At 36.1% G+C, this 144,179-nt stretch overlaps 11 protein-coding genes across 19 annotated transcripts; 7 read left to right on the forward strand and 4 right to left on the reverse strand.

Moving 5' to 3' along the window:
- Nucleotides 1-265: 265 nt before the first annotated feature.
- LOC128214880 (neurensin-1-like) lies at nucleotides 266-4,551 on the forward strand. The gene is made up of 2 exons (XM_052921584.1): nucleotides 266-409; nucleotides 3,646-4,551. Exon 2 carries the CDS (start codon nucleotides 3,687-3,689, stop codon nucleotides 4,404-4,406), a length of 720 nt encoding a protein of 239 aa, XP_052777544.1. The 5' UTR covers nucleotides 266-409; nucleotides 3,646-3,686; the 3' UTR covers nucleotides 4,407-4,551.
- Nucleotides 4,552-9,276: 4,725 nt separating this feature from the next.
- LOC128214348 (O(6)-methylguanine-induced apoptosis 2-like) lies at nucleotides 9,277-22,798 on the reverse strand. The gene is made up of 9 exons (XM_052920767.1): nucleotides 22,690-22,798; nucleotides 21,085-21,206; nucleotides 18,820-18,918; nucleotides 18,327-18,512; nucleotides 17,973-18,087; nucleotides 16,003-16,106; nucleotides 15,620-15,684; nucleotides 14,489-14,688; nucleotides 9,277-10,547 (listed from the first exon to the last, which is right to left on the reverse strand). Exons 1-9 carry the CDS (start codon nucleotides 22,775-22,777, stop codon nucleotides 10,480-10,482), a joined length of 1,047 nt encoding a protein of 348 aa, XP_052776727.1. The 5' UTR covers nucleotides 22,778-22,798; the 3' UTR covers nucleotides 9,277-10,479.
- A 520-nt stretch (nucleotides 22,799-23,318) lies between these two features.
- Nucleotides 23,319-27,771, forward strand: LOC128213046 (ribonucleoside-diphosphate reductase small chain-like). The gene is made up of 8 exons (XM_052918527.1): nucleotides 23,319-23,505; nucleotides 24,339-24,371; nucleotides 24,536-24,574; nucleotides 24,760-25,014; nucleotides 25,206-25,339; nucleotides 26,092-26,320; nucleotides 26,533-26,751; nucleotides 27,127-27,771. The coding sequence occupies exons 1-8, from the start codon at nucleotides 23,425-23,427 to the stop codon at nucleotides 27,292-27,294; spliced, it is 1,158 nt and encodes a 385-aa protein (XP_052774487.1). The 5' UTR covers nucleotides 23,319-23,424; the 3' UTR covers nucleotides 27,295-27,771.
- Nucleotides 27,772-30,042: 2,271 nt separating this feature from the next.
- On the forward strand, nucleotides 30,043-45,399 carry LOC128213256 (TLC domain-containing protein 4-B-like). Of its 2 annotated transcripts, none has more exons than XM_052918839.1 (7): nucleotides 30,043-30,101; nucleotides 32,697-32,935; nucleotides 33,435-33,524; nucleotides 37,473-37,531; nucleotides 39,466-39,560; nucleotides 39,896-39,969; nucleotides 42,333-45,399. In XM_052918839.1, the coding sequence occupies exons 2-7, from the start codon at nucleotides 32,754-32,756 to the stop codon at nucleotides 42,637-42,639; spliced, it is 807 nt and encodes a 268-aa protein (XP_052774799.1). In that variant the 5' UTR covers nucleotides 30,043-30,101; nucleotides 32,697-32,753; the 3' UTR covers nucleotides 42,640-45,399. The 2 variants fall into 2 exon arrangements, with proteins under 2 accessions (XP_052774799.1, XP_052774800.1); XM_052918840.1 differs by having other exon boundaries at nucleotides 30,085-30,162.
- Nucleotides 45,400-45,423: 24 nt separating this feature from the next.
- On the forward strand, nucleotides 45,424-48,798 carry LOC128213254 (TLC domain-containing protein 4-A-like). Its single transcript, XM_052918838.1, has 5 exons — nucleotides 45,424-45,916; nucleotides 46,208-46,383; nucleotides 46,582-46,831; nucleotides 47,896-47,969; nucleotides 48,134-48,798. The coding sequence occupies exons 1-5, from the start codon at nucleotides 45,914-45,916 to the stop codon at nucleotides 48,438-48,440; spliced, it is 810 nt and encodes a 269-aa protein (XP_052774798.1). The 5' UTR covers nucleotides 45,424-45,913; the 3' UTR covers nucleotides 48,441-48,798.
- Nucleotides 48,799-50,191: 1,393 nt separating this feature from the next.
- Nucleotides 50,192-51,588, reverse strand: LOC128213257 (rho-related GTP-binding protein RhoJ-like). Its single transcript, XM_052918841.1, has 2 exons — nucleotides 51,292-51,588; nucleotides 50,192-51,115 (listed from the first exon to the last, which is right to left on the reverse strand). Exons 1-2 carry the CDS (start codon nucleotides 51,431-51,433, stop codon nucleotides 50,682-50,684), a joined length of 576 nt encoding a protein of 191 aa, XP_052774801.1. The 5' UTR covers nucleotides 51,434-51,588; the 3' UTR covers nucleotides 50,192-50,681.
- A 1,752-nt stretch (nucleotides 51,589-53,340) lies between these two features.
- On the reverse strand, nucleotides 53,341-61,178 carry LOC128213253 (uncharacterized). 5 transcript variants are annotated; one of them, XM_052918836.1, is made up of 3 exons: nucleotides 59,281-59,421; nucleotides 54,714-56,036; nucleotides 53,341-54,032 (listed from the first exon to the last, which is right to left on the reverse strand). In XM_052918836.1, the coding sequence occupies exons 2-3, from the start codon at nucleotides 56,022-56,024 to the stop codon at nucleotides 54,012-54,014; spliced, it is 1,332 nt and encodes a 443-aa protein (XP_052774796.1). In that variant the 5' UTR covers nucleotides 56,025-56,036; nucleotides 59,281-59,421; the 3' UTR covers nucleotides 53,341-54,011. The 5 variants fall into 5 exon arrangements, with proteins under 5 accessions (XP_052774796.1, XP_052774794.1, XP_052774793.1 ...); XM_052918834.1 differs by lacking the exon at nucleotides 59,281-59,421 and adding an exon at nucleotides 59,911-61,178 and having other exon boundaries at nucleotides 53,341-56,036; XM_052918833.1 differs by lacking the exon at nucleotides 59,281-59,421 and adding an exon at nucleotides 59,548-59,711 and having other exon boundaries at nucleotides 53,341-56,036.
- On the forward strand, nucleotides 59,152-74,124 carry LOC128213252 (tRNA:m(4)X modification enzyme TRM13 homolog). Of its 4 annotated transcripts, none has more exons than XM_052918829.1 (13): nucleotides 59,152-59,224; nucleotides 65,400-65,546; nucleotides 66,101-66,147; nucleotides 66,446-66,512; nucleotides 66,720-66,782; nucleotides 67,015-67,084; nucleotides 68,144-68,250; nucleotides 68,464-68,542; nucleotides 68,908-68,996; nucleotides 69,288-69,357; nucleotides 69,885-70,050; nucleotides 70,365-70,919; nucleotides 73,666-74,124. In XM_052918829.1, exons 2-13 carry the CDS (start codon nucleotides 65,403-65,405, stop codon nucleotides 73,835-73,837), a joined length of 1,629 nt encoding a protein of 542 aa, XP_052774789.1. In that variant the 5' UTR covers nucleotides 59,152-59,224; nucleotides 65,400-65,402; the 3' UTR covers nucleotides 73,838-74,124. The 4 variants fall into 4 exon arrangements, with proteins under 4 accessions (XP_052774789.1, XP_052774790.1, XP_052774791.1 ...); XM_052918830.1 differs by having other exon boundaries at nucleotides 59,157-59,272; XM_052918831.1 differs by having other exon boundaries at nucleotides 59,160-59,228.
- Nucleotides 74,125-76,099: 1,975 nt separating this feature from the next.
- On the forward strand, nucleotides 76,100-84,226 carry LOC128212999 (uncharacterized). The gene is made up of 4 exons (XM_052918455.1): nucleotides 76,100-76,484; nucleotides 79,016-79,117; nucleotides 80,423-80,479; nucleotides 83,901-84,226. The coding sequence occupies exons 1-4, from the start codon at nucleotides 76,119-76,121 to the stop codon at nucleotides 83,979-83,981; spliced, it is 606 nt and encodes a 201-aa protein (XP_052774415.1). The 5' UTR covers nucleotides 76,100-76,118; the 3' UTR covers nucleotides 83,982-84,226.
- Nucleotides 84,227-100,898: 16,672 nt separating this feature from the next.
- Nucleotides 100,899-108,124, forward strand: LOC128214606 (40S ribosomal protein S12-like). The gene is made up of 6 exons (XM_052921168.1): nucleotides 100,899-100,984; nucleotides 101,102-101,144; nucleotides 101,338-101,463; nucleotides 101,728-101,830; nucleotides 105,715-105,816; nucleotides 108,017-108,124. Exons 2-6 carry the CDS (start codon nucleotides 101,122-101,124, stop codon nucleotides 108,077-108,079), a joined length of 417 nt encoding a protein of 138 aa, XP_052777128.1. The 5' UTR covers nucleotides 100,899-100,984; nucleotides 101,102-101,121; the 3' UTR covers nucleotides 108,080-108,124.
- Nucleotides 108,125-135,764: 27,640 nt separating this feature from the next.
- On the reverse strand, nucleotides 135,765-142,283 carry LOC128214251 (inactive pancreatic lipase-related protein 1-like). The gene is made up of 7 exons (XM_052920627.1): nucleotides 142,151-142,283; nucleotides 141,729-141,962; nucleotides 141,384-141,566; nucleotides 140,790-141,024; nucleotides 140,340-140,456; nucleotides 140,012-140,134; nucleotides 135,765-136,180 (listed from the first exon to the last, which is right to left on the reverse strand). The coding sequence occupies exons 2-7, from the start codon at nucleotides 141,885-141,887 to the stop codon at nucleotides 135,933-135,935; spliced, it is 1,065 nt and encodes a 354-aa protein (XP_052776587.1). The 5' UTR covers nucleotides 141,888-141,962; nucleotides 142,151-142,283; the 3' UTR covers nucleotides 135,765-135,932.
- Nucleotides 142,284-144,179: the final 1,896 nt, after the last annotated feature.

A 144,179-nucleotide genomic window follows, 5' to 3' on the forward strand; every position in this document is an offset into this window, starting at 1 on the left:
GTCTTTTCCTTGTACTTGACTGTCACCTATTGAACTTTTATCTGATGGAAGTGCTGTTAAGCATTATCCAAATACAGAAACAAAACAACATTAAAACGACATTTTCAAAGTGTTGTTTTGAGTCTATCAAACATATTTTGCTCTGTTTAATCACAAAATTACGGAGGGAAAGTGTTGACGCCGATCCTCATTTATTCCGACAGTCGATACAACAGACGCGTCACTGCCAATAACAGGAAGCGGTCTTATCGTGCACATGCGCGCTTCGAAGAATATTGATTTCCGCGGTTTCCAATATTCTCAGAACCATACGGTCAGGAAAGTAAACATTGTGATTGTAAATATAGAGTGAAAAATAATGTGTATTCAGTTTTGGAATTTTATTTACGAACTTTGAGAGACAATGCAGGTAATGCAACTCTAGTAGATGACATATTTTTAGATATATTGTTGTAGCCGTATCTGGTGCTGAGCAGTTGTGGGCGGTTGTGAATCTCCGTATTGACTTTAAGATAGAGCATTGGCATTCCCTCCGGAGTCCTAGTCAGTCGTATAAAGCCCTAGTTTGTCTTCTCGTCGATAAATTGTAATGGTCAGCGGTTTTAACAGAAATAAGCTATACACATCTAGCTCTTTGAAGGCGAAATTTACCTTCATGTAAAATGGTGATGCCTGAGAAACCCGTACATGTTTAGAATCATTTGAAACGTTTTTTTCTCATCATACATCAAGTTATACCAATTTGTATCCTTGCCTTACATCATACATAGAGTTATACGAGTTTGTTTATTTGCCTTACATTATTCATTAAGTTCTAACAGTTTGTATATTTGCCTTACACCTTACATTAAGTTATACCAGTTTGTATACTTGATACCAGTTTGTATACTTGCCTTACATCGTACATTAAGTTCTACCAGTTTGTATACTTGCCTTACATCTTACATTAAGTTCTACCAGTTTGTATACTTGCCTTACATCTAACATTAAGTTCTACCAGTTTGTATACTTGCTTTACATCTTACATTAAGTTCTACCAGTTTGTATACTTGATACCAGTTTGTATACTTGCCTTACATCGTACATTAAGTTCTACCAGTTTGTATACTTGCCTTACATCTTACATTAAGTTCTACCAGTTTGTATACTTGCCTTACATCTTACATTAAGTTCTACCAGTTTGTATACTTGCCTTACATCTTACATTAAGTTCTACCAGTTTGTATACTTGATACCAGTTTGTATACTTGCCTTAAATCGTACATTAAGTTTTACCAGTTTGTATACTTGCCTTACATCTTACATTAAGTTCTACCAGTTTGTATACTTGCCTTACATCTTACATTAAGTTCTACCAGTTTGTATACTTGCCTTACATCTTACATTAAGTTCTACCAGTTTGTATACTTGCCTTACATCTTACATTAAGTTCTACCAGTTTGTATACTTGCCTTACATCGTACATTAAGTTCTACCAGTTTGTTTACTTGCCTTACATCTTACATTAAGTTCTACCAGTTTGTATACTTGCCTTACATCTTACATTAAGTTCTACCAGTTTGTATACTTGCCTTACATCTTACATTAAGTTCTACCAGTTTGTATACTTGCCTTACATCTTACATTAAGTTCTACCAGTTTGTATACTTGCCTTACATCTTACATTAAGTTCTACCAGTTTGTATACTTGCCTTACAACTTACATTAAGTTATACCAGTTTGTATATTTGCCTTACATCTTACATTTAGTTATACCAGTTTGTATATTTGCCTTGAAATCATACATATATTTTCTTTCCTTCACTCAAAACCCACTCATATATCAAAATAATAATTATGGGGGTCCAGCAGGAAACGCCTTAAACTTGATTCCTCTTTGGTTTCGTCAAAGTTAGCCGAGATGTGTATTGATTGGTCAATGTTTATCTAAAAATTACTATCGACCAATGAAATAATTTAAAGCTGCACTCTCTGGAAACCAGTATATATACAACTGACAAAAAGATCAGATCAAATTTACCATATTTAAGTTCAATATTGGTGTTAAATGGCCAAAAGCGTTACTAAAGCGATACTATTTGGTATGAATAGGCCAATGGCCAGGTAGCGATGACCTGTAATCATACAGCGTTGATGGCATTTGACAGTCAGAATGCTAGACTTGGTATTAAGATGGGCCCCTTAGTTACACGTCGGCGAATCTTTGTATTGAACGCTCGTATATATATAAGAGGTTATGTCGACATGTAAAGAGTACTCGCTCATGTTTTGTTGAATAAAGTGTAGAAAATCATCATGAGTGTTAAAACAAAGATAGCAAAATTTGGGAACCCTTCAGCAAAGGTTGATACTTGCTCAAATATCGTTTTTGAAGGCCACAACTTATCATTAGCGTTAAAAATGCAAATGGTCATTTAATAACGGCTTTGTTGTTGCGTGATTGGTTGATTGACATGATCATGTAAATCAATGTATTGTTAAGAAAATCGAAATACCCACAACTTTTGTTTAAAGTCCTGGTCCTTGTGGTTAAGGCGTCGGTCGTGTAGTTTGTTCTTGGCTTTACCGGCGTTGGTTCGTACCCGACTTGAACAAAAATACTTTACTATAACTGTATTTTTTTGCAATTTCGATATCATGGAATAAACACAGGCGTCTGGCTCATGGTTTGTGTTTAAGATATTCATTTATATTCATTTATATTATTTTGGGTACATATGATGAGATAAAGAACACATACGAAGATATTAAATGCCGTTGATATACGTCGGTCCTGATTGATCTCATTGTCGGTATCACAATAATTTGTACTCATTTCGAGCTAAAATCCGCAAACTGTGTAAAAATATCGCATATGGTCGCTAAACGACATCAGACTTTGTAGGAATAGCGACTTTTGTCGCAAACGACATCAGATGTTGTAGAAATATCAGTAATTAAAAGTTATAAGCGCCTCAAATCGAAAACAAAACCGTCATCGTCACCATTACCATATTGTTAAAAAAAAACCTACACCAACGGTTTTATATACGATTTAAATCTTGTGACATGGGGGATATCATGATGTGACGTTTTTTCTGGTGACCTGTATCACGTCGCGTTCGGTGTGTAAACACGTATCCGTCGAGACCGCAGTAACAAAAAAAAAAACAATTATGAAGGCTATGTATAGCTTCGCTTGCTTGAACCTTCTTTGGTATACCCAGCATAACGAATTGATAAGTGGAACCTCAGGACTCGTCTTTGTTTCACTCACACTGCGTAGCCGATGTCTACAACATTTGACGCAAAACATAATCTATAGTGACTCTATTACTACATTAAAATACAGCACCATGTTCGTTATTTCAACCCTAATGTAATGAATATGATACTAATTAATGATCGCCTGGCCGCAGCAGCGTTCTTGCATGCAAATATGTTACTCTTTGATATTTACTAAATCCTAGGGCAATGTCTTGGAATATTGTGTAGATTGGCTACATACAAATCGGTGCACATCTATTGAGACTATAAAAAGGTCATATTCTCGATGTTTCGATTGAAAACACAGAGCTTTTCTTGGCAACGCAACTGTTCTTGTTTAATATTGTTTATTTAGACAAATGACCTTACAACTATCAACCTCAGGTCTCTTGTTTGCAGGCATGACGTGATGACACCGTAAACGTGAAAGCCATTTTACGATGGCAGCTAAAGAAGACAAACAGGGACTTCTTCGCGCGGAAGAAAGGGAGCCGTTGCCGGACATCGCGGAGGAAAACCATGACGCCGCATCGAAGCCCGCCAGTCGAAAGACTAGCCGGACATCAACCCCGAAAAAGAAGCACTGTCCAGACTACTTCGGAGTGAAGTCTTACCTACACGATTTTTACGAGGCGACCTACAAGGACCCGTCGATCTACGAGGACGAAGACGACTTCCGGTTCTTGCTTCACCCTAACCCGCGCCGGCGGAGATGCCCACAGATCTGGTGGAAGATATTTATGTGGCTGGGTGTGAACTTGCTAGTGTTTGGAATTATTGGTATTCTAGTCGGCTACCTTGTTCCGCAAAAATCCATATTCCTGAAGGTTGACGAGGAGCACAGCGAGGGTTACGTGGACCGGAGCGCCATGACGTTCAACACGACACTAGACGTGTGCAAGCTAATCGGCCTCATTCTGTTCTGCGTTGGCGGGATGACGCTCGCCATGGCGCTCCTCTTCCCCAGTTTTCTCACGTCATATTGTGACGAGGACCCAGGAGAGGACAACTTCAACGTGCGGGTGGAGGACGAGGAGGCACCGCTCAGCCCAGTTGACATGTCCATTCCCAAGTCATCAAAGGTTAAGAGCGTCCAGCCGCTACGCAGCGTCCCAGAGGCCGTGGTGACGAATGAGGGGGTCGTGGAATACCATGATTAGCAGTGTCAGGACTGAATAATTAAGGCTCTTTTCTAAAACAAATTACTAGTATATTTATTTTATGATGTTTACATTTGTTTAAAATGATATTTATTTTAATCTAAAATGATTGTTTTTGGTGCGTTCCAGATCGATTGATTTCAATGCCAAAATTTGTTCGAAAAGGTTGTTTTCTTAAATAAATATCATCTGGATAGTCTCTCTGGATTCCTAACTGCAATTATTTGTGTCTCACTTGCGGCAAGAAGCGCTCCAATGTAAAAACTATGCTCGAAACCGACACTTACCAGTTTAATGGTTCTAGTGAAAGAAGAGCAATATTGATAGTTATATGTACTGATATGACGCTTGACCTTCCGGTAGTATCACGATCATTGTTATATGTACACATACAACGCTTGATCTTCCGGTAGTATCACGATCATAGTTATATGTACACATACGGAGCTTGGCCTTCTGGTAGAACATGTATCAGGATCATAGTTATATGTACACATACGACGCTTGACCTTCCGGTAGTATCACGATCATAGTTATATGTACACATACGGCGCTTGGCCTTCTGGTAGTACATGTATCACGATCATAGTTATATGTACACATACGACACTTGACCTTCCGGTAGTATCACGATCATAGTGATATGTACACATACGACGCTTAGCCTTCTGGTAGTACATGTATCACGATCATAGTTATATGTACACATACGACACTTGACCTTCCGGTAGTATCACGATCATAGTTATATGTACACATACGACGCTTGACCTTCCGGTAGTATCACGATCATAGTTATATATACACATACGACGCTTGGCCTTCTGGTAGTACATGTATCACGATCATAGTTATATGTACACATACGACACTTGACCTTCCGGTAGTATCACGATCATAGTGATATGTACACATACGACGCTTAGCCTTCTGGTGGTACATGTATCACGATCATAGTTATATGTACACATACGACACTTGACCTTCCGGTAGTATCACGATCATAGTTATATGTACACATACGACGCTTGACCTTCCGGTAGTATCACGATCATAGTTATATATACACATACGGCGCTTGGCCTTCTGGTAGTACATGTATCACGATCATAGTTATATGTACACATACGACACTTAACCTTCTGGTAGTATCAAGATCATAGTTATATGTACACATACGGCGCTTGGCCTTCTGGTAGTACATGTATCACGATCATAGTTATATGTACACATACGACGCTTGACCTGGTAGTATCACGATCATAGTTATATGAACACATACGACGCTTGACCTTCTGGTAGAACATGTATCACGATCATAGTTAAATGTACACATACGACACTTAACCTTCCGGTAGTATCACGATCATAGTGATATGTACACATACGGCGCTTGGCCTTCTGGTAGAACATGTATCACGATCATAGTTAAATGTACACATACGACACTTGACCTTCCGGTAGTATCACAATCATAGTTATATGTACACATACGGCGCTTGGCCTTCTGGTAGTACATGTATCACGATCATAGTTATATGTACACATACGACACTTAACCTTCCGGTAGTATCACGATCATAGTTATATGTACACATACGGCGCTTGGCCTTGTGGTAGTACATGTATCACGATCATAGTTAAATGTACACAAACGGCGCTTGACCTTCTGGTAGTATCACGATCATAGTTATATGAACACATACGGCGCTTGACCTTCTGGTAGTATCACGATCATAGTTATATGTACTGATACGACGCTTGACCTTCTGGTAGTATCACGATCATAGTTTTATGTACATATACGACGCTTGACCTTCTGGTAGTATCACGATCATAGTTATATGAACACATACGACGGTTGACCTGGTAGTATCACGATCGTAGTTATATGCACACATACGACGGTTGACCTGGTAGTATCACGATCGTAGTTATATGCACACATACGACGGTTGACCTGGTAGTATCACGATCATAGTTATATGCACACATACGGAGGTTGACCTGGTTGTATCACGATCATAGTTATATGCACACATACGACGGTTGACCTGGTAGTATCACGATCGTAGTTATATGCACACATACGACGGTTGACCTGGTAGTATCACGATCGTAGTTATATGCACACATACGACGCTTGACCTGGTAGTATCACGATCGTGGTTATATGCACACATACGACGGTTGACCTGGTAATATCACGATATCATAGTTTTTATGAACACATACGACGGTTGACCTGGTAGTATCACGATCGTAGTTATATGCACACATACGACGGTTGACCTGGTAGTATCACGATCGTAGTTATATGCACACATACGACGGTTGACCTGGTAGTATCACGATCATAGTTATATGCACACATACGGAGGTTGACCTGGTTGTATCACGATCATAGTTATATGCACACATACGACGGTTGACCTGGTAGTATCACGATCGTAGTTATATGCACACACACGACGGTTGACCTGGTAGTATCACGATCGTAGTTATATGCACACATACGACGCTTGACCTGGTAGTATCACGATCGTGGTTATATGCACACATACGACGGTTGACCTGGTAATATCACGATATCATAGTTTTTATGAACACATACGACGCTTGACCTTCTGGAAGTATCACGATATCATAGTTTTATGTACACATGCGGCGCTTAACCTTCTGGTAGTATCAAGATCATAGTTATATGAACACATACGACGCTTAACCTTCTGGTAGTATCAAGATCATAGTTATATGAACACATACGGCGCTTAACCTTCTGGTAGTATCAAGATCATAGTTATATGAACACATACGGCGCTTAACCTTCTGGTAGTATCACGATCATAGTTATATGAACACATACGGCGCTTGACCTTCTGGTAGTATCACGACCATAGTTACATGTACACATAGAACGCTTGACCTTCTGGTGGTGTCACGATCACCAAGAAAGGGGTATCATTTGACGCCAACTGAGCAGCCGAGGACTAGATTTGTAGAATGGTTCATAGCCCTCTCATTCCTCAATCCCAACTACGCTCCGGAAGAAAGGTCAACAAGAGCGACAAATCTCTTTCTTCATCTAGATAACGACTTAGATCTCATGGTTACAGAATCTTGGGACCATTTTTGCAGTCATGTTTGAAACCTAATCAATGCCTTTCAATAGCTTGGCCTTTCTAAATGTCATGACAATGGGACGGTAGAAAGCAATCTCCACTTTACGTGTTGAAACTGAAAGGGCTTCAACCAACGAAGACCATTACTGTGTACAGCGTAATAAAAAGTACATCAATCTAATAACAAGATCATGCAGATAAGTCTCAATATGTCACACACATAGTCTCAGATAGCTTCTACATAATTGACCTTGTTTATTCCATAAAGTGAACATGATGCGAGACATGTATATATCATGACGTCAATGGCGTCTAACTGACATTTCTGCACTAACACTGAACTGCTTTGTCACCACCAGTTTGATCGATTATAGTTAGTGCCGTGGACACGATGTGGTCTTTAACAGTAAAACCCTCATTAATCAGTGTTGATACACGTTTTAAGTTTTAAGAGCACAAGTTGACCTATACATGTCGTCTATTTGTATTATGAAAGGGCCTTTAACAGTCTATAGTGACTTCAGGGTTACTAGAGTATAGTTAACAGACGGACGAATTTTGCTGCTAAGAATAATCCCAAAACAGGATTGCTTTCCTTTTTCTCAAATGAACGACAGCTGTCACAGTATGTGACGAATGCCCCCCGAATGTGACATTGACCTATGAACAAGGTCAGTAAATGAAAAGTTTATCTTGCCTTTAGGTGTCAAATACATATGGCAAGTTATTTTAAATTGCCTCTGAACATAAAAAATACCACCCATACTTGACAACTTACACTCTTATGTCCTTATATTCAGAATTCCATTGTGAATAAACACGAAGTGTATCTTTCACCTTAAATGTAATGGGTCTTGCACGTGACAAGTTGTCTTGTAATGTCAAACACAAGTGGCAAGTCATTTTAAAATCTGTCCATTCAAGAGAAAGTAACAACCCGGACATGAAAACCTATACTCAATGTCCTTATATATGCAGCATTCCATTGTGAACAAACACCTAAGTGTGACCTTGACCTTAGAGGTAGGGACACGGGTCTTGTATGCGACACGCCGTCTTGATATGTCAAACACATGTGGCAAGTTATTTAAAAAATATGTCTATACAGAAAAAGTTACAGCCCTGACACGACAACCTATACTCTATGTCCTTATATGCAGCCTTCCATTGTGAATAAACACCTAAGTGTGACCTTGACCTTAGAGGGTCTTGCACACGACAGGTTGTCTTGGTATGTCAAACACATGTGGCAAGTTATTTTAAAATCTGTCCATACAAGAGAAAGTTACAGCCTGGACACGACAATCTATACTCTATGTCCTTATATGCAGCCTTCCATTGTGAATAATCACCTAAGTGTGACCTTGACCTTAGAGGGTCTTGCACACGACAGGTTGTCTTGGTATGTCAAACGCATGTGGCAAGTTATTTTAAAATCTGTCCATACAAGAGAACGTTACAGCCTGGACACGACAACCTATACTCTATGTCCTTTTATGCAGACTTCCATTGGGAATAAACACCTAAGTGTGACCTTGACCTTAGAGGTAGGGAGGGGGTCTTTCACGGGACACGTTGTCGTGGTATGTTAAACACATGTGGCAAGTTATTTTAAGATCTGTCCATACCAGAGAAAGTTACAGCCCGGACACAAGTTAGTGAGCCGGACTCACGGACAGACGGACAGACGGTGAGATTTTAATATGCCCACCTTCGGGGCATAAAAATAACAAATCCATGTATACAAATTTACAAATTTATCATAAATGTAAGTGACAGCATTTTTTAAACATGATATTTGTCATGCAATCAAAAATAACAGTTAAAACATGAAATAGACATAAAAACTTTATCACAGACATGAACAGTAGTATTAAGAAGATAATAATAATTTTAATACACTTAATACTGGTATATACCATTGTAACGAAAGAAACATGATTGTATTCAACTTGACTTCAGAATGGCAACAATATGGATTGACATTTTAAGTGAATTCAACCAACTATTTAATCTGAAATCACAGAATATCATATTCCTGAAAAGGTAATCGTATATATTTCAGCAGGCTTATAAAAATAAGATAACTATACAAATGCATAGCAAAGAAAACCAGAGTACCCGGAGAACTTAATGACACAAACCAAACTTGCTGACAGCCATGCTAAATATCAAAACCCGAGAGGCTGAGACACATTGGTGCATCAGCAAAAGACGGCACACTCTTGTGCAAACATTGTGCCATCAAGAGTGACTTTACATAAAGTTAGTAATATAACTTACTTCACATTTGTTGAAAAATAAATAAAGTTTAAAACAAAGGTGAAGGTTTTCTTGTACATACAACAAGGACAAACATCCTTGAAATGGCGCACTTGACAATACCGCTTCGTCTGTGAGATATATAACTGAAAGGCAGGATTGGTTGAACAAATATTTGAATTCAAAATAAAAGGGGCTATTACTCATATTGAAGACATTGAAGAGGGAATTAACATTATACTAGCATAACTATGTTATGGCCTACAACACAAAGGTGTAGAACTGTCTCCATTGCATGAAAGATTTTTTGAGATGAGATTAAAAATCCAATGTCGAAAAACTTAATTCATATTTTCAATCGGAGGCCATACTGTGTATAAAGGATCATATAGGGAGGCCTTAAATATAATTGTCTCTGAACAACTTTGTGAATTAAATATAACAATTAATCAGATATGACTAAATATCCCTACGTGTTGAAAAACTAGAACAGGATGGTAACTCTGGGAGAGCAGAACAGCCCTCCTTATTCCAACAAAAATCTGACACAAGGAAGTCATTTCCAGAAGTTTAATGCTCCAAAAGGCAATGATGGGAGGGTTGTTTAATTGGTATGGAGCATAACATTTAATACTTGGTTCACAGTCAATTTCACATGACATTGTGATTGAATACATAGAAGGAGTAAGTCAGATCCACTTCCCAGCAGAGTTGTAGATGAAAGACTGCTTCCCCATGTTAACTGGCCGATAGTGGGCTGGAAATACATGCAATGTCAGTTAGGCAAATATGGTATACAGATTCAGTAATGTTTTTATTTAAAAACATGCAAAGCAAATAAAACATTGTTAAAATTGGATACCACTTCTTTTTTTCCTGACTTAACAATTTGGCTACTGAATGATGGCCAAGTAAAAAAAGCTGAATTATGGCTATTAATTGTATTGCTATTCAATTTGCCATATATAGCATCACCACCCATCAGAAAATTACCAATACCGGTATCTGTGAATGACGATAAGTGTACCATGAAAATATGGATATGAACAACTTGAAGCCACAGAATCAGGAACAACCTGCCAATTGCAGCCCATGCAAGGAAAGAATATTATCCACCTCTGTTGTTGTACTAGAGTGTGTTCACAGCTTTTTTCAATCAATAATTCCATGATAACATAATGCAGGACTTCCTCTCCCATAAACAGGTTAACACTTTATCTCGAGAAATCAATCCAAACCATTTGATGTAAACAACAGAATCATGTTAGTGGACTTTAAAAAGAAAAATTATCAACTGAACTAAGCAAATGGTTCAACATTTCAGAGATTTTTAATATACAATAAAGTACAAAAAGCCGTTGAATTCTGCAAATGCTTCAAGATCTAAAAACAGAATAAGAAAAACAATCATCAGATTTATTTGTTGGAAAATTGATTTCTTTTGGGTATATATCCAATGTTTGAATAACTTCTGAAATGGTATATAGGGAAATTGAATTAAAAAACTGAACACATATTTAACCAGCAGAATATTATAAGCAGCTTGATATTTGTTTTCGAAATGAAAAGGTATGTATTTCCTCATATCATCCCTGTTTACAGATCTATTGTTAAAACAGAATACATTGTGACACAAGATTTTGTGACAGATGGTTACTCTATAGGCTATTTTTTAACCAATTCAAGGGCCATAACTCTGCACCTTTTGGACGAAGCAACACACAAATCCCCTGGTGCACAACTTCGCATGCTGCTTAACATTCCTGTCAAGTTTTTTCACTCTGGCTAATATACTTTTGGTGAAACGTATGACAATAGTTTGTAAAGAACAGACAGACAAACAGACAGATAACAATGCCAATAACAATATGTCTCCTGTCAGCCGAAGGGGAGACAGAATGAACAGCCATTTGCCATTGCTGAATTTAAAGTACTAGGGTAAAAAAAAATTGTGCATGAAAGGAAACTTGTCTAAAAATTCTGAAGATATTAATACATGTTGTTCATTTCGATTATTAAACCAAACGCTACCCTGAAACTGATGAATACCTGCTATAGCATGTCACAATTTTCAGAATCAAATCATCTATAAATATTCCTGTTTTCTGAGATAATTATACAACTGGTATATTTTTGTTTGCTCAGATACTTTATTTTGCCAGTATATTTCAATGATTTTCTCCCACACTGGTCTCAGTGTATGAGTGGCGGAACCAGGCGTTGTTATATATGGAAATGTAAAGGCAACGTGGGAGTCTAATCAATTAGTGTGCCTCTGAAAGTAAGCAAGGGTTTGATAGGAAATGTACTGGTGACATGCTTAATAAATCAAATTAATGCTTTGCTTCAATTTGTATGTATATTATTATCTGATATTCCAAGATTATTTTGCCTGATCATGTTTGAGTGCATTACCATGTCTCTGATGAGCAGACAAAGAACTGTAGGACATATAAAGGATTCATTCATATACAGCATAAAATTAAACATTTATAAGATTGTCTTTGAAAGCCTGTATTAAAGTAAATAATTTACTGGAAATGCCAAACTGGTTATAAAATGACTGATACAGTGTAACCAAACCAGACATTTGAGGACTGGTATTTACTTGAGGACTGGTATTTAATTGAGGACTAGTATTTATTTGAGGACTGTTGTTTTTTTGCAGACTGGTATTTGAAATCCCCTTAGAGACTCTGGCAGAAAGCTATGAGCAGTTGTAATACAACAATCTAAAACACTTTACCATCAAGTTTAATTGCAAACAATTCACTGGAGAGCAATATGTTTAAATACAAGAGCACTCGCAGCAAGATTAAAACCCATGTCCACTTTCCAAATAATGTTTATAGTATGGCAAAGTTTTTAAGTTTTTGCACAATGACGCTGATGGTTACACTAAAATAATGGAAATGGTTAAATACCGATACTTTTTTCTTCAAAATCAAAGACAATCTAGCAAGTAAAGAATATCTCAATATGACTATGATATTTCAATTATGAGCCTAAGATGATATACAACAACTGCGTTTTTCCTTAACTTAAAATGAAATAGTTGAATCAATGCATTTGTTATCAGAAAGCCGTTTTCTGAACACATTGATTGCCAGGGGACCGCTATGGAACATTTCAAAGCTGAAAACTGGACTGAGGCAGAAGGTTCTTATCTTACATCTATCAAACACTAGACACTTGTCATGCAATGTAGTGTCCCTGGTTAATTGAAGCACTTAAAGAAACTTTCATCACTCATTCTGATTTAAAATTAAACAATAACGATCAGGAATAAGAGTCTGCCTGGGACAATTAGAAACACAAAGGGATGAATACCCAGCTATAATTTGAAACTTTAACAAAAGCTGTCACAGACACATTACACCAGAATTCAAAAGTTGAATAATAAAAAGTCATAATGAAAGATTATAAGTATCTTCCATGGCTGAGAGTGTAAGACAGGTTCATTCCGACCCGAGCGTAGGGTGTTTTGTGGAAATGAGGTTTACCGAGTGGTAGATGCTTTTTCTCCCACCTCAGCTAAACAAAATTAAGTAAAAATGTATTTTTTGCTGGAACTCTTTTAATAGTGCTTAGTGAAAATAATTGCGTGTGGATATGCGATATTCCGTGGTTGTCATGGATATGCGCGAAGTAATTCAGCTTATGTTAAAAGTCAAATCGGTCTTTAAATAGTTCTAAGGAGAGTGAAGCATTATTTCAAGAAAGGTGCATGAAAACTTGTTTTATGGTGACATTTGAAGCGAGAAATAATTAATTAGCATTCTAAATATTGCCACAAGACAAGGTGTCCATGATGCTACAGACGACAGTCTTCAACAAGGGAGGTAATTACAATGTGGTGACCAGTAAAAAGGAGTTCCATACAGGCATTTTATCTTCGCCCGTGGGCAAGATAAGAATTTCTAGCATGGTTAAATTATTGGATCTACTTATCTGAGGTGGGAGAAAAGAATTTCTGGCATGGTTAAATTATTGGATCTACTTATCTGAGGTGGGAGAAAATTATTTGACTGGATGTCAAATAAAAATAGCCATAATTTGTATTATATGCAAAATAGGGTTATCTCATTTGAATGATTAGGTAGGTTGAATAGTTGAAAACCCTTGTGCAAAGTTTCAATGCAATATGTGTAGAAGTTGCTGAGATATTGACTTTTGTGTGCTAACATGTAATCTTAACCAGATTTTTTAGTCAAATAATAAAGGTACATAATAAGGTCGTTGAGAACTCTTGTATGAAATCTCAATGCAAATACATCTTGTTACAAGTTGTAGTTCCTAGATATTAACTAATGTGTGCTAACATGCAAAACCTTAACCAGAATTTCTAAATCAAATAATAAAGGGCCATTTAATTGTCTTATATTAAAGATAGAGTTAACTTGATTTATAGTTGGTTGGATGGGAACATGTGTCCAAAATTTCACTGCAATAGATGATGTATTTGCTGTGATATTGACTTAAATATGCTTACATGCAAATCCTTCACAAAGGTGTGACACTGACACCCTGGGTGAGTAGTATGGCTTATATATACTTAAATAAGTGAGTACAAATTATTGACTTCACGGAATTCAGAAAAGTTTTGCATTACTACAAGGTGAAGCATGTATAGCACAAACATTGATTGCTGTATCTTCAGTGCAACATCTAACAAAACATTCCCCACCCACTACCCACCTGGTCCTGGGAGATCCTGTACGCGGATTTGGTTGCCATTTGACTGCCAGCGGCTGGTTGTGGAGACAAAGGCAGCCCCAGACATGTAGTGTCTGGGCGGTCCCTCATAATCCCGGAGCTCGTAGCTGCCTGGGCCAGGAGAGGGCGGGCTGTCGGGCAGGGGCATGGCCGGCGCGGATATACACAGGTAGTGCTTACGCCTGTAATGAACATATGTCTAAAAGTTAAAGTTGTTGCTTCAACTTCATAACAAAAATTCTGCCATGTCTAAACTGTGTTCTAAATGTAACCTTATATTGCATTGTTTCCAATATTTTGGCAATAGGTGAATATTGGCATTTAGTCTCTACTGTTTTTTTTATTCCTTTTTATTTTGACCTGAAGTCAGATAAACACAATATACCTTTAACTGTTTTAGTGCATAAAATCAATATTCCTAAAATGTATCATAATAATAGTATATAAATCGAGAAAGCGCTTATAATTGAGAGAAAATCATGCTATACTCTAGGATAATTTTTTTTTTACAAAGGTCTGATACGACTGTCACAGCTCACTCAGCATAGCATTGGTTTTCAGATAAGGATATTTCAATACAAGTATTACAGGCAACTTCCCCTAATGGTCACGTTTTTTAACAAAGCAAAACTATAACTTTGGCAATATATTTGTAAAAATATTTTAACTATAAGGTTAAAGGGAGAAATCCTTTATTGCCTGTAAGGTCTAAGGGCGATTCCCTTAATACACTAGTAGGTTTCAGGACGAAACCCTTTATTGACCATCAGATTTTAAGGGGAAATCCTTCGATGTATTTTTGGTTTTAATGGATAGGACCTTTATTGCCTAATAGGTTCAAGTGCAAAATCCTTCATTGCCGATATAAGGTTTTAGGGGAAAACCCCTTTTTGGCAAGAGAAAATTTTGTCAATGAACCGCAACAGCCTCAAGACAGTCACTGTGGCTCATAATAGCTCACCTTAGAACTTTGTGTTCGGTGATCTAAACTAACACCTTGTATGAGCTAAAATTGTATATTTGTTTTCTCCAAAGGTCAACAGTTAACTTGGGAAGAAATGCTGAGCAAGCCTGGCATTATACTAGAGAAGCAAAAGAAATACTAATGCTTACGGGAACAACTGTTTCTTGGCTGGGTCCACAGGTTCATTGGGTTTGTATGCCCCTGGGCCCGGAAACTGAAACAAACAATTTGCCAACATTGCAGAATATGTGCGTATCCATGAATAAAACTCTGTGCCATTAAATCATAGGAAAACGTACACTTTACTTCTTTATCAATCTCATATATACATTATGACTGAAGTGTCTTGACTTCACAATTAAAGCCAACTATACAATATAACAATATAAATCTGCCATGATCAACACGTCATCTGTCCTAAACTATGTATGGAGAGTTGGTTATTGAAATAAACAATATTGCAATGTTAAGAAAGCATAAACTAAAGAAAATCAAAATTAAAAACTCCTGAAAACAAGAGCTATGGACGTACATTTGGAGGCTCTGTGGCCATCTGTCGTTTACTGGTTGATTTGAAACATGAGAATGGTATCTTCACATTGTCATGCAGTAACATGTCGTTTACATTGTACTGACCTGAAATAGGAAAGAATAGTTATCAACAAAAGTGCATCATTTTATGCAATTAATAAATCATATGTTGATAAAAGCTTGTGCAATATAATATGAACATATTGGTGGAATACTTTTATAAACAATTAAATTGCTTTTTGGCACAATATGTATCATCAGCCAATCAATGAAATAAAATTGGCAAGGAATGAAATAACAAGAAACGCCGCAATGCGACGAAACCAGGTTTTTAATGATTGACAGAAGAACTTCAGCCTGTGTCTGTTTTTCTATTTTTAGTAACAGTGACATTGAACATAGGGACCCCAAATGCAATCCATTGAAAGGTATCCATAAACCCTTCCTTTATACCAAGTTGTGTCAGGATATGTCAACCCTAACTTAAGTTATACAGTTTCAACCATTTTCTATTTTTAGTAACAGTGACCTTGACCTTGACCCTAGGGACCCTAAACGCAATTCCATGAAAGGTCTCCATAAACTCTTCCTATTGACCAAGTTTAGTCAAGATATGTCATCCCTAACTAAAGTTATTCAGTTTCAATCGTTTTTCTATTTTAGTAACAGTGACCTTGACCATGACCCTAGGGACCCCAAACGTATTCCCATGAAAGGTCTTCATAACCTCTTTCTATAGGCCAAGTTTAGTCAAGATATGTCATCCCAAACTAAAGTTATTCAGTTTCAACCGTTTTTCTATTTTTAGTAACAGTGACCTTGGCCTTGATCCTAGGGACCCCAAACGCAATCCCATGAAAGGTACCCATAAACTCTTTCTATAGACCAAGTTTGGTCAAGATATGTCAACCCATACTAAAGTTATTAAGAGTCATAGGTGAGTTTGACGCCGCCCGGCCGCCCGCCCGTCCGAACAACGACGTTCGCCATTCTAATAACCAGGTTTCACTATGTGAAAACCTGGTTAATAAAGGTTAAAAGAAGAAAAAACCTCATAGAAGACACAGGCAGATAAGAGATGGCATAACTACCATATTGAACTAAATGTGGCATTGAGCAAAACCAGTTTTATACCACACATTTTAAACAAAGTGTGGCATTGAGCAAGCCATACATATTGAACAAAGTGTGGCATTGAGCAAGCCATACATATTGAACAAAGTGTGGCATTTAGCAAGCCATACATACTGAACAAAGTGTGGCATTGAGCAAGCCATACATACTGAACAAAGTGTGGCATTCAGCAAGCCATACATACTGAACAAAGTGTGGCATTGAGCAAGCCATACATGTTGAACAAAGTGTGGCATTGAGCAAGCCATACATACTGAACAAAGTGTGGCATTTAGCAAGCCATACATGTTGAACAAAGTGTGGCATTGAGCAAGCCATATATATATATATTGAACAAAGTGTGGTATTGAGCAAGCCATACATACTGAACAAAGTGTGGCATTGAGCAAGCCATACATGTTGAACAAGTGTGGCATTGAGCAAGCCATATAAATATATTGAACAAAGTGTGGCATTGAGCAAGCCATATATATATATTGAACAAAGTGTGGTATTGAGCAAGCCATACATATTGCACTAAGTTTTCACTGGTCAACATAGTGTCTTGTTGTACTATGGAAGGTTATTATCTTGTAGGTCATTCCCTGATTCAGCTATTCCCAGGGTATCTTTTTTTTAATTCAGACTTAAGAAGTGTCCCACTTTTCCGTCCAAAGCCGTTTTGGTTGTGTCACAAGAAGGCAGTGAGTCATTTTTGGCTACTCCCCAGGCAGTTGAGAAGCAGCTTTTTCTTCGAGGTGAGGTGGGAAATACCAGAAGGTATTTTAGAAATTTCAGCACAGCCATGCATATTGACCAGATTAGAATAAGAAATTATCTAATAAGTAAGGTACTTACCGGGTGCTGGGTTGTTGGTAGCCTCTTTTATATTGATGACTTCCCGTTTGGACTGAGATTTAAATGCAGCATCGGCTGATACATTGTTCACTTTACCATGTTTATTTTTCAAAACCTGGAATATAATTATATTACATACATTGCCTGTAGTAAGTAATCTAAATGACATTGTAGCAATGCCTGCTAACTTACATATTACTGTACAAAGTAATCGTTATTGGTCAACTAATGTTTCGATTTCCTACAATCTTCAAAATGAACAAATTCAAATGCATAATAAAAAGCAAATATTACCTTAATAAAAGTGTTCTTTTAAAATTATTTTGCAAGTATTATTTAGAATTCAAAGCTTACATCATAGGCATTTGGAGCAGGTCTGATCTGCCTAGGGTCATTGTCTAAGGGTACAGCTATTGGTCTGTGGAAATTACTAGTGGAGCCCGCCTTGTTGAAGTCTTTCTGTGTGGAGAGTAGGCTAGGTAGGGCATATATCCCAGGTCCTGGGGCATTAGACATCAAATATCGTGTCTGTCGCTTTGTCTGAAAATGAGAAAGCAGTTTTACAGCTTCAAGCAACAATATTCAAGCCAAGCAAGTGGAACTTTACCCTGCTGTAAACAATAAAATAGCCCCATTGTCCATTTTGACAAATGTGACATTGCAGGAGCATGTATGTTTATAGAGGAATATGTAACTGATAACAATTATAACAATTATTCTGACAAATTTATCAACACATTTTTTTTCTTCATTTCACCTAGTTTTATACTGGAGATGTCCCCTAGTCCTAAATACCAATGGTACAATGAAGATCAGTCGAATGCCAATATACACAAATTTCTGATACCTTTGAGGCAAATCCTCCTGATCCTTTCTTTGAAAATGAGACTGAAGTGTTGTCCACGGTGACGTGGCCCACGTAGTTGCCAGGACCAGGGGCATCAGTCTGAAACAATCATCCATATCAAACAATATCAACTTCTTATATCATTATAAGAAAAAAGGGTGTTCATGTCCTTTCAAATGTTAAGATTTTCCATACGCATGTGCAGTAAAAGAGGCTTATCAGTCAAAGCTATAAAGAGTGAATGTAAGACAAAACATCCCTCTGTCCACCATGTCAAAATATTCTGGGATTTTTTGTCCACCTTGTCAAAATTATGTGGGAGGTGTTGTTCACCTAGTCAAAAAATGACACGGGAGGTTTAGTCCTGCTCCCATTCACAGCTTGTGGCATGTTGGTGTGTGTTTTCTTAAATGTTTATGTTAATGCACAAACACTCATATCAGACCGTCAACCCTCGCAATTTGGTAATAACAATTCGGCGAGCATGCTATAGTTTTTACAGTTTTCATTAAGTCTACACAAGAATTTAAAAAAAATACATTATAGTATAAAAAAATTGCAACAGTAATTATAGCGTGGATGCTTTGGACTATAAAACATACCGAAGTCTACACAGTAAATAAAAATCTAAAGTTAAATAATCAGTATTTTTATATAAAAATATCATCTTACGATTATACCAATTACCGGTACATAATGGTAAAAGGAACAGCATAAATATATCAATAAAAACACCTATATTTAAAATAATTTTTTTGGCTCAGCCTATATGTATAACACATATTTCATGGCAGGATTATTCCTCAGTGGGTTTGCCTGTATTTATTTAATATAATTTTTAATATTTACGATATGGCACTTTCTCATTTTGTTGAAATACATTATCTAATTTTTTTTGACAGCGACAAATTACGACTGAAATGTAATGTATTATTTTTCCCCTCTTTTTTCTTCGGGGGGGGGGGGGGGGGGGGGGGGGACTTTAATTCTAACCTTGAGCTACCCATGCGGGTTGGCATTATGGGATTTTTGCTTTTAATTAATAAAGATGTGATATTGTGATAATGTCGAGATATAACCAAGCCATAGGGGCCACCCCTGGTTAGATTAGACATTACAAATAGAAAAAATAAATACAAATAAATTCTCAAGCTAACACCTTCCTTTACAATCAAATCAGTCATGCATGGAATAGTGTAACACCCAAAATTTGCACTTACATAACCTACACACTGGTTACATAAACACAACATATTTTGGTTACATAAGGCAAAATCTCTTTAATTTGGCTTTCTGGCTTACACCTCTAAGGTAGTTTCTGGCCTTTCAAGTAAATATATTTTATAATTATTTTTTTTAACTATCATTTTTTTTGGTGAAATAAAAAAGGCTGGTCAATAAAAACTAAATACAGCTTGTACGATATTTGAGTGTTTCCTTTGTTTTTGTTTAAGCAACTCATATCAGAACAGTAACCAGAAGGTGGAGCTAGATGACTTGCAATAAGTATTGTGCATGTAATTAACTATGGTATTATAATATATGCATGCTACCTGCTCTACTTAGATGGTACACAAAGTACCTTCATTCACCCTTGTGATTGAGGTGAATGTTGTGCTTAGAGCTAATTACGCAATACTTCAATAATTTGGGTTGTTTGTGTCAACCTATGTAATTATTTTGTTGGGTATCCGTTAAATAATGTATTAAGTTCCTGCAATAAAAAATGATAGAATTGAATTGCTCACAGATTTCAGTTAAACAGTTACCACATTTTCAAATTTAAAAAAAAACACATCACAAAGCTTCACAAATTGAAGGTGACAACTGATTTCATTATACTAAGTGTGATTTATTACTGTAACAATAAAATGCTGAAATGTCTTGATTAAGCCCTTGTATTCAACATGTTCAAGGGCCATATAACTCTTCACCATGCACTGCTAATCAGCTTTCAAAGGGGTGTTGTAACAACCTGACATTTCTATTGTGTACCTGACTAGCTACTGTTATTTGATTATTGAGAAGCTGATAACAGCTAGTGGTCCCTAAGGGCCATTCTCAAGATAACATGTTCCATTACTATCTAATCAACCATAATAAATAACCTTATGTAACAACCAAAATTTACACTTACATAACCTACACACTTTGGTTACCTAAACACGATACATTTTAGTAACATAAGGAAACCTCTCAGTTTATTCTACAAGCTTGCGTGCTTTGCATTTGCTAATAATCATGAATGGATGAAGAAACTCTTACAAAATGGCTTTCTGGCTGAAACCTCTTGGCTTGTTGGCCGAATCCTTTTCTATCAGCATTGTCTGTGACTATTGTCTGGTATCTGCTTGGAATTGATGATGTTGCTGCCACAATTCCATGGCCTGAAGTAACGAAATTCACTGTTATCAATCTCTTAGTCTTATAGATTGATACCAAAGAACATTGGGAATGAAATCAACATTAAAACTCGACCAGGGTCAAGATGATATTTTTTAGTTTACTTTCAACTTGGCAAAACAAACCACTAACAATATTCCATTAAACCTTTATCAGTCCTGATCAGGAAACCTGTTATAAATTCAAGACCACTTTCTAAATTGTTGCATGACATTATTATAGTCGATCTTAGTATTGTCAGTAGCACATGTACAAATTTTTCAGCCTTTTATTTGATCTCAATTACTTTTCCTTCAAAGCTAAATCTCTCATACTGCGAGGGCTAACACATTTGTATTTAGCTTCTGTGTTCAAAGTACCGGTAAGACTAATCAAGACTTTTACTGGATACATGCCAAAAAAAATTGATCAGGCAGAATACATAATGACAACACTGATTAAACCCATCATATGATGCTGTTGCTGTTAATAAATAATATAAGACATTCTTATTAATTATATTTGAATTGACTTTGCATTGAAGGCGTGAGTTTGAATTCCACCACTGCCATCATTGAAGCTAACCTAGGAGCAAAAAAGCGAACCACACGATCACTAGTTCAAACCAACCTCAGCTTACTCAGCAGCTGGTTCTTAACCACTAGGCCACGGAGACGGTGTATATATTGAACAATTTTGTCATTATTATTCAACATCGCTGCATACTATTACTATATATTCTATTGCCCGGTGTTAAATGGTAGAGAGTTGTAGCGTTACAGGCATACGAAAGAAATGTCAAAATAATGCGTTCATAGTCTCCACTTCTATGCACTTGCTAGAAAGCTCAGCTGTCCTGTGAGGCATAGTAAGTTGGAACTTCAACAATCTCTAAAGCTCTGCTTTCCTGATGGTTGAAGTGTAATGGTCCCCTGTAGCCGACAGAGGTCTACAGTGGCGGAGGTGCATTCATAATAATAATCCGTATAAAACGGAAGTACTTTCATACCGGATGTAAACTTGGTTGGTAATATGCAAATTAGCAAAGCCCGAGTTATGTGAGAATAGAGAAGTTAGTGTATATAAAGACCAGTGGACCGCTTCAGGGTCGAGCATGCTTTTCCCTGAAGGGATCTGTTGGTGTTTGTTTCATTACGCCAGAAAGCTCAGCTATCTGGTGTTTGTTTATTTGCCGTCACACGTTACGGTAGCTAGTCCAGCGAGCTGCTTGAACCAACTACTGCCAGCACGTTGCAGGGTGCTTGAACCAATTCAGCATACCGAGCAAATGGTTCTTACCCACACACACTATGAACATGCCAATATTTCAGATGTTGCTTTATCAAAGACAGGTGTAAAAGTATCGAGTCATATGTATTTATCTATCTTGTGCCTTTATCATGAGAAACCGTAATGGTTTAAATCGAATAAATTCTGTTATGTTCTGTTCATGACACTTCTTGTTAATAAACAAACAATGAAAAAGACCTTTGTGAAGATGGCCAGATGGGTTCCTACTATGAATCCTTTCGACATAATCTTCGTCCACCACTCTAATTGAGTCGGTGGCAGCCATTTGTAAACAACCTTATTACTGCACGAACGGAAAGTTATGATTAAGAAAATAGTGCCAAACTTAAATTAATTTTTATCACGCACTATAAAAATAATAATTATAATATTAGATAACATACATAATTGAATAATTATATTATAGAACCAGGGAGCTAACTACAAAATTAAAGAGAAATAGAAATTTAGATTATTGCACAAAAATAGTCCTGTTACCATGAGAAGAATTGTGGGATTCAGCCATTATATTGAAGGTTGAATCAATAAAACTAAAATACAAAATATGGTCTCAGGACTGCAATTTAAGACTTAGTTTACAATAAATACATTATTTCATCAATTTGATAGTCAAAATCTATATATTTGACACCAAAAGCATTAGGAAAAGCAATAAAAACATTAAAAATAATTTATATAACAATCCTAACAAGCCTACATTTTACAGTGGACTGAGCTAAATAATGATCCAATCAAAAGGTGTGTTTTCTTCATTGCTGTTGTTTGATTGGCTAAGTGAAAGGAGCGCGCGAGGATATGAATTAAGATTTTGGTGGGGTTTCAGTGCAGTGTTGACATCTGGAAGCGGCGCAGAATATTTTTGAAAAATAACATTTTGAAACTTGACAAAACTGTTCTAATCATTTAAACAAAATGTTGTCTACTTCAAGAATACAGAATGAAAATGAAATTGCTACAAGCATGAACAAACTGAAGGTTTCTCAGGAAAACAAGGTGAGTTTTTTTCCAACAAAATATGGCGGGAAGTGTTATTCTTTGTGTTGACTTTCTGAAGTAAAAGGAACTACACTGTAACAGCACTTGACTTGACAGCAATATAATGATAGCGTCTTTGCTATACGCGCGTTTGTCTATGTTCCTTCATTTTCAGTTTACATGTGATGAAAAAAGAAAGACTTAACTTGAATGCAAAATATCGAAATACATATTTTTTTGTGGCAGATAATGAAGAGCACGAATTTTTTTCAAGACAAAATATAAGTTGTAAAACCAGTATATCTGTGAGGGTCAGCTTTAAAGCCAGTTTAAAAGCTGCGCTCACATAAAGAACGTTTTGACTTTTTATTTTTTTGTCTTGGAACGAACATTTTTTGCGCAAATATCTAATAACCAGTGATAAAAGACTGATGACAAAAGATCCAGTCACATTTTTTCATATTTCCTCTCCAAAATCAATGTTTTATGCATTTTCTTCAACTGTTTAACGGTTTAAGCCATAAAACATTGGATTTTGAATGGAAATAGGAAAATCTTTGATCTGATCTTTTGTCAACAGTCTTTTATCACAAGTTTGATATTTACGCAAAAAATTGATAATTCCAAGACAAAATAAAAAAGTTGGAAAAACGGTTAATCTGTGAGTGCAGCTTTAAGAGACAAAACCAGGATATCTGACTGAAATTTGACAATATATTTATTTTGTTAACATTGGCACCAATACTTGGAATCAATGCCTTCTTTGCAGAAATATATATATATGAAGTATAGGGCATTTGATGTATAATAAATAAATACACATAGATAAATGTTATCCACTTTTGTTTCAGGCACCAAAGCAAAAAGTACTTGGAGAAATAACAGTAAGATTGAAATGTTCTAATTTAGTAAAGATGAAGTTTAAATGTCTTAGAAGAAATAAATAATAATAATAAGAAGAAATAAATCAACCAAGAACATGTCAAAGAATTTTAATAGTGGTACCTTTTACTATTTGAAATATAAATATGTACTCTAAATATTTCAGAACCTACAGAAAACAGTTACGCCAACAGCCAAATCAGAGGTATTTGTCACACCTTAGTATTAATGTTTTTACTGCAATGTCATAATATTAATATTCTTCATGGATTGATAGCTACCAATGTTTCTCCTTTTTTTGAGCCAGCAATTGTTGCCGATTATTTTCATTTTGTAATCTACAGTAAAAGCAACTGTTGTGTGCAAATTTCATTTGTATTTTTTTTTCAGATTAAATCCGTAAAAAAGGTCCAAGAAGAGCCACTATTGAAGGATAATCCCCGTCGATTTGTAGTTCTCCCAATCCAGTATCATGACATATGGCAGATGTACAAGAAAGCTGAGGCATCTTTCTGGACAGCGGAGGAGGTGGATCTCTCTAAGGATCAGGCGCATTGGGATGCCCTGAAGGATGATGAGAGGCACTTCATCTCGCACGTCCTCGCTTTCTTTGCTGCCAGTGATGGCATTGTCAATGAAAACCTGGTATGTTTGAAATATTCCTAACATCAAATGCCATTTTTTCCTCAGTTTGGTGATAAATATTTTACTGCGTTGAGTTCTAGATAGCCCGATTTTAATAAAGCAGATTTATTGTTAAGAAAATAGATGTGACTAGAGTTTCAAGGTAAGTTGATATTTGTTTAAACCAGAAATCATGGGAAACTTTATTACAGGTTGAGCGATTCAGTAAAGAGGTCCAGGTAACTGAAGCTCGGTGTTTCTACGGCTTTCAAATTGCCATGGAGAACATTCATTCAGAAATGTACAGTCTTCTCATTGACACATACATCAAAGACCACAAACAGAGGTATGCTTGGGTTGAAGCAATACTTACTGAGGCCTAAAAAGAATATGTCTGTTTTGGGTAACCCCACCCTACCTATATAAAAATGCGCAGACCCTAACTATTTTTTTCCGTTTCTGAGCAAAAAGTTAGCGAATAGAGAGTAAAGAAGGGTGGATAAATGCAGATTTTAATCAGAAATATTGTTTATATGATAAAACAAAGTCCGGCAATGACAGTAATCTGTCGTAAGCTAGAGTGTTTCCTTGCACATGGCAGTCTTTCCTACATTACTGTCATTGCCTGACATTGTTTTATCATATACACAATAATTCTGATTAAAATCTGCATTTATCCGCCCTTCGTAACTCTATTCGCTAACGAATATTTTTTTGCTCAGAAACGGAAAAAAAAAATAGTTAGGGTCAGCGCATTTTTATAGGTAGGGTCGGGTTACCCGAAACAGACATAATTTTTTTTTAGGCCCTATCCTTCATAGAAATCTGTGTTGATATTTAATTATCCTTTTCTGTAAATTTTAATGAAAACATTTGTACTATATCAGGCACTGCTTATTTGGGTGTGCTGTTGAAATAATTTGGGTCAAATTTTATGGTTTATTTTTGGCTGGATGAAATTTTAATCAGGGCTAATATGCCAGAATTCTAGCAATGAATAAATAAACAAGCCCTGTTTTATGAAAACATGGAGCAATCGGCAATGAATGATGCAATAGACTCAAACTAAATGCTCTTACACTGTCTGCCATTTTTCAGGGAATTCCTCTTCAATGCCATAGAGACAATGCCATGTGTGAAAGAGAAGGCTGATTGGGCAATGCGATGGATCAATGATGAAGAGTCCACTTATGGGGAGCGAGTGGTGGCGTTTGCCGCAGTGGAAGGAATATTTTTTTCAGGTTCATTTGCAGCCATCTTCTGGCTGAAGAAGCGGGGAGTGATGCCAGGACTAACATTCAGCAATGAATTGATCTCTAGAGATGAGGTACAGTTATTACCTATGGAATATTGGGTTAATGTGGTTTCAAGTATATAAAATCATCTAGTGCATTACAGTTTGGATTGATGTTTCTTATAAACTGTTCTTTGGTGGTCTTAAAGTTAAAAATTGGTCTCAAAGAACAGAAACTGTATCTAGATTGAAACTTGGTTGCAAATTTTTAAATATTTAATTTAAATTGACAATGAACTTTTCAGGGTTTACACTGTGATTTTGCCTGTCTGATGTTTAACCATCTGGTCAACAAGCCAAGTTGCGAGAGGGTCCAACAGATAATCAATGAGGCTGTCAAGATAGAGCAGAATTTCCTAACAGAAGCCCTACCATGCCGCTTAATTGGCATGAACGGTGATCTCATGAAGCAGTACATTGAGTTTGTAGCTGACAGACTGTTGGTAGAGCTCAAATGCGAAAAGGTATGTAAAGGCAGCTATAAGTTCTTAACCTCTTATCACTTTTTTTGAACATGCAAATCATTGATGTTTTCAAGTAAAAAAGTCGCACTCCAAAGAATTGTACCTGTATCAGTTGTATTTGAAGTATTTTATCTTTTTTCGTGAAATAACTGCTGTTAACAAGTAGACCTGTTTTCTGTTGCAGATAAATGCCCAAGTATCCTACAAATCATTTTCCCCTTCATTAAATATAACATGCGCAACGCCATGAAATTTGGTATGAATTTCTATCCAACTTAGTGCTTGGCGTATCATAACTGAAGCCTAGGTACAATAAGATATGAAAAGATCTAAGATTTAATTTTTATTTGTAAAGACATTCATATATCTTCACAGCTGTACAACAAGGAGAATCCGTTTGACTTCATGGAGCTGATCTCACTTGAGGGAAAGACAAACTTCTTTGAGAAACGAGTAGGCGAGTACCAGAAGATGGGGATCATGTCAGGGTCGAAGGCGGAATCCAGCGGACGACACGAGTTCACTTTAGATGAAGACTTCTAGAAACTTTACCCATCGTTTTACCTACAATAGTGCCAAGTACAACACAACAAAAGAATCACACCTGTTGTACATCAGTAATCCAATTATTTGCATAACATCATGATCAAGAATTGTTCATGTGCAATGAGACCTAAATTTACTCATGAAGTAGATCAAAGATTGTTTTCTGTGCAATATCACATAACATTGCATCATTTTATCCCAAATGTATTTTAAATGTATGTTATGGTTTGCCATTTTAATAGAATTTCCGGTTTATTCATATTTTAGTAATTTTACGTATTTATTTTAGCTTTTAGTTCAATTTAATTTCATAGTTTTATTCAAGGAATGAATATCTCAATATTGTGATTTAACCGGTTATTGAATATGCATGTTTTAATGCGGGTACATGTTCATATTTATTAATTGTGAGAATGTGTAACTTTTATCAATTGTCTTATGTCTTTAATAAACATGCTTATATGTAATTTGTGGTCTTTGTATTTGAATAAGAACAATAAAGCAATGGTTATTAAGCTACTCTGATATCAAAGCTTGGAGGGAAAATAGTGTATGCGCCGTGGCACGGCATTTTAACTATGATATATTGATTATCATTCTTGAAGGAAACATTTGTGGAAACATTCGTGAAGCAATCCTAGACCTGAAACATGGAGTTGTGCCCATGGATTGACGGGTGTTTGCCAATGGGCATGGAATCCGAATATAATGAATTGAGCAATTAAGAACTCGATTTGGCCTTAATGGCATCATTTGATATTTATTCTTTAAATCTTGTATCGGTTTGTTTTTACAACTTAGTCATGAGAAAACTGTCGATAGGTCACTGAAGAAACATAATTTTGGGTCCATACATTGGTTTTTTACTTTGCTCACAACACAATAGCATCTGAACCTTGAGACATGTTCCCAACTATCAAACCTACTTTATATAATAATCTAATTGGTATCCTGTAAATAATGCAAAATATTGCCCTTTTAAAACAGGACTTGGCAAATCTAAGGTTTTGCAGGAAACCATGTAACCACATCAGAAGTTGATATCTGAGCAAATGCTTATATTGCATTGACACTTTATAAGACCTCCAACCCTTATGAGTATTTTTTGTCGGAGAACTCTGATGAATTTAATATAAATTTTGCTTTGACTTATTCAACTGTTAAGGTCTTGCATGTAAGCACATACAAATCAATGATAACTCGGAACATCATGTATTGCATTGAAACTTGATCCAATCAAGTATGATATTCTTTCATATTATGTCCCTTTATTTTTTCTGTTGAAGGTGTTGCATGAATGTTTAAGTTAACTTAACTGTAATCCATGCACGTTTCACCAACACTGCATGGGAATAGTTGAGTGTGCTGTCCCTCTGACACCATGTTCTCCGTGGCAGATAGAACCTTTTCGCTTTCACCCCTGGATGTGTTAATACTTGAAATTTGAAATCGCTAGTGTCATAGTCCTAGGTCAACCCACTCCTGAAGTATCAAGTTCAGACAAAGGTTTCATTACACTTTTGGTCATGAGCTCAGAGTGAATTTTGAAAAAAAAGTCCCTAGTATCTCGTTCAAACGAGTTCATACTTATCTTGTTAAAATGTCCAATCGGATTCACATAATAATATCACCCGAATCATACATGCCATATTTCTGAGAGGCTTCCCAGGGAATTTTGGTCTGAATTCCAGGGAATTTTGATATTGCACCAGGGGATTTTTACGAAAATTTGCGCAAAATCTGCATTCATAATAATATAAAAATAAATACAGAAATACACTCAAATTCCAATAATTTTTGGACTAAATCATCCTGGTCCTTAATGGAATTTCAACCTCATAATGTAATTGATGCTTTCCACTGTCAACCTTAAGCAAGTTTTGAAAAAAAAAATTAAATTCCAGGGGATATTGATCCCCGGCGGGGGACCAGGGGATGGGTCGAAATTCCGGGGTATTTTTCCCCGCTGGGGGATATGGCATGTATGCCGAATTCACGACATTGTAATTTAAACATGACTGAGACAAGAGATCATCAAACTTTTCCAATCCACGTTTATGCGCAGGCTTAATCGACATACTTGAGTCGTTTAAATGTGATATGCTAGTTACTTGAACAAGATGAGCAATTCAGTCGTAAGTTTAGTTGAAAAATTATATTTTACAATGTTGCGAAAAAAGTTTTTATTACATTATATTAATCGCTCTTTTTGGCACAACTCTATGCGAGAGTAGTGTCATGCGTTGGTAGGTAAAAAGGAGTACCCAAAGGAAATCCACTTGTCCGGCTTGGTGAACACAAACCGAACATTTTAATGCGATTAAACCCACACGTATGTCACTTACTGTATATGCCACCGTATTAATGCCGTTTGAAACACCAAACTATAAATACAGACGGAAAATAAGCTTTTCTTTTTCTGGACATCACATTTTCAAGTTTTATTAACACTAAACATATATATTATATGTAAAGTTCTTATGGTCATTTTACTTATTCATTTTTAGCACAATTACATATAGCATGCTCATTTTAAAGTAACATTTTCTGCATGTTTTGAGATGTCATGTACATGTGCATGAACGCAGGAAAAATGAGAATCGACCCTTACATACATTTTAAGCTCTTAATTATCGATATTTTTATTTGTTGAAGTATACAGTATAGTGAGTTATAAAAGGTCGTCATGTTTTTATGTTTGAGTTTTTAAACTCGAGCAAGGGAAATCACTGCGTTTGAGATGGATTTACGTCAAAGAAACATACAAATTGTTGTCTGCTTTTCATGTGACGTTCCAAAGAACGGTACGCAGTTTTTATTGTTATTTTTGTAAAAAACATCAAGTTCAGTGATTTTCAGATAAAGGTTTTTATTTTTATAGCAATTGCTCCATCATAAATTTTATTACCTTTATTTTGAATGCATTTTAAGTGACAATATTAACAAGAATAATGGTTTGACAACATATCGGATAATCTTGTTTTCGGATGAGAGTAGAAAGATATTTATTATATAAAAGATGGTTGGTACTCATTCCAAGCTTTGACTTGAAAATCGAATTGAATCAATATTTTTGACTTTTTAATTATCTTTGTTATTTAAAGAAAAACAAGGAACTGATGTCATCATGTGACATTATGATCAACTGGCCAAAGGTCAATTGAACCAGCCTCTAACTATGAGCTATGAATCATTATTCAGCTCCCTGATTTATTCATCATCGTACTATTATGACTATCAAGCAAAAAGTGTATGTAGTACTCCAATAAAGAAATATGTTTTTCCTCTTCCTTAGGAAAAACTGCTTCAAATACAACTTTGTTGTATTCCAATAAATGTATAGGGACCATGTGTCAAAACCCTAATACAGCCCAGACAATATGTCACAATTTGCAAACGCAGACGACCCTGATTGCAAGACAATACAGTCCCAATCAGAGGCCAGATATATATGATAAGGCCTGGTTTTAAAAATCATTCAATTCTTGAAGTTCAAGGCAAACCTTGGAAGTTTATTCATTATTCATTGCTGCACTTAGAGTATATGTGTCAAACAATAACTTTGTCACTCACTGTCACGTGTAAGATTACCTACCATTCAAAGTTGAAGGTCAAACTTAGAGCTTTATCGTTATGGAATGCTTTTGATATGCATTTAGAACATCTATGTAAGAGCTGTAATTTTGACATGCACTGAGCGATCTTAAGTTAATTGGCACATGAGTTAGGTACATACATTTCGATGTCTAATGCAAAAGCCAAGGCCTCACCTAAAATTTCAAGGTGATTTTTAGAGTTTAACCATTACAGAATGCTGCATATATGCACTTAAATAGAGTCTAGTTGATCTCTGTCAGAGCTGTACGTTTGTCATGCATGGAGATATTTTTAAACTTCTTTGCACATTGTCTTAGGTACAAAAAGATGATATGACTTGTGCAAAATCCACAACCCTACCTCTTATAGCATCACTATTGCACACTTGACGTCAACCATCATAGGGGCCAGCATATGCTTATAGTTCATGATAGCTCCTCCTGAATCATGGAAATATTAATAATTGCGTAATTGATTAAACTGGATTGCGCTTGAGGGGCATTCGTCACTATCTGTGACAGGTCTTATTTTAAACTTTACTTCACATTAACACATTTGACTTAATGCTATTATTTATTTCTTTATTAGTCCTTGACTATTGCAGGAAGTTCACATCATTTGCAACAGATAGAATGTCAATGAAGTGTAACTTGCGACGCCAAACAAACAAACACCAGATAGCCAAGCTTTCTGGCGTAATGAAACAAACACCAACAGATCCCTTCAGGGAAAAGCATGCTCTACCCTGAAGGGGTCCACTGGTCTTTATATACACTAACTTCTCTATTCTCACATAGCTCGGGCTTTGCTAATTTGCATATTACCAACCAAGTTTACATCCGGTATGAACGTACTTCTGTTTTATACGTAATATTAACCATCGGGAAAGCAGAGCGTAACTCACATCCGCCACATACAGCGGACCGTTACAGAAGTAAGAGCAAATGGATAAACCTAAAGCATGACCCTGACAAATAAAATGCCAGCAGCTGCTGGTCTAACAACTTCAAAAGTCATTAGCCCAGAAGTGCATATGGGAGTCACTGTCTTATAGGCTTGTCCATTGGGATCAAATGAATGCATGTAATGTATATTGTATGTACTTTCATAGTGAAGAAAAAATGCAGAAACTACTTGTTTCATTTATTTTTTTAATTCAAATAATGGTGGATTATATCCGGTTAAACTCATCATTTGAAACAGTGTGTTTTTGAAATAAATTTTCAATGTTTCCCTCATTTTAGGCTGCATGATTCATGTAAAACAAACAAAAGTAATCACACTTTGTGTCGTACAAAGCTGGTTAGAAAAATAATATATATATAAAATGTCTTTAGGCTACTAATTGGCACATTTTTCCAATTAAATATCTAACCAATTATTGATATTTTAATGACAGATAACATAAAAAAAATTATGAAGACAAGTACGAAATAAAGACAAAAAATGTTTGTTTCATTGTAAGATTCAATACATTTCATCTTGTGAACATCAAAAGTCAATCATTCTATTGCCTTTGGTGTCAACTTGGTTAAATATATTGCTATCTTACACTGACACTAAGTAAACAAAACTTTCTGTATATCATGAATTATCTGTAAGTTATTTAAACATTTAAATATATGTTATCAGCTGATCTGCATTTGACTATCTCTTCTCTGGCTGTATGAAATGTTGAAGTCCATAGAGTAGGTTATTGACGTTTTTTTGTTGCTGTTTATTAACTGAAGTAATGTTTATCAAATTATACAGATTGTTTAGTAAAACTTAAACTGATCATGTATTTATTTCTTATCTTGCAGTATTTGTCAGACTTGTACTCATTGTGATGTCTGGTTTGTGACAGTGGTTGATGAGCGATGGGGCTGGAAGGGTTGAAACTGTCGGAGATTCCGATTGACTGGAGCTACTACCCGGTGTCAGGGGTCAGCTGTCTGGTTGGGCTGCTGCTGTACTATATTGCTGTGCCCGCATTCAACAGGGTCTTTATTCCAAGGGTATTTGACCTGCCTATCGGCAAGCAGATCTGGTGGTATAGCAGGTATGTGGTTGTTCAGTATGTGGCTTACTACTGTCCATAGTACCAGGGTTCACACTTACTCACATATAGCAGGTCCTGTGGTCATGATTACAAGCAGTCTCAAGTATGAGCTCAGACTCAAGTGGCAAAACTGCAAATCTTTTTTTCATTGTAATTTTCTTCTAGTTCTGTATTTAGGGTTAAAATTTGTGAATTTTATTACTCTTTGAAACTGACATTTAATTTTGAAAAAAAATGGAATAAAGACAAATTATATATTGAAAGCTATTTTCTGAGTCTAGACTTGGACTTTAGACTGTTTGAATCATGGCCCAGTACTCCCTTTTTTACTTTGGGACTTGCACTTTTTAAAAAAATATAAATGGGTGGTTTTATTTATTGTTTCTGAACTTTTCCCTTTGTACTTACTACTAATACTTGATGTAAATGAGAACTGTGTGTAATACAATGGATTGAGATTGAGGTGTAGCTGTGTTGACACATATTCTGTATGTTTCAGTGCCCTGTCTAGCATCCATGCAGTTGTAGTGAGCTGTCTGTGTGTGTACACTTTAGTCTTCAATTGGGATCTTATACAAGACCCTGTCTGGTAAGTGGCTCTTTACCCTATACCAAAATTATCTGCTCTGTAATATAAGGCTCTGTATCGTAGATTAAGACATTAAGGTGGCTCACACTATTGTAACAACATTATCTATGTCATTATCAGTGATATTGACACTGTCTGGTAGGTGGCTCTCACACAAGACCCTAGGTAGGTGGCTTTTATTCAAGACCCTATCTGGTAGGTGGGTCTTATACAAGACCTTGTCTGGTAGGTGGCTCTTATACAGGACCCTATCTGGTAGGTGGCTCTTATACAGGACCCTATCTGGTAGGTGGCTCTTATACAGGACCCTATCTGGTAGGTGGCTCTTATTCGACCCTATCTGGTAGGTGGCTCTTATACAAGACATTGTCTGGTAGGTGGCTCTTATACAAGACCCTGTCTGGTAGGTGGCTCTTATACATGACCCTGTCTGGAAGGTGGCTCTTATACAAGACCTTGTCTGGTAGGTGGCTCTTATTTAAGACCTTGTCTGGTAGGTGGCTCTTATACATGACCCTCTCTGGAAGGTGGCTCTTATACAAGAACTTGTCTGGTAGGTGGCTCTTATTTAAGACCTTGTTTGGTAGATGGCTCTTATACAAGACCCTGTCTGGTAGGTGGCTCTTATACAAGACATTGTCTGGTAGGTGGCTCTTATACAAGACACTTTTCTGGTAAATGGCTCTTATACAAGACCATGTCTGGTAGGTGGCTCTTATACAAGACCCTGTCTGGTTGGTAGCTCTTATACAAGATACTTTTCTGGTAGGTGGTTCTTATACAAGACCTTGTCTGGTAGGTGGCTCTTATTTAAGACCCTGTCTGGTAGGTGGCTCTTATAAAAAGACCCTGTTCGGTAGGTGGCTCTTATACAAGACCCTGTCTGGTAGTTGGCTCTTATACAGGACCCTATCTGGTAGTTGGCTCTTATACAGGACCCTATCTGGTAGGTGGCTCTTATTCAAGACCCTTATACAAGACCCTGTCTGGTAGCTGGCTCTTATACATGACCCTGTCTGGTAGGTGGCTCTTATACAAGACCCTGGCTGGTAGCTGGCTCTTATACAAAACCCTGTCCAGTTCCTTGTCTGGTAGGTGTCTCTTATACAAGACCCTGTCTGGTAGGTGGGTCTTATACAAGACCCTGTGTGGTAGGTGGGTCTTATACAAGACCCTGTGTGGTAGGTGGGTCTTATACAAGACCCTGGCTGGTAGCTGGCTCTTATACAAGACCCTGTCTGGTAGCTGGCTCTTATACAAGACCCTGGCTGGTAGCTGGCTCTTATACAAGACCCTGTCTGGTAGGTGGCTCTTATACATGACCCTGTCTGGAAGGTGGCTCTTATACAAGACCTTGTCTGGTAGGTGGCTCTTATTTAAGACCTTGTCTGGTAGGTGGCTCTTATACATGACCCTCTCTGGAAGGTGGCTCTTATACAAGAACTTGTCTGGTAGGTGGCTCTTATTTAAGACCTTGTTTGGTAGATGGCTCTTATACAAGACCCTGTCTGGTAGGTGGCTCTTATACAAGACACTTTTCTGGTAAATGGCTCTTATACAAGACCATGTCTGGTAGGTGGCTCTTATACAAGACCCTGTCTGGTTGTTAGCTCTTATACAAGATACTTTTCTGGTAGGTGGTTCTTATACAAGACCTTGTCTGGTAGGTGGCTCTTATTTAAGACCCTGTCTGGTAGGTGGCTCTTATAAAAAGACCCTGTTCGGTAGGTGGCTCTTATACAAGACCCTGTCTGGTAGTTGGCTCTTATACAGGACCCTATCTGGTAGTTGGCTCTTATACAGGACCCTATCTGGTAGGTGGCTCTTATTCAAGACCCTTATACAAGACCCTGTCTGGTAGCTGGCTCTTATACATGACCCTGTCTGGTAGGTGGCTCTTATACAAGACCCTGGCTGGTAGCTGGCTCTTATACAAAACCCTGTCCAGTTCCTTGTCTGGTAGGTGTCTCTTATACAAGACCCTGTCTGGTAGGTGGGTCTTATACAAGACCCTGTGTGGTAGGTGGGTCTTATACAAGACCCTGTGTGGTAGGTGGGTCTTATACAAGACCCTGGCTGGTAGCTGGCTCTTATACAAGACCCTGTCTGGTAGCTGGCTCTTATACAAGACCCTGGCTGGTAGCTGGCTCTTATACAAGACCCTGTCTGGTAGGTGGCTCTTATACAAGACCCTGGCTGGTAGCTGGCTCTTATACAAGACCCTGTCCAGTTCCTTGTCTGGTAGGTGGCTCTTATACAAGACCCTGTCTGGTAGGTGGCTCTTATGCAAGACTTTGTCTGGTAGGTGGCTCTTATACAAGACCCTGTCTGGTAGGTGACTCTTATACAAGACCCTGTCTGGTAGTTGGCTCTTATACAAGACCCTGTCTGGTAGGTGGCTCTTATACAAGACCCTGTCTGGTAGGTGGCTCTTATACAAGACCCTGTCTGGTAGGTGGCTCTTATACAAGACCCTGTGTGGTAGGTGGCTCTTATACAAGACCCTGTGTGGTAGGTGGCTCTTATACAAGACCCTGTCTGGTAGGTGGCTCTTATACAAGACCCTGTGTGGTAGGTGGCTCTTATACAAGACCCTGTGTGGTAGGTGGCTCTTATACAAGACCCTGTGTGGTAGGTGGCTCTTATACAAGACCCTGTCTGGTAGGTGACTCTTATACAAGACCCTGTGTGGTAGGTGGCTCTTATACAAGACCCTGTGTGGTAGGTGACTCTTATACAAGACCCTGTGTGGTAGGTGACTCTTATACAAGACCCTGTGTGGTAGGTGACTCTTATACAAGACCCTGTGTGGTAGGTGGCTGTTATACAAGACCCTGTCTGGTAGGTGGGTCTTATACAAGACCCTGTCTGGTAGGTGGCTCTTATACAAGACCCTGTCTGGTAGGTGGCTCTTATACAAGACCCTGTGTGGTAGGTGGCTCTTATACAAGACCCTGTCTGGTAGGTGGCTCTTATAATGTAACAGGATTATGTGTAATGACTCTTTTTCAATTCCCCTCCTGGGTGCCCAGATAAAAAAAAATATGTTGCTAGACAATCATTTTAAGTCATTTTTAGAACTTACATCAATGTTTGATACAACTGCATTTTTGACTGCATTAAAAATGCATACATATAAGTTTACCATTTATACATACCGTATATCGATGTTAACATCACCATTTGAATAAAATTTTGAAATCATGTACATACATATCAAAGTTTTAGTACACAGTGAGTGAAACAGTTTATTTTAATTTAACTATCAGTATATTATTCCAATTCAGTAAATGAACATTTAGTTTGATTTCATTCATATTTAGAATTTATATGTAAATATGAATATACCTCATCCTAGTGCAGCCAATAGTAATTTATTAACTTTTTACCGAAAGAACACTTTGGAAAAATGAAATTTCGAGGTTCATTTGGCTATGATATGTTCATTAAGAGAATTATTAATAAGATATGATACTGCAACTTGTTAAACAATTTGTTATTTTTTTATCTTTTCTGTTTTCATAAAGACAAATGTGATAAAACTTTAATTAGTCGTTTGCAGTTTGTACATATTGTCATTGTGATACTTTACTCCACTAATCATTGATGACAGCTGATTGATAAAATATACCCCATTCACAGTCATTTCCTAGAGCGCAGACGAAAGCAGCCTTCACTCATTAACAATAAATGACCAGGTTGTAGCTAAATTATATTTCCATAACAACAAATGTTTTTCAACATTGGTCATAATCAGCTCAACCCCAACTGTGGGTCTGGACAGATATACATGCAGAGTACATGTATACAGATATTGTAAATGCTAACAGATATTATACATGATGACTGATTTAACTGTTACTTGAAACACTCAAATGCTATTAACATATATTTATATGTACACACTGTTCGTTAGGTTTGTTACATGATGTTGCTTTATGTTTTCAGGGCTGACAGTAAAGTGGTGAAGACTACGTGTGCCATACTTATAGGATACATGATGGCAGGTGAGTGCAATAAGTGGTTAACATTCAAACTGAATAAGTGGCTTGATGCTGTGAACCTTGGAAGGTCAAATTGTTGTTCATGTACCAGTTTATCTATGTTCCTTAAAAGTTATATAATGTCACTGGCAGAATGATGGTCCAGTGGTAATGCATTGGGCTGTCTACCCAGTGATCTCCCATCCATTAAAAATACTAAAACTACTGTCTTGAAGAAGGATGGTGGATAGTTTATGAAACTTCAGACTATTGTGTATATGGCAGACATGGATTGCTCGTATGCTGTCACATTATTCTGACTAAATTATTTCAAGAGTTATGCCTCTCATTGATATTACAAAACAAAACTTTTGGGCTTGCATATTTGACCTTGAATACCGGTATATAACAGTTGGCTGTTTGAAAGTCTATCAAATTTCATACATTCACCTAGTCAATAACTTTAATTATGCCCCCTTCGAAGAAGAGGGATATATTGCTTTGCACATCTCGGAAAGTGTGAAGGTCGGTCCGTCAATAGACCAAAGCTTGTCCCAGTGATAATTCAACAATTCCTGGAAGTCTGGTCATCAAACTTGACATAAAGGTTGTGCCTAACCAGTAGATGACCCCTATTGATTATAGAGGTCATTGGGTCAAAGATCAAGGTTACAGTGACCTTGAATGGTAAAAGGATTTTAAACCTTGTCCGAGTGATAACTCGAGAATGCCTGCACCAATGGCTCTCAAACTTGACCAGATGAACCCTATTGATTTGGAGGGTCGTCGCCCAAGGTATAGGTCACAGTGACCTTGAATGATAAAAGGTTGGATGAATGATAACTCGACAATGCCTGCACCTATGGTCATCAAAATTGACTTGGAGGTTGGGCCTGACCAGTAAATGACCCCTATTGATTTTGAGGGTCAACGGTCAAGGCCACAGAGACCTTTAATGGTAAAAGGATTTTAAAGCTTTTCCACGTGGTAACTCAACAGTGCCTAGACCTATGGTCATCAATCTTGACATGGAGGCTGGGCCTAATTAGTAGATGACCCCTATTGATTTTAGGGGTCAGCGGGTCAAAGGTCAAGGTCACAGCGACCTTTAATGATAAAAGGTTGTCCGAGTGATAAATCAACAATGCCTGCACCATGGCTCTCAAACTTGACTTGAAGGTTGGGCCTGACCATTAGCTGACACCTATTGATTTGAGGGGTCAAAGGTCAAAGTAATAGTTACCTTGAAGGCAAACTCGATGATTCCTGGACCTATAGTCATCATACTTGACATGAAGGTTTGGTCAGACCAATATATGACCCCTATTGATTTTAGGAGTCATTGGGTCAAAGGTCAAGGTCACAGTGACTTTGAATGAGGAAATGTTGTTTGAGTGATTACTTGACAATGCCTGCACCCATGGCCCTCAAACTTGACTTCGAGGTTGGGCCTGACATGTAGATTACCCCTATTGAGTTCAGGGGTCAGCAGGTCAAATGTCAAGGTCCCAGTGACCTGGAACGCAAAAAGCTTGCACCCATTGCCCTCAAACTTGACATCAAGGTTTTGGGTGACCAGTTGATGACTCCTGATGGATTTTGAGGTCATAGAGTCAAAGGTCATAACTCATATTCATCATTAAAATTTGTCATATTTACTTATTCCCTGCTCCGGAAATGATACATTTTTATCTGCAAATATCAGTCATCATCTGAACATGATTAAAAACTGTACCTACATGTACTATCCTCACACTTTGAACGGTCATAATCTTAAAACTGCATCAAAGGCATCCAATGGGTGCATAATGTTTGACAAAGATCTCTTGTTAATGGTATCTTTAATAACAATTGTTGAAAGTACATATAAAATTTCACCTGGGTTCTTATCACCTCCCAGAATATTACAGACAGTATGTCCTAATAGGCATGCAATCCTATCAGCCTGTTTATTTCAGACATGATAATCCTGGTGTTGAATCTGAACCATATTGGTGACCGAAGCTACGTTCTCCACCATGCTGCCTCAGTCTTTGCTTACTTCTATGTGACAGTAAGTGTTTGTGGAAAGCTTGGTATTTATTCTCTTATGTCATATGTTTCAAACAATCTTTAATTTGATATTTTGCAAAAGATGTGTGCCGGATTGAGTTTCAAACTCAAGAATTTATTGAATATTGGCACTGTATGTAGAAGAATCACAACACTTAATATTAACTATTAAGTTATCTCATTTGACAAGTGTTCCCTCTCCTGTTCTCTTCATAGATAAACAGCTAAAAAACAAACAAACAAAAAATGAAAAAAAAAATACAAATAATATTTAAGTTTGATTAAAGTTTGTCATGAACATAAAAATTTGTTTTACATTAAAATATTTATTTTCAGGCATTTGGAGTGTATGTATTTTTTGCCAACTTCCGTCTAATGGCAGAGTTCTCCACAGTGTTTGTCAACAATAGGTTTGTGATAGTTATTTTCCTACAATGTCAGTATCTTGAAAACAGGGTTGTTCCTAAATTGCCAGGTCTGACCGTGCCACAAAAATGTCGTGCTAAATATATGAATCAAAATTATTCCTGTTTTGTATTGCATGTATATCACATGTCATTATATATCTATTAAATGTAAGTATGATTATAATAACTTGATGTGAGGTCTTAAATGAATAGCATTTCGAAATGTTCTATGTAGTGATGTTTTATGTATTTAGCACTTGAAATAATCAAATGATTTCACTTAATAAGTGTATTGATATAAAATATAACATTTGTCATCCAATACAAAATTTAATAAACTTGTTTACTAAAATTTCTAAAAACTTGCCAAGGCTAAAATGTGATCAATTTTAGAAAACTTGTTTAATTAATTCCATATTGAATGACAACTCATATTTAAAATATCCTCTATTTTATTTATCTGCAATTAATTGTCAAAAAGAATTGGATTATAATTCAGGGAACTCTCTATCTAACTACATACTGTTGTATCCACAGATCACTGTTGACTTCATTTTGACATAATGTAAATTGTTTGGATTATTTAAGCCTACAGTTCTTGCAATTTCCATGAAAACTAATGCATATGTACTTGTAACATGCATAACATGACTTGACCATTTTCTTTTATCAGAAATGTGAGAGTGAAAAGAAAAGACAAAAGAGAAAACTGTTAATTAAGTAAATGATTTCATTGTATTTAAGGATTGTCCCATTATGATAACATTTTTTCTTGCGTTAATGCTGTATGAATGCAGTACGGCACCGCAGCAAACAAATTACATGAAGCGTGCTTGGTCATTTGCTCACGTGCCCTTCTGTGTTCATACAGCATAAACTCAAGAAAACATGCAATCAGTACTTATATTTACATTTTAGAAGAAATATTCATGTGATTAAACATAAGCAGTATCTTTTGCAATGGAGTATTTGTTTTTAAAGAAGAGTAACAAACATGATACATTTGTATAAAAAAATAGCTGATATTGTAGCATCGTATAGCATTGGTTAATGACATTCTGCTTATCCAATTGGAGCACATTATTGAAATAAACAATGACATCATAATCCCTTGCGGGTTATACAATATGAATGTCAAGTTTTATCTACCCAAAGGACTAGGAAAATGTAAATATTTACACATGTATTTTTTGGATAACCAGGAGTAAATTTAGAATATTTTTCATGCCCAAAGAGATTAACACAGCATAAGAATCCATCTCATCTAATATTTCAGCAGATGGAATGAGTTTTTTTATTTCATTAAATAACAACAACACTGTTGCAATATTTCGCCATGCTGTTTTATGTTACAACGATTTTGACTTCACTAAAAATGACTCAACCTTGATTTGGTGCATCGCTTAATTCTATTAAGGCTTTACAATAAGTTATAATTTACATAGACATGAAGATAATCAGTTAATTGGTTTAATACAACTTAACAAGCATGTGAATAATAATGGTTAAGTTTGATAAAGTACAATAAATCAGGAGACATTTCAAAGGGCTCTGGAACGTCTACCCTTGGTTGCCAGATCAATATATTTCTCAGTTCTCTAACCTTGTAAATTAATATAAAATAAATGAGTCAACTTGAAGATAAAACAAACTGTTTTTGTTTTATTGTGACAGTCCAGGAATTTTGTGACTGCTGCTCGTACATGAATATAACTCTTTATTTAAAGATAGTGGTATCTTATTGTTAAAAATGTATACAGATATAGCTGCTGCTTGCAGGTTGTTGGTTGGTCTATTTTTACATACACATGTCTGTTTTAATGTTCAAGTTAAAGCTATTCAAAAGCAATGATTCAAAATCAAATGAAACATGCTGTTTGTATGTGAAAATGTTTTGATATACTTTTGACAGTTATAGTTAGAATGATATTTTATTTCATGCATATCGGTGAAAGAATTAAAAATATTGGTGGATGATAACATTTGATCATTCCAGTCTGTACAGACAACTTGGGACTATTTTTTTCCATCTTTTATAAGATTTGCTTCCCTTGACATGGAAAGTACATGTATGTAACAAGTACATGTTTGTTGTCGTCTGTAGTGCAGTAATATACACATTGACCGAATCATATAGAATTGTCAAAATCAAATTATGCAATAGTTTTAATAAAATTTTGCGATTTGTTATAACTAGAATGATATTATCAATGTGTTTCTCTTCAATAATTTGTTTTGGAAAATTAGATTTGGTGTATAAATTACTTACTTTTGTATTCACTAACACAAAATGTGAAAAATATACTTTGTAAAGTATCATTTATCTATAGCCAGTTCTATATATCATCTTAAATGTTTTGTTACAGATGGATGTTGGATGCCCTGGGTATGAAATCCACAAGACTTTATTTCTGGAATGGAGTTGTATTGACTGCAGTGTTTTTTGCCTGCCGTATCGTAACGTTGCCACCCTGCTGGTACCTGATATACACGATTATCGGCACGGATGGTTTTAACCGGACCGAGGGTGCTAGATACGTCCTGGTGCTGTCTTGTATTGTGTTGGATACTCTCAACATTCTCTGGTTTTACAAACTCTTGAAAGGGGTTGTCAAGCAACTACAAAAGGTTGACTCTAATAAAAACACTGTTGCAGATTTGAAATCCGAATAAATAAAGTGATCGAAAATGAACCTTTATAGCTCACAGACTATGCTGTTTTCACAAAGAATCAAACTTGATGTTTCAAAGACTGAAGTGAACTGATAAAATTGTGTTTTGGACTTACTAGTAATCATTAACATGTAAATTATGGTGTTTGCTGAGTCTGCATTTTTAAATTAGTTAGTAATAGGTGGTCTATTGTGAGTTTTAGTGAGATATGGTGTCCTCATGTAGAAATGGCACAAGTTATCACCAATTGTGCAATATGTACATACACCTCATCCACACTTTGTTATGGTTTGTTGGAGTTTTAGACAACTAGCGGTACTGTGATAGATTTGCACAAAATTGGATGTGTTAAAATTTTGGAGTTTCCATTCCATGGTTGCTAGATGGCAGACTTACGACTATTATTATATGATGAAGTAAGTGAGAGTATGAGAAGACAATGCACAATGTTATTTTGCTTTAAATATTAACCCTAAGATAGATTGTTGTTTTCGTTAGTTTTTAATCATGAATTGTATATTTCTATTTTTGAGATTTTGAGGACAATTAGTGGTACAAATATTGAAATGCTTTGTTAAGCTGACATTTGATGTTGAACCACCCTGATACAAATATTCATAACTGTTTAACGAATGGAGAGCTTCACCAGTCACATCTGTATAAACAAATGTATGTTGACTTGGAATAAATATATTCATTTGAGAAACAAAATAGGTAGCTATCAAGGGCAGTCGTCAGCATTCTGTAAATGAGCTGACATGACATCACAAAACAAGGCATATTAATGGCATAATTTTACATATCACTCAAAATAGATATTGGTGAAGGTGGTATACCCCTTAGGTCATGCGTTTGTGCCCCACATTCTCTTGTTCACTCAAAAAGTACATGCAGTACTGATTTGATGATGTTTACCCAGGAAAATTAAATTCACATTGATTCTGATAAGTTCTGTGAATGTGCTCACTGTTAATTTCTGTGCTTTGAATGTTGTCTTTGTTAAACATACCAATATAAGTTGAGTTTTTTCAAAGCCATAGATACATTGGTATTGTAGAACACTTTACCCTAGGCCATAGCTCTAAACCCTGTCAAGATATTCAAATGAAACTTGGTAAACATGTTGCCAGAGACAGAAGGCAGATTAATGGCAAGGCCCATAAATCTGGCTGTACTTATTGTAAAGATATGCACCTTGACTTGGCCATAATTTTATAGCCATTCAAGTTGTTCACATGAAACATTTACACATGTTATTTGTGATTAAATGCATATGTGCTTACTTACAGACAAGTATTGCCCTTGATAGTTTGAAAATGCCATGCATAAGCTTTAATTAAGCTTTATCATAATAAGCATTCAAGATATTCACATGAAATTACTGTACATTATATCAGTGAGAATGTATACATGGGCAGCAAGTTCCATAACTCTTGTTTAAATCATTGTTGAGTTATACCCCTTTATAAGAACAGACAACATGCATTCATGCCGCGGCAAACATATATTTGCTTGCATACTGGTATTTTATTGTTTGTTCTCTAAATGTTGACCCAATTTTAAGCTTTTATCATTCCAAATTGATTTTAAACGTATATGTTTGATTTCATCAAATTTTAAGGTAAAATTTGAGAAAAAGAATGCTGTGAACTGTGTTTATTAACAACAAGAGCCATTTTCAATGTGCTGCATAAACAACTGTTGACTCATACACGTAGAGCTTTTTCAGATCTTTGTTGATATGTGTGAGATTAATTTATTTTTACCAGAGTAAAATGACAGAACATACACAAACGCATGTATAAAGAGTCATACTATAGTCATACTATAAACTGGTCATTTCAAAAACAAGCATTTACCAGTATTGTAATAACTGATGCTCATGTACATTGTTTAATACCAAAACGAAGATGGCATTTTTAAATTTATTTGTTAATGTATAATGCATGAAGCAAGATAACTGTGTTTGTTGTTATCGACTTTATAAAGTTCTCTGACCTCATGACTTGTGAAGTCAATAGTCATTTTTGTATTCAGGGTTTGCCTGTTGAGTGCCAGTCCATTAATTCTGGATTTGTAGATTTTGTCAGTATTTTTTTATTGCATAGTGCATGTATAATTATTAGTTGTTACCATCTATCTGATAACAACACAAATCAGGAAACTACTGACACACTTCCATAAGCTTTGATGTTATTATTTTATTGAAACATTATTGCTTTATAATCACATAAAATCACATAATCATTATATTCAAAGTTAGCATATCAAACGTTTTATAATATATAACTATGTTGCTATTTGAAACAAACCAATAGGCAGTTTGTATTATTAGAAAATGTGTTTATCATCCCAGTATTTACAGTAAAATATGGTGGATATAAAGTACATGGCCCTGTCACACAGGGAAGGACATACACTTTGGACTGGAGTCTGTTTGATAATTTTTTTCCACTTTTACAAAACAGCTGATGGTTTTAATTTTCATGCCCATTTGTGTTTAACAGTTCACAACGTGTACATTTTGTTCCGTGTTTTCCATGTTACCTAACACTTTATGACGTTGTTATAAATATAATGTCAAGTTTATCATGTGGCATACATTTACCATGTTCAGTGAATGTCTGATTGCTTCAGGTGTAGTGGCACTTGAACCTTGGTATTTTAGACTGTTTTTGTATCTTATGCTCTTTGCCTAGTTAATGCTCTTTGCCTAGTTAATATTCTGTTTCCTCATGAATAATAAATGTTGAAGATTTATTTTGTGTATCATTTTGTAATTATAGTTTTATCGTAAAAATAAAAGTGAGTTATCTCGTAATGGGCGTTTCAAAACACAAACATACAAAGTTACGTTAAAAACTTATAGCAATGCTTGATTGAAAGTTGTTACGCGAAATCTTGAAGCATTTCATATTGTTAGATTTGAACATTAAACTAATCACGAAGGACGGAAGGAAGGGTCAACTAGATGGATCACAATACTGAGGTTGTACATACAGTACGATAAACTCTCATCCCTGGACTGGGATGAGGCGCAGATGTCACTAGTCTTGATATCGTACATGTATATAACTTTCAACTTTACACAGCCATTTCATCAGTGATAAAAGAAATAAGTGCAAGTGTACGTTCGATTACGATTACATTTAGTAATCATAACAATGTCAATACAGGTATTATTTCGGTGTGTAAACAAATGTTTTAACGTTCGCATTTTAAAACTGACAACCCAAAACTCGGAAGCTAATGCAGTTTGTATTTCTATAAAGCCATGGTAAGTTGTTTTTGTAAAACCCTCTATTACAATAAATATGGTATTTTTAGTTAGCGATACGAAATGCGTAAACGTCCTATTGGTTAATTTAAAATATTAGTTGCAATATTATGTCTCATGCACGGTTGGAACGTGTTTTGTTCTTGTTGTTTTTGGAGAAAATATGCAGTAAAAGTCGTTCATCAGATATACAGATATCAGAAAATGGGACATGCACATGCTAATTGGTCGGAAACTTGGTGTTTAGGTAAGCCTTCATTGCTCATATTTCTACATTACCTTCCGCCACAGGAGCGGTATCGAGCGCAGGAGTTACAGTACGACCCAAGCTACCTGCTGGCCGGTGGCGTGGCCAGCTTCCTGCTCAATATCCTCTTATTTCGGTTTGTGAGTCCCAGCGTGTCCGCCTGTTTGTCGCCAGCATACACCCGCCTCCCGAGACACGTCCGAGCAGAGTGGGACGATAGGTACTGATTCTGGCATGTTTAATAACGATTGTCTTAGACACAAAGAACACCTTGAACTAGAATATTCGTATTCGTCAACCAATATGGAAACATTATAATACAAAAAAACAACAACACAAAATTGCTTATCATTGTATTTATATAGTATCATTTTTATGTTCATAACTATAAAATAACGCAGAGGTTCATAACGCACAGGTTTATCTCAAATGTGAACGCCCTGGTTTCCATCGCCCTGTCCTCCTACACGCTACTCTGGGACGCCGGGATGCACGAGGACCGCGTCTGGCACGACACTTTTGCTGCGCGCCTCGCATGCGCAGTAGTGGTTGGCTACATGGCAGCTGATCTCGCCTGCATGGTCGCCTGGTGCCGTGTGAGCCGCGGCGAGATGGCCGGCTACCTGTTTCACCACGCTGCCACAATCTATGCATACTACTTTATTTCTGTAAGTCACTGGCAACGATGAAACCTATCGCTCAAAGTTCGTGTAGAAGCAATGATACAATGAACTTCTTTAGTTTTCAAAGTAGTATGATTATGGTGACTTACTATGTTGTATCCTTGCCGATATCACTGAGTTCAGTTATAATGCCCCCTCCCGGTATATTGCTTTGCAAATGTCGGTCAGTCGATCGGTCTGTCCGCAGACCAAATCTTGCCAGTACACTTCATCATAATGTTTTTTTTCGGAGGTTGGTCATGACCAACAGATGACCCCTATTGATTTCGGTCAGTAGGTCAACGTGTTGACCCGGAATACAAAAAGTGTGTCCGACTGATAACTAGAGTGTGCTTGGCCATCCCATGCTTAAACTTGTTACGGAGGTTGGTCGTGACCAGTAGATGGCCGTTTTGATTTAGAGGTCAGTAGGTCAAAGGTCACACTCGCGGTGACCTTGAACACAAAAAGTTTGATCAATTGATAGCTACGGTAGCTATGGTCCTCGACGTTGTTGGAGAGGTTGGTCCTTATCTGTAGTTATGTATTGATTTGTTAGATCAACAGATCAAAGGTCAAGGCCACCAGATTATTTTATCCTTTTCGCCAATAATGTAACAAATAAAATAATAACAATGACCACCGCTATGGTCATCCTTCAATACAGGTATTTAAAAATGATTTATAACTAAAATGTTTGCTTGCCTTATTTTATTATCCATTTAACTAATTCACCACCGTCAGGTGATTTCACAGTTGTTTTACTGGAAACTGTAATTCATCAACTCCTATTACAATATATAGAACTGGTCACAAATTAATCCTACTGTCCTCAAATCTGTATGGTTTTGACCATACCCTTAAATCACTCGACGGACATTAAATGTGAAATACTTACTCATAGGGGAGGCATACATGTATTATGCTTTACAAACATCTATTGCGCTCTTACAATAGCTATCCGCCCAACAAGGCCCAATCGGGGACATTTTTCACGTTACTGTGACAGCTCACAATATTCAAAATTTGCATCATGTAAGTCATCTTCACGTTATCCAAATGTATTGCAGGCTTATGGGGTACTTTGCTATTTCGGGATGCTACGCCTGATCGCAGAGGCTTCCACCCCAACAGTGAACCAAAGGTACTAGACAAAACCCTCTCAAATATGACCTAGTACTTTATATTTTGAACGTTATGTTGAATCATTTCTCTGTAAATCTTTATTACAGCTAACCTAAAATGCTTTAAACTTATCCATTGTTCTGCATATTACAATGTTCCTCTATTTCTTTCACGTGTTTTGAGGTGGTATTTTGACAAGCTGGAGTACTCGCGGTCACGTCCGTTGGTGGTGCTGAATGGCTTTCTCATGGTGGCGACGTTCTTCTTGTTCCGGATGTGCGCCATGCCGGTGTACTGGTTCCAGGTGTGGCAGGTGGCCGGGAGTGAGGCGGTGACACGGCTCGGCCATATCCGGGCAATCATGTTCGTGCCCACGTTCGTCCTGGATGTTCTCAACACGTTCTGGTTCTACAAGATGTGCCGGGGCTTCGTCAAGGCCATACGGACTCTCAAAACCCCGATCAAAGACATGGAACGGAAAACTGTCTAAAATACTACTAGTATTTAAGAATGTTTCATTCTGTTACAAAACTATGATTTACTGGTGGTGCTATTATGGACCAGCAACTGATCGAGTGTGTCGGTTTCTTTGGTGCATTATGTTTGCGTGTTCATTTCAATGCACTTTTACTTAGACGTGTACTTACATTTATCAATTTGAAAATGTAGCAATTATATGTTTAAATAGTTCTTATACATGTACATATTTAAAAAAACAGTCATAGTAGCAAATTACGATTCAAACTCCCCTGTAATATTAGAACCTCCGATCAAATGTCTTAAATACGTCAACAAGTTTACTATTAACTCATTAATTACTGTCTTAAATGAAAATGTTTGAAACCAAACCCGTTCAAAACAATATCGCTTATTACGGAATATTCTATTTTTGAACATTTAAATGGAAATTTTCAAGGACTGAAAATACCCTGTATGTGTCGGGTTCAAACATAATACATAGGAATCGAACACTACAAAACTATTTAAGAACCTGATACCACTGTCCTGGACAAAACAACAGCTATATCAAGTTTATCAATGTCAATTTCCATTAGTTTGACCTTTCAGTCATAGCCTTAGTTGTCAAAATATGATAAGAAAATTCTCCATTTGTAATCAAACATGTTTTTTCGTTTGTTGCCTTGTGCTGAAAATTGGTTGTTACCGTACCAATCCATTATGCACTTTCAAGTCCCTTTTTAGTCCTCAATAATGGAAGAGATTCTTCAAAATATAAGAACATCGTGTTTACGAATTCTGCTCTTTCAAACAATATTGTTAAAAAAACGGTCACTGATCTCAATGAGCGTTCCGCAAATATGACATGGAAACAAATTGAAGGGAACAATCGGATGGGCAACGGCAGGGGCTGGAGATCATAAGTCAAATGCTTAATCCAGACTATTCACATTAATGAGCTGTTCTGAATGCACAATATGCGCCCTGCATTACAATATGGCCATTTAATATACAGGCCGGAACAAGCCGAACAGGAACGCGCGCCAGTCTGGTGCAGAGACAGTCCATTTGGCGGGCTGCCGACCTCTCGCTGAGCGGGGAAGGCAGTCCGGTCATAGCCGACCCATTGTTCCGGTTTGCCATTGACAGGCCTTTTGTTTTAGAACATTTAATTAGAAAGTAATCGCGGTATCAGGTTGTCATATTGGTAACACGATAGACCGCCGGTGGTAGAATCTTTTATCGTTCAACTATTGTTTTATTTTAAAAGTAGAATTTAAATTATTTATACACAAAGCAATTATTGAGTTGACCGGTATCGTTTTATGACGTGAATACTTGTATATATATATATACATTGAGTGTTGGCAGGTTACTGATAGACGTTTGTTCAACGCAAATCTTGATGTGGAAAAAAGAGTCTTTGATGATATAAAGTTCATCTATAGTTAGATAGACTGAACGTGGTTTTATTGTATAGAACCATACTATCCCATAGTTCGCTTACTTTGTCAACTGAAACGCTGATTCTATATACAGTATAAACTGACCACATATACACAGGTTTAATCTATTGAAAGTTATAGAATAACTAGGATCTGCTAGCCATGCACTGACAGCGTTTCGGTCTTCTTGAAAGAGGATTGTTTTTTCCAAATTGATCACGACTACGAACTTTTCTAAACGCAAAACAAAACATTGTACGGTCTATTTATGTATAACCTGTAAACTAAAGACTAATGTCGAATGGTTAAAAGAAGTAAATGAACAATCGCCTTTTGAAAATGACAAGAAATATGGTTTTATTGGCATTTTTTTATTACTTAAATTTATACAGTGTCAACTAAGACCAAATAAATGAACAAAATAAGATTACATGTACATGTATATTATAATAAAATAACACTTATAACGCAGAGAGATAACATAGTTTAAAACAATGTTACAAAGTCTAATGGTTAAAAAACCAAGCGTTGGTAGATGAGTACATTATCAAGGCCAATTCCTTATATAAAACCACGATAGTGGTCGTTGAAAGTGTGGCTGTGTACAGTTTCGGTGGCGTGTCAGTAGCCACGTGTCGTATCTCTCCTCCTCCTCCTCCTCCTTCACCGCCTCTGCCCTTTAGCAACCGGGCCGCCCCTTCCGTCTCATGGAGGTCGCCCAGGTTAAAGGGAGTCGTCTGTGCTCGTGTCCATACCCTGGCACGGCACGACTTACAAAGATATATTTCGGTTTACCGCGCTCTGGATGAGCGGTATACGTCAAGATCTCATTTGCCGAACATTTTCTTCACAAAGTTATTACGCTTTTTCCTGTATTTAAGTCCCGATGTAGTTAACACTTCAAACACATGGTTTACAGTTTCTTGCTGGAAGGCCGAACACTCCAGGAAACAGTCCGCACCGATCTGCTTAGCGATCCGCTCGCCCTCCGCCGTGGTCACCTTATCAGTGTCAATGTCTTTTCTCAGATCCGTCTGAGTGGCGACCAATATAATAGGCTTGCGCCTGCGCGTGCAGTTGTTGACTTCTGGTACCCAGAAATCCTGGATGCTCTCGAGCGAGTTGCGGTCGGCGACGGAGTAACAGAGCACGAGCACCTCGGATTCCTTGTAGGAGCACGAGCGCATGTTCCCGTAGTCGTGCTGCCCAGCGTTGTCCAGGATACTCAGGTTGTGTTTCTGTCCGTCCACATCCAGACATCCTGTTAATGGTACATATAACATAATTTTATGAACTAGTCTTTAATAATTTTAATTATTATGTACAGATAGAAATACAATGTAAGACAGTAAATCTAATAAATACTTTAGGCAGTGATTTAAAATGATATAACAAAGCGAATATTTGCTCTAGTCTTATCTCAAACGGAACACCTACCTTCATACGTGTCTATGACGGTGGCGACGTATGACGTCTGTGGAAGATGCTGGCTCATGAACGCTTGCACGAGCGTGCTCTTTCCGATCATAGCGTCACCAATCAGCGTCACGTGAACCGGTTTCTCCTCCTTTAATACCATGGTGATGCTGGAATCTGAGGGAATCCTTGAATATGAATGAGAATAAACGCTCCGTTCGTTGACGGTGTTTGCTTTCGTTCAAACTGCTTTGGCGAAGTCTCGATTGAGAGTGAATATGTTTGGCAGTCAGTGAGATTTTATACCCTAGACCGAGCTCCGTTGGCCAGAGACAAAAGAACTGCTATCATTGGCGAGATATCTGACAGATGACTCCAGTGAAAAGAAAATACCCCCTCTAAGAAGCCGTTTGGTTAAATTGCCATACGACCGTCTAGTACACTGTATGACTTTCTGACCATGTTTCGCATTCCGTACATTACTTTTTCTTGGTCAACCAAAATCCCCGTAAAATACCGTGATCTTATTATGTTATGAAATATTTAAGGAAGGTAAACACTTCCTTAACTTCGTCAAACGATCTTAGTTGAAATCTCAGATTCTTGAACTTACTAAGTCCAAATCTTAGAATCTGGTAGAATTGAGGACCAATCTAAGAACAAAACGACCAATCTAAGGATGAAACCAATCTAAGATACATATTGAATACGGCCGTATAAACATGTATTTATGAAAATGTCCGGAATCAATTCTGAAACACGGGGTGAATATGCTGGTCACTCGGGGGTCTTAAAGTGTTAAATACGATTAACTTACCTCAAATATACATCATATTAACATTAACACTCTTGAAGTGAAAGAGGTTTCATCATGAAAAATACTTTGACGAAATAATTTCATTGGCCAATATAGCAATTTGGAACAAAAAGTAAATCGAATACATGTACTAATGTTTCTTAAATCAAATCTCAACAGAAATAGAAGGATGTACGTAGAGTTAGCGGCCTAGCGGCCTGATGGCGTGAAGTTAGCGGCCTGACGGTCTAGCGGCGGCTTGGCGTTGTGGCGGCCTAAAATTTATCGTGTAATGCAAAGCATCAGAACATCTTGTAAAGAGTCGATCTAGCGGTCTAAAATTGTTGTCTATTTCAAAGCATTTTTTCTTCCAAAACAATATTAAATTAGTGTTTGTTATTCACAAATAAACATCAAGAAGCGATAATCAACATTTTACAATAAGTCTATCTAGTATTTTGGACACTGGCCTAGCGGCCTAACATTATTTTCTACTCCCAAGCAATTCTGATGCGTTTTCGTGGAAAATAATTTTATGTTGTTGTTTTTATGAACAGCTTAATATCCTGTATCGATTATCAGCAGGATGTTAATTTTTAAATAAAAACCCCATAAACTTATTATTGTTTCCTAAGAAAACGCATCAAAAATGCATCGAAGTAAATAATTTTAGGCCGCTTACTTCACGCTGCTAGAGCGCCAGCGGCCGATAACTTCACGCCGCTTGGCCGCCATGCCGCTGGACTGCTATATCGACTTTTAGGGAGATGGCTGATAATCACTACAGGATGTTAATTTGTGAATAAAACTCCCCATATTTTTTTTTATTGTTTTCCAAGAAAACGAATAAAAAATGATTTGAAACAGAAACAATGTTAGGCCGCTAGGCCGCTAATTTCACACCGCTAGGTCGATGGACTGCTAGGTCGCCTTTTGGAAGATTGCTGATAATCGCTTCAGAATGTGAATTGTAAAACAAACGCATCAAATAAGCTTTTACATAGATTTTTTTAGGCCACTAGGCCGCCAGGCCGCTAACTGCACACTGTGACGCTAGATCGCCTTTTTAGTTGTCCATTAGGAGCTGTTTTTACTTAGTTTTAAACTAAAATCCGAAAACATTTTGTAACATGGGGATGACTTCTTAAAACTGCTGATAATCACTTTAGGATGTTTTTTTTGTTCATAACAAACGTTGTTAAGCTGCAGGGCCTCTACAATAATGAATTAATGTTTTATTCAATAACAAATATTCCAAAAAGTTGATACAAAAATAAATGATTGTGTTTTATTCAAAAGAAAACGCCTCAAAAAATACTTTGACATAGAAAACAATTGTAGGCCTCTAGGCCCCTAACGTCACGCCGACAGCCCGTTGGGACACTAGATCGATTTTAAGGGGGGGGGGAATGAAGAATGCTTGAAGGATAGTCATTGTCTGTTGGGGGCTGTAAAATGACAGTTTTGACTTAGTTTTCGATTGTAACAGAAAAATGCTGATATTTTTTATTGCAAGAGGATGTTAATTTGATCATAAAATCGTTAATTTGTTATTGTTTTCGAAGGCATTGTTTGTGTTTGCTTAAAAATAAAATAAAAAATAGCCTACATGATGTTAATTTGTGCATAAAACGCTATTTTTTTTATTTTATTTTTAAGCAAACACAAACAATGCCTTTGAAAATAAAACAATTTTGGGCCGCTAGGCCGCAGGCATATGCTAGATCGACTTTTGGAAAATGCTAATAATCGCTACAGGATGTTAATTTGTGTATAAACAACGTTTGAAGAAAACGCATAAAACTATGCTTTGAAACCATTTAAGCCAACAGTCATCAATTTCAGGCCGCTAGGCCGCTGACTTCACGCTGCTAGACCGCTTACTTCATCTGCTGGGCTGTCAGGACGCTTGGTCGCTAACTTCACGTACATAATAGGTCGTAACTTATGACACCGCACAGTAGTTCTGCAACAAAGGAAATGTTTGGAGAAACAACGACTGAAAGCTGAAAGATTCTGCAATTCAGCAGTATTTGAACGCCTCGGCCAGCCACCAACGATGGTCCATGGAGGTACACCGCCCGTAATACAACCTCCAATGTGTCTCTCATATACCCCTGTGGGTCATGTCGCCAACGTTCACTTTTCAATTTGTCAACAAAGATCATGTCACTTCTATTATTCCATTCTCTTACGTGGGGCCTTTTTCAGGACGATTACAACCGAATGACACTAAATGTGTCAGTACATTGTAACATAATCCTTATGTGGAAATAAACGTAACATAAAGTTATTAATAATATTATTAGCGAGTTGCTAATAATAATATTAATATCTTTATGTAACGATTGTTTAAAAGTTCGACACAACTAAATGTTCAATATAATAATAAGCCATTTTATATATATATATATATATATATATATATATATATATAAAACAAGATACTCTACGAATATTATGGTGTGTACAAATGTGTATATATAGCGATATATATTATAACAAACCATTAATTCTAATTCAGAACCAAATTAAAGTTATGAACTGAAGAGTAGTGGAATCCTATTGTCTTCTATTTAAATCGTTTTGTTTTGTATATATCGTTGTCAAGTTATGACAAAGCATCAGCTACTTTTCTGTACAGCACCTCATTCATATCCTGTTCCTGATGCTGCCTCCACTGCGGCCAGACCATGTCAGCCATCAGGTCTTTGATTGCGGTAAAGTCCGGGTCGGCCCACGTGCAGCGGTCCACCTCCTCGCGCGTCATGCCGGGCCGCCAGTGTGACCAGCCGATGTTCTCACTCGCCCGGAACAGCCTCTCCAGCTTGTCCCTCCAGCAACCCTTCCCCTCGAGCTCGGATGGTGGCAGCTGCAAGGCCTCTACAACTCTTGGACATCGGAACACGATGCGGGGCCCTTCTTGTATGAGCTCTTCAAGTTTCACAATGAGTTTATGTCGTTGTTGTGGGTTGATTCTACCTGTTAGGAGATTTCGGCCTGGAATCATGTAATATGATAGATGATTGTCTTTAAGGGCTTTCAGGAACATTTTCAGACAAGACTGGACATTAACAAGTAATGTTGACTTTGTGAATACATCCAATGGCTTTCCCTCTACGAACCAAAACATGACATTCTTCATTAAATATGAAGACATTTCATCTGAAATTGGTTTCAACTCTGTTTTCTTCAAAAACTTCAGAAGTATGTACATTTTATATTGAAATTCATTCCATGAATCCGATAATTTTTTCTCACTAGGAATGAAGCAAGCCCTCCACTGTACGTCTTTATTTCCACTGCTTTTGCATCCAACAGGCACTATTTGTGCGTCTTGTTGTAGAACTTCCCGCACCAGCCCCGGTGACGGCCAGCCATGGGGCCTTGGTCTACTTGCCCACTCCATTAATAGCTGTTGCTGACTGGTACAGCGAAATGCGAACACATGGTCCCAGCTGTGGTATTCGTTACTCTTCGTCAAAGCTGGCCCGGATATTGATTCTATTTTGTCATTAAGGATGAACGATTTCCTGAATTCATAGCTAGACAGAAACTTTCGTCCATCTTCATGGATGAACAAGGCTTTTTGTATATTCATATTTTCAACAGATCCAGTATGCTTCAATTCTAACCAAAAGTGCCCCGGACTGCATTGCTCGGCGTGCAGGGTTAGAGCGGTGAGGCTTTCAGGCGGTGTATGAGACGTGTCACCGACAAGAGCGCACACGGTGTAGTTGTCGAGAAACACGTAATCCGTGTCGCTCTCACACGGCGCAGAGAAACCTTCCATCTTACTACCGGCAGTGATTCTGGTGCGGTGTTTTTCCTGGCTGTTCCGTTGCAAGTCCCTCTGTCTCCATATCTCCCTTCGGAACATAACAATGGACTCGCTGTAACCGAGATGGTCTAACACTTCACACACTCGCTCCGACAATTCATTATAAGCATCGGCCATCTCTCACCCGCCCTGAAAAGGTTATATATACTGTTTGTTATTACAGATATAACAACTTATTTTTGGACATCTCTATTTAGTCAGACTTTCAAAATCAGGGGCGGGGCCAAGATTTGCCACAAGAGGTGTGCGGGATCATTCCCCGAAGTCAAAAATACCTAGTTTTTTTATTAAAAATGGGTGCAATTTAGTTTTCTTCTCCGATATTGACTGTTTTGACATAAAACAGTAAACACTAGAGGTTGTTTAAACTGTTAGTGATGACAATCGCGCGCAAAATAACAATATAGGTATTACGCGATCATACATCAACACTGTCTCAATAAGCTGCACCGAAGTATTTATACTGAACAAATATTTTAATTGTGGAAGTTTTCATCCAATTGTCCACTTCATAATATAAATGTTGTGTTGTTTTACAGGTATGTAGAAAATCAATGAAATGCAACGGCATAATTGCAGTATTATAAGGAAAACACATCTTATTTTAATTATTTCTTTTACGCAAAATGGTTAACTGAAAATAATGGATGATCCCAAAACGTTTCCCTACAATGAGCAGAAAATGCATTTTATTTCGAAAATACATTCAAACTCTTAATCCATGGCATTGTTTTTGAAAAATGGCCATACATATTCACCTTAGAAATAACGCAATAGATTAAAACACCCTCAAAATTACCACATACGTACATGTATGTATTATCTGGGACCATGATTACGAACCGTTGCAAGTCTCGATATCGATTTCAGACTCGTCCTCACTAATCTACATATTTGTATTGAGTCTGAGTTTGAATTTGCATGTTTCATTTTTATTGTAAAAAGGCTTTAGCAGTTACTTATTAAATTTTCATCAATCTGGCACACATCGTATGTCAGAATTAGCCCAGTGGCGGTTCCAGGACTTTAAAAATAAACATATAAAACTTTTTTGGAATGCATCATTTTAATCATATAATGACATGGAATTAACATTTGTTGTCACTGCCAATGATGTTTGGCAGATCAATTGAATTAAAAAGATAGCATTAACTGATATAAGATAAACCTTTCACAAAAAATATATCATGCCGATGAGATGAATCGAACCGGCGTCGCCGGATTTGAAACCTAAAAGTCGTTAACCACTCGGCCACCTGAGATACACATACAGTATGTGAAGTAGAATAAATACTATATAATCCTACAGTAACTCATGTATATATTGATTGCACGTACTCAACGAAACTGTACTTCGGATGCCATTGTCATTTAAGTTAACTGAAGTAAAACCAACTTGACAACAAATTCCATAAAAGGCTTCAAATACATGATTCTGTATTAATTTTCAAAGGCTCTAGCATGATTCCAACGTTAATAAAGGTCGAAATGGAAAGTTTCAAGGCGGCAACGTTTTGAATTTAATTTTTTGTTAAATGAACGTCATGCACACACATACCTTGTTGACACACAATGACATTATTAAAAGCAATGACGAACATTGTGTGTCAACATCGACCATTCGATAATGATAAATCGGCGCCGCATTTTTACACAGACAGCTGATTAAAAGTTAACAAATATGGCTGCAGTAATACGGGTTAGTTTACTGTTTTCAGAATATATCCTATACCAGACATATATAAGTTGTTTTAAACTGTTAACGTGCGGCGCCGATTTATCATTATCGAATGTTCGGTCCCCGATGTTAATCATTAAATATGTGCCCCAAAAAACATAACTTGCCGGCCAGCTGGGGGGCAAGGGCCCTCCCTGCCCCCCGGTAGAACCGCCACTGTAGCTTATATACATGTCCACGAGTCTTTTGAAGATGTTTTACTATGGCAGACTCGAGGGATACAGGGATACAAAAGAAATGTAAAAAAACAACAAAAAAAGTATCCCTGATCGCTCATGAATTTTAGTGCTTCCTAGTCAAATAGCCCCCACTCACATTTTAAAATTGGTCAAATAGCCCCCCCCCCCCAAAACGCCCCCACATTTTTTTATATGTATGTATGCATACTTATGTCATTCCCCCCAAAAAAATAAACCTTTATTTTTACAAAATGAAGTGCAATTAACATTATTTGTATATCAATAAATCTGACAATTTTACCAAGTAAGAATATCAAACGTTTAAAAACATTACTTAATATAAATAATATATTATTACATCAAATCTACATTTTAAATATTTCTAAGCCATAAGGTGTTTTTTGGTGTTTTTCTTTAATTTAATATTGATTACGCATTGAAATTAAGTAACAACAAGAATATATTATTAAACTTTTTTATAATTTTGAAATAATTTACATATTATTCACATCTTTTAAATTCACATTTACAATGTATGGTAAAATGTATTCTCATTGCACAATACAATATACATTAGCATAGATGATGTCAGAGTGAATATTATATGTCAATACATAATTATAAAGTTTTTATGCAGCTTTCACTAATCTTCTGTTTCATTTGTGTTTGGGACGGTGTAGACAAATATAGATATATATAAATCTTTTGGAGCAGGCTGGTGTGAACCGGCTTTAATCTTGCGCAAACTAAATTATTTGAGGTCAGTTATTAAGCTAAGTGTGAACCCACTTTCATCTTTCTTCAAAGGATTATTGCACAATGTGATAATTTAGATGCCCTATCTTCTCTAACTAATAAGTCTTTAATATGTGCAAATTATATTTTATATTTTAAAACATTTTAATTATCAAAAAAATGTTATTGTTTGATTAGCAATTATGTAAATGCAATATATCTTAAAAATATTACAACTTACCTTCAAATATAAATACAAATATCTAAATAATATTACAACTTACCTTCAAATATACATTCAAATATATTAAAAATATTACAACTTATATTCAAATATCTTATATTTAAATATTACAACTTGCCTTCAAATATAATTTCAAATAAAAAAGGAGTGGGGTCTATTTGACCAAAATGGGGGCGTTTTGATCAAATTGGGGGCGTTTTAACCATTTTTTTCCAAGTGGTGGCTATTTGACCATAAGTGTGGGGGCTATTTGACCAAAATGGGGGCTATTTGACTTGGGGGCTATTTGATCAGTATTAAAATTAATGATAGTTAGGCCGTACTGCAGTACGGTAGTACATTATGTTCAACGAGTACTACCAAAATTTATTGAGATGTCGATGCCGTCGATGTAAACACTCCAGTTGAAAACTCGAAAATTGTCGGTATATTTTGGTTTATAACTCCTGAAATACAGATGGTTGAATAGGTACTCACGAAATCGGCTTCTATCTGTGTATATACAATATTTTGGAAGTCAGTCACACATCATTGTAAAATGTAGCAGACAACAGTTCTCTTAGAGAAGTTATATCATTATTTAGTCCAAATAATTGTACGTTGACGGATTTTTTTTAGATTTTTGATATGGCAAATCCTTCACGTACAAATTGTTTAGTATCAAAAGTGGGTAGTTGTTCCGATCAGGATTCCGGGTTAAAGCATATAGCGTCTATAAAATATCATAAAAACAAGAAATATTACCAGATAATGTTATTTTATATTAGTTCCGTACACAAAAAAATAAATATCCAACTTATAATTATGAGTTTGACGGCTTTTTTTCATTTCATTCTGTCAAAACATAACGATATATACATGAAGGGCACCTGCAAGGCTTTAGGGCACAGTTTTAAATCGCTCGGAACATTTCGGCCATGGCCGTCTTGTTACGATTGTATAACGAGGTCTATTTGTCGGAGGAGGCCGAGCTATTACGATTGTATTGAGTTGTTCCCCTTCGCATAATTGTTGTCTGTGTCAGTCAACTTTCGTTTTATTGGAAAGGTAAACAACTTGTTTTAATGCACTTAATGCTTGTTTAGTGCAAAATAACATTTCACTTACATGGTAAAATATGAATATAACTCTTTATGATCAATTTCAACCATAAAATACTTCACTTAAAACAATTTCAATATTTTTTAAAACACCCCCGTTTTTTGCACATTCCCGTTTAGACGTTAGGGATTGGAAGAATCCCGTATAACACGTCTATTATTTTAGACTATATCAATATTATGAAGAAAAAAAATATATGTATAAAAATATATTATTTCACACTCGAATTTGCATATTGACAGACAGACAGACAGACAGACAGTTTATTGACTTGCACATAGTACATCGTCACAACACATACATATTATAATACAATTTGTCAACGTGTATGGGCAATGATAATAAACAATAATAAATACAAATTATAACAAACAAATATGTAGAAAAAAAAAGAAAAAAGACAATAAATAATAAATGAGAAGGTGAACATGGTTTATAAATGAAATTAAGTATTGACATTTAGTAAGTTTGATCTTATTTTAAGAGATTCTTTAACAAAGATACAAAGTTTTATAAGTTCCGTTCTGTTAGTTGAATTTATTAACTGGATATATTTAAATACTGACGGCTTTACAAAATAGTATTTCTTTAAATATTTTCTTCTAAGAGCATCAAAATGAGAACAGATGCATATAAAGTGAAATTCATCTTCGATATCCAAAGAATTACAGCATTGACAATATCTTTCAGCTCTAGGTATGTTATTTCTGGCATATCTACCAGTTTGAATACGAAGCGGATGAACAGATAGACGTAATCGACTAAAGTAAAATCTTAAATTTCCTGGTATAATATCTAAGTAAGTTTCATATGCAAAACATGATTTAACTGTTCTATATATATCCAATACGCTACTATTTTCAACTGTTCTGAACCAATCTTGTTTGAAAGTATCGTATAATCTACACTTGAAAGATTCAATAAAGACAGCTACATCAATATTTAGAACATTATCAAAGACGTGGCTAAAGCCAAAATCATTTAACATTTTTTTAACATTATAAACCCAATTGCGACAACCTTTAGTGCAATAGTATACAGCTCGGTTATATACTGTTTTGATAATAATATTGTCAGTGGTAACAATCTTGAACCAATATTTTAATATATGAATGTATCTATGCAAATACAAAGGGTATCTGCCTAATTCCCCATAAACACACGCATTGCAAGTATTAGTTCTAACTCTCAATAGTCTTTTACAAAATTTTAAGTGAATTCTCTCTATTTCTTTAGATTTAGTAAATCCCCAGACCTCTGCTGAGTAATTTAATATGGAACCAACAAAGGCGTCAAAAAGTTGACACATAATCTTGGGTTTAAAATCGAAATCATTACACTTATGAAATAAAACATTCATTGCCTTAAGGGCTTTTCCAATCAAATGTTCTTGGTTCAAACTAAAATTACCAGTATAATTAAATACAACACCTAAATAATTAAAATCGTTAACCACTTGTATATCCTGACCATTATAAGTCCATCGTTTGTTAGGCAAAAGCCCGCCTCTTTTTCGAAAAACCATAATTTTTGTTTTATCAGTATTTACCTTTAATCCCCATGCATTACAATAACTTGATAAATTATTTAATTGAATTTGAATATCTTCAGGAGATTTGCCTACAATGGCCATGTCATCAGCAAATAATAACAATATTAAAATAATATCATCTAAGTGCAGACCAGAGTTAACATCATTCTGTAAATACAACTCTAGATCATCTACAAATAAAGAAAATAATAAAGGAGACATAACTTCTCCTTGGCGTAAGCCAACAGCGTAAGAAAAGAAATCAGAATATGAAGACATTGATTTTACACAAGATTTGACTTTTTTGTACATGTCGCGAACAATTCTAAGTATTTTCCCTTGTATTCCACATTTGTACATCTTTAACCATAGTGCATTTCTATAAATAGTATCAAAACACTTCATCATATCGACAAAAATAACGTATAATCTTTTTTTCTCAAACAAATAATTCTGAATTAATGAATAAAGTATAAAAATGGCATCCGTTGTAGATCGCCCTTTTCGAAATCCGAATTGAGCATCCGAAATAATGTTATGATCGTCACATAATTTATCTATACGTTTATTAATGACAGAAGTAAATATTTTTGATAAACAACTAACTAATGTTATTCCCCTATAGTTATTAACATCTGATTCAGAACCTTTTTTGTGCAGGGGGATAATAATACCTTCCGTCCATTGCTCTGGGAAAACCCCCGAATCTAATATATTGTTAAACAGGTCACAAATATGCGATGATAAAATGTCTACGGTTTCAATAAAGTATTCATTTAGTAAAAAGTCATTCCCAAATGCTTTACATCTTTTCAATGATTTAACAGCAACTTTAATTTCTTCAACAGAAATAGTTTCATCAAGTTCTGGGAAAACTGTATTTGGTTGATTAAAATCAAATTGTTCATTAAAATCCTCCGCTTCTAAGTTATGATTACCAAAATCATTGTTACTTATATTTTCAAAGTATTTATGGAATTCGTCAAGAGGAATTTTATTGGATTTGTTGAAACTTTTTGTTTTAAAATGCTTCCAAAAATCTCTAGGTTTACATTTTCTCAGATTTTCGATGTCGTTCATTCTTTTTCTATAATCAACATTTTTCTTTCTTTTTATAATTGCTTTGTAAATCGATTTAAGGTCACAAAGTATCAGTCGGTTTTCATCAGATTTGCAATTATTAAAAGTTCGAAGTGCCTCTAAATACAAGCTTCGGGCATTTGAACATTCTTGATCAAACCAATTTTTATCATTAACTGTACAATTGTCAAAAAATACATTATCCTTATAACAACAGTCTTTAGCAAACAATGGGTCGGCCACATCTCGTATTGTATTTGTAAACATAGTTAACATAGTATTCACCGAATCCCTATGCGAGCAATCTTTATTATTAACAATATTATTAAACACTGACAATTTTGCTATAATCCCTGAACGAAATTGTTCTCGAAATGATACATTCCATTTATATTTAATCTCTGAATGAAATTCGGCGTCAGGTATCTTATTGTTGCATAACAATGAAATATTTAAAGGGGCATGATCACTCCATTCATTAAATGATTCGATAGTAAACTGATTTATCTTAGTAAAATTACGCTCACTTGTTAATAAATAGTCAATCACAGAACAGCCGTTATGAGACAAAAAAGTGTACTGATCTGTATTACCTAAACGACCGTTAGCAATGCGAAGGCTTGACCCCTTACAAATATCTAACAACTTTGTTCCGTGACTATTACTTGACCTGTCGATGGAGGCCCTATCTGGAGTACAATCAAAATTGTCATCTTGGCTGTCAATACAGCAATTAAACTTATCATGTATAACATAATCCTTTTTATTACCAACTCTACTATTAAGGTCACCACAAACAAAAACACAGCCCTTATCATCATATAAAGATATATCATTTTCTAATATGTCAAATAAATCAACATTGACTACATTATATATAGGTGAATCTTCTCCCCAAATGTAAGCTCCGCATAAATAAATATCTGCAGCGGTGTTAAAAAAAGCATGATCTAATTTTAGCCATAAAATCGTATCATAATGATTCTTAATAATTTCAATTCCTTCACTTAGATAATAAGTTTCCATTATTCCAGTTAAATTGGACTGGTGCATATAGTGTTATCTTTGTTTTTGGCTGTAAATGGTATGACAGCAGTGACAGATCATAGTCTAAATAATTAGATGTTGTGTCCATAATTAAATTTTACAAATCCAAATCACTTAGATAGTTGCCATCTTAAAAGTATGAAAAACTTATAAACATATTTATGGCCTAGATAGGATTCGGGATTGTGGGGCAACGTATGGGGCACAGCTTTGGACTTGCACCCCAATCCAGCAGAACAGAAGCGGCTATACTGTATTTATGAAACTGAAATGGAGCATTATGTTGTATTCTTTTAATATTGAATTTGACATACAAAAAAAGATTGTGCGCTACCCTTTTGCCCCTTCATCAGCTAGTAGACAGGGTGGTTGCCTAAACAGTTTTAGACTCTATTTGAGGGATTCTACCAATCCAAATCAAAGCTTTAAAAAATAGTCCAAATAAAAAAAAATGTATAAAAGCCAGTGTTTGACACTAACGGGGTCCAGGGATCCCGAGGACACCAATTTTTCGGGAGGGACACCTTAACTTTGAAGTCTGTTATTCCGTCCGGACACTTAAGTTTTGACTGATAAAAGCTAAATATCAATAAATAAATAGCGTTTCATTAATTTATTACCTAAATTTGGGTCCCCCACTTAATTTCTTAACAGTGCATGTAAAAATGATATTAATATTAATACATCGCACAGTAAAGCTTAAGTATGGCTGACATTTTTACTAGAGTTACGTCATGCGGGTTAACGCTTTGCGTTTTGTTGTTTACATTATTAACAAGGTCAGAGGTGACAGACATTTATTATCGGTACAATAATTATGGTAAACTAGTTTGCTTATATGTCAGAACCGCCCCAAAAAGATGCCAACACTGCTGACTTTTGATGCCTTAATGATGCGACCATCAAGTTGTTACAAAAACATTTACTGGCATCCTACTATTCAGCATTCTTTGCTTTATGCTTTGATCAAAACATTATAGAAATAAAATTACTAAATCTTCAATCAATGGATAACAATTTTACGACATTTTGGCGCGAAAAATTAACATGCACAATTTTTCGGGCGTCTGCTCTTCAAGTATGGACTACACTTGTTCGGCAGTCTGATTGATTGATTGTCAGCAGCTCTACTAAATATAAAACTTGAATTTGCACAAGCCAGATGTAATATTCCTACTGTTTCTCAATCAAAAGCAATGACATATGAGAAGACCCTAACCCATGGCATATTTAATGCGTTTTTTCCAAAAATCTAAAAACAGTAACAACATCAAGTTTTTGTTTACATTGTATCCATCTTTTTTTTTGGCTGAAAACAAAAGGGACTTAGACATTCTACCGCTTTTGATCTTAATCTACCGAGATGAGACCCAAATCTTCCTCTCTGCTTTGCCAGAGGTTCAAATGTCTGACATTGTGCTACTAACTTGTCATTACATGCTGTTGAAAACATGTATTATATGGTGTATACTTGATTTACAAATTGAATAGTAAAGACACTGCATTAAATTTTGTATGTTAAACTTAATATTAAAACAGGCTCAATAATGAAAAATAAATGTAAAAAGTTGAAGGGACTCCTAATTTCAGGAAGGGACACCTGATTTCTAATGTTGGTGTCCCTTCGAGATCCCTTAGAAAAATGGTTAGTATCGACCCCTGAAAGCATATCTTGACATATATAGTAATTATTTGGATAAGATAGGAGGGCGTGACTAGCCGGGAAGGGAGCCTGAGACAGAATGGGAGTTAGACATTGTTGAGTATGCACATGAACTGAAGCCAAACAATATTGCTATGGTTCTAACACCTATTTTGTATATCTTTGCCATTTCAGAAAATGGGAAATGAAAAAAAAGAACAGCCCCAACCAGAGCCACCTGTAGGGAGCTGCCATTTCTTTGTGAAGCGTAAACGCAGATACTGCAGGTTCACGCGAGCCAAGGACTCAAACTATTGTGCTGAACATGCAACAATCTTTGATGTATGTAACTCCTTGTTTGCTTATACATGTGGTATATACTTAGATAAATTAATCTACATATAAGCAATATGTATATGTTCATATATATATATACCGGTACTCATAATGTTTGTCTTTTTGCAAAGGCATTTTCAGCGTAGCATTTTACATAAGTAATTATATTTAGGTATTATAAAATGTTGTTTTAATTATTATGGTAATAAATTAATAATGATAATAATAATAATAATAATAATAACAAAGGTTCATCAGTATCTTTTTAACAATGTTGTCTTCAGCTATGCCAAAATATACAAAACATACAATGTACATGAATTTAACAATATTAAAACAAATTGTTTACACATAATGTGATATACATGCAATTATAACAAAAAACTCAAAACTGGTACGCACATTGGTCATGGCCAATGGAAACTTTACTAGAAAAATCATGGTCACTTGCAACAGATGACATAGCAGATTAGAGTGATTGAATACATAATAAGTAATGCTCCAATTCTGAATCCTATTTTTGGTGGACAAAATAAGTTTAGTATTTTTTCAAATTGCAGGCTGATGTAGGGAAAAAGAGGGTTCTCTGTCCATATGATGGAAAGCAGTAAGTGAACTGTATAAAATGCCTGACCTAGACTTTAGTTGCTTCTTATATGCTTGCATAAATATTGAAATGAAATCATTACTCAATGCATCCTTCTTATCCAATGTTAAGATTTTATACTGATTAATTAAAAAAATCTGATCAGTTGTAACATTATTTTTTTATAAATAAATAAATCCTAGTACATGTTTGAGTATGATTATCATTACCCTATGCATCAGTTTAGCTACATGTACACGCTTTTATACCTAATAATTGTTTCCTTGACATGTTTATATACACAGGATGTATGTTTCAGCACCTGCTATGAAGCCAAGCTTAATCACCATATGAAAAAATGTCCAAGTCGACCCAAGGATATGCCAGTAAGTGGGTTTTGACCTTGGAATTGCAACACAGTATACTAATTTGATGATCCTTTATGAAAATACAATTGTTATAACTGAGATTTATACATGTATGTTATAAGTTGTTCAATACCATCAACATATGCATACATCCAATCCCATCAATATTTTTTTATCATTGAGATATATGATGTGAACGTAGATGTGTGGGTTTTCCTCTTGCAGGCATACTACAGTGCTGGCATCAACAGTGGAGATGATGCAGGGGAGACTGTACCAGACCCAAAGGTTATTGTATATGCTATATTAGTTATTAAGCCTATTTCACACTTGAAATTATGTAAACAAAGTTAAGCAGTATTTATAGCAATTAACTCTCTGAAAGACAAAAAAACATAGAAAAGACAGCAATGTTAACAAAACATATTTGGTGCTAAGGACCATTTATATTTAATATACTACCATTTAAGTCAGAATGAAATACATGTACCCTGTTCTAATGTATAATATGCATTTCCAGGCGACAGTTTTGACAGTTCCCCAAGCAGAGCTAGAAGACCTTATAGATAAAGTCAATCAGCTATATAAAGGTATGAACTCAACTTAAGTACAATGGTGTACCTTTAATTTTATGTTCAAATTTTAAAAGTCAAGTGTATCTAGAATAACACAGTATCTATAACAAACAGAATAAAGCTTCAAGTTTCATAGTGCTGTTCAGCACAAGGTAAATTGGAAGCAAATTGCAACCAGTAATTTATTCCTATATTTGTGTATATAAATAAATACACTGACAAAAGGGTGGCATACAGGCACCATCAGGGATAGAATAAGCATTATGTGTGTCCCTTGTGTTGTAGTGTATAGAAGTGAGTCCAGTAAGAGTACGGGCACCATCTGGGACAGAATAATCATTATGTACCTGTTGTTGTGTGTACTAGCTTGTATAGTAAGCGTACAGCCAACATCAGGGACAGAATAAACTTTATGTGTGTCCCCTGTGTGTTGTAGTGTATACTAGCTTGTCCAGTAATCATACAGCCAACATCAGGGATGGAATAAGCTTTATGTGTGTCCCCTGTGTGTTGTAGTGTCTACTAGCTTGTCCAGTAATCATACAGCCAACATCAGGGACGGAATAAACTTTATGTGTGTCCCCTGTGTGTTGTTGTGTGTACTAGCTTGTCCAGTAATCATACAGCCAACATCAGGGACGGAATAAACTTTGTGTGTCCCCTGTGTGTTGTAGTGTCTACTAGCTTGTCCAGTAATCATACAGCCAACATCAGGGACGGAATAAACTTTATGTGTGTCCCCTGTGTGTTGTAGTGTCTACTAGCTTGTCCAGTAATCATACAGCCAACATCAGGGACGGAATAAACTTTATGTGTGTCCCCTGTGTGTTGTAGTGTCTACTAGCTTGTCCAGTAATCATACAGCCAACATCAGGGACGGAATAAACTTTATGTGTGTCCCCTGTGTGTTGTTGTGTCTACTAGCTTGTCCAGTAATCATACAGGCAACATCAGGGACGGAATAAACTTTATGTGTGTCCCCTGTGTGTTGTAGTGTATACTAGCTTGTCCAGTAATCATACAGCCAACATCAGGGACGGAATAAGCTTTATGTGTGTCCCCTGTGTGTTGTAGAGCACATCGTGAACCTGGAGGAGGAGGTTCTTACTCACAGTTGCATGCAGGAAGAGATTGAGAGACCTGGTTATGGTACGGCAGCCATAAGACACAGAAAACAACAGGTACATATTAATATCTGTCACAAAATGTACCCTTGGTATATAATATGGTTTAGTAAAATTAAGATTAAAATAGCTTTTTTATCACATAATTAATTCCGTATAATTATATTTCTGTTTTTCTCAAATGATGGATATCATTTGGTATTGAATGTGTCAACTGTAATATCAGTTGCCATGACACCTTTGTATAATATATTGTATGTTACCTTTCAGGCATCACTGATTGGTCATATGGAGAGTCTTGGTTTGCTTGTGGACAACAGGTGCTTTCTGGAAATGGGTGCTGGAAAAGGTGGCTGGTTTAAAATAAAAATAAAATAAGGTTATATCATGAAAGAAAACAATGAGATAACAATGAGTTTACACTTTTCTGACTATTAAAAACAACATAAAAGTAGGAATTACATATGCACATATTTTCATATATCTTGATAGGTTTGATGATTTGAAAGCCTATTATTTTTTTCTTTAGAGGGACACAACCTTATAAATGTCTTTCATTGTGACTAATACACATGAAGTTGCTTATTAAAGATTGCTGAAATAGATTTTGGTATAAAACATAATGACTAAAGTATATTCTTTAAAATACATTTATAATAGGATGCCTCTGTTTGTTCAAATGGTTGTTAACTCAAATTCCTTTAATATTTGCAGGCCAGCTATCCCACTGGCTTCATGGAGCGGTCAAGGAAAGGAACAACATTGGCTTTCTCCTAATTGACCGCAGCCATGTCCGAAATAAGGTACAGTCTAATTCAGTCTTTTGTCCTGTATGTCTTTATATTAACTGTTAAAAGGTGCTTGACCTCTGACTAAAGATCAGCTGTAAATGTGTGATTAAACATCTAATTGATTTTGAGTAATGTATGGTAATATTTGTTTGTACTTTGGACACATGTGCCCTGCAGGAGGACCCTGCAATGAAGAAATAAAACTGCATGTATTTAGTTACTAGTACTTGGTAAATGAATGTAACTACATGTATCAGTAATGATTTTCTGTAACATATCCTTCCCCATTACCCCATATTCCAGATGGACAACCTGCACAAAGAGGAGGGGGTCATGGAGAGGATCCGGATAGACATCGAGCATCTCCGTCTTGGTACTGCTACATGCATAAGTATTCACGTCGGACAGACGAAAACACATGTACTATACTATCAATAGTTTCCTTTGTCCTAATATATGGCCAGCTCATCTTTTGGTCACTGTTGGGTCAAGTGATATTCAGTTATACACAGTAATGTTCTGGTCTGGACATTGCCTTATTCAGAATGCTCTTAATCTGGTCTGGACATTTCCTTATTCATAACATTTTCACATTCATGTATTGTAGTTGTATTAAACACTTTCACACATAATACCAGTTGGATAATGTTTGAAAGGTCTGTTGGTGCGAGCTTCTCCCGAGTTTAAAGTGTATCGTTTCGTTACTTGGTACATGTTACAATTAGGATGTGTTTAATTACCTGGTATGTTATTCCTGACATACGGCCATTTTGTCAAAAGGTTAAGTGCCTGTGGATATGTTTTTAAATTTTTTGGCTATAAGCTTATATTGGAGTTGGTGGCACAAACCACTCACACCATTTAAGAGGTAACATTAAATAGTTAAACGATCTACTACAGACAAGGTTACATGCCTGTGTGAGTCTGATCGGTCTGTGGTGGCATTTGGGAAACATCTGTGTGGGCCGGCCACAGACTTGGCCCTGCGATGTGTGACAGAGACACTGGCACAGGAAACACAGCATGGGGAGGGAGCACCCAGAAAGAGGCTCAAGTCAGAATCTAGGTGATGAACTTTGATAAGATATAATAGGAAGTAATAATGTAAAAAGATTACCGGTAATCAAATCTTTTATTATTGATAAACATGTACATTGTACATGTATTGTATAAGAAGTTTAGAAGAATAGTTTTAGCAGGAAATCTTATATTTCAATTGTTTCTTTACTAATTTTCAATCAAGTTATTTTCAACTCCCATGAAGTTGGGTAATATTTTGCAAAAAACATAGAAATAAAATGCATGTACATTACTTTTATTATAGAACTGCATAACATTCATCATGCCCTGAATATATTCCCTATTTTCGGATGTTTGCAGGCAGCTGGCTGGAGCTGTGATAGCCTTATGTTGCCACCACAGGTGTGCCTGGAGGCCGTACGTGGGTAAAGGCTTCTTCCAGGAGTGTGGGCTTACGGCCCGGGACTTCCAGGTGATAGCCAGTATGAGCAGCTGGGCCACATGTGCCTGGAAGGGCTGGAGTTCCCAGAGGAAGGCTGCAACCGAGAAGGGAATAGGGGCTAGGGATGGAGGCATTGAGGGCAATGGTGAGGTGAGGTTAAGTAAAGAAGACAAGTTTAACCTAGGTGTTGACAGTGGGGATAATGTTGGGAATGTAGCTCATGTGGACAAACAAAAAGATGCTGTTGTGGAACAACAAAAGAAGAAAATATCTGGGACAGAAATGGATAATAAGAATAATGTTCAAAACAACAAAATAGCAACTTTTCCTACTTCGCTGAAAGCTGTCTGTGGCAGAGTTAGTGAGGCAAGCAGTACAGAAAAGGGAAGAGCCAGTGGCCAAACTGAGACATCAGATGAGACAGAGGAGGTGGAAGAGGAACACCAGAATGTGGAAACAATGGATGGCTGCAGGTGGGTACACCTGTTACTTTGTAGATGTGCATATGGTAAATGATGCTGGGTTTTGACGTGTATAAAACACAGGGTAAATGATGCAGGTTTTGATGTGTATAAAACACAGGATAAATGATGCAGGTTTTGATGTGTATAAAACACAGGGTAAATGATGCAGGTTTTGACATGTATAAAACACAGGGTAAATGATGCAGGTTTTGATGTGTATAAAACACAGGGTAAATGATGCTGGGTTTTGATGTGTATAAAACACAGGGTAAATGATGCAGGTTTTGACATGTATAAAACACAGGGTAAATGATGCAGGTTTTGATGTGTATAAAACACAGGGTAAATGATGCAGGTTTTGATGTGTATAAAACACAGGGTAAATGATGCTGGGTTATGACGTGTATAAAACACAGGGTAAATGATGCAGGTTTTGATGTGTATAAAACACAGGGTAAATGATGCTGGGTTTTGATGCGTATAAAACACAGGGTAAATGAAGCTGGGTTTTGACGTGTATAAAACACAGGGTAAATGATGCAGGTTTTGATGTGTATAAAACACAGGGTAAATGATGCAGGTTTTGATGTGTATAAAACACAGGATAAATGATGCAGGTTTTGACATGTATAAAACACAGGGTAAATGATGCAGGTTTTGATGTGTATAAAACACAGGGTAAATGATGCAGGTTTTGATGTGTATAAAACACAGGGTAAATGATGCAGGTTTTAATGTGTATAAAACACAGGGTAAATGATGCAGGTTTTAATGTGTATAAAACACAGGGTAAATGATGCAGGTTTTGATGTGTATAAAACACAGGGTAAATGATGCAGGTTTTGATGTGTATAAAACACAGGGTAAATGATGCAGGTTTTAATGTGTATAAAACACAGGGTAAATGATGCAGGTTTTGATGTGTATAAAACACAGGGTAAATGATGCAGGTTTTAATGTGTATAAAACACAGGGTAAATGATGCAGGTTTTGACGTGTATAAAACACAGAGTAAATGATGCAGGTTTTGATGTGTATAAAACACAGGGTAAATGATGCTGGGTTTTGATGTGTATAAAACACAGGGTAAATGATGCAGGTTTTGATGTGTATAAAACACAGGGTAAATGATGCAGGTTTTGATGTGTATAAAACACAGGGTAAATGATGCTGGGTTTTGATGTGTATAAAACACAGGGTAAATGATGCTGGGTTTTGATGTGTATAAAACACAGGGTAAATGAAGCTGGGTTTTGACGTGTATAAAACACAGGGTAAATGATGCAGGTTTTAATGTGTATAAAACACAGGGTAAATGATGCAGGTTTTGATGTGTATAAAACACAGGGTAAATGATGCAGGTTTTAATGTGTATAAAACACAGGGTAAATGATGCAGGTTTTGACGTGTATAAAACACAGGGTAAATGATGCAGGTTTTGATGTGTATAAAACACAGGGTAAATGATGCTGGGTTTTGATGTGTATAAAACACAGGGTAAATGATGCAGGTTTTGATGTGTATAAAACACAGGGTAAATGATGCTGGGTTTTGATGTGTATAAAACACAGGGTAAATGATGCTGGGTTTTGATGTGTATAAAACACAGGGTAAATGAAGCTGGGTTTTGACGTGTATAAAACACAGGGTAAATGATGCTGGGTTTTGACGTGTATAAAACACAGGGTAAATGATGCTGGGTTTTGACGTGTATAAAACACAGGGTAAATGATGCTGGGTTTTAATGTGTATAAAACACAGGGTAAATGATGCTGGGTTTTGACGTGTGTAAAACACGGTAAATGATGCTGGGTTTTGACGTGTATAAAACACAGGGTAAATGATGCAGGTTTTGATGTGTATAAAACACAGGGTAAATGATGCTGGGTTTTGATGCGTATAAAACACAGGGTAAATGATGCTGGGTTTTGACGTGTGTAAAACACAGGGTAAATGATGCTGGGTTTTGACGTTTATAAAACACAGGGTAAATGATGCTTGGTTTTGATGTGTGTAAAACACAGGGTAAATGATGCTTGGTTTTGACGTATATAAAACACAGGTTAAATAATGCTGGGTTTTAATGTATATAAAACACAGGGTAAATAATACTGGGTTTTGATGCGTATAAAACACATGGTAAATGATGCTGGGTTTTTTTATGTGTGTAAATAATTTTGAGTTTTGATGTGTATAAAACACAGGGTAAATAATGCTGGGTTATGACGTGTATAAAACACAGGGTAAATGATGCTGGGTTTTGACGTGTATAAAACACAGGGTAAATGATGCTGAGTTTTGATGTGTATAAAACACAGGGTAAATGATGCTGGGTTTTGACGTGTGTAAAACACGGTAAATGATGCTGGGTTTTGACGTGTATAAAACACAGGGTAAATGATGCTGGTTTTTTTTTATGTGTGTAAATAATGCTGAGTTTTGATGTGTATAAAGCACAGGGTAAATAATGCTGGGTTTTGACGTGTATAGAACACAGGGTAAATGATGCTGGGTTTTGAAGTATATAAAACACAGGGTAAATAATGCTGTGTTTTGACGTGTATAAAACTTAAACTTCTACATTTGATGTATGTTTACCTCTGTTACTTGAGGCTTTTTAACATTTTTGTTTAAGCTAAGATATACATTTTTTGGTACAGCTATGCATAAATACATGTCATACGTAAAACATATGATGTTAAGATATATGTCATTCTTAGATGTCTACTTATTAAATATGTGTGTTGTTTTCCAGCATAAACAGTAAGCTGACACAATCTGAGCGAGAGCAGATAGGAAGGAAATGCAAGCGTCTGATCGACCACGGACGGATCTGTTACCTCCAGGAGCATGGTCTGAGGAGTACCATGAAAATCTACATTGAAGAGTTCTTTACACCAGAAAATGTTGTCCTGCTCGCTTCCTAACTAAAAACAAAAACAAAAAAGTGCTTGAAATTCTAGGTTTTAACCATTTGTTTTAAAAAAGAACTGCATCAATTATTCTCCACCACTCAAAAATAAAGTTGATAATATGTAAACCATTTATTGTGATAATTAAAATGACTTGGAAAAGTTTATATCAAACAGTTATGCACTTACTGGGGACATGGGGTTTTAACATTATAAATATTTATACATCTGTACCGTGTTGACATGTCGCTTTTAATTTTAATTAAATAGTTCAATTATAAACAAAACATTTTGATTGGAAGTTGTCCCTTGGAGATTTGTTAATGGTACTAACTAAACAATTACGTACACAATGTACGCACAATGTAATTTGAAGTTGTAATTGTTAGCTTGTCTGATTTGGGGCCCCCTTGCTCATTTTTATTCGAATTTCGATCAAACATCACAGAAAAAGTACAGTATCATTGGAATATGTGTCGTGTGTGGCATTCGTGCTCTCATCTCAATGGTCAATGTCTCACTAAGTGGTAAATTGGCTTTCACACCGACAATGCCAAACCAGGGGCATTTGTCATGTTCCTGTTACTGCTCATGTTTGAAGAATAACACTGTTGAGGTAATGGCATGTCATTGGTGTTCTGATGTCGTCATGCAAAATCTTGAGTAGGGTCATCACTCATTATCTGTTCAAGAAATTCATATTGAACTTATGCTCTTGTGGTGTTACAAAGCCCATAGCTCTGGCTCTTCTTTGTTGTGTGATCCATCTTGTTCTAAAAAAGACGAGCGTTCGCTCCAAAGCGCTCTGGATAGAAGATTTGCATTCGCAACCGTGCGTGTTCTGGTCTATTTATGGTATTAACCTAAGAAGTTAAGAAATCACTTGAAAACCAGTGATGTATGCTTATGGTCTTGATCTAAGATTGCATGAAGCTGCACAATATTTAGTTGCATATTACGCTAGACAAGGCGTATAAGTACTCCGTTAAAGGTGACATTTTTGCCTTGTGTAGTATCTACTGACCGATTTCGTGAAATAATTTAGTTAAAACGGCGTTACATGTGTAACGAAGCATGCTCGACCCTGAAGGGGTCCGCCGGTCTTTATATACAGTACATTCTCTATCCACACATAACCCGGGCTTTGCTCCTTTGGATAATACCAACCAAGTTAACATACGAACTATGAACGTACTTCCTTCCACAACGGAATGTTATACTATGAACGCACATCCACCGCCTACAGTAACATCTTATTTAAAGTGATTGTGTCGCTTAAAAGCGATAAAAATCGCATCATAAGTACGTAGTTGCACTGTGAGCTACATGTACCGATAGCCAGCTGGACTAGGGGCTATATGTACCGATAGCCAGCTGGACTGGGGGTTACATGTACCGATAGCCAGCTGGACTTGGGCCTACATGTACCGATAACCAGCTGGAATGGGGGCTACATGTACCGATAGCCAGCTGGACTGGGGGATACCGTGATGTACCGATAGCAGGCTGGACTGGGGCCTACATGTACATATCTAGACTGGTACTGTCATTCTCTTTTCTCCATTTATTTATATAAATATATGAAAAGTAGTGTATGTCTACGTACATGGGTGAAATCGGGGTGGTGATGGTGTGGGGTGGCAATTCATTTATCCTCGCCATCGGGAAATGCCCATTTAGTGACGAAGGGTGGAATTGTTCATCAAGAAAGAGGTGTGGCTATAATATGAAAAGCATACGGTACTGTGTGGTGTCGCCGTACCAATATGAGGATCCCAAAGAGAAGCCGCATATTTCTTGTGGCAGAAATACGATCCTGCAGCTTGATGCTCATATCGTGTTTCTATACAAAGAGCAGCCAAACTGTTGTTTCAAATTGAAATCAAGTATATTCATGGCATTCTCGATTATGTCTGATTCTGTCTGGATAACTGCATTTGAATGTAAATGTGTATATCAAGTGTTGTAGCTTTGCCTCAATTACTGCAGTTTTGGTCCTTTTAAAACGGTAGTGGCCATGTTATAATGCATTCGTTGTATACATTAGGTGATAATAGTGGTATTGACGCTTATTGGCTAGGAAGTAACTTGCCCCTGATGCCATTCGTTTTGTATAAATTTAGCTTCATGAAAATCTTTTGTTTGGTTATTAATACGCAATATTGGTTTTATTATAAAATTTCATGCGCCTACCCAGGCTAGTACCCAAAACCGTTTTGAATTAGACGTTATGAGTTATGCATTTGTAGGGTGCAATATTTTACAAGTTGTTTCCCTTGTTTGCAAGGTCGCCAAGATGGCGGACAAAAATGTCCCTGCAAACCCATCATCGGGATCCAAGGTCCCTGCGCCTCCTACTCCTGACATACCGCGTGAAAATGAAAAGCTTCATGAGTATAAGGATCGTATACAGCGAGAAACGCAAATTCATAGGGGGAGTCGTTACCCACCAATGAATATCGAACATATGCCATTCGAACGACAGCGACTGTCCAAGCCAATGACAGCAGAAGACCGGTTTCTTCGCAAGCAGTGGCTTTCTGAACAGGCTATGGCCGCTAATGAGCCTGTCTTTGTCAGACAGGCCATTCCTATGAATATTTTCAGAAGAACGTATCGGTATCCATGGGATGTCATAGAAAAGGGCTTATCCAAAGTCATGGTAATACTGTATTCAGTTTTTAGCCCATGTCCCCGAATAGTCTCTGGTTCCTTTGTAACATGAAACTCCAGGACATCACTAACACAGGCAAACACTAAAATGCTACAGCAGACAAAACAGTCAAAACCTAGAGGATTAAGAAACAGCTCTCAAACTTAAACAGTAACCCTGTGACTATTTCAGCAAAGTCTCAGGCCCTGATCAAATTAAGCCTATCATTCTGAAAATTCGTTCAACTTCACTATCACCCATGCTGTAACATTCATTTTTAACCCTCATTTGATAGGACACTTACAACAGGCCGATTTCTTTTGCATGTGTTCTGTGCAAAACACTAGAATATAAGGTCTGTCACATCATCTATTACAAAACATCTTACTAAGCTGGATGCCTTTAATAAGCTCTAACATTGCTTCCAGGAAAATCGCTCCCTGCTCCTTATGCTGGTTGACGATCTTGTCAAATTTCTCCATAACTAAAAGCAAACTGATTTAATTTTGCTTTACTTTATTTAATTTTGCTTTACTTTAGCAAGGCTTTCTACAAAGTCAGTTATGAGAAACTTGCCCTCAAACTTCATCCCTATTGCATCAAGGGCTCTACTCTAAAATGGATCAAAGTGTTTCTTTATAATCAATGTCAAACTGTTGTTGTCAACAGGTCTTCATCAGAAAATATAAACAATTCTCCCAGTACAAAACTTTGCAGGGGATAATACCCACTTTTACATTTATAGAATCAATATATGGGGTTGGCTCTGTATATTTGCCATTATATTAGCTATTTTGGCCTGATATTGTATTTTTCCAAATGTAGACTTTTTTCCTAATTCGCAAGGAGCAGCCGGTAAAAATAATTCCAAAACAATTACTGGTGAATGATAAATCAATCTTTTTGCAATTGATGAACCAAATCTTCAGTTTAGTAACTGTCAAGTTTTAAGCTCTCGCTCCCATTTTGTAACTGTATTAAATTTAATGAAAGGGTTATTTTATTTGATGATTCGTGTTTGGGGTACTTACGATCATTCGTTGTTTTTCTACTTTTCATTGGTTCATTTGGAAAAAGGAGGATAATTTGCCAGAATAAATGCTAAAGCACAATGAGCGGCAGAGCATTTTACAGGAACCATAACTTTATTTCAGCCATTTGCAGAGTTATTGCCCCTTCTTACATTTTCTTGTCTGGAGCCTAACTTCAAGACAAATGGATGGAATTCAATAAAACTTGATGCAATGATACAACATACTGTCAGGAAGTGCAGTGTACAAGAACCATAACTATATTTCCGCTTACTACTAGCCCATTTTCTTTCCGGCAGCCTAACTTTTTAAATTACTCAATGTCAATTTTCTTTATATCACTGATTAATTAAATTAATAACAAATTTGAGTATTTTTTAGGGAAAAGTAAGTCTAGTCAGTTAATTTGAGTAAGAAATTTCTGGTTTGAAAGACGAGAAATGGTACTGAAATTAAATGGTCTATGAAAAGACAGCAGTCATTGGGATATTTTTTAACCTTGTTGCCCATTGTTGAGACAAATTTACCCAAAGTCACTCTCATTTGCCTGAACATTCTGATTACATAATTGTTTTTTAAAAAACTTTTTTAGCAAGATCTATTTCTATAAGCATTTTTTTGTTATTTACCACAAGAATAGTTATTCCGTGTTGCAAAAGTATGGAACAGCAACATGGCTGTGTTTTTTCTGTTGCGCTTTACATTAAAGTTGCCTGTTCAGGCAAGCTGAATTAATTTTTACCTTCCCTTTGGCAGTTTTACTTGTCTCTGGCTCCCAACAAGCAGGTTTGTCATGAAGACTGAGATGTAGCTATTTAGGATAATAAATGTATATAGTATAACAAAATTGCCATCAATATTTTACTGATTTTGAGCTTTTCATTTATAATTGATCATTGGTACAACACTTCTTGTCTTTGATTCTCGGCTATACCATCTGCTGGTATTGGCCAAAACAGTGATGGATCCTATACTCCACAAGAAGTGATTAATATTTGCAGAAGGCCTCAAGCTAGCCTGGGCTTGTAGGAAATCTAAAATTTTATATATGTCTATATTTGGGCTTGTCGGTTATAATCTAATCTTATATAAATTTATACTTAAAGTTTCATGCTTGTTATAGAAAATCTTAATTTTACATGTATAACTGCACTAGTCTCAGATCTCTATGTGATTTTAAATCATTTAGTTTAGATGCCTAGAAATCACAGAATCTGTTTCAAAATAGCATTTGATGGTGAAATCTTAAAAAAGTCTTTCTCTTTGTAATTTAGAGCATAAAAGTAATAGTAAGGTTAGATAATGGCCAACCTATTTTAAGGGAAAAGTGTAACCCTGTATGTTATAATATGTATATAGCAGCTTTAGTACAGTCTTGCTATTGAGCAAGATTCAATAGTGACACAATTGGGGAGGGAGAAGTCATGGGTTTAATCCCTACCAGATGAAAATTCCTATGTGTGCAGTATCCTTTGCTAATGTGTTTATATGCTACATTTTGTATTTCAGAATCCGTTATATGCCTCCTTCATCAGAGTGAATGCTCCCAAGTTGATGTTGCTTGGTGTCGGAATAGTGTACTCCTTCTACTATGTGAGATATAATTATAGGGTAAGTTAACATTTTATTTCCCTGAAGGTAGCTTTTTAAAATCTCACAACTGATCTGTCTCCCTGGGCTGTAACTTTATTATGCATGGAAGGATTTTAAAAAGACTAAACTCATTTGTTTAATACGTAAAGATGATGTCAGAGTTGCTATGAAAAAAGACAAGATGTCCATGTGCAGAAATCCCCATAACCACAGTTGCCCTAAACAATGTAAAATATTTCCTCAATATAAAATATTTCCTAAAGTATTAGACAAAATGCTATAATTTTTACACTGCCGGAAAGGTAAAATACTAAGCTACAAGAAAAATGTAACTTTTATGCCAGTTTTGATACAATTCTAACATAATCAGACCAAATGCGCAAACTCAACACTGAAAACGCCAACTACGAAACAAAGAGGTTCAATAACTTCTAAAATTTTCCCCCCTAAAACATGTTAAATACAGACTATTTTATATATATATATATATAATGATATTTTTTTAAGTTATTCTCTAAGAAATTTATTGAAATGTTTATCAATTTTAATTATTTTTGTTAATTTTTGAACAATATCAAAGGACTGAAGGGCCATATTTTAGTGACCAAGCTATGTGACGATTACCTGTGTTAATAACTATAACCTCTGGTGTAATTTTCATTCTTATTTATTGTCCGGAGCATAACACATAACAGACATATTGTGACCAAACTTGGTGTTTATGAAGTGTTTATGAAAACTTGTCATGGGATTACATTTGGGGTCCCTTGTTTGAGTTATTACCCTTTTCATATTAAATCTATGTCAAAAGCATCTCACATATTCATTCAGATATTGATTTCAAAGTTATATTCAGATTATGAGATACATCTCTTTTATGAAATGTGCTGTGCACAGGAACCGTAACTCTGGACTCTGGGTTCAGTACTTTTTTTACTTATTCTCCTTATAAGGTTTACTTCATGAATTCTCTTCAAAAATTATATATAGAAAAAACGACAACATTTTCCTACCTTTTTTTTCAAGTTATTATCCACTTCAACCATTAAACACAGATACTTAATTCAGCCGTCATATTGCTGTATCTCGCTTCTCTTGCTATGTTCTTATGGGACAAAAATCGGGATTTTTTTATCGCTTATGGGGTTAAAGTATATGTTTTAGCATTGCTAATGGAGTCAGACTTTGTGGTAGTTACTTATAACCCTATATTATTTATTGAAAGAACTTAACCAAAGGCTAGATACATTTGTTTGACTTCACAGATGTTTAATTTCAGGAGTTGTTCATGATTTGATTTTTTTCCAACATGAATGATTTCAGATCTGGGAGAGGTTTGCTGGTCCCGATTTGTTTATAACCAGAGTGAACAGATATCCGGTAAGTGTCTTTGTCTTAAAACAGTTCAATCAGATCACCCACTTTCAAAATCAAGTGAAAAAGTCAATGTCAAAAGGAGACCATCGGTTAATTAAACATATATAGTCTTGTGAAACAGAAAAGTGTAATATTAAAAAAACGTATGTTTCTCAAAATCTTAAATAAAATATTCATAATAAAAATAAAAACTTTAAAGACCTAGATCGGTTGTCCTGGAGAACTGGTCTGTGATTGACAGGAGGAATTAACACAAGCTGGGTAATGGGTCATTGAAAAGCAGTTTGCTGGTCATAATCATTATTAGCAGCACGGGTCAGTCTGGAATTTTTGTGCTTGGGTAAAGAGAAGAAATATATGAACCCAAATAGTTTAGAGTATGTTTATAGCTTTTTATATTATAATGCAAGGCTATGTAGATTAAATCAAATAAAAACCAATTCAATACATTATTACCATCAATAGTGAGTATATGTAATAGGACAATGACGTAAAACATAAAAAAAAACCACACACATATATTTATATGAAGAAGTTTTGTACAAATAATTGTTACATGATTAATGTGAAAGGATGCATACCAATAATACAAATTAAATTTGATACAGTTATACAATGTTTAAAACTCTAGTTAATATCTTCTCAGAATGAAAAGGAATGTATTTTAATTCTACACATTGTATTCAAACATTGTACAGGGTATAATACATACAGCTGGCTACGTATATCACTGGTTGAAGTATAACGGAGGTTATTGAGACTGTAATAATTATGCACATACATTTGGCTGTTCATTATACATGATATGTTCGAGAACAATAGTAGAAATATTATACTTATAAATATTAATCATTGCGATAACGTTGTTATCATAAGTAGGTACAAAATATTTTATATTTCCTCATCATAATGATCAGCATTATCTACATTTTGGTCATTTGCTCCTTGTATGATCTTTCCGTCTTCTTTCACACTTACAAGGAGAGACCAGATGTCATTTACACATTTGTACGTTTTTTGTCTTATATGTTTCCCTAGGTTTCTACGATTATGCTGAACATTTTGTCAATTGGACCGGGGCGTGTATGGTCCATCAATATGCTCGTTCAAGCTAAACGTTGCTAGATCAATCCTGGTTTTGTAGCTTGAATTGTTATAGTGTATTCGTTTGTCCAAGTAAATTAGAACACTGTTGTTGAAACTTTTAACATGTTTCTTTAGATTATAAGTGCATAGTCTGCAGCAGTGAGACTATGGAGGAAATTCTGCAAAAGTCTTACAGCCACTGGATCTCGTTACAAAATATAGTCCGGAACAAAGTTCGGTGTTTTACATTGTGACTCTGCAGGACCACTTTCATGAATATTTTGAAAATGAGGTATACAGTTGTCTATTATAGCACGTAATTCGTCAGGGTTGTTTCTGCAATTGTCTATGGCAAAGTACAAGTGGTTATGTACTTTGGCTGCTTTGTCAGACAATTGTGGGTGCCATGTTATTGCAATATTTTTTGAGCTCCAGATGAAATTTGTTTCATCTTCTTAGATACCGTCTTTTCGTTAAAGTTTTTTACATTTTCTTTGGTTCATATGGTCTAAAAAAATATTTACTGAAAGATTGCGGTCATGAGCACGCATAAGATTACTTACACAGGTTTACCTAATATAAATATAACAATGTTCTTTCTTTGTAAAGTCGTTATTACATGATTACCTCAATATTATTAAATGAAAGTGTTGACTTCACTTGAATATGGTGACCCAGACATAGGAATATTATAAAATAAAATGAATAAAAAGCATATTCACATGTGTTTTGTTGTGGTTACTAAATTAATATGATAATAACAAAATTATGATATTATCACATTGTGAAATAGAGATAATAGCTGTGGGGTAATTACATTCATCATGTGAAATGTTAAATGTATGTTGGTATAAAAAGCCTGGAAGTTATGATCAAGTGTAGTTGATAGCTAGCTCAGCTGTATAAATCTGAGTAAAATCTGAAATTTTCACTTTTGCTTGAAATCTGTGGAAAACTTCATGAAAACAGTCTGACCATACTGATGTTATAACTTGCCTTCAGTTGCCCTGGTCAGCGTAATTTTATAGCTTTAGACTCTCTAAATTTTATAGCTTTAGACTCCCGCTATCCTAATGTCCTGTCAATCACAAACCAGTAGTCCAGGGCTACCGATCTAGGCCTTTAAGATTTGAAAAGGCACACAGTCACTCATTTTATCTTACATTAACTAAGAATTTTACATACACCAAAACTCTGAAAACTACAAGTTGGTCCAATTTATTGACTTGCTGCGTAGATTTTTGTATTAATGTCATTTTGATATGTTAATGCTTTTTTTTATTGTAATGCTTTTAGTTGTCTTCTTTGATGTAAACAAGTCTGTGTATTGTAGTGGCCTTGGTGTCATTTGTGTTCAATAGCTTTATCCTGATCTTTACCATAACTGAAATAAAAAAAAATCTTCATGATATTAGAATGCAACTTGGTTTCCAGAGACAATAGGCACATGGCAAGGCCCATAACTCTTTTATAATATATCTAATATTTGTTGATTTGATTTGATTTGTTTATTGTTTTTCTTCTGAAAACAAAACAGGTGAGATATGGTATTGCTATGCAGCTCTCTTGTTTTATGTAGTACAATATCTCTCTGATCATTGTTATGCCCCATTTGGAGAAGAGTGTGTATATTGCTTTGCATGTCGGTAGACCAAAGGATAAGCCTGGATCTTAAGAAATTAAACTTTGGAGGTTGGGCTTGATGAGGAGATGATCTTTTTTTATTATGGAATCATCAGGTCCAAAGGTAAAGATCGCAGTGACCTTGAATGTGAAAGGTCGTAATGAGTGATAATGCATGCACTAATGAACCTCAAACTTGACATGGCGGTTGGTTGTGACTAGTGGATTATGATTTTGAGGTCATCAGGTCAAGGTCACAGTGACATTATATGCGAAAACTTTGTCTCATTAATCACTTGAGAAAGCCACGATTCTTCATTCCTAATACAATGGTATGGCATCTTACCTCAACACAAAGTTCATATGTAGCAAGAAGATGACAATTGTCATGTTTCTGATATTTTTTTTGTAACTCAAATTGCTCATTCAAATTTAACACCGGTAATTGTATTTATCAAATGTATTAGCTTTTTCACTATCTTGTGCAGCCTTGTTCCCATTTAAAAAAAATCCCATTGTATAGACACTTGTTTCCCAAGCATAGCTCAACAGTCTTTCGAGTTATATGTCATCATCAGATATATAAATACTATTTTTGCAATATATACAGGCTCTGAATAAAAAATGTCCTCATGGGCCTTCTGTATTAAATTATTCACAATTATTTCTTGCAAAAGTCATAACATTTCTAATAAAACCCCATTTTAATTCCCAGGGTCAGGATCCATCTACATTTATTCCGGAGGCTGTAATGGGTGATTGCAACTTCAGCAAGAGGAAGGCATTGAGGGACTAAACCAGAAGTTTTAACATAAGAATATGTAAATATCCATAAAGGATGTTAGATACTATAAAAGAAACAGCAGAATGATGCCATCTGGGCTTGATTTGTTGTGAAAATACCGTGTGGATATAAGAACTAGTTTAAATGATTTGACATGCTGACATGTACATGTATGTTTTGGTGGCTGAAGTTTTGTAGTTGTTATAAATTAACATGTTATACATGAAAGTGTTTAGAAATAAATAATATGAAGTGAACCTAACCTTGTATTTAGATAAAAGAAAACAATTCCTCTAGCAGATGTCACTGTCGGTTAGTTTTATAATGAAAATACTATGTATAACTTCATATCAGAAAGTTCAGAACAAAGATTATATAAATAGGATGAACTAAAGAACATGCCATACAATTTTGATAATTCTGCACCTTGTTGTGCCTTTTTTGTGTCACCTGTTATGCATTGGAGAGACACACGATGACTATGTGATCATTTGGATTCGCACTTGTTTTTCGGGCTGATAACCAATGAATGTCTTGTTGGTGTCTTTAAACTTGCTGTGCACATTGGACATTGTTCAGTAGATGTTCCTGGTCAATTTTGGGTCTGTCATTGTGACCTTTACTAGAAAAAGCGCTCACAAAACGTCACATCCCCAAGGGAATTCTAGTGTCTGTTGAACCCCCTTGCAGTGAGTGAGAGACTGAGACATAGTTGTCACAATGGCGGTTTCATGACTGTATAAGTGTCCGTCAATCAGCCCGGACTAAATTTTTCAGGGCTGCCTGTATATTGATCATTCATTAAAGAATTTTCAAAAAACTTTTGAAAGTTTAATACAAAAAATGTACGTGTGTACTTCAAAATGTCATTAAGGACAAAGTCGTGCTGGCGCGAATGTTTTCAATTTCAAATGTGATGTGATATGTGTTTTTCCAATAATTGTAGGTACACTAGAATAACAAGGTTGCCGTGCAATATATATAAAGATGATCCTCTGTCGATTATTTAAACATTGAGTGTCATTCAATTATTCAATAAAGTTCCGTGGTAAACTTGAGTGAGCAAGTATCCCCTTTATCCGTCAACTACGGATTTTATGTCAACACATGTAGTTAACGAAATATCTGAAATTACCTTCGATCCAAACCTTGCTCGTTTTTGTTTTTGTTTTTTAAGATGTTATTACACGGCGTAGCCGGGCTGTTAAGTGATATTTGGCCTGAGTGGGTCATAATGGCCCGAGACGTAACCCCAATGCATCAGTGTACATTCCCTGACACAGAAAACAAACTGCATAAAATGCATAACAGTTGACTTAAAATGCGATTTGACTGAGCCTTTAATTAACCTACACTGTATTATACAGTTTCAAACAAATTTAGTCCAAATTAAAAAAAAAAATGTTATTTCTTTTGAAAGTAATATTACGACTTCAGCCTTTGAATATATAAAACTATGTTTTTGTTTGTGGTCTTATAATAGCCAGTAAGGCATTCAAATTAAAGACCATCTGGTAATTAAGGTCCATTTCACATAAACAATATCCGATATATTTCTCGCTCATCTGGTATGGTCACGCGCGAACATCAAAATATTCAATGACATTTCATTATATAAAGCAATAAATTTTCATCAAATTGTATATTAGTTTTTACTAATGGTATTAATATACTGATGTAACTGTCTTCAGTTGTGTATTTGAAATGTGTGGTTTTTAATAAGTATGTATGTGATTAGTTGTTAGGATTTTCATTTTGCTGAGGATAAATTATATAAGATCATTATGTTTTTACCAACTGATATTGAAACGGTGCTAATTTTCTCTGACTTATATGTTTTTGTGGGGTATATTTTATTCTCATTTCCGATTAACATTTAGACGTTATTACTATTTTATTGCTGTTGTTTTTTTCTGGAAAATATATGCATTTTAAAAGGGTAGATCGTGACTATCTATTCTTTGAAAAGAACGATGAATATATAGATGTATTTCTCTGGCATGAGGGTTCACCATTTTGAGGTGGTGTGTCGTATTCAAGACCCAGCTCTGTACAAAAAAGTTAAGGTAGGTAGTAATAGGTTGACATGATCCATGTCCAGGCTGTATCTTGACCATGCGTTATAGGACTTTCAAAAAAATGCTGTGAAGTTTCACCACAATCAGGTGGTGTGTCACGCACTTAACCCAGGTCTCTACCTCACAGGTCAAGGTCAAAGGTTGAAAAGATGATTGTCCTGGCTGTATCTTCACCATGCATTATAGTTTTCAAAAAACCTTGCCATGAAGGTTCACCATAAGGCGACCTGTTGTACACATGACTCAGGCCTGCATCTCGAAGGTCAAGACCATGCTTAGAGGTCAAATGTTAACCTCAACGGTCAAGGTAAGAGGTCAAAGTTTGAAATGATACTTGTCCGGGCTGTATCTTGATCATGTATTCTAGCATTTTCAAATAACTTGCCTTTAAGTTTCACCATCTTGCAACTTGCCACAGGTCAAGGACATGCTGATAGGTCATAAGGAGAACTGATCCTTATCCAGGCTGTAAGTAGAGGGTGTATAATTGCTTTTTTGGACTTGTATACGAGTTTTGCATGCAAGACACTTTAGCATCTTGCATCTAGCACTTGTATCCAAGTAACCGCAGCAAAGTATTGATCTAAGAATCTATCAAAATCGGGGCATTATCCAATTGGGTTATATAAAATAAAGCGTGATTCTTTTCTAATCCCTGACAGTTCGGTTTAAGTTTTTATTGCAAGTAATATTACATACCCAAGTAAGAGCTCGCGTTCCCCTAGGAATAACAGCCAATCAAGTTCTAGTACTTTAGACTTACCTGATCTGGGTTCGACCCCCTCTCAGATATTCGGTGATAATTTCAAGATATCACTCGGAAATGGTTCAGCGATTTTTAGTCAATAATACAGCAGAGTTTAAAAAAAAAACTGCATTCCGATTTACGACGCTATAAAAGCTCTTATGGACACATGTTAATCATTTTTGCGAAGTAATATAAATATTGCCCTTTACCTGGGTGTAGGATTTATTGGTCCCAGCTTTTTCTTGGAGTCTGAACGATTTACCCTCTTCTCTATGACAAATGATAATAATCCTCTTTGAAGATGTCTCTAATGATATGGTGCTACCATTATTATAAATAACTAATGCTTGTACTTGTGCAATAGTTGCTCTCACTTATTGAATTATACAACTCTTAAAATCAATTGCAGAAAGCTGTTATTCACAAGGAGGGCAACAAATGATTTGTAGTTAGTTTTAATCCTAAAAAATCCCATTCTGATTCGTCAGAGCTTCGACAATTCTAAATATAACGCAGTTGGTGCACGAGAATGACAAATCCGTACTTCGCCATAATTGATTTAAAAAAAGCTCTTATTATATAAATGAGTTATATACTCAATGAGGTATATGTAATTGTTGAGAGCATTAATTTGGGTGAAACAAACGATATACCATAAAGCTTTGGAGATATCTCCAACTGTAGAGCTCTGCAATGTGAGTGTTTAGACTTTTAATTCAGTTGATTTGGGGATATCTTCAATTGAATTGTAGAACTCCCCAAATTATTTGGAAAGGTCTCTTATGTAATTGATGCTTTCATGAATTCGATTGGAGCCCTCTTTCATTGAATTCAAGAGGTATTATTGAAGAGCTCTATCATAACATTACCATACCATTTTACAACGTCAGGTATATGGGTGACGTGGAGAGGGACAGCAATGACTTAATGAATATTAACAATGGCGACAGGAGCCGCTTAACAACACCGGTGAGGTGAAAAATATCACCGAAAGAAGACGTTTACGTTTAACGACGAGGCTCGTGTAAACAGTGATATGAGTAACAACAGCATAAGTCTCGTTACAAGGAGAGGTGTGTCGCCATAGGGTGGGTCATGTCAACGCAACTGCCGCCTGTGCCCAAAAGCTATGAAATAAAGCAATAGTACAGGGGCATTTTAATTAAAACAACATGCTTTGTTATATTATTGTCTTTTACGCAAAATAGTTTACTTTTTTTGCGAAGAGACCGTGTTTTACTGTTCAGCACCTGTACAATTTAAACAAACATAGTTTTCGCACGTGTACATTTGTTCAGAAATTTTGCCTTGATAACATGTCGTTAAATAAAGAAAAATGCATTAAATATTGAGTTTGGATGTACTTTATTATTAGACGTGCACTTTATGTGACTTCCTCTCCCTGTATAGCTATTATTTTCACAATGTAAGAATTGGCCCAAAATATGAATCTGTTTTGGGGCCACAGGCCGCAGGCCTTCAGACTTTAGTACCGCAAATTGAAATCAGGTATCGTCAGATCCACTTTTTGACATGACATGTTAAAAGAATAAATGCGTCAGGGTCATACAATGGGACGTATGGTGATTTGCGGTTTAAAATAATACGTATGATTTGGTAATGTTAATACCACTTTATTTAAATACAAAACATGTACGTTCATAAGATAAAATAGAGGAACCGTATGGAATAGATTATTATATATTATTACACAGACAAATGAAAATGTGTTGACTTAAAGACCTTGCCTTATTTTATCTACTACAAATAGTCAAAACGTTCTCAGCAAATATCGGGTTCCATTTAATTGATTTCGCCCTAGCAATACACTTGCCATATGAAAGCAATGCTCATATATCCTGTTATGAAACTAGCTATACAATGTATTACAAACATCAATTTACATAACCTATTCATATGTAATGACATGCACTTATGGAATATTGGTAACAGTAACAGAGTAAAATCACGCTTGTCGCACCTACAGCCTTTGAGCGCTTTCAGCGCTTACATTTTTATTGTAAGCGTCGTGTTTTATATCGCCAGTTTCGTTGAGCATGTCCTGCTTCTTCTGAAACTGTCAAGAAGAATGTATATTTGCTATGTTTTTTCAAATGCAATCTCCAAATTATGTGTGTTATAAGCCCTAAAGAGTATCTTTTTAGTGTACTATAATTCGTCAACATAACAATGAGTGAAATGCAAATTGTAATTAAGTTCAATGGGCAACGTCGTTAACTACCGTATACGTAAGTGAATATCGTTTTAATTTATCCGCATGCTATGTATTGCAAAGATCCACCTACGTTATAAATCTGGTAACACGTGACACAGCACACTATGGATCGACACTCCTGGCGCGTTTGTATAAGATAGGATCGAAAAAAAATCATTTTCCAGTCATGGGTCATTACTGGCATATATAGAACTACAGAACTCGCAAACATGATCATCTTTACTGAAACATACATGTACACACGTTTTGATGTTGGCACGCGTTCAGGTATGTCCCTTCCATGTTATCCAGGGGCGTAGCTTCCTATAGGCCGTGTAGGTCGCGGCCTACACATTTTTCAGAAAAAAAAAACGAAAAAGTAAAAATGCCAAATCTGCAATAAAAACTGAAGGCATAGGGGGGGGGGGGGGGTGGGGGGGGGGAGAAGGGTCTAAAATATGAAATTCCGACAAATGCGCATTAATATATCGGAAACCGGGTATTTCAAATATTCAAATATATCGTTTTCCTTTGCTCTAAAATTCATTTTCACGCGACATTAATGTTTCGTATATTATTTATCGAAAGTTGCATATGGTCAGTACTCTAAAAAGTGGCCTACACATACATTTTCGTCAAGCTACGCCCCTGTTATCAATCATGTAAAAACACTTCTTAGGGTCTCAAAATTCAATGAAAACCACAACCCCAGCAGCTAAGACATTTAGTTGGGATTTATAACGCACAAGTTTAATAAGTCTCAAATAGGTTTGCTTGCAACATAAAGACTTTAATACATAGAATTATGATTCCGATACATTGAACATATTTTCTACAGGGCAGTTGCAAGCATATTGAAATATGTGATTGATAGTTTGTGTACTTTTTTATTTAAATCTTACAAAATAGCATGCTATTAAATAACGACCTTTGTAGATACACTTGTTTGGCTGGTGACAGACGAAAGTGTTCCCAGGAGAAAAGTTGTGTGGAATATATATGTGTAAAGGACCGGGTCCGGGGAAAGAGCGGAATATATCTTTAAATGCAAAAGGAATAACGTCGTATTAAATCATTTTAATTGTGTAACCTGGTCACGAAGAGTACTGAATATACCACCCTGCTAGCTCAGTTACGAAATGTTAATCTTGACTCTTGTTTCAGAGTAGTTACTTGGCGCTTTTGTTTCCTAAGTATTCAAAATCCAATGACACAAGTGCATAGCTGTTGAACCAATGAATCGGAATTTCCCCGAGAAAGGAGTCAAAAGGAAATAAGATATATAAGCGTTACGCTAATATCCGGCAGTATGTCCACTTTCGGCTATTTTGTACTGAATTACATATTTCTCTAATGGTTCATAATGCAGTAGCGCCATCGGCTTTTCAGCTGTACGTAAAAGGAGAAGGTTTTCATACATGTCATGGAAGATGTACATTATTCAACCAGTAAAACGGGCAATATCATATAAATGCTAAATACATCAAAAGTCGTTTAGAAATGTCATGTCGGAGTTTCGGAATCTATTAAAAAAATCCTATATATTCAACCTAGTAATACTGAGTTTCAGAATTGAGACGACGCAACATGAAAAGTAATTTATAAGCTAGCTAGTGCAGAAGTTGTGCGCCTGCTGAACTTAACGTGGCCGGGGAACGAGATTGTGATAATTCTGTGACATAGTACCTTTTCAAATGGTTCATAATTATAACCCTCATATATGTTGAGGTACCGGTGAAGGAGTTTACATGCTGGGGCTGAGGGATCGTATGCATTAAGCCTATCTAAGATGAGATCATGTGGCAGGCAGTCGAATGCTTTTGAGAGTTCCATTAGAACTGCGCCTACACATTTGTTCTCATCATTTTTTTTCGAGTCTTCCACCAGCCCTAAAGGTCAAAGGGTAGTTTGACATCCAAATGTTGTTCTGAATTCTGCCAGGAAAGGATGAAAAATGTTATCAAAATGACTAATCAGTTGCTCACTTATGACCCGTTCATGTAATTTGGACATTGATGGTAAATACTGACTGGTCTATAGTTCTTTTCAATAAAGGGATCATCTTTCTTGAAAATAGGGGTTACTTGTGCTAGCTTAAGACTATTTGGAAATGATCCTTGGCTTATAATTTCATTGGCCATGTTTCGGATGGGAACCTGTAAAGTATCTTTGCCAGCAATGATGATTTTGGGAGGAATCAGATCTATACCAGTTGCTTTTTGGGGATTTAACCTGTCAATGTACTTTCCAATATCTTTATCGGTGAAAGTGAAAGTCAGGTGACATTTGGCAGTTTTCCATTATTTTGTCAAGACTAGGGTGTTTATCTTTAACCCGAGTTCCAGATATTTCAATATTTTCGGCTATATTCATGTAAAATGAGTTGATTTTATTGGCCACCAGCTTTTGATCAGAAACCTATTTCCCTATGTTGTCATTGAGTATTATTGGGTTATCTGATTTATTTGTAGGTTACTGTGAGAGAAAAGGTTAAATTGTCGGCCAGAAGTCCTTAGACTTGGGTCCTCCACTACAGCTATAGATTCTCGTTTCACCTTGGTTTTGAGATTTCTGAGCTTAGTGTAGTTTAACCAGTTCAATGGCCATGTTCTGATTTCTGTTATAGGTGTTTCTTGCTTGACGAGCCTTGTAAATTAGTTTACGGTACCTAGAGTTCATATAAGGCTGTGGATTCCTTTTTGGGGTTTTGTGTTTTACTGGGGCATGCTCGTCAATAACTTGTTTCAATTTCAGGTGTTTGTGAGCCAAATCAATATCGTCCATGTCCTCATAGATATGGGCGAGATGGAACGGTACATGGGAAAATGTTCAATAAATGATTTGTTGTCAAAGTTCTTGTATGACCTGAAAGTGACCTTCTTTTTCATAAATGGCTCACGTTGTTTTCTTAAACTGGTAGCTATGAGGTTGTGCCGGTCGCTTAGGCCGCAATTAAAGTTCACAGTATTACACATGAAAGACTTTGCATTGGTGAGAATAACGTCAATACGTGTGGGCCTGCAATTTTTCATAAACCATGTAGGTTCAGAGATAATATTTTCCAGGCTAAAGTTATCACAAATGTTATGAAGAGTTTTACATTTTTCTCTTTTCAGTTAGTAATAATTCAAATCTCATATGCAGATAATGTGTTCAAAAGTTATTTACATTTTGTCCAAACACTTAGAAGTATAATTTTCAAAGTCTGGATACACCAATACTTAAAAAAACAAATATTATGTAATACAAATAACAAGTACGCTATCTCAGGACAAATATCATAAAGAATGTGTTACGCTTTGATATAATAATTGTAAAAAACTACCAAAATGTAAAAAAAAAAATGTGTCGGAGACCGGGTTCGAACCCGCGTCGCCAAAATTGAAGTGCAGCGTCTTACTCACTGAGCTACAAAGACTTAATTCTAATCGGATGACATAATTAAGCTATACACCTACCTCGGTAATATCACGTGATAACACCGACTAGCCAATCACGCATAAGGAATGAATTCTACCTGGTAGACATACCCAGTAATCTTTTTTAATGGAAAAATACGAAATAACTGCTAAACTTAAATAAATTGTAAACTATGTAGTACTTCAGTTAGTAAGTTTCAATGCATTGTACACATCGATGCCAAGTTTATGTCAGTTTTCGACAATTTTCTTCTTTTTTCCACCATTTTATCATACGTGAGACAGCCCCTTTAAACGCCAGTGGCGTAGAAACTCATTGTGAGAGGTAACTGCTTGCACTGTGAAGAAACAAACCTTCCAGCTATCTTACAAACAGAAAGCAACGTGTCAAACTTGGTTAAATTACCAGTGAGTGGGACTTCATCCTGAAAGGCGTACCAAAAGGATCAATATTAGGGCCTTTATTTTTCAACATCTTCCTAAACGACATCTTCTACTTTATCACTAATGCAGCTTTGTATAATTATGCAGATTACAATGCTCTTTCTGTGTGTGATAAAAATCCAGATGATGTTAAGACCACTCTTGAAGAAGAAAGTAACATTTTGATAAACTGATTTACCTCCAATCAAATGCAGGCTAACCCTGACAAATTTCAGGCAATTTCGGTTGGCTCAAGGTCTGATAAAGAAATAAAACAATTCAATATACTTAATCCCACCATTTTTTGTGAAGAGCAAGTGAAACTTATAGGTGTTGAGGTAGATAGTTTATTAAATTTTGATGTCCAGAGGAACAAAAAAGCAGCTAAGCAATTGAATATTCTTCAAAGACTCGGCAAATTTTTAACAATCAATACTGAGCTAAGTATCTTTAAATCTTTTATCAGATCCAATTTCAACTTCTGTCCTGTCGTTTGGCATTTTTGTAGCAAGACCAACACAGCAAAATATGAAAAGATTCAATACAGAGCTTTAAAAATTGTTTTTAATGATTACACCTCAACTTACGAAAATCTTCTATATAGAGTTCATTGCCAACATTACATTTGAGCAGGGTAAGATACATTGCTATTGAAACTTGCAAATGTCTGTAATGTATCTCACCAGAATATGTTCAAAACCTTGTAATTTTTAAGACATGTAATTTTAATCTGAGATACGAAAACTGTGTAGACATTCCATCAGTAGGACAACCAAATAAGGGAAAAACTCTTTTCGCTTTGAGGCCAGTCAGATATGGATCGAACAGCCTCCCAAAGTAAATAAGGTGCTCCCAAAACTACCTGGAATTTAGAAGGCTGATCCGCACCTGGACAGGTCCCTCTTGTAAATGTTCAATGTGTAAATAATACCTTTTTGCTTTAAAAATACAAGAAATTGAGAACTATAAGATGTTTCACTAATATCTTTATCCATTGTCTTAACGGAAAGGGAGTTTTGTTTTGAGTGGGATGGCTTACACCCCCTTCTAACTAAAATAACAACTTATTAAATTAAATTTACATGGGCTAATATCTAATTATGATTGTTTTAAATGTATATAACATCTGTCGAACGCATACAACTACTTGTGTTTTCCTTTCGGCAAGTATTTTGTTTTAGGTGTTACGAATTTACTTTTTCAATTAACATTATTTTACAGTGATAGGTGTAATATCAAAATAACATGATAAATATCATACCTCCCCTAAGCAATACTTTTTTACATTTGTATTTAGGGGCATAAGAGTGAACGGTCATGCTATTTTTGCTCTCTCGCAAAATCAGGATTTACTATGTGATATTCCTGGAATTCTATGGATTATCTTATACCAGTGTTTAGGTCTTTTGCATACGGATATATACAAAAACTGTTCATTTGTTTTCAATTAATGAGTTGTGAGTAAATCAAGAAAATTGTGAAAACAATGAAACACAGTGGGATAGAAAGGTGTCTAAAATATGGTTGTTAACCTGTAAATATTCAAAAAAGGATTACGTGAACACTTCTTACTGTAATATTACGGATAACGGTCAACGGTTATAAAGAACAGAGATCAAGGTATGGAATTTGATCCGGTGCTAAATCAAGACAATACCGAGGTAAAGGTACCCTTTACACATAGCCCCTGCAGCAATGTCCATGGCAACATTAATGACAATGAAGTGTGACTCGATGCCCTTAATAATGATATTGACAATTATGGAAATGGCGATTCATTCACAGGAATCTTGCAACAAGATCAATTCTACCAAGAATATAATAGACTTGTCTCTTGGTTTGGAGAATTACCATCCGGTATGTTCATTGCTAGGAGTCTGCGCGAGTATGCGTCATCTGAGGTCGATCTGGAAACCACGAGACAAATTTTCTTCGAAGCATTAAAGTCCTACGATGACTTTCCTTTCTTAGATTGTTCGGAACTGAAACGACGAATGGCTTCTCGCAGAGGTGAAAAACTATCAGTAAAACTCGCTAATGATATCCACATCCTTTTATCTGTAATGGAGGGGGAGGACTTCTCCTCTATGAAGGACCTTATCAGCAACAGTAAACGCTCAGTGTCGCAAACGCCAGCTAGAAAGGTGACAACGGACCCCGGAAGTGGTTCATGCACACACGCAGCGGAAGTCACACTTCTGAAGGAGTCACTGGCCAATGTTCAGACTGAATTGCTTAATGTAAAACAGACAATGTTTGCAAATGACAAAATAAATTCTCAGGAAACGAAGGTGATAAATCAGAAAATCGCCGACATAAAGACGGTCGTGCTCGGTGAAGTACGCGCACTCATCGAACCTCTCGAAGTGGAAATTAAAGCAATTGAACATCGCCTAGACAGACTAGAACATTTTATTGATAATGCTAGTATACTTGCGATCACAAAATTGCACGTGTCTTTTTATGGTCTTGACGATACTACCAGCCCCCCTCAAGAACAACACTATACAAATAACAACGACACGTTGCATGTGACCACGGCACCAAATGTGCAGACCGGAAAGTTATCGCATGACGGCGTAAACCACGCATCCACAGCTATTCGTGTAAATGCTCCACACAGCGTACATCATACTCCGCGCTCATTCACTTCAGAAGCCACATGCGGCCCACCAGGGCCGCAGCCACGGGATTAATGTGCAGTCTTCTGAGACATTCAAGATCCCGGTACTTGTTTCCTCGCGGCAAGAACAGCCCCCTTTTGGAGATGATGAAGAATATGTTGAAAACGTCCATGCAGACAATACAGGGTTCGAGTCTCCTATAAGACGTACGGCAAAACGCTTCTTCATAGGTGGTTACAACAAGTCAATGACAACCACACAGCTGGCGGCCTATGTGAATGCCCGTGGCCCAACAGTATCGAATATTCTTATATTTCCCATGCGAAGGTATCCGGACAAATTTATTGTCCGCCTAAACGTCTATGCCGACAGTAAAGCCGATCTTGTTCTGTGTGAAAATTTGTGGCCTGAATTTGTGAACTGCCAACCCTGGCAATCCCGGACCAATATAAGGAAACAGCGACGGAGGTGGTCTCAAGGGCGTCCGCCTCGTTTCCAAAACGGAACCGGAAATACTGATACACGCCACCATCCCAGGTATTGCGTAGATTATGACCGTTACGAAGTGCAGCACGAGGACGAGCGTCCCGGAAGTGACGGCAGCATACAGAGTGAACAACGTAGCCATAATTATAATAGATTCGAACACTTGCGATATCTAAATGACTCTGAATATAGCTACTAAAAGATCAATGTTTACAAGGGTACTAATTTTGACATATTTTCTAGTTATGAATGTAAACATTTTGACGTGGAATGTCACGGGTGTCTTTTCCAGTGCGACATTTCTTATTGATACACTGACTAGCAAAGACATTGATATATGTGGTATCTCTGAACATTGGCTGTATCCGGATAATGTGCATTTTTTAGACAATTTAACTTCCGATTACTGTGCTTATGCCGTTTGTGATAATGCCTTATATGACATGACTAGGCATAGAAAGGTCGGAAAAGGCGGTGTTGCTATACTATTCCACAAACGCTTGAGAGATAGAGTTGTGCCTTTACATATTAATGACGACAATATAATTGGTATTTAAGTGCAGATAACCCCCGATAACTACATGTTCTTTTTTCAGGTTTATCTACCTTACACGAATCATTCAATTACTATGTATAGGGAAAATATAGATCAACTGTATGACTTATGGAACATTTACTCCCCTGAAGGTATATATGCTTGTTTCTGGGAGATTTTAATGCAAATATCTATATCAGTTATTGTACTCCTAACACTCGCAACATACACTTTACACATTTTTTAAGCAATTGCAACCTAGTACCAATAAATTGTACACCACTTTGTGCTGGCTCAAATTCTACCTTTGTTTCATATGATGGTCAATATCATTCAGTCATAGACTATAATGGATGTAATGTTATGAGCACAGAAGCTCCGGCTCTATATGCAAATTAGTAACCGCCCTGCTAAGGCACCAAGGTGGAACCCCTAGAAGTATCAGAGAGGCAGTATGATTCAGACTATTGATGTACTCTTATTTGTTTGCCATTAGAAATATCTGACTGTGTTGTTGAATGTAATGTGTTTGGTGACGATTGTTTAAATGTATCACGTCATAGACCGATATATGTTAAATTAATGCTGCCTGATTTCGTGGATGCAAATTGTTCTAGTAAATTCATAAGTATCAATTGGGACAAGCTTAAGGCCGATAATATTTCACAGTACGTGGATTTATTCACGAATGCCAGAGAACTAAGTTCATTAAAATACGACAGCCTTAATAGTGCGGATATCGATAATGCATATGATCTGGTGAAAAATCGTATTAACGACTTTTCTTCGAAATTTCTCCCACAGAAGTCGTATGCAAAGTTTCTGAAACCTTACCGGAGTGAAATTCTTAAAACAGCGCATAAAAAAATATGAACAGACTGAAAACCGCATGGTGTGCAGATGACCGGCCGCGGCAGACACTGTGTATGTCGTACGTCAATTATAAAACTGATAAACGTCAATTCAGACGGCTACACAGAAACAGTGTTAATCAGTATCTAGTAAAGCTTGACCAGGAAATAGACAGGAAGGCTGAAGAAGATTCAAAAGGATTCTGGTGTCTTGTGAAAAGGCGGAGAAACACTAAGAAGAATCTTGTAGGGGCGGGATTGAACTTTGATGGTTCCGTCGTCAGGGACCAAAGCGTAATTACGGGCAAATGGGCTGAATATTTCCAAGAATTATATACACCAATGACAGATGAAAGATTCGACAACACATGGAAGGAGACTGCTGAAACGGAAGTAAGCAATGGTTTAATAAATATTTAACCGGATCCCGAAATCACAGTTAACCCCGAGTGTGTCTCTAACGCTATAGCTGTCGCCCCAACTGGCAAGGCTGCTGGTGACGACCGAATCCAGCATGAACATCTTAAGTGCGCCAAAGAAGTCCTATCACCGATTCTCGCTAACTTATTCACACAGATGTTAAGGCAAGGCTACATACCTGCATCAATGAAACGTGGAATTATAATCACACTGCATAAAGGTGGCAAAACAAGAGAAGACAATCCAGACAATTATAGAGCCGTTACGCTGATATCTATATTTTTAAGTTATTCGAGCACGTTTTGTTGGCTCGTACACGTGATAACATTCTGTGTTACATAAATAAACAGCAATGCGGGTTTCAAGATGGTTTGGGCTGCAATATGACGTCTTTCATTCTTAGTGAGAGTATCTATTTCGCACAAGAGCACGGTTCGAAAGTGTACGTGGCATTTCTGGACTGTCGGAAAGCTTTCGACAAGGTTTGGCACTCAGGCCTCTTGTACAAATTAATGACTGAATGCTCATTGGACCCTACATCGATCCTAGCATACGCCCAGATATACTCCGATGTGTCCGGCTGTGTCAGATATGGAGGCAACACATCAGACTGGTTCCCGGTACGTCAAGGAAATCGACAGGGGGGGGGGGGGGGGGCAAAAGTTCCCCGATCCTATATCTCCTCTATATTAAGCAGCTTATCAACATGTTGGAGACAAGTGGTTACGGGATCTGTGTCTTCAACAACACGGTCAGCTCTCCTACAGTGACCGACGACATGCTTCTCATATCGTACTCCGCAAATGGCCTTCAAGCAATGTTAGACATTTGTAACAGTTATTCAGAGCGCTGGCGGTACGAATACAATGCCAATAAATGTTCTATTCTGGTCTTCAATGACAATATGATAATAACAATGTGCCTACATTTAAACTAGGGAACGATACAGTACATGTTGCTAAGGAATATGTTCACCTCGGAATAAAGTGTGACCCATTCTTGTCCTGCACTGCGAATGTCGACGACGCTTGTGTGAAAATGCGTGGTACCTTTCTGAATATCTGCAATAGTGGGTTATACCCGGAGAACCTCAATCCGCTTACATCATTGACTTTATACAATTCTGTCGTTATTCCAAAAGGTTTATATGGCTGCGAGTTCTGGACAATGTCTACAACGGATTTAATTAAATTAGAAAGGTCTCACAGATTTTGTGTCAAAATAATACAAGGTCTCACCAAAACTACAAATACAGATGTTGCATTATGTGCACTCGGAACTGTTTCCGTTGAAACTCTTGTAGACTTGAAGAAGCTTCAATTTTTGGGACAATTGTGTCAACTTCCGAATAAATATTTCGCAAAACATGCTTTAAACTACCAACTTGTTAGCTACTGTAATCTAGACAACCAATCAAAGGGATTTGTGCCTGAAATACATAGAATCATGAAGAAATACAATCTTGAGGATATACTGTGGGACTATGTTCACAATGGAAAGTTTCCTTCGAAGTGTATCTGGAAGAAATTACTTGATATGAAAGTCAGGAAACCTGCACAGAAACGACAGTTTGAACGTCATTAGGTTTTATACCGGCGCATGTACTAAGGGAAAATACTGCCGCTGGCGTTTGGTTTTCAGCGAGAAAACATCCTCGACTATTGTTAATAAGTAGACAGTTACTGCGTTCAATTGGTGCGCTCGGCTCAACTTTCATGCAAATGTGTGAAAAGTGTTATGTACATCACGACAATTACATTATACATAAATTGTGTTTCTGTCCCGAGATTACCACAGTCAGAGAGAAACTGTGGGGTCAAATTATAATCCAGCACGGATACACCAACTTCAGGGAACTATCACAAAGCTCTCTGAAAAATCAATGCCAAAACCTACTAGGTATAGCCACGGCTACCAACGATAATCACGAAATGAAAAACGTATATATTGCAATACTCATTTGCAATATGCTCCGGCTGTAATGTTATATAGTTTCTATTTAATATTTGAACTCATGCTTATTTGAATCTCTGGTACAAGGCAAAACACGCTTAGTTATTTTAGGGTTTCGCTTTCGAGCTAGATTAACTATATAAGTGTGTGGACATTATTATCACCCCGTGTACAGAATAAGTCTTCCTTCCACGTTTTTATACAAGAAGGATGCTCTTATATACTGTATAGGACTTTTGAAAACAAATCTGAACAGGTTCTCTAATTTAACGTACATAATGTTGTGCAGACACAATAACCTAACGAATACATATTTGGTTGTATGTATTCTGTTTGCACTTTTTTAACTCTGTTAAAACACGTTTATATTACTGTAAGTGATTGTGTACTCTTGGTTTGTATATATATAACTACTTATATGCATATATCATTTCATGGTTGTAAATATAACTCTTTTCAACTCTTCATGTATTGGAGGAAATAAAGATTCATACTTCAATGTATATGATTACCCTTTAAGTTATACTTTTGAAACAACTAACCGTTTTACAGTGGTATTTCAACTAGTGGAACCGTGCGCGTATGGACTGGCCGTACCGCCGGGAAAACGTGTTGATGTTATCACGGTTTTCGATGCTCTAATCCAATTTTCCTATTTGTATTTGTATGCATGCTTCAATATGTGTTCATTTTAACATAATTGTATACCTTTATTTCCAGGTCACAAACTCATTATTATTTTTATTTGATATGTTATGAATGTCTGTTATTCATGTCGGAAAATAGCAAAATTTTCTTTGTGCGCTTGTAGTTATCAATTGTATATAAAAACAAAAGATTGTTTATGTTGTACATACTATTTATTATATTCTTCATGTTACGGGGGAATAGGAATATATCTTTCTATCCATCCAAGACCGTTTAATCGTACAATATGCATTACCCTGTCCACCCCGTTGCAGTGGTCAGTGGAGCACATTCATCGAGGTTTAGTTATACCGGTTGACATACTTCCATCCCCGCTCTTAACCTTAATCGAGCTAGCTAGATTTTGAAGGCTTGAAAGGGAACAACAAGTAAACAATTCTATCAAACCCATGTTTGGTGTGCACTGCAAGACTTGTAAGGGGTAATCACTGTGCGTGATAATGTGAAACACAATTATAGTTTCATGCAGCCTTAATCGATTAATTTTTCTGACATCAAGCAAGCGTGCTTTTTCCGTTTCCTTTCTACTCGGTGTTTCCCAAGTGGAATATCATTGTAAGTTAGTGTTGTCATATCGGTAAAATCTATTACTAATATAAGCCAAAAATTTGTATAACTGATTGAAAATGTTAAGAATGTTCTCATATTTATGATTTAATGTTTATTTTGCAGAAGGACGTCCGTTTCTCGACATGGCTGGTTCGGATACGGAAGGGTAATATTTGGTTTCTACAATATTAATTTCTTGCACGTCTAAAGCATTTTCTTAAGATTTCCATTAATGGCAGTTATGTTTGTGTTTACCTGTATCTAAATGTTTTGATGACATTCGATTTTTATTGATTAATTTTAACAGACGTGTCAGTCTGAGTCGTAGGTGAATTATAACTATTTTGTGAATTTAACAGAGATGATGTTCCCACAGTGGCAGGAGCTATGGATGTGATGACTGCCCTGCAGGAAGTCCTCAAAACTGCACTTATCAGCGACGGGCTCGCCCGAGGTCTCCATGAATGTGCAAAAGCACTTGACAAGTAAGTATCAAACGGGGGATTAACCCCGTACCTTTCGACCTGCAGCCGACACATCAAACGCATTTCCATAAATGCTAGCTCAACAGCGAGACTGTAATGCCCTCTACGGCTGTTACTATATTATTATAATGACTAGGATCATTTTAAAGAAATATTTGTGTTCCATATTAATTAAATGTTTTTTTCCATGTAAAACTGTGAATATATCGATACTATGTAGCTCCCTCCTATTCAACTGTTAAAGATCTTTTAAAACATTTTTAGACGTCAGGCCCATATGTGTGTTCTCGCCAACAACTGTGACGAGGCCATGTATGTGAAACTTGTGGAGGCTCTCTGTGCTGAACATGGAATCAACCTCATCAAGGTAAGGCTTCTAATGTGAAGGGTATAATCTCGGTTCTCACTATAACCATGGCATTTAAAAATTCCAGTTGCAAATTGAGAAAAAGGTGCTCAGCCAATCATTGTATTATTTTGTCTCCCTGATGAACACCAACAACATCCTCATATAATTTTTATTTATATTAAGTTTAATTAGATCAGACAAACATTTACAGAATGACAAAGGTTTTGGTAATTTCCACCTTTCTCAACAGTTACTGAAGGTATTTAGATTGACTGCACACGTCTGGATCTAAACCTGATTACGGAATCGAATGAATCTTGAAATATTGATTGATGTGAATGTGTGCACCTTTTACAGGGCTTTTTCACCTTCTTTGTTACGGGCCGAAATTAGGCTACTTCACAATTGGGAAAAATGGCATATTTTCCCAATTTCCAGATATTTTTTTCACAAAATTCCCAGATATTTTTCCCAAAAAGGAAGAACTTACTTAAGAAATTAACAATAATTTTTTTTTTTTCACATTTCATATTAAAAAGGTCATAATTGAAAAAAAAATCAGCTAGAAAGACTCAACATGTAAGAAAATATGAGCCTGTTTATTGTAACAGGAGTTCCAAGTTTCATATGGATACCTAGACCCGTGATTAAAAGGTGTCTTCAATCCTCATGTGGAATTTCCTATTTTGAGACGTTAACGCATTTAAAATTCCCAATTTGCAGAATTTCACGCGTTTAAATTTTCTAAAATGAAAAGGCTAGGCCTCTACACAATTTTTGGTGAAAAAGCCCCGTTTTAAGAATCATTTACTCAGGCACTTTGTTCCCAAGATACCCCCCCTTGTGCATTTTTTCAGCAAAATGTATGATATCCCAAGTATATCAACAATTTAAAGGAATTAATTGAAACTTGTTACATTCTAGTAGGTTATTTTTATTAATTGTATGAAACATGACTCGAAAACTACCGTAAGTAATAATATTGTTACAGAATATTTATCTGAAGTCTGGTGTATGTTAACAAGAAACATCAGCCTCATTCAGGTCAATGGGCTATTTTCTGACATGAATAAGATGCAAGTTTTCTCCCTTATATTTTGATGGTTTTTAGCTCGACTATTCGAAGAATAAGGAGAGCTATACTACTCACCCTGGCGTCGGCGTTGGCGTCATACCTTGGTTAAGGTTTTGCATGTAAGCACCTTTAAGTCATTATCTCAGTAAATACATCAGTTATTGCATTGAAACTTTGGATGTGTATTCCCAACTATCTAACATACTAAATTAATGAAGTTAGATAACAATTATTTGAATATAATGCAAATAATAGGGCCAAATAAAAAAATGTCTTGTTTCTGGTCACCCGACCGACCCTACTTTTTACCTCCCGACCGTTTTTTTTATAGCGTAAAGACCGTTTTTTTAATTAGCGTAAAGTGAGCCGGGATTCCCGGTCCCGGCGCCGAAGAGTAAACCGCGCTATCCGACAGTAATATTATATTCGTGACGTGTTTTTTATACGGCCGTGTCCAAGATGGCTGGCCCTGCGCAGACGACGTCTGTTACGCATTTGATAGCCATAAAAATAGACAAATGTTCGCACTTCGACGGTTGTAGTGTCATTAAAGTTGCCCATTCGCAAACAACAATAAAAAGTATTTTCATCAATTTACATGGCGAGCGAGAAAATGTCTGACTTGAAGCTAAATGTTCGGTAAGTTGTATGGTTGTTTAGATATCGTAAAAGGGCCATCGTAAAACAAATAATGCCTCGACCGAGAATGACAGTTTTGGCACCGACATTTTCGTAATTCAAAAGACTACATGTATACAAGGTTTATTTGAATCGGACGAATTAAGGCAAAATAATGCAGACGAAGCGTGAATCATTATGCTGAGTGAATGGATTTAAATACTTCGTCTCTCTCAAATACCGAACGTCATATTAAAACGTTTCATTTTTGGACCTTCGTTTTTAATGTTTTAAAGGATTAAAATTAATTTTCTGTATGAAGAACCATTGACATTACACTTAGTTAGATTTTGTCTCTGTGATGTTTAAATACCCAGTATTACGGTTTCTTCCATCCATGTTTATATTTGTTTTCTGACAAAGAATGACAATTGTTTCTTGAGATTATTTGAAATTCTAGTCTTGGACTTGTTGCTTCTTGTCATGTAATAGTGCTGTTGTTGTTCTGTTAAACTAATAAATACATAAATATGGTTATAAACTTGTGTCCAGTTTCCTTTAAGCCATATTTGATGGTGTTGTATTGGCAGACATCATCATTTTTCAAACGCTATACTATTTCATTCCAAAGGTTTGAATAAAAAAAAAAAAAAAAAAAAAAACACCTACCTACCGACCCTGTTTTTTTTGAGGCATGTGACCAGAAACAAGACATTTTTTTTTTTTTTGGCCTTGGCGTTTATTATTCGACTTAGAAATTCTGGTTAAGGTTTTGCGTGTAAGCACACATAGGTTAATATCTCAGCAACTACTTGAGGTATTGCATCGATACTTGATACAATGGTTCTCAACCATCCAATCTACTAAATTAACCAAGTTAGATAACTCTAGTTTGCATTTAATGCAAATAATTGCCCTTTATTATTTGACTTAGAAATTCTGGTTAAGGTTTTGCGTGTAAGCACACATAGGTTAATATCTCAGCAACTACTTGAGGTATTGCATTGAGACTTTATACAATGGTAGTCAACCATCCAACCTACTTAATTAACCAAGTTAGATAACTCTAGTTTGCATTTAATGCAAAATTATTGCCTTTTATTAGTCGACTTAGAAATTCTGGTTAAGGTTTTGCATGTAACCACATTTAAGTCAATATCTCAGCAAATATATCATGTATTGCATTGAAACATTAGATATGTATTCCCAGATAACATTTTTTTGAATATAATGCAAATTATGGGCCTTTATTATTTGACTTAGACATTCTGGTTAAGGTTTTGCATGTAAGCACACATAGGTTAATATCTCAGCAATTACTTGATGGATTGCATTGAGACTTTATACAATGGTACTCGACCATCCAATCTACTTAAATAACCAAGTAAGATAACTCCAGTTTGCATTAAATTGAAACAATGGCCCCTTTTTTATACGACATAAAAATTCTGGTTACGGTTTTGCATGTAACCACTTTTAAGTCAATACCTCAGTGAATACATCATGTTTTGCATTGAAACTTTACACACAGGCTCCCATCTATTTAACCTTCTTATTTAATCAAGTAAGATAACTCTATCTTTTATAATATATAATTTTTGCCCCTTAATTATGCGACTTAGAAATTCTGGTTAAGGTCTTGCATGTTAGCACACATAGGATAATATCTCAGCAACTATTTGATGTATTGCTTTGAGACTTTATACAATGGTATTCAACCACCCAACTTAATTGAATAACCAAGTTAGATAACTGTATTTTGCAAATAATGGCCCTTTATTTTTAGACTTAGAATAGTTAAAATTTCGCATGGAACCACATTCATGTTAATATCTCGGCACACCATGTACCGGTATTGCATTAAAATCTAATCTAACAGTGATCCATGCCTGTTTTGCCAAAACGTTTCAATCCTTACATTGAAAAGCGGCGGAATAGTCGAGCGCGCTGTCTCTGTGACAGCTCTTGTTATTATTAGTATTAGTTTGAAGTTGTAGGTAATACAGCTTGCCTCAAAAGTCATGCAAATCAGAAATGTTTGTTTGATTCTGATTTTATTCTACAATGCATGAAAGAGTTAACAAGGCCTATATGTTGGTTTTATAAGTGAACACTTGGTTTAATGTACACTTTTTTAAGTAATAATAGAACAAAAATATCTTGCTTTGTTCATCAATAACTTAGTCAAATGTTAATTTTACACTTGCAGGTGGATGATAACAAGAAACTAGGAGAATGGGTTGGTCTGTGCAAGATTGACAAGGAGGGCAAGGCCAGGAAAATTGTGGGATGCAGCTGTGTTGTTGTTAAAGTAAGGCTAACTGAAGTTCTACTTCAATCATATCGAACTAATGTCATGACCATTAAGTGAATAACTAATTTGTCATCCTAGTTTTGACAATCATCATTATGTTATTACAACAGTACCGGTAGCTTAAAAAGCACAAGCCCATAAGCCCTGTACTAGTATGATTCCATCCTGGCTTTCTCAAGTTCTGATATTTATCTTGTACAGCCTCAGCACTCTTTAAAAGAAAATGATGCCAAACATTCAGACTTGTCCATACTGGTGTCATGATTTCTACAAACTGGTAATATATATGTGCAAACATGTAGAAGATATTAAAGCTGGCATGGTTAAAATTTTGGACAAATGATGAGAGACCACATGCTCCCTCTTCTAAGAGTATGCTGCAGAGAAAAGTGTGATCACATGTCTGATATGTCCATTATAAATATGATGGTTATTTAATAATATTTAAATGGTTTTGGAGGGTTTCAAGTTGGTTTTAGGGCTTTTATGTAAAAGTATCGTGGCATCCTTACATTTTCGTGATATGGGAAAGTTATTTTGTAAATTTGCAAGCATAAGAACTGATAAGTAAATCATATCATTATAGAACTCATGTACATCTATAGTCTTTCTAATGGTTCAATGACATGAAGTATCATTTTGATGCTCAAGAATGGGCGGAATGAGCCTAGCATTGTTAAATAAAGATTTTTACTTAAAATTATAGTTTGGTGGAAAGTGAAAAAAGTAATGAGTTCACAGTTCCAGTCAAATGATGAGTATGCTGCAGAAAAGTGTGATCACAAGTCCATGAAATTACCATACATAAACTGGAGTTATTATGAAATGGTACTGGTCCCGGAATTATGAACCTGTTCACAGAACTGGACAAATGATGAGAGACCACATGCTCCCTCTTCTAAGAGTATACTGCGGAGAAAAGTGTGACCACATGTCTGATATGTCCATTGTAAAAGTTGATGAAATGAGATAGTATGCATAGGATAGAGATTATTTAGTAATTTCTTCATGAATAAGTAACCTAAGGAAGTTGAGTGCATATTGACAAGTTCATACTATTGGACAAATGATGAGAGACCACATGCTCCCTCTTCTAAGAGTATACTGCGGAGATAAGTGTGATCACATGTCTGACATGTCTATAAAATGATTAAACTTGATCAAGATATGAAATGATACTCCTCACTCCTTGAATTATGAACGAGTTCACAGAAACTGGACAAATGATGAGAGACCACATGCTCCCTCTTCTAAGAGTATACTGCGGAGAAAAGTGTGATCACATGTCTGAGGAGTCCATTGTAAAGCCTATTGAATAAAACTCAATCAAGAAATAATTTAAAGGCCTAGTTTAAGAAACGTTTGGCTTGATAATCCCTTCCTGTGCATCTCCTGCTAATTGCACAAGTGTCACAATAGGGGCCAATTTGCTGTGTATTTGTTTATTGGCTCAGGGCCATTTAGGGTCCATTTCAGTCATAAAACTTGTAAAACTGCACAGCAGGATATTCTGATCGGAGATCTGATAAGAGGGATAAAGGCGTATACTGCGGAGATAAGTGTGATCACATGTCTGACAAGTCTATAAAATGATTAAACTTGATCAAGATATATTATGAAATGATACTCTTCACTCCTGGAATTATGAACGAGTTCACAGAAACTGGACAAATGATGAGAGACCACATGCTCCCTCTTCTAAGAGTATACTGCAGAGAAAAGTGTGATCACATGTCTGACAAGTCCATTGTAAAGTCTATTGAATAAAACTCAATCAAGACATAATTTAAAGGCCTAGTTTAAGGAATATTTGGCATGATAATACCCTGCTGTGCATCTCCTGCTAATTGCACTAGTGCCACAGTAGGGGTCCAATTTCCTGTGTATTTGTTTATTGGCTCAGGCCCATTTAGGGTCCATTTCAGTCTTAAAACTTCTAAAACTGCACAGCAGGATATTCTGATCGGAGATCTGATAAGAGGGATCAAGGCAAGTAGATTAAGATCAATAAACAAAGGTTGTGTACTGTACATAGATTGGAAGGGGGTCACTTATAGAAGGCTTAAACTAGGCCTTTAAATCAAATGAAATAACATGGTGGAAACACTCGAGAATGGATGCTGGACACTAATGCAATTAATGTGACAAAACTACCTTGTTTTGTTTGTTTCCCTCACTCAACTTTTGTGTTTTTCAGGATTATGGAAAAGAATCACAAGCCCTGGATGTTCTCAACGAATACTTCAGAAATAAGAAATAACCTGTCAAAAGTGTGCTAATAAAATGGTGCAGTTTTGAGGAAAAAGAGTTGTTTTTTATTTACCTACATGAACAGGAGATTAAGCAATAGGGCCAGAGTTTTTTATCTTTAGATTTACGGGAGATTTTTCAAAAAGTTGGGTAAGGAGGAGGAAATAAAAATAAAAATAAAATGCAGAAAATGTCCCAAAGGATAAATAAATAAAAATAAAACGGATTTTTCTCCGATTTTTTTATTTTTTAAATCTTATATCATGAAGACAAAACACACCTTACTTGTGTCAGCTATTTCATAGGCTGAAAAAAGGGTGATATATCACCATTAAGTTTCAAAAGCATAATTAAAAGATCCTTTTATTGACTGAAAATATTGACCTCAACACTGTGAGTTCAAACGCTCATTGAAATTAATTGTATATATTTGTTCGAATGCATCTATGCACATGAGGTGCATATATTATCAACCCATGGATTTTATGAAACATGTCAGTGTAAAAAAGAAGTTTAAATGGCCAATTCTAACCTTTTGCCCACAATATAAGCATATCCTTTCCATTGTGAAGTAATCAAACATTGAACACAGTTTCAGACACGGTATAATAAGGAGGTCAAATGTGTTTTTCTGTCTGTAACGAAATAGCACCGTGACAATTTACCGTGATGTAGTTTTTATAAAGAAAATATAACTGAAAAAAGTAGAAGCCCTGATGGAGATTCCTCTTCACTTGAAAGTTTGACAGGGCTTACGGATACACAGACAGTCAAAATCTACATATATGTACTTCACCAAAGAAAATTCGGGAGCATTAAGATAAATTTTAGTGTTATATGTTTCAAAAAACCAGGTCTAAGAACTGATTTTAGAATCAGTCCTGAAAAATATCCTTCTAATTCCAGCTATGCCCGTTGGCAATAAGCAACGGATAAGTTTGACTTCTTGCACTGACTGCCAGATATCTTATGTTCAGATTTTTTCTGTTTTATCGGAAACACACACTATGTTATTATTACATCATTTTCAGTATTCTATAACGATTTAAATTCTAAATCATTATTAAACTAATTAACAACTACGAATATCACGATACCTTTTGTTTTTCTCTTCAAATATGTGAGCGTGAGGCAGTGTGTTCAATGCTCCCCAGAGTCAAATTCAGACAAAAATATCCATTTTGACTATGATGAACACGATATCATTTTGCAGTTTGTGTTTGTCAGAAGCTATACATTTTTGCGCTGTTATCCAATTCATCCTTGTTAATATACGACGTGCGCCAACGACTTTTAATAGACAATACAACCCACGAATTTCTGTCTCCTTATTTTGACCGGAAGTTTCGCAATCATTCCACGAAACGCGAACAACATACTGAATCTACAAAAAAATCACAAACACGCTCTAAGTTCACCACGGTTTGATTTAAATAACGAAACATAAACATCGGAACGTTTTTGTAGTAAAACATTTCTATATAGCTGCAGAAATTGTGAGAAATAAGGGGTATGACAAAAAGTAGCCTGTGTTTTCATCTATCGGTGTACTAAGACTTCCTTTGCTTATTGTAAAATACTTACGCGTAGAAACGATATGATCTTTAAATGTTTGTAGCTGACAGTTCTCTCGAATAAATATAAACAATACGAAGTGCAGGTACCCGTTCACGTGATCGATATTCGGCATGTTTCGGATTACATCGATAGACGGTATACACCGATAGATGAAACATTGAGTATACTTTAACTTTTGACAGGACGTAGTTGTGGTAACGGGTACCTGTTCTGTTTTCCCCGCGTATTTCCGACTGGCTTACGTGGTTTGTGCAGTAAAAAGACCGATAATGAATGACAATTGGTACACCAGTTGGTTCTGAGATATGGGTTATAGAACACTAATTTTATTTTTTCTTAACCTTGGAGCAACGTTCGTCGGAAAAAATAAAACTACGAAAATGAATTTTATTTTTATTTGGGTTTTGCAATATTTAGGTACGGCGCTCCCGTAAATCTAAAGATATAAAAACTCTGGCCTAGTCGAGGTTCAATCATGAACAAAGATGGTAGATTTTTAATGTTAGAAGCTGCTGATTCGGACTAAAGTTTACTGATTCGGAGAGCACAACATCTTAAAGAGGTCAATTCCATTTTTTAGCTCTACTAGCCAAAGGCCATTTTGGCCAGAAGAGGTTATGCGATGGTAATGTGTACGTAGCATGTGCGTCTGTAAACAATTCCTTGTTAACACGAAACAGCCTTCAGTTTTGATTGTATCTCGATGAAACATGAACAGTATCTTCATATCCACTAGAGCTTGGTTCCTTTTCGAAGACCAGCCAGGTCCGCCCACGAATGTTTAGATTATGGGCCTTGATAGTATAAAAAATCAGTGAGTCTGTAAACAATTCCTTGTTAACACGATACAGCCTTCAGATTTGATTGTATCTTGATGAAACTTGTACAGTATCTACATATCCATTAGAGCTCGGTTCCTTTTCGAAGACCAGCCAGGTCCGCCCATGAATGTTTAGATTATGGGCCTTGATAGTATAAAAAATCAGTGAGTCTGTAAACAATTCCTTGTTAACACGATACAGCCTTCAGATTTGATTGTATCTTGATGAAACTTGTACAGTATCTACATATCCATTAGAGCTCGGTTCCTTAGAGCTAGATCCGCCCATGCATGGCTAGATTATGGGCCTTGACAGTATAAAAAATCAGTGCGCCTGTAAACAATTCCTTGTATCTCAATGAAACTTGTACAGTATTTGGATATCCATTAGAGCTCGGTTCGTTTCGAAAGCCAGCTAGATCTGCCCATGCATGCCTAGATTATGGGCCTTGAAATGATTAGATTATGGGCCTTGATGGTATAAAAATACTATTGTGTATAAAATGCTTGTAAACATGGATACAGTCTTCAGTTTTGAGAGTATCTCGATGAAACTTGTACAGTATTCAGATAGCCATAAGAGTTTGGTTCTTTTCGAAAACCAGCCAGATCCGCCCATGCATGCCTAGATTATGGGCCTTGAAAGTATAAAAAATCAGTGCGTCTGTTAACAAATGCTTGTTAACACGGTACAGTCTTCAGTTTTGATTGTATCTCGATGAAACTTGTACAGTATCTACATATCCATTAGCAGGGTTCCCTCTGGGTTCTAAAAAGGTTTCGCGGGGGGGGGGGGAGGGGGCGAAGCCCCCTGAAGTTCATGGGTTTTAAGCATTTTAAGAGCTTTAAATTGCATTTAATTAGTACATTGTCGTGCAGAACATGATATAATATTGTTGTACATGAAGCACAAGATATTAGCAAATTGTTATTCTATTGACAAAATGTATGGACATTATAAAAAAATAATATATATATATTGCCAAAAATGCGACATATACATCAATACGTTAATTTCAGTCTAATGCCTCGCCCTGCATACAAAAGTCTCACAGAATACAATTATGAAATTATGAGATAAACTTTAAATAAATGGAAACTAAAGAAATGTACTAATGCTGCATTTAGAGCAATTACAAATTGCGACGAAACCGAAAGCAAATTTATTTTTAGCGCGTTAACGTCATTACGAAATTTGCATATCACGTGCCTTTCTGACAACCTAAAATTCTATGATTTGCACTGTTAAAACTTACACGTTAATTACACAGTGATTTGGTGTAAATGAGCTGAATTTTGACATTTACAAAATTTAGTGACATTATTGTTACTGGCACGCCCCCGGGTTCACAGATTTGGTTTACTTAAATTTGGAAAAAGTTAAAAACCTTTTTCTCTGAAACAGCTATGCAGATCCTTGCTATTTTGAATAAGGCTTAATTTAGTGGTCCACTACCATGGTTGTTCAAATTATGCCCCTTGGGTCAAAACTGGCACTGCCCCGGGGGTCACATGTTTCATAGAGACTTATTAAAGAAATATTTTAAAATCTTTGTTTCAAACCACAATGCCCATACCTTTGATATTTGTTGTGGAGCATCATATGATCACCGGCAAGCAAAGCATTTCATATTATGACCATGTGTACAGTTTTGCAAACGAGCACCAATGTTGTCCTCGGATGTCCTCGACATTGACCTTTTGACCAACTTTTTTATTTTTAAAGGTACAGAAATGATATTTTGACCTTTAGTACTGTTTTGCAAACGAGCATCAATGCTGTACTCGGATGTCCTTGACTTTCACCTTTTGACCAACTTTTTTATTTTTAAAGCTACAGAAATGAAATTTTGACGATGAGTACAGTTCAGAAAACAAATATTTTTTACCTTCAGATTACCTCGTGGCACATATTAAAATAGTTCATGCAACTAATCTGCTTACAACACTTTCTGTCCTCAGATTTTGAACGTGCAGCGTTTTCAGCCAACCCAAACACTAAAAGCGAACTATATATTTGTTGCCTATTACTCATACGTACATGCTCCGGATTTAAAATGACAAGGAGAGCATAGGGCCTCTTGTTTAACTGTGTGAAAACCCTGTTATTAGAATGACGGACGTCGTTGTTCAAGCGGGCGGGCGGCGTCAAACTCGCCTATGAAACTGAACGATTTCAGTAAGGGTTGACATATGCTGACCAAACTTGGTCTATAGGAAGAGTTTATGGATACCTTTCATGGGATTGTGTTTTGGGGCCCCTAGGGTCAAGGTCACTGTTACTGAAAATAGAAAAACGATTGAAACTGAATAACTTTAGTTAGGGTTGACATATCTTGACCAAACATGGTCTATAGGAAGAGTTTATGGATACCTTTCATGGGATTGCATTGAGGTCCCTAGGGTCAATTTCACTGTTACTAAAAATAGAAAAACGGCTGAAACTGAATAATTTTAGTTAGGGTTGACATATCTTGACCAAACTTGGTATAAAGGAATAGTTTATGGAGACCTTTCATTGGAACGGTTTGGGGTACATAGGGTCAAGGTCACTATTACTAAAAATAGAAGAAAAAACCCAGTTTAAACTGAATAACTTTAGTCAGGGTCCACATATCTTGACCAAACTTGGTATAAAGAGAAGGTTTATGGAGACCTGTCATGGGATTGTTATTGGGGTCCCTAGGATCAAGGTCACTACTAAAAATAGAAGAATAGTTGAAACTGTTGAACTTAGACAGGGTTCACACATCTTTACCAAACTTGATCTATGGGAAGAGTTTATGGATACCTTTCTTGGGATTGCGCTTGGGGTCCCTAAGAGTCAAGACCATGGTCACTTTACTAAGAAGAAAAAAAGGGTTGAAACTGAATAACTTTAGTTAGGGATGACATATCTCGACCCAACTTGGTAAAAAGAAAGAGTTTATGGATACCTTACCTGTGATTGCGTTTGGGTACCCTATGGCCAAGGTCACTGTTACTAAAAATAGAAAAACAGACACAGGCTGAAGTCTTCTGTCAAACATTGAAAACCTGGTTTCGTCGCGTTGCGGCGTTTCTTGTTTTTTAAATGAAACTGAAAGTACACAAATCTGAAACGAGGGATTTGCACTTGTCATTGTTAATTACTGGAATCATTTGAAACGTGTGAGCATGTAAAAAGGCTTGCCTATAATATAACGATGACTAATTTATTCATGACTTGTGTTAGTTTTAGATCGACTATTCGAAGAATAGGTGGGCTATACTACTCGCCCCAGCGTCGGCGTCCGGTTAAAGTTTTAGGGCAAGTTGGGATTTTCGCTTATAAGTCCAATACTCTACATTCAATTGACTTAATACTTCACACAGTTGTTCAGGGCCATCACATGATGAGGTTAGATAACTCCATATTATTCTTTACACAGATTATGGCCCCTGATTGACTATGGAACTTAGATTAAAGTTTTAGGGCAGGTTGGGATATTTATTAATAACTTCTATACCCTTTGTTCAATTGACTTATTACTTCACACAATTCTTCAGTTCAGTTGACTTATTACTTCACACAATTGTTCAGGATCATCACCCTATGAGGTTACATAACTCCATATTATCCTAAATACAAGTTATGGCCCCTGATTGACTTAGGTTCAAGTTTTAGGGCAGGTTAAAGTTTTAGGGCAAGTTGGGATTTTCACTTAAAACTCCAATACCATTCATTCAATTGACTTAATACTTCACACAGATGTTCAGAGCCATCACATGATGAGGTTAGATAACTCCATATTATCTTTTATACAAACTATGGCCCCTGATTGACTATGGAACTTAGGTTAAAGTTTTAGGGCAGGTTGGGATATTTATTTTTAACTGCTATACCCTTCATTCAATTGACTTAATACTTCACACAATGGTTCAGGACCATCACTCAATGAGGTTACATAATTCCATATCCTTAATACAAGTTATGACCCCTGATTGACTGAGGTTAAAGTTTTAGGCAAGTAAAAGTAAAAGGGCAAGTTGGGATTTTAATAAAAAAAAACACTTCTATACCGTTCATTAAATGCACTTAATAAAATTCAAAATTATTTGCGACCATCTTACAACAAGAAACATAACTCCATTTTAATCTAAATACAAATTATCGCCCTTGATTTTTAGCTCTACTGGCCAAAGGCCAGAAGAGCTTATGCGATGGTAATGTGTACGTAGTATGTGCATCCGTGAGTTCGTGCGTCTGTAAACAATTGCTTGTGAACACGATACAGTCTTCAGTTTTGATTGTATCTCGATGAAACTTGTACAGTATTTAGATATCCATTAGAGCTCGGTTCCTTTCGAAAACCAGCCAGATCCGCCCATGCATGCCTAGGTTATGGCCCTTGATAGTATAAAAAATGCTATTGTGTAAACACTAGCTTGTGAACACGATACAGTCTTTAGTTTTGATTGTATCTAGATGAAACTTGTACAGTATTAAGATATCCATTAGAGCTCGGTTCCTTTCGAAAACCAGCCAGATCTGCCAATGCATGCCTGGATTATGGGTCTTGAAAGTATAAAAAATGCTAAATTAAGCTTAGTCTATTTTTTTGCCAAGTCTACATGAGCGAAGTCTATTTTTAGCCAAGTTTACATGTAAAGTCATAGTTGCTTGTGAAGGTTTGTTCAAATTATGCCCCTGGGGTCATTACTGCCCCCCCCCACGGAGATTGTCTGAAACAGCTATGCAAATCCTTGCTATTTTGAACAAGGCTTTATTTAGTGGTCCACTACCATGGTTGTTCATTTATGCCCCTTGGGTCAAAACTGGCACTGCCCTGGGTGTCACAATTTTCCTAGAAACTTATTTAAGAAATATTTTCAAAATCTTCTTGTTTAAAACCACAATGCCCATACCTTTGATATTTGTTGTGGAGCATCATATGATGCAATTGAAAACATTTGAAATAATGCCGCTTGGGCAAAAGCTGGCCCCACCCCTTTTGACTTACTTATTAATTTTTAAAGCTACAGTAATGAAATTTTGACCATGTGAACAGTTTTGCAAACAAGCATTAATGTTGTTGATTTTGACCTTTGACCGACTTTTTATTTTTAAAGCTACAGAAATGAAATTTTGACGATGAGTACAGTTTTAAAAGCAAATATTTTTTACCCTCAGATAACCGTTACTTGGCACATATTAAAATAGTTCATGCAACTAATCTGCTTACAACACTTCCTGTCTTCAGATGTTGAACGTGCAGCGTTTTCAGCTAACCCAAACACTAAAAGTGAACTATATATTTGTTGCCTATTACTCAAACGTACATGCTCTGGATTGAAAATGACCAAAAGAGCCATGCCAGTAGAGCATAGGTCCTTTTGGGCCTCTTGTTTTGTTGTTGTTGTTTTTTAAATTTCTTTTGAAAGGCATATTTGTATATTCTTAACCACATTTTCATAATGGGAAATCAAGTTATTTTAGGGGCGGGCTGGTGGGAGGGCAGCATCAAAGTCACCTTATGTATCGACTAATTTTAGTTAGGTTTGACATAAAGAGACCAAACTTGGTAATATTACATCGTTATTGTATTCTAAGTCAAAGCGGCGTAGTTGAGCGCGCTGTCTTACGACGGCTCTTGTTTGATACATAATAGTAATGCCTCAGCAAGTATCTTTTAAATAATGCCAAAATAATACAGGATAGCCATTAAAAATGATAACTTTTGCAGCATGTTCCTTAAGCGTTAAACTTCCGAATTCAGATGTCTACATTAGGCAAAAATCTGCAAGGAAACCAGAGTGCCGATTATATCGAATTGTATAAAGCTACCTGCAGGTCATCTTTAAAGTTATTTGCACATGAAATTAATTTAATTGGTCAATCAAACAATGAACAAATTGGCGAACTTAACCAAACCATAAAATTAAGATATAAATAGAAATTTGGCTGCATTTGAACCTAACTTATTTTGTGAAAAAATCATTTGCGTGTATAAAAGGCAATGGCCGTAATGAGGTAGATCAAGTAACACTGTAAGCCGACTTGAATCCCTCAATGTCCATATCCGAATTATTATGGTTGACCATAGTATAAAAGCTTTGGAACAAAGTAATATAACAGGTTAATGTTTACGGTAGAAACCCCTATGATTGACACGCTATTAAATTGATAACGGCACGACCGACAATCCGGTCAAAGATAAGAAAATGCAAAAATGTACTGAATCCACAATATGAGCTATTCAAGCACGACAATCTTATCAGTGTGGACACACCATGTCGTTTGTATGTACACTTCACTGGGTTACTGGGCGAAATGTTGAGCAATTTATACTTTTTTTCAAAAATCGTGGGCAAATGCTCAGAATATATAAAATATTGTTGATTGCTAAAAGCAAAATATGTTTATAATTATAAATATATTTATCATGTTTACCTTTCAAGCTGAAGTCTCGCAATGAATATTCTATTTATAGGATATATTCATACCTCAATACCAATGAGGCTCACATAATATAAAAATATATAATGTTTGCGATTTGTTATTACGAAAAGCAAAAACCATTTGGCTATAACGAAAAGCAGTTTTTAGCTCAACTTTTCGAAGAATAAGGAGAGCTATACTACTCACCCTGGCGTCGGCGGCGGCGGCGGCGGCGTCGGCGTTGGCGTCACACCTTGGTTAAGGTTTTGCATGTAAGCACCTTTAAGTCATTATCTCAGTAAATACATCAGTTATTGCATTGAAACTTTGGATATTTATTCCCAACTATCTTAAATACTAAATTAATGAAGTTCGATAACAATTATTTGAATATAATGCAAATAATAGGCGTTTATTATTCGACTTAGAAATTCTGGTTAAAGTTTTGCGTGTAAGCACACATAGGTTAATATCTCAGCAACTACTTGAGGTATTGCATTGAGACTTTATACAATGGTAGTCAAACATCCAACCTACTTGATTAAACAAGTTAGATAACTCTAGTTTGCATTTAATGCAAAATAATTGCCCTTTATTATTAGACTTAGAAATTCTGGTTAAGGTTTTGCATGTAACCACATTTAAGTCAATATCTCAGCAAATATATCATGTATTGCATTGAAACATTAGATATGTATTCCCAGATAACACTTTTTTGAATATAATGCAAATTATGGGCCTTTATTATTTGACTTAGAAATTCTGGTTAAGGTTTTGCATGTAAGCACACATAGGTTAATATCTCAGCAATTACTTGATGGATTAAATTAAAATAATGGCCCCTTTTTATTCGACATAGATATTCTGGTTAAGGTTTTGCATGTAACCACTTTTAAGTCAATACCTCAGCGAATACATCATGTATTGCATTGAAACTTTACACACAGGCTCCTATCTATTTAATCTTCTTATTTAATCAAGTAAGATAACTCTATCTTTAATAATATATAATTTTTGCTCCTTTATTATGCGACTTAGAAATTCTGGTTGAGGTCTTGCATGTTAGCACACATAGGATAATATCTCAGCAACTATTTGATGTATTGCATTGAGACTTTATACAATGGTATTCAACCACCCAACTTAATTGAATAACCAAGTTACATAACTGTATTTTGCAAATAATGGCCCTTTATTATTAGACTTAAAAATTCTCGTTAAAATTTTGCATGGAACCACATTTATGTTAATATCTCAGCACACCATGTATTGCATTGAAATCTAATCTAACAGTGATCCATGCATGTTTCGCCAAATCTTTTCAATTCTTACATTGAAAAGCGGCGGAATAGTCGAGCGCGCTGTCTCTGTGACAGCTCTTGTTTGGACGTACAATAGCCAACCTCTGTCCTTCTTGCCATGAGCCCTGTTGAAACATGTTTTCCAATAAATGTTTGCAGACAGTAGATATGAGAAACAGTTATGTTCTACAGAAATTTAAAATACATATACATGACAAATTTACATCACACTCATATACTGCTTAGCATGTTTGCAATTAATTTGTCGGGACAACTTATCCCAAGTTTGAATGTCCTTCATTCGCTCATCTGTTTTCTTTACAATAATGGCGATATTGCGTCGTCGGTCGCTATTGCCAACTTTAGTGTTGAGAAAGTGCCTAGCGTTAGAAGTGAATATGAAAAAAATGGCTAAACAGTTCTCACGGATTAGTCTTTTAATCGATTATCTTACTTCCTACATATTTGCTTAGACAATTATGGCCATTTACTATGATTTTTATGTCCTCCCCCATTCATGGGGAGACATATTGTTTTTGCCTGTCCGTCAGTCAGTCAGTCAGTCAGTCAGTCTGTACGTCGCACTTAGTTTCCGCTCAATAAGTATAGAACACTTAGACCCAGAAACTTCTATTTGGTATTCTTGTTGTTCATGACTAGTAGATGGCCCCTATTGATTTTGCTAACAGTAGGTCAAAGGCCAAGGTTACGGTGACCTTTAGGTAAAAACAGTTTCCGCTCAATAACTAAAGAATACTTGGAGCCTGGAACTTCATACTTGGTATACAAGTTGGTCATGATTAGTAGATGACCCCTATTGATTTTGAGATCACTGATCTTATGCAGTAGATGTTCACTATTGGATATGGGCGTATAGGCCAAACTTCAAGGTCACTGTTGGTTCCTCTACAGTCCAAAAGTACAAATTTCATGTCCACAAAAGTACAAATTTCATGTCCATCATTGATTAATTCTCAGCAATGACCACACATTTGGGGATACAAGCGAATTTTCAAAAAAGCCATATCTAGTTTTGTTTTGATTGTATGATTTTTTGTCATTTTGGTCATTTTCTAAGGGTTGGTCACCCAAAGTTACATTGAATGAAGAAGGAGCTGATGTTTGTAAATCAATTAAATGGTTTCATAAATGCTCATTTTTGATTACAAATACCATTAACCTTGTTAAAGTCTTTGAATTTCTTTTCTCATGTGTGCTCCTTGGCTGGTACTTTTAAGTATTTTCTTAACTTAACTCATTTTCGTAGGTAAAGTATCCCACTGGTCATGTTATAAAATAATTTCATTCTCAAATACTTTATTTTCATTAATTTGATGTACTACACCTTATTTTATGTTAATTTTGTTTTGTTTCATTCCTAATTTGACCATGAACATTTTAGGAAATCGTCTTAAGTTAAGAAATGACGTAAGATGCATTATGAATACCAGCTCCGTATTTAATATCATACATGGCTTTCTGTACCTCAATTAGTAATGTCAGATATAATAAGAATGATAATTTTATAGTTTTAGCCATAGACCATTTCTTTAAACACTATCAAACGCCTTTTTAAAATCTATAAATGCATATGCTAATCTTTTATTGTCATTTAAACACTTATTATCAACAGCATTGAGTACAAAAGTTGCGTTCACAGAGGACCGTCCCTTCCGAAAACCAAATTGTGCGTCACGTATAAGTAGTTATAACATCATTATTTTCGGCCCAAACTCGTTTATTGATAATACCATTAAAAATCTTTGAGAAGCAACTTACAAGAGTAATACCCCGATAATTATTCACATCACTGGGGTCATTTTTCTTAAAATGTGGTATAATTATACCTTCCATCCATTGATCGGGAAAATAACCGGTATCCAAAATACCGTTAAAAATATCAACTAAATGGGAAGCCAAAATATCACACGATGCAATAAAATATTCATTAATCAGCTTGTCACCTGCAAAGGCTTTATTTTTCTTTAATTGTTTCACGATAGTCTCAATTTTCAGTACAGTAATTGGAAAATCTAATTCTTTAAAACAACAATCATCGTCATCAAAGTAATGGCTATTATAAAATCTTTAGCATTTACAATATCTGCGTTACGCATATTATCATTCAAATAAGAAAAATATTCATAAAATTGTTCAACAGAAATATCATTATTAACAGACTTCTTTTTACTAAAATAGTTCCAAACGTCTTTTGATGCCGAAGACGTTCAATACTTCTCATTTTATTTAGTTCATATCGACGGCGTTTGATTCTAACGGACTTCACGCGCTCTCCAGCGTACCCGGCGAAATGGGCGCCTAGACTGTGGCCAACTAGATGAACATTCTGGAATTTGAGAGACCGGGAGTCGCGAAGAGCGTTGAGAAGATGCGCGATGAGTGCACCAACGACGCGCGTGTTTGCCGCGGACTGGCTGTATTCGGTCTGGCCCGCTCCGCGCTCCCAGTCAACCGCCACTACGTTCACGTCCGCCTTGATGGAAGGGAGTATATCAGAAACCTGTTACATCATTAGAGCAATTTCGAACCTTTTGGAACGTTCAGCTGTTAAAATAACTCCTATGCACGAAGTCGCTCCAAGGAAACTTGATGAGCAGTTTCAGCTCAATACTATATTCGACCAAATGAATCAAGTAGAAACTCATCTGAATTGATAGTGTTTTTTTTCTAGATTTTAACATCAATTAAGATGTAATCCAAAACAATACCGTTCAATTTAAACCATATATATATGTGCACAATTCAATGAAAATAAGTTCTGGTACGAAAAATACGGCAAGATTGAACGTCACAGATTTGGCGCATTATTTTATAGAAAGGGGAGCATTACCTGTGCGAGGAGAGTGTCCTTCATGTCGATGACCCAGAGTTCATAGGGGTTATCCTGGTAACCAATATCCGGAGAACATTTCGGCAACGGTTCTTAAACTTTGAAAGCATGTTAGTCATGACCAGCAGATAAAGTCTTTTGATTTTGTGGTCAGTTGGTCAAAGGTCAATAATGTGGTGACCTTAAGATTATCTTCAGCTAAAATCGGTTTCCAGTCAATTTATGAGGAACACTTAGGCCTAGGAATCTTCAACTTTCGAGGTAGGTAAGTAATGACCATGATACGAACTCTTTTGATTTCGAGGTCAGTGGGTCAAAGGTCAAGGTCATGGTGGCCTTCAGCTGAAAATCGGTTTGTATTCAATATCTGAAGAATGCTTAGGCTTTAGGACCTCAAATTGGGTGGTATGATTTGTCATGATTGGTCATGACAAGCAGATGGACCATATTACTTTTGAGGTAAATGGATCAAGGGTAAAGTTGTTGGTGACTGTTAGGTGAAAATCGATTTCCGATCAATATTTTTAGAACGCTACGGCCCAAGGACCTCACACTTTGTAGGCAGGTTGGTCATGACGAGAAGATGGTTCCTATTGCCTTTACGGTCAGTGGATTAAAGCTCAATGTAGTTGTGACAGTAAGCTGAAAATACGCAGTTTCCCATCAGTGATTACAAAACGCTTGGGCCTAGAGAACAGAACAGAATAGATAATTTATTAAGACTTGTACAAAGTACATCATCTTCTTAACCATATACATATAATGATTGAACACATGGTGAGAACACAGGTAATACAATAATGAGTAAATTAGAATACAGATGTATGGACATATTCAAATTAGGCGAGGATGAACAAAAATATAACAAAAAATGAATCATTGTTATAATTCAATATTAAGAGTTGTTCGTCTTATACATAACGCTTCTTTGACAAATAAAGATAGTTTTATAAGTTCTTGTCTATTTGTTGAATTTAACAGTTCAATAAATTTTAGTACAGACGGACGTATACAATAATTACGTTTGATGTATTTCTTTCTAATAAGATTAAAACATGGACAAATAAAAATAAAATGGAACTCGTCTTCTATATCTCTTCTATTACAACATAAGCAATATCTTTCATCACGTTGAATTCGATTACGGTTATATCTACCCGTTTGAATTCTTAAAGGGTGAACAGAAAGTCTAAGTCTACAAAAGAATAGGCGTAAGCTTTTAGGTAAAATGTCTAAATAATGTTCATAATCAAAAGTGGTTTTAAAGTCTTTATACAAAAACAAGACTGGACTATCAAGAGAGCGATACCACTCTTGCCTAAAACAATCAATTATTCTAGTTTTTAACTCACACAAAAAATACTTTTCATTTGGTACACTGGCATTATCAAATACATATCCAAAGCCAAACTCGCTCAAAAGCTTTCTAACATTTGATACCCAATTATTCTTTCCTATTACACAGTCTGATAATGCATACCTATATACAGTGCGCATTATGATATTATCACTTCTTACAACCTTAAGCCAATATTGTATAATTCTAACAAATCTATGTACATAAAGAGGATATCTGCCAAGCTCACCGTAAACACTTGCTGTACATGTATTTTTTCTAACATTTAATAGACGTTTACAAAATTTTAAATGAATTCTTTCAATTTCTTTTGACTTGGTATAACCCCATATTTCCGAAGCATAATTTAGAACAGGAGCTACAAAAGCATCAAATAGTTGACATAGAATCTTTGGTTTCAGGTCATATTCCCTACATTTACATGATAATACATTTAGTGCTTTTAAAGCTTTACCAGTTAAATGTTCTTGGTTTAAAGCATAATTACCAGTATAGTTGAAAACAGTTCCTAAGTAATTAAAATCATTCAAAACTTCAATAGACTGGCCATTGTAGGTCCAATGTTTTGATGGCAATAGCCTTCCCCTTTTACGAAAAACCATAATTTTTGTTTTAAGTATATTTACAGATAAACCCCAGTTATTACAGTATTCTAAAAGTCTATTCAAATGTTGTTGTATTTCTTCAGGTGATTTTCCTACGATAGCCATGTCATCTGCAAATAACAACATTATAAGGACAATATCATCAATTAGAAGTCCAGAATCTACATCATTCTGTAAAAATAATTCTAAGTCTTCAACAAAGAGAGAAAATAGTAAAGGGGACATAACTTCTCCTTGACGGAGGCCTACAGCATAGTCGAAGTAATCAGAATATGTAAAACATGATTTAACACAAGATTTAACTTTTTGATACATATCTCGTACTATTCTAAGTAGTTTTCCTTGAATACCGCATTTGTACAGTTTCAACCATAAAGCATTTCTATAAATAGAATCAAAACATTTCATCATATCAACATAAACAACATAAAGTCTTTTATTGTCATTCAAATATTTTTGCACTAATGACGTAAGAATAAAAATAGCATCTACAGTTGATCGCCCTTTCCGAAATCCGAACTGAGCGTCCGAAATTATGTTATGTTCATTACAAAATGTATCAATGCGTTTATTTAGTACAGTTTTAAAAAGCTTAGACAGGCAACTAACGAGTGTAATTCCCCTATAATTATTAACGTCATCTAAATTTCCCTTTTTATGCAATGGTATAATAACACCTTCCATCCACTTATCGGGAAAAAATCCTGAGTTTAAAATACCGTTAAAAATATCACATACATGCGAAGGCAAAATATCGAACGTCTCTATAAAGTATTCATTCATCAGAATGTCACTCCCAAAAGATTTATTACGCTTCAATGATTTAATAGCAATATGTATTTCATTGACAGTTATAGGCTGATCTAATTCGGCAAATGAAACATCAACATTATCAAAATCATGCGTGTTGCAAGAAATTTCAGACTCTTCGTTAAAACATTCAAAGACACTACTACCTAATGCTGAAAAATATTCCCTAAATGTTTCATTTGGTATACTGTCAGCCGTTGGTTTGGATTTTGGTTTAAAATATTTCCCAAAATCTCTAGGCTTACTTTTTTTTAATTGTTCTATTTCTTGCATTTTTAATCTGTATGCATTATTTTTCTTTTTACTAACAATATTTTTATACACACGTTTATGTTCTACTAATAACAATCTATTTTCATGCGATTTATCGCTATTAAACAAACGTAATGACTGTAAATACACGTTATGCGCTCCAATACAATCAGCGTCAAACCAATCGTTATTTTTAATACATGTGTCCACATGGAAATATGCTTTATTATTGACATTATGACATTTTGAGAATAAAGGGTCAGCAACAGAACGTATAACATTCGTAAATTCATTAACAGCGTCATTTACAGATTGTCTAGTGTTATCAATATTATTAACAATGTTATTAAATCGTGGCAAACAGCCAATAATGCCCGTGCGAAACTGTTCTCTATAATCATTACTCCATCTATATTTCATCTCTGATCTTTCTTGATCATCATGAGTGACATAATTACATAACAGCTTAAATTGCAAGGGAGAGTGGTCACTCCATTGATTGAATGCACAAATATTGAAGTCACTAATCATTGAAAAGTTTCGCTCATGCATCAATAAATAATCTATAACGGAACATCCATTGTAGGAAAAATATGTATAATTATTTGACTGGCCTACATATTGTTACACAGCCTAAATTGCTATACATATATATATATCATTCTCAAGCGTATCAAATAGATCAACGTTATTAAAATTATTGTATGCTGGCGATTCTTCACCCCATAAATAGACTCCACACAAATAAATATCTTCCTCAGTTTAAAAAAAAATATGGTCTAGCCTTAACCATATAATAGTATCATGATGAGTTTTTACTATTTCAATTCCATCTTTCAGGTGTTCTTTATAAAACAATACGATTCCTCCACTACATCTACGTGCATTTCTATGTTGAATTTTTCGATAAAAGTTATGAGAGACAAAGCCATTTAAAGATACATTGCTAGAAGAATTGGTCCATGATTCATACAAAAAAACAAATATCAGAACTAGAAATAATATTTAAAAAACCAGAAGATTGTTGTTTTTCATGGGTAAGTCCGTGCACATTCCAAGAGGTAATAGAAAGTTCACCCCCGGCGTGCCCCTAGTCCCTCATCGGTCGTCCGTCTACGTAGAGGGTATCGTACACGAGCCACGCCTTCTTCCCCTTCTCCCTGAACTCCTTCATCTTCTTCACTAGACCCCGCCGCTTATCGGTAACCTCCTTCGGGAATTGTTCAAACATGTGAAACTGCGTCCCCTTTAGGTGTTTCCATTCTCTACGCACCAGTTCACGCTCTTGGAAGAACGTGAACTTGGCCACAATGTTCCTAACTTTTCCCGCGATCGGCTGCCCCGGCGTTCTGTGAACGCGTTCAAACCGGATGGATTCCACCGTCTCTTTAGCAATCTTAAGGGCGTCCTGCAGATGTTTTCGCAGCTTCCTCTCCGTGACATCGACCGCCTCATTCCCATTGCTGTTGTCCTCAGTGATGTTAGTGAAAACCAGATTGTTTCTCATCGATTGTGACTTCATGTATGTAAGATCGTCACGTAGCTCCTCTCACTGCTTCTCCAGTGCTGCCACCCTACTGGAGAGCAGCCCCGTCCCCATGTCCACCGACTCCACACGATCCTCCAACCTCATCACACGTTCGTCCGTTCTCTTCGCCCGATCTTCAAGTGCGACCCACACTTTCCTTAATTCTTTCTCGAAGTCCGTCACTTTCCTTTCAAGCACCTCGATAGTCCCAAGCTTCTTTTCCATTTCACTCAGTTTGCTATTCATAGCCTTCATGCAGTCCATTAGGTCCTTGTTTGTTGGCTGGCGACCTCCCTCCGCCATCTTGGCCGCACCGCCAACAATCTCCCCTTCCGTTTCCTCGCTCACAAATACACTACTATCCCCGTTCTTATCCGCATCACTATTTTCTGCATAAAGAACAGCGTTTGCTTGGCTTAGTATGTCACTAACAGACTGATTTAAATCCTCCGACGGGCCTCTTTGTTTACTCACTTTACTTTTGTTTACATTTTCACTGCTATTTCCACTGCTATGTCGATCTTTCCTTTTAGTACTTTTACTTTTAGTCATTATATATGTAGTCCAAAATCATATTTTACACTTAATATCCAAATTGTTTGCTTTATTAACGAGATTTTTTAATATTATCAATATTCCCTCCACTGTTTGAAAACACGTCTACTCCCGCCTACACCATGTGACATATCGAACTTGGGACCTCGAACTTGGTAGAGGTCAACCAGACAAGAACACCCTTACTTTTTGACGTCAGTTGGTCAAAAGTCAATATCGCGGTGACCTTGAGTTGAAAATCCGATTACGGTCTATTACTGAAGAATACTAGTATCAATGTTCCTCATGGTATTCTAGTGAACTGCATCTACTTCCATTAAGTCATATTTCAAAGAACATTCATGCCGTCTTTGATGCTCTGCATCAAAATTAGTCTTGTTTTTTAACGGAATTTGAACATATATCGATCACCAAGCATAGAAACCACAAGATAATTTGAAGGGAAGTTTTGAACGTTTTTGGCAAATTTTTGGAAGAGTATTAAAAACACCTGGCCTGAAATGTTCCGGGTTCTTGACATTGGCTTATCAGGCATATATATATATATGTTGTTTGTCGGCGTTGGCGTCACACCTTGGTTAAGGTTTTGCATGTAAGCACCTTTAAGTCATTATCTCAGTAAATACATCAGTTATTGCATTGAAACTTTGGATATGTATTCCCAACTATCTTAAATACTAAATTAATGAAGTTAGATAACAATTATTTGAATATAATGCAAATAATAGGCGTTTATTATTCGGCTTAGAAATTCTGGTTGGAGTTTTGCGTGTAAGCACACATAGGTTAATATCTCAGCAACTACTTGAGGTATTGCATTGAGACTTTATACAATGGTAGGCAATATCCAACCTACTTAATTAAACAAGTTAGATAACTCTAGTTTGCATTTAATGCAAAATAATTGCCCTTTATTATTAGACTTAGAAATTCTGGTTAAGGTTTTGCATGTAACCACATTTAAGTCAATATCTCAGCAAATATATCATGTATTGCATTGAAACATTAGATATGTATTCCCAGATAACACTTTTTTGAATATAATGCAAATTATGGGCCTTTATTATTTGACTTAGAAATTCTGGTTAAGGTTTTGCATGTAAGCACACATAGGTTAATTTCTCAACAATTACTTGATGGATTAAATTAAAATAATGGCCCCTTTTTTATTCGACATAGATATTCTGGTTAAGGTTTTGCATGTAACCACTTTTAAGTCAATAGCTCAGCGAATACATCATGTATTGCATTGAAACTTTACACACAGGCTCCCATCTATTTAATCTTCTTATTTAATCAAGTAAGATAACTCTATCTTTTATGATATATAATTTTTGCTCCTTTATTATGCGACTTAGAAATTCTGGTTACGGTCTTGCATGTTAGCACACATAGGATAATATCTCAGCAACTATTTGATGTATTGCATTGAGACTTTATACAATGGTATTCAACCACCCAACTTAATTGAATAACCAAGTTACATAACTGTATTTTGCAAATAATGGCCCTTTATTATTAGACTTAAAAATTCTCGTTAAAATTTTGCATGGAACCACATTTATGTTAATATCTCAGCACACCATGTATTGCATTGAAATCAAATCTAATAGTGATCCATGCATGTTTCGCCAAATCTTTTCAATCCTTACATTGAAAAGCGGCGGAATAGTCGAGCGCGCTGTCTCTGTGACAGCTCTTGTTTGGAGGTACAGTAGCCAACCTCTGTTTTTCTTGCCATGAGCCCTGTTAAAACATGTTTTCCAATAAATGTTTGCAGACAGTAGATATGAGAAACAGTTATGTTCTACAGAAATTTAAAATACATATACATGGCAAATTTACATCACACTCATATACTGCTTAGCATGTTTACAATTAATTTGTCGGGACAACTTATCCCAAGTTAGAATGTCCTTCATTCGCTCATCTGTTTTCTTTACAATAATGGCGATATTGCGTCGTCGGTCGCTATTGCCAACTCCAGTGTAGAGAAAGTGCCTAGCGTTAGAAGTGAATATGAAAAAAATGGCTAAACAGTTCTCACGGATTAGTCTTTTAATCGATTATCTTACTTCCTACATATTTGCTTAGACAATTATGGCCATTTACTATGATTTTTATGTCCTCCCCCATTCATGGGGAGACATATTGTTTTTGCCTGTCCGTCAGTCAGTCAGTCAGTCCGTCAGTCAGTCAGTCAGTCAGTCAGTCTGTACGTCGCACTTAGTTTCCGCTCAATAAGTATAGAACACTTAGACCCAGAAACTTCTATTTGGTATTCTTGTTGTTCATGACTAGTAGATGGCCCCTATTGATTTTGCTAACAGTAGGTCAAAGGCCAAGGCTACGGTGACCTTGAGGTAAAAACAGTTTCCGCTCAATAACTAAAGAATTCTTGGAGCCTGGAACTTCATACTTGGTATACAAGTTGGTCATGATTAGTAGATGACCCCTATTGATTTTGAGATCACTGATCTTATGCAGTAGATGTTCACTATTGGATATGGGCGTATAGGCCAAACTTCAAGGTCACTGTTGGTTCCTCTACAGTCCAAAAGTACAAATTTCATGTCCACAAAAGTACAAATTTCATGTCCATCATTGATTAATTCTCAGCAATGACCACACATTTGGGGATACAAGCGAATTTTCAAAAAAGCCATATCTAGTTTTGTTTTGATTGTATGATTTTTTGTCATTTTGGTCATTTTCTAAGGGTTGGTCACCCAAAGTTACATTGAATGAAGAAGGAGCTGATGTTTGTAAATCAATTAAATGGTTTCATAAATGCTCATTTTTGATTACAAATACCATTAACCTTGTTAAAGTCTTTGAATTTCTTTTCTCATGTGTGCTCCTTGGCTGGTACTTTTAAGTATTTTCTTAACTTAACTCATTTTCGTAGGTAAAGTATCCCACTGGTCATGTTATAAAATAATTTCATTCTCAAATACTTTATTTTCATTAATTTGATGTACTACACCTTATTTTATGTTAATTTTGTTTTGTTTCATTCCTAATTTGACCATGAACATTTTAGGAAATCGTCTTAAGTTAAGAAATGACGTAAGATGCATTATGAATACCAGCTCCGTATTTAGTATCATACATGGCTTTCTGTACCTCAATTAGTAATGTCAGATATAATAAGAATGATAATTTTATAGTTTTAGCCATAGACCATTTCTTTAAACACTATCAAACGCCTTTTTAAAATCTATAAATGCATATGCTAATCTTTTATTGTCATTTAAACACTTATTATCAACAGCATTGAGTACAAAAGTTGCGTTCACAGAGGACCGTCTCTTCCGAAAACCAAATTGTGCGTCACGTATAAGTAGTTATAACATCATTATTTTCGGCCCAAACTCGTTTATTGATAATACCATTAAAAATCTTTGAGAAGCAACTTACAAGAGTAATACCCCGATAATTATTCACATCACTGGGGTCATTTTTCTTAAAAAGTGGTATAATTATACCTTCCATCCATTGATCGGGAAAATAACCGGTATCCAAAATACCGTTAAAAATATCAACTAAATGGGAAGCCAAAATATCACACGATGCAATAAAATATTCATTAATCAGCTTGTCACCTGCAAAGGCTTTATTTTTCTTTAATTGTTTCACGATAGTCTCAATTTTCAGTACAGTAATTGGAAAATCTAATTCTTTAAAACAACAATCATCGTCATCAAAGTAATGGCTATTATAAAAATCTTCAGCATTTACAATATCTGCGTTACGCATATTATCATTCAAATAAGGAAAATATACATAAAATTGTTCAACAGAAATATCATTATTAACATACTTCTTTTTACTAAAATAGTTCAAAAAGTCTTTTGATGCCGAAGACGTTCAATACTTCTCATTTTATTTAGTTCATATCGACGGCGTTTGATTCTAACGGACTTCACGCGCTCTCCGGCGTACCCGGCGAAATGGGCGCCTAGACTGTGGCCAACTAGATGAACATTCTCGAATTTGAGAGACCGGGAGTCGCGAAGAGCGTTGAGAAGATGCGCGATGAGTGCACCAACGACGCGCGTGTTTGCCGCGGACTGGCTGTATTCGGTCTGGCCCGCTCCGCGCTCCCAGTCAACCGCCACTACGTTCACGTCCGCCTTGATGGAAGGGAGTATATCAGAAACCTGTTACATCATTAGAGATTGAACGTCACAGATTTGGCGCATTATTTTATAGAAAGGGGAGCATTACCTGTGCGAGGAGAGTGTCCTTCATGTCGATGACCCAGAGTTCATAGGGGTTATCCTGGTAACCAATATCCGGAGAACATTTCGGCAACGGTTCTTAAACTTTGAAAGCATGTTGGTCATGACCAGCAGATAAAGTCTTTTGATTTTGTGGTCAGTTGGTCAAAGGTCAATAATGTGGTGACCTTAAGATTATCTTCAGCTAAAATCGGTTTCCAGTCAATTTATGAGGAACACTTAGGCCTAGGAATCTTCAACTTTCGAGGTAGGTAAGTAATGACCATGATACGAACTCTTTTGATTTCGAGGTCAGTGGGTCAAAGGTCAAGGTCATGGTGGCCTTCAGCTGAAAATCGGTTTGTATTCAATATCTGAAGAATGCTTAGGCTTTAGGACCTCAAATTGGGTGGTATGATTTGTCATGATTGGTCATGACAAGCAGATGGACCATATTACTTTTGAGGTAAATGGATCAAGGGTCAAGTTGTTGGTGACTGTTAGGTGAAAATCGATTTCCGATCAATATTTTTAGAACGCTACGGCCCAAGGACCTCACACTTTGTAGGCAGGTTGGTCATGACGAGAAGATGGTTCCTATTGCCTTTACGGTCAGTGGATTAAAGCTCAATGTAGTTGTGACAGTAAGCTGAAAATACGCAGTTTCACATCAGTGATTACAAAACGCTTGGGCCTAGAGACCTCGAACTTGGTAGAGGTCAACCAGACAAGAACACCCTTACTTTTTGACGTCAGTTGGTCAAAAGTCAATATCGCGGTGACCTTGAGTTGAAAATCCGATTACGGTCTATTACTGAAGAATACTAGTATCAATGTTCCTCATGGTATTCTAGTGAACTGCATCTACTTCCATTAAGTCATATTTCAAAGAACATTCATACCGTCTTTGATGCTCTGCATCAAAATTAGTCTTGTTTTTTAACGGAATTTGAACATATATCGATCACCAAGCATAGAAACCACAAGATAATTTGAAGGGAAGTTTTGAACGTTTTTGGCAAATATTTGGAAGAGTATTAAAAACACCTGGCCTGAAATGTTCCGGGTTCTTGACATTGGCTTATCCGGCATATATATATATATATGTTGTTTGTCGGCGTTGGCGTCACACCTTGGTTAAGGTTTTGCATGTAAGCACCTTTAAGTCATTATCTCAGTAAATACATCAGTTATTGCATTGAAACTTTGGATATGTATTCCCAACTATCTTAAATACTAAATTAATGAAGTTAGATAACAATTATTTGAATATAATGCAAATAATAGGCGTTTATTATTCGGCTTAGAAATTCTGGTTGGAGTTTTGCGTGTAAGCACACATAGGTTAATATCTCAGCAACTACTTGAGGTATTGCATTGAGACTTTATACAAAGGTAGGCAAATATCCAACCTACTTAATTAAACAAGTTAGATAACTTTAGTTTGCATTTAATGCAAAATAATTGCCCTTTATTATTAGACTTAGAAATTCTGGTTAAGGTTTTGCATGTAACCACATTTAAGTCAATATCTCAGCAAATATATCATGTATTGCATTGAAACATTAGATATGTATTCCCAGATAACACTTTTTTGAATATAATGCAAATTATGGGCCTTTATTATCTGACTTAGAAATTCTGGTTAAGGTTTTGCATGTAAGCACACATAGGTTAATTTCTCAACAATTACTTGATGGATTAAATTAAAATAATGGCCCCTTTTTTATTCGACATAGATATTCTGGTTAAGGTTTTGCATGTAACCACTTTTAAGTCAATAACTCAGCGAATACATCATGTATTGCATTGAAACTTTACACACAGGCTCCCATCTATTTAATCTTCTTATTTAATCAAGTAAGATAACTCTATCTTTTATGATATATAATTTTTTACCCTTTATTATGCGACTTAGAAATTCTGGTTACGGTCTTGCATGTTAGCACACATAGGATAATATCTCAGCAACTATTTGATGTATTGCATTGAGACTTTATACAATGGTATTCAACCACCCAACTTAATTGAATAACCAAGTTACATAACTGTATTTTGCAAATAATGGCCCTTTATTATTAGACTTAAAAATTCTCGTTAAAATTTTGCATGGAACCACATTTATGTTAATATCTCAGCACACCATGTATTGCATTGAAATCTAATCTAACAGTGATCCATGCATGTTTCGCCAAATCTTTTCAATCCTTACATTGAAAAGCGGCGGAATAGTCGAGCGCGCTGTCTCTGTGACAGCTCTTGTTTGGAGGTACAATAGCCAACCTCTGTTTTTCTTGCCACGAGCCCTGTTAAAACATGTTTTCCAATAAATGTTTGCAGACAGTAGATATGAGAAACAGTTATGTTCTACAGAAATTTAAAATACATATACATGGCAAATTTACATCACACTCATATACTGCTTAGCATGTTTACAATTAATTTGTCGGGACAACTTATCCCAAGTTAGAATGTCCTTCATTCGCTCATCTGTTTTCTTTACAATAATGGCGATATTGCGTCGTCGGTCGCTATTGCCAACTCCAGTGTAGAGAAAGTGCCTAGCGTTAGAAGTGAATATGAAAAAAATGGCTAAACAGTTCTCACGGATTAGTCTTTTAATCGATTATCTTACTTCCTACATATTTGCTTAGACAATTATGGCCATTTACTATGATTTTTATGTCCTCCCCCATTCATGGGGAGACATATTGTTTTTGCCTGTCCGTCAGTCAGTCAGTCAGTCAGTCAGTCAGTCAGTCAGTCAGTCAGTCAGTACGTCGCACTTAGTTTCCGCTCAATAAGTATAGAACACTTAGACCCAGAAACTTCTATTTGGTTTTCTTGTTGTTCATGACTAGTAGATGGCCCCTATTGATTTTGCTAACAGTAGGTCAAAGGTCAAGGCTACGGTGACCTTGAGGTAAAAACAGTTTCCGCTCAATAACTAAAGAATTCTTGGAGCCTGGAACTTCATACTTGGTATACAAGTTGGTCATGATTAGTAGATGACCCCTATTGATTTTGAGATCACTGATCTTATGCAGTAGATGTTCACTATTGGATATGGGCGTATAGGCCAAACTTCAAGGTCACTGTTGGTTCCTCTACAGTCCAAAAGTACAAATTTCATGTCCACAAAAGTACAAATTTCATGTCCATCATTGATTAATTCTCAGCAATGACCACACATTTGGGGATACAAGCGAATTTTCAAAAAAGCCATATCTAGTTTTGTTTTGATTGTATGATTTTTTGTCATTTTGGTCATTTTCTAAGGGTTGGTCACCCAAAGTTACATTGAATGAAGAAGGAGCTGATGTTTGTAAATCAATTAAATGGTTTCATAAATGCTCATTTTTGATTACAAATACCATTAACCTTGTTAAAGTCTTTGAATTTCTTTTCTCATGTGTGCTCCTTGGCTGGTACTTTTAAGTATTTTCTTAACTTAACTCATTTTCGTAGGTAAAGTATCCCACTGGTCATGTTATAAAATAATTTCATTCTCAAATACTTAATTTTCATTAATTTGATGTACTACACCTTATTTTATGTTAATTTTGTTTTGTTTCATTCCTAATTTGACCATGAACATTTTAGGAAATCGTCTTAAGTTAAGAAATGACGTAAGATGCATTATGAATACCAGCTCCGTATTTAATATCATACATGGCTTTCTGTACCTCAATTAGTAATGTCAGATATAATAAGAATGATAATTTTATAGTTTTAGCCTTAGACCATATCTTTAAACACTATCAAACGCCTTTTTAAAATCTATAAATGCATATGCTAATCTTTTATTGTCATTTAAACACTTATTATCAACAGCATTGAGTACAAAAGTTGCGTTCACAGAGGACCGTCCCTTCCGAAAACCAAATTGTGCGTCACGTATAAGTAGTTATAACATCATTATTTTCGGCCCAAACTCGTTTATTGATAATACCATTAAAAATCTTTGAGAAGCAACTTACAAGAGTAATACCCCGATAATTATTCACATCACTGGGGTCATTTTTCTTAAAAAGTGGTATAATTATACCTTCCATCCATTGATCGGGAAAATAACCGGTATCCAAAATACCGTTAAAAATATCAGCTAAATGGGAAGCCAAAATATCACACGATGCAATAAAATATTCATTAATCAGCTTGTCACCTGCAAAGGCTTTATTTTTCTTTAATTGTTTCACGATAGTCTCAATTTTCAGTACAGTAATTGGAAAATCTAATTCTTTAAAACAACAATCATCGTCATCAAAGTAATGGCTATTATAAAAATCTTCAGCATTTACAATATCTGCATTACGCATATTATCATTCAAGTAAGATTTCGAGGTCAGTGGGTCAAAGGTCAAGGTCATGGTGGCCTTCAGCTGAAAATCGGTTTGTATTCAATATCTGAAGAATGCTTAGGCTTTAGGACCTCAAATTGGGTGGTATGATTTGTCATGATTGGTCATGACAAGCAGATGGACCATATTAATTTTGAGGTAAATGGATCAAGGGTCAAGTTGTTGGTGACTGTTAGGTGAAAATCGATTTCCGATCAATATTTTTAGAACGCTACGGCCCAAGGACCTCACACTTTGTAGGCAGGTTGGTCATGACGAGAAGATGGTTCCTATTGCCTTTACGGTCAGTGGATTAAAGCTCAATGTAGTTGTGACAGTAAGCTGAAAATACGCAGTTTCACATCAGTGATTACAAAACGCTTGGGCCTAGAGACCTCGAACTTGGTAGAGGTCAACCAGACAAGAACACCCTTACTTTTTGACGTCAGTTGGTCAAAAGTCAATATCGCGGTGACCTTGAGTTGAAAATCCGATTACGGTCTATTACTGAAGAATACTAGTATCAATGTTCCTCATGGTATTCTAGTGAACTGCATCTACTTCCATTAAGTCATATTTCAAAGAACATTCATACCGTCTTTGATGCTCTGCATCAAAATTAGTCTTGTTTTTTAACGGAATTTGAACATATATCGATCACCAAGCATAGAAACCACAAGATAATTTGAAGGGAAGTTTTGAACGTTTTTGGCAAATTTTTGGAAGAGTATTAAAAACACCTGGCCTGAAATGTTCCGGGTTCTTGACATTGGCTTATCAGGCATATATATATATATATATATATAAATATATATATATATATATGTATATATATATATATATATATATATATATATATATATATATATATATATATATATATATATATATATGTTGTTTGTCAGTAGCACACCATAGACTTGGTATTGCAGTTTGTGTGTAATAAAAGGTAACAAGACGTTATCTACATTTGATGTAGTTTTAATAAATTACGGACTACTACCTCATAAACAAATATTAAAGTGATCTCAATAGTTCGAAGATAGAGACAAGAGTAAAAAGGCAACACAACCTCTAAGCGACTTAACGTTTATTTCCTTTGATAGTACATAATCAGGTTTAATCTTTAATCTGTTGAGCTCGGGGAAAGTGGAGTTATTGCTATGATTATAGCTTTTACATGTATATTGAAACTCCGATCACCCCTTAAAACCGCGCTGATCATCGGGCATAAAGCAGATCACTAAGAGGTCAGCTTTAAACAGAAAGGATGCGTTACGGCCGTGTCAAGAAAGTACTTTCCTTGCGTTGAATTTGCACGTGCGTAGAAGCCCATGGATGCACAAGGCGACGTACCGCATGGACAGTCGCCGCGTTTGAACTCGGCATACGTCTGACATAAGCTGGCCGTGAAGTCGCAGGTAAGCTTAATTGAAGCGGTAAAGTAATCCCGAGCACGTGAATGGTCGCACGCGATGCCCTCCGCGAAACCTGCAAAAATGACAGTCAAGTTAAAAACTCATGAAAACATTTTGCATGTACATATACTGGGCAGTTGCCTAATTTCGGATTTTCCTAAAAATCGGAAATTGTTTAAAAAGCGTTTCGCATATCCATGACAACCACGAATTATCGCATATCCATACGCAATTATTTTCACTAAGCACAAAGGAGTTCCAGCAAAAAAATACATTTTTACTTAATTTTGTTTGGGAGAAAAAGCATCTACCATAGCCGCTCGTGTAAGGTAGGTTCATCCCTACCCTCGCGCAGGGTGTTTTGCGGAAACTCGGTAAACCACGTTTCCGCCAAACACCCTACGCTCGGGTCGGAATGAACCTATCTTACACTCTCGGCAATGGAAGATACTTAGGGCCGAATTCAGAACATCCACTCTCACTCACACTCCAACCACATTCACGTAAGTGAGACTCAAGTGATCACTTGAGTGAAATAAGAGGAGTGACACTCAAGTGATCTGTTCGTATTCACACGCCTCGCTTACACTCCACTTAATCAAGTGAACAATACAGTATATATACATGTATGTTTATATGATCATATCGGATTATCTGTTTGACTATGGTGTTGTTATACATTGTAAACATACCTTATTGTTAGATATGGCGACAAAAATGACATTTATTATTCTGAAACTGAAATTTACATTTTAAAACAATTGGTTAACAAAAATTAACGTTTTGGATTGTAAATAACTGTTGCAAAATGCGTTTAAATGCATGTGTTTTGTTGTTGTTGTTGTTTTAAATTTGTTGCCGTTTTCCATTGTATCACCTAATTTAAATATGTATTCATACAACATATTGCTTTTGTATTCGGCATAAAGCGGTCTTGGGCGTTTGAATAATAATAATAATAATAATAATAATAATAATAATAATAATAATTATAATAAAAAAAAAATGATGATGATAAGGTGGTGGTGTTGGTGGTGGTGGTGGCGGCGGAGGCGGTGGTTCTGCTGCTGCAGTTGCTGTTGCTGGTGCTGCTGCTGCTGCTGATGGTGATGATAATAATAATAATAATAATAATAATAATGATAATGATGATGATATGATGATAATAATAATCCAACTGAATGTAGGCTGAAAAATATCAATTCCCTGACGACACTCTGAAATGGCTTTGCGGCGTAATGTTAGCGGCCTGGCGGCCTAGCTGCCTCATGTGACTAGCGGCCTGAAAAAAATTCCCATCTCAAAGCATTTTAAATGAGTTCTTTTCTTATACAATGATAAAATCATAAATCAACACCCTTTAGCGAATATCAGCATTTCCCACTTTTTCAGGGCTGCTGTATTGAGTTTTGGGGATTTCTAGGCCGCTAGGCCACCAGGCCGCTAACTTCAAGCCGATAGGCCACTGGACTGCTTGATCGACTCTTTGAAAAAAAATGCTCCAGCGTGATGATTTCTGCATAGGCAAACAATTAATTTAGCATTGTTTAAGAAAGAAACTCATATGTGCTTTGAAGTAGAAAACAATTTAAGGCCGCTATGTTAATGTACGAATAAAACACATTGATTGATCATATTTCCCAATTAAACGCATGAACAATGACCTTGAAATAGAGAACAAGTCTAGGCCGCTAGTCCTCCAACTTCACGCCGCTAGGCCGCTAACTTCATGCCGCTAGGCTGCTAACTTCGCGTACATTTAACTGCATGACCTTGCAGCCATCGATGAATTGCAACCATCAACTTTGCTGGGCGTTCAAGATCATTACGAAACAAAACAAATATATGATTGGCGCATCCTTTTGAAAACTTTTTTTTATAGATGGCCACATTATTGAAGTACATGCAATTAAATGGATTATGCCGGTCTCTTAAATATTGAGCCGAATTCAGAACATCCACTCTCACTCACACTCCAACCACATTTCCGTAACGGTCACTCAAGTGATCACTTGAGTGAAATAATGGGAGTTACATTTCAGTGATCTGTTCGTATTCACACGCCTCGCTAGCACTCCACTTCATCAAGTGATCAATACAGTACAGATACATGTATGTTTTCATGATCATAGCGGATTACCTGTTTGACTATGGTGATGTTTACAGTAAACATATGTTTATTTGCGATTGAAAATAATTGTTTTTCTGAAATTTAACATTTTAAAACATTTGGTTAATAAAAATAAACGTTTTGGATTGTAAATAAATGTTGCAAAATGCGTTTAACACTTTAACTGCATGTTGTTTTTGTTGTTGTTGTTGTAGTTTTAAATATGTATCTGCTTTCCATTGTATCACATGATTTAAATATGTATTGGTATATAATCTTGCTTTTGTATTCTGCATAAAGCGGTCTTTGACGTTTGAAAAAATATGAAATAAAAATAATAATAGTAATAATAATACTGATGATGTTTTTGTTGTTGTTGTTGTTGTTGTTGGTGGGGGTGTTGAGTTGAGTTGCATGAACAATAACTTTGAAATAGAGAATAAATTTAGACCGCTTGTCCGCCAAGTTCATGCCGCTAGGCTGCTAACTTCACGAACATTTAACTACATGTTCTTGCAGCCATCGATGAAACGCAACCATCAAGTTTGCTGGGCGTTCAAGATCATTACGAAACAAAACGAATATATGATTTGCGCATCCTTTTTGATTTTTTTATAGAAGGCAACGTTTTTGAAGCACACGTACTTCAATGGATTATTCCGGTCTATTAAATATGTTCTGGGAGCGAGGATGTCTCTTATTTGTTCCAAAATCTGATATATTTCACCTTTTCTACTTGGCATGTACATTTATCCCTCACACTCGTTCAATTCGTATTCACAATCAATCCTCGAGGGCTGTTCAAGTGGCCTCGCCGAGCACTCACAAATGTCCCACTCACGCAAAACACTTGAGTCTCACTCACACCTGTGAATACGGTTTTTACAGTTTTATTTTACTCTCATCACATATTACAAGTATGTGTTTTGAGGTGACATGTATAATACAATACAATGTATGTATCTAAACATGTGTTGTATAACAAAACAGTTTCTATAAGTAACCAGGCTGTATGGTTAGAAGTTAAACTAACAAATAAATATAGACTACATGTATAGACAACAAAACAGCATAAGTACAGTATTAATCATTATGACTAGTAAGCTATTAAATATTAGATATTATTGCCAGGTGGGTTTTTGAAAGTTTTACAAACAATTTTTAGGTATTTGCTAAGGTTATCTATCTTATGAGGATCATTTTCACACAAAATATTCTTGAATGTAAGTATATTCACATTTTGCATATTTATAGTAGGCAAGTACATTTTTCTAGCATTCATAAAATAAGGACAACGAAGAAGATAATGGAATATATGGATATACCTTTCACCCGAAAATATCTCGACCGTTATGTGATTACAGAGGATTAACTAATTGAGTGTAAGTGAGAGTTGTTGTTCTCAATTCGGCCCTTATAATGTGAGGTGGGAGAAATACCGTTCTTACAACGTTTTCATTTTTTTTTGTCTTGGAAAGAGCAAATATTTGCGTAAATATCTGCAAACCAATGATAAAAGGATTGCCGACGAAAGATCAGATCGCAGATTTTCATATTTCTGTTCGAAAATTAATGGTTTATGCGTTACTAACGGTTTAAGAAAAATGCATAAAACAACAATTTTTGAACTTAAATATATGAATCTGCGGGCTATTTTTAAGATAAAGAAGAGCAAGAGTGGATCTTTATGTAAATTCGTGCGGCTATGTGACGATTACATTGCAAATTTAAACTAGTTATTCATGACAGCCGCCGAATAACCAGTTTAATGTTTGTATGTCAATAATACTTTACTTGCGAAATTTCCTGTGATGAGTGTAAAGAGGTGATCGCTAGCTGAGCTCGTACATCCGGGCTGGTCCTTCCCGCCATTCGGGTAGAAGTCCACGTGACCCATAGGTAACTCTGTCCCAAACCCTGCAGGAAACAAAAGCTAATGTGTGTATTGTTTCATACATTTTTGAGAAATAATCACACCAAAAGACACTTTTTCATTAATTCATAGAACACTGAGGCAATATGCATGTGAGTGGTGTGTAGTGCAATTTGTTCACTTTTAACATTGACTTCATGTATTGAATTTCGGAATGCAGCAGAATTTATGCGTTTTAACAATCCATACCTATATCAATTACTGGTTGAGCGTCTGTATGTATAACGTCGACGAACAGAGCGTCACCGGGATCTAGACGTACCTTCTCTGGGTCTGCCTCGAAAAACAGTCCCGCTGGATCAAGTCCTAAGACAAAAGGCTTTCTGTATTGCAATTGGTAATGTCGGATATAATAAGAATGATTGATGCCTAACATAGTACATGAGCAATTGTGGTGATGGCGACCAATTTCGCATAAAAGTCTGTCAAATATGTTTAAACAGCAGCGCGCAACCCGTGTTATACATATCTAATATAATGTTGAGTCTGACATATGTTGCAACTGTAATTCTTCCAACGGACTTCACGTGCTCTCCGGCATATCATAAAATATTTCACCGTGAAAGTTACAAAATACGCCGTTTATCACATTGTTATCTTTAACATAGTTCTAAACAATCAGCTTATTGTAGGTTGTACCTGTAATTCTTCCCACGGACTTGTTCACACGTTCACCGGCGTACCCGGCGATATGGGCACCTAGGCTGTGGCCCACTAGATGAACATCCTCGAATTTAAGAAACCGGTTGTCGCGAAGAGCGATGAGAAGCTGCGCGATGAGTGCACCAACGACGCGCGTGTTGGCGGCAGACTGGCTGTATTCGGTCTGGCCCGCTCCGCTCTCCCAGTCAACCGTCACTACGTTCACGTCCGCCTGGATGGAAGGGAGTATATCAGAGACCTGTTTCATCATTAGAGCAATTTCGAACCCATGGGAACTTTCAGCTGTTAAAATATCTCCTATGCACGAAGTCGACCCTAGGAAACTTGATGAACAGTTATAGCTCAATACTATATTCGACCAAATGAATCAAGCAGAAACTCATCTGAATTGATAAGTGTAATTTCTAGATATTAACATCAATTAAGATGTAATCCAAAACAATACCGTTCAATTTAAACCTTATAATATAATATGCACAATTCAATGAAAAATAAGTTCTTTTACGAAAACTACGGAAAGTTTGACCGTCACAGTTTGGGCGCATTATTCGTTAGAAAGGGGAACATTACCTGTGCGAGGAGGGCGTCCTTCATGTCGGTGACCCAGGGTTCATAGGGGCTATCCCAGTAACCATGGATAATAAACACTGACTTCCGGTTGGGTGACAATTTGGAGGCGCGCAAGACGTCGGCGTTAGCGGTGATAACCTGGGGAATGTTGCTGTTTTGACGGGTGTATAATAGAAACCCCACCTGAAATTGAATACTTATACATGTCTTTTAAGTTAAATAAACGTTAGTTTTACCCATACCAGGTTTTGGTCCAAAATATCACCGATACATGCCGTATGGGACATTCTTGTGCTCACCGGTTATTCGTTTTAACTAAAAATAAAGTGCATCTTTTAGACTTACTTTGATTTCATCTGGAGTTTGGGGAAGATAGCCGCCCGCATTTCCGAAGGGCGCTTCGTTCGAGAAGCAGCCGAGTTCGTCGAAACAAACCTCCCTCGTGAAACCCAAAAACGCCCCCACCGCGAACACAGCTGCTTTCAAGCTCTGCCAAAAACCCATTATGGCAACTTCCGGTCACGGCTAGATATGGCGTTACCCGTACGGTAGAAATATCGACGTCTCTTCTGGTATCGCCTTTGTCGAATATTTAATTGATTTTAAAACATTATCTACTGTCACATAACATAAATATTCGAACTAATTAGCAAATGGCATATATTCCTGTTTATATTTATATAAGCCAGTTGTTGTTGTACTTTACCACACATATATTAATTTGAATATAGATATTGACGTAAGGAAGGCCCACAAGGTTTATTTACCTTAAGCACGGCCGTAACAAATGAGTTGACTTTGACGTAATGCGACAGCTTTAAAGATTAAATATTAAAACCCTTTTCTAGGAAATATGAACATCGCGTTCATATAACTGAGAAAACAGTAATCAGGTTTGCCTATTCATCAAGTGACTGCAGGCTCAGCTTGTATTATGCTTACGTAAATAATTACTGTTACGTTCCGATGCATAACAATAATCCGTCAAACTATCATTTTACAAAATGCATTTCGACAAATTTAAACCTGCGGTTAAGTTTTAAGTCTGGCCTCAGTTCTCACTCAACACACTATTTGCATCCTGTGTTTATTGTAAACGATGTCCGTTCTTATAATACATTGTAATTTAATTACTTTTGTATTTCGATATTCATCAATATTAAATAAATATGCCTAAAAAGTGTTGAGTACCCGGTATACCAGTTCTTTTTAGTAACTACTCTTATATACATTCCTTTTTCTATATTAAAATGTTTTTTTTTGCCAAAAATCTATATCAATACAAACTTTGAGAAAATATGATAGTAACAGAGTAATCTCTTTAAAAACACATTCTAGGCTTTAAAGAGTCAGTGATTTAATTATAATATATTTTCGAGAAAATGGGGCCAGGCTCTTATTATCACGAATGTCCATGGTTTTTGACTTCTTTGTTACAAGCATTTGTTTGATAGAAATTCAATGTACAATGTATACTGCAAACAAACGGTAGATGGGGATTCAGATTTTGTCTGGTGTATGGCTAAAAGGTACACATCTAAAGAAATCAAACAGTTTCTTTATTTCTATTCATGCACACAAATGAATCTTCGTAACAAACACTGTTTTAAATCACTATTAATCGTACATTCGCCAGTCGAATATCCGACCATTTCCAGTCGGTTATTCGCGAATATCACTACGAACTAGTTGGTAGTTGGGGAAACATATTTTGTCTTGTATCGATATGGTTAAAAGGTACATATGTGAATCAAAGTGCTGAAAGCACTGATGGACTAGGGCTTCATTTAGGGGAATGTTGATAACCATGTTCTAAGCATTAAACAAATCGGCTCACATCACAAGGAGTCACTGTTTAATGGGCTAGCTTAAACTTTAGACTAAAACTGCTTGCAAGCTGCAAAGGATATTTTAAAAGTGTGGGTAGAGGGAGGGGGGGGGGGGGCTAAAGTGTTTAATCAGATAAAGTCATAGTTCCTTTTGAAAATCTCAATGTCGTTAAATCAGACCTAAACAAATTAATTTACGTGGTTGGCGTATGTTAACCAAAGTATACATACTTGTTTAATTTGATTAAATCATTTTATATCAAAGGTTTGTTATTTGCAGTTTCAGAGAAGATTTTCAATGATGTAATTATATCCTATATAGAAAACCTGTCACCTCTTTTCAGGGGAGCTTTAAACCACAGGGCCATACTTTGGATAATATTTGTAAAAGACATCAATAAATGCAACAGTAGGCCATTCTTGTATTGTCCTCTGTCTCTGTCCTGATAGCTCCCTATCTCAATAGTTGCAAGTTCATGGTTCTCCTGGTCATTGGTCATACAGAAAGATGTTGAATGTAGAATCAAGCTATCATTTCAGGCACTCCGAATTGAATAGAACTGTAACATTTGGAGTGCCTAGAATTTGTAAGATTCCTAGGCAACATGTATCAGGTGTTGCAGTACATTTACTTTACTACAAATACTTTTACCCGTCGTTGTAAATCTAAAAAAGCTTTCATTTCGCAAAAGTAGTTCATATATTTAACTATAATAAGGTTGCTAAATCAAAGTTTGAATAATTCTGATATCTAGATGTGCCTTTAATTGCAGCAATTTAATGTTCAACTCATGATGTCATTTGAGCTGGTTAAGCAATACTGCATTTCCTTGGTGTGGGGATTGCATTATATACTTGAATAAACAAACAGTTTTTTGCGTTGGAAAGTACAATGTATTGACAATGTTACATGCAATTTTCTTGACCTGACTCCATCCAAGCCTTAAATCTTAGATCAACATGTACT

This window comes from Mya arenaria, chromosome 13, assembly GCF_026914265.1.
Source record: "Mya arenaria isolate MELC-2E11 chromosome 13, ASM2691426v1".
In the NCBI taxonomy this organism is placed as follows: Eukaryota; Metazoa; Mollusca; class Bivalvia; order Myida; family Myidae; genus Mya; species Mya arenaria.

Coding starts and splice junctions, on each gene's coding strand:
- LOC128213252 (XM_052918829.1), top strand. CDS start 65,403: ATGGGAAATGAAAAAAAAGAACAGCCCCAACCAGAGCCACCTGTAGGG. Junction 66,148..66,445: donor TGTCCATATGATGGAAAGCA/GTAAGTGAACTG, acceptor TGTATGTTTCAG/CACCTGCTATGAAGCCAAGC. Junction 68,251..68,463: donor TAAGACACAGAAAACAACAG/GTACATATTAAT, acceptor GTTACCTTTCAG/GCATCACTGATTGGTCATAT.
- LOC128213253 (XM_052918834.1), bottom strand. CDS start 56,024: ATGGCCGATGCTTATAATGAATTGTCGGAGCGAGTGTGTGAAGTGTTA.
- LOC128214348 (XM_052920767.1), bottom strand. CDS start 22,777: ATGGCTGCCACCGACTCAATTAGAGTGGTGGACGAAGATTATGTCGAA. Junction 21,207..22,689: donor ATCTGGCCATCTTCACAAAG/GTCTTTTTCATT, acceptor TCGTTACTTCAG/GCCATGGAATTGTGGCAGCA. Junction 10,548..14,488: donor ACAGGATCTCCCAGGACCAG/GTGGGTAGTGGG, acceptor ATGTATTTCCAG/CCCACTATCGGCCAGTTAAC.
- LOC128214606 (XM_052921168.1), top strand. CDS start 101,122: ATGGCTGGTTCGGATACGGAAGG. Junction 101,464..101,727: donor TGTGCAAAAGCACTTGACAA/GTAAGTATCAAA, acceptor AAACATTTTTAG/ACGTCAGGCCCATATGTGTG. Junction 105,817..108,016: donor GCAGCTGTGTTGTTGTTAAA/GTAAGGCTAACT, acceptor TGTGTTTTTCAG/GATTATGGAAAAGAATCACA.
- LOC128214880 (XM_052921584.1), top strand. CDS start 3,687: ATGGCAGCTAAAGAAGACAAACAGGGACTTCTTCGCGCGGAAGAAAGG.
- LOC128213254 (XM_052918838.1), top strand. Junction 46,384..46,581: donor CGAGCAGAGTGGGACGATAG/GTACTGATTCTG, acceptor CATAACGCACAG/GTTTATCTCAAATGTGAACG. Junction 47,970..48,133: donor ACCCCAACAGTGAACCAAAG/GTACTAGACAAA, acceptor ACGTGTTTTGAG/GTGGTATTTTGACAAGCTGG.
- LOC128212999 (XM_052918455.1), top strand. CDS start 76,119: ATGGCGGACAAAAATGTCCCTGCAAACCCATCATCGGGATCCAAGGTC. Junction 76,485..79,015: donor AGGGCTTATCCAAAGTCATG/GTAATACTGTAT, acceptor TTTGTATTTCAG/AATCCGTTATATGCCTCCTT. Junction 79,118..80,422: donor ATGTGAGATATAATTATAGG/GTAAGTTAACAT, acceptor GAATGATTTCAG/ATCTGGGAGAGGTTTGCTGG.
- LOC128213256 (XM_052918839.1), top strand. CDS start 32,754: ATGGGGCTGGAAGGGTTGAAACTGTCGGAGATTCCGATTGACTGGAGC. Junction 37,532..39,465: donor TATAGGATACATGATGGCAG/GTGAGTGCAATA, acceptor TGTTTATTTCAG/ACATGATAATCCTGGTGTTG. Junction 39,970..42,332: donor ACAGTGTTTGTCAACAATAG/GTTTGTGATAGT, acceptor GTTTTGTTACAG/ATGGATGTTGGATGCCCTGG.
- LOC128214251 (XM_052920627.1), bottom strand. CDS start 141,887: ATGGGTTTTTGGCAGAGCTTGAAAGCAGCTGTGTTCGCGGTGGGGGCG. Junction 141,025..141,383: donor AGGACGCCCTCCTCGCACAG/GTAATGTTCCCC, acceptor CCTTCCATCCAG/GCGGACGTGAACGTAGTGAC. Junction 136,181..140,011: donor CATCACAGGAAATTTCGCAA/GTAAAGTATTAT, acceptor TCATTTTTGCAG/GTTTCGCGGAGGGCATCGCG.
- LOC128213046 (XM_052918527.1), top strand. CDS start 23,425: ATGTTGTCTACTTCAAGAATACAGAATGAAAATGAAATTGCTACAAGC. Junction 25,015..25,205: donor GCATTGTCAATGAAAACCTG/GTATGTTTGAAA, acceptor ACTTTATTACAG/GTTGAGCGATTCAGTAAAGA. Junction 26,752..27,126: donor TAGAGCTCAAATGCGAAAAG/GTATGTAAAGGC, acceptor ATATCTTCACAG/CTGTACAACAAGGAGAATCC.
- LOC128213257 (XM_052918841.1), bottom strand. CDS start 51,433: ATGGTATTAAAGGAGGAGAAACCGGTTCACGTGACGCTGATTGGTGAC. Junction 51,116..51,291: donor CGTCATAGACACGTATGAAG/GTAGGTGTTCCG, acceptor TACCATTAACAG/GATGTCTGGATGTGGACGGA.